This window comes from Thalassophryne amazonica, chromosome 3 (genome assembly GCF_902500255.1).
Source record: "Thalassophryne amazonica chromosome 3, fThaAma1.1, whole genome shotgun sequence".
Classification (NCBI taxonomy): Eukaryota; Metazoa; Chordata; class Actinopteri; order Batrachoidiformes; family Batrachoididae; genus Thalassophryne; species Thalassophryne amazonica.
The window spans coordinates 50,666,587-50,810,765 of record NC_047105.1 but is presented as its reverse complement, the minus strand read 5'-3'; the positions used below and the strand labels follow the sequence as shown (position 1 = coordinate 50,810,765).

The window sequence follows — 144,179 nt, the reverse complement described above, 5'->3', positions numbered from 1 at the left end:
TACATCACACGGAAAATGGGCACTGATGGTCTTGAACCGGGAACCTTCCTTTTTTGGGAACAAGTTCACTGACCTCTTGATAATGTTCTTGCTGTTTAAAGTGGCATTCATCTTGTTGAATGTAAACTGTTGGTCCACAATTTGACATGGTGGAGGCACCTGAATTGGGGACCCTAGTCTTCAGCTCAGGGAAGACATGCATTAATCCACCCACGACTTCAGCGGAGATCATTAAATTGAATCCAGTCTTCTTTCAAATGGTTGGCACTAATTTAATAAAAAGTTTCTGGGTGATGTTGGGTCTGATGACATGTAGAACTGAAAATGGAAGAGCCAGTAAAAAACATTTTTCTTCCTCCTTTCCATGTGTAGCTGGTCAACCAAAAAGGAAGAATACCTGTATTATAGTGCTTGAAATCTTCTTATGAACACAACTTTGGCTGGTAAACACAACAGCCAAATTTAAAGTCATATTTTGCTGTTTCTCAGGCACAAACCTGAAAAATGTGTCATGTTGTGTTTTACGTCTTGGCCTAATGAATGATGAAGCATTCCGGCAACAGGCAGTAATTACTCAGAGCCCAACAGTGGGTGTGTAATTATAGAGGGAGGTGTATATGACTTCAAGACTGGCACCGTTAAATGATAATGGGGTGAAACTCCACACCGCTGTGGTCAACTAATCATACTGGACCGGCCTGGATAGCTCTCCAAACGAACGAGCCGTGACTGGACTACTGAATACCAGCTCGCCTGCAATGTTCGGCCGTGTTCGCGCAACAGGGTATTGTGCATGTTGTGATAGCTATGATCTGTCACCGTCATGGATGGACAGGTTTGATATAAACCAACAATAGCTGTTCAGCCGCCACAGCTGTCCCCATTTTTACAAGCACAGATTGTCCTCGTCAACATGTTGACTTTATTAAAATCCATTAGTCACCATTCAGCTGTGTTACAAGCCATTTGGCCTATCAGAGAGTGCAAAAGGGGATACCAGAACCAAACTGTGGTGTTGATGCAGGTGGGCAGAGAGACAAAGTGTCATATTGAGATTAATTGACTGCTCTTGCTCATTAAAATGCATAAATTAGTTTCACACTGATGTGTGACAAAGAGTTAACTGAAGTTGGAGGTCATTCAGGTAGTCATTGATGCACAACCTAATGGTGGGAATAGTTGGAACAACACATCATTTACAGCAAACCTTCAACTAAACAGCAATCAGTGGTTTATTTTAGGAAATAGTTCCTATTTTTATTCCATTGTGCCCCAGTTTTAACAGCTTTTGTTAAACAAAGATGGAAGTTAGCACAGTTCTACCTAAAATAGTCACTGGTGGGAAACAGCAAGTCAGAAAAAGTTGGAATGACATTTAGTAATGTTTTATTTATTTATTTATTTATTGCATTTTGGACTCTGTTGATGTATATTATTTTATTTTGGTATATTATTTTGTCATGGCTCCAATCATATGTATTGTAGGCCAGCTTGCTCTGTCTCAGCCTTTGATTAATGCTATTTATCTCGATCATATGCAGAGCAGTCGGCTCTGTGGGTAAGGAGATGGGCTACCAAAATATAGACAAGAGTTACATTCTGTGTGGATACTCCAGGCTACCTATCTGTGTCCTTGGACAAGACATTTTACAATCATTGTCTCAGTCCTCCCGTCTGTAATTGGGTACCAGCCTTGACTGGGAATGTAACATGTGATGGACTCTCATCTGCTTCATGCCACAGTATCTGGGCCAATACAGGGCATCACCGCAGCCACCACACCACAAAACCGCCCAAGGTCCTGGGTATCAACCATCCAGACAGACACCCAGTCCATCCCTGCTTCTTGAAAGTAGCTATCTATCTACTGCAACCTGGTGAAATGCAGGCATGTTTGCTGGGGTCCTCATCTTGTTGGTGAGTCACCAACAAGATGGATCATCCCCAGAAGGGTGTGTGACATGACGAAAATGTCACAGCTGATATTTCTTCACTATATAATTCACACTGCTCACCCGAGTGTCCCAAAGTTACACAAATGACACAAAATCATTCCAGCAATACACAAGCAATAGCTTTCTGCTAACCACAAAAATGATACCCATGTTTCTCATGAGCAGAAACAATAATTGCCTCACATGCAATTCTATTACAATGCCTTTTTTAAAAACCTGAACAGATAGATAATGTTCTGGGAAATAAGTGATTCAGTGTGATCTGGAATATACGAGGTCTGTTAGAAAAGTATCCGACCTTATTATTTTTTTTAAAAACCATATGGATTTGAATCACGTGTGATTGCGTCAGACAAGCTTGAACCCTCGTGCGCATGCGTGAGTTTTTTCATGCCTGTCGGTTGCGTCATTCGCCTGTGAGCAGGCTTTGAGTGAGGTGTGGTCCACCCCTCTCGTCTATTTTTTATTGCGAATAAATGTCTGAACGATTTGGAGCTTTGCTGCATCAATTTTTTTCCAGAAACTGTGAGAGACCTCCAGGTGGACACCGTTCGAAAAATTAATATAGCTTTCAGGGACGATTTTATTTTTATTTTTTTATTTTATTTTTCACAGAAAGGCAGAAGATGTGGACATCAGCACTTTTTCCGGCACATTCCACCGTTACAGGAGTTTTTTTTCATGGAAAGAAACGCGGAGGGACGCGCCACGGCTCCGTTCATTACGCGGAACAAAACCACCTCGGTGTTGGTCTCTCAGGACAGCTTTCAGGTGGATTTCAGACGGATTCCGGTTGCTTTCCAGTCGTGTGAATATCCGATTGTGATTGTGCATGAGCTGGACATGCCAGAACATGTCCCGTGAGGCTTCATCACGGCGTTGCTTTGCGCCGAGTGGCTGCACCGCGACCTGTGGTGGAGCAGCTTCTCTTTCCATGACAAAAACTCCTGTAACAGTGAAATGTGCCATTCATTTTTAAACTGGACGCTGTCTTGATCTGGTATGTCATCTGACTAGCACAGGAATTGTGAAAAGATGTGGACATCAGCACTCCTCCGCTTTTCTTTCCATGAAAAAAACTCTTGTAACGGTGGAATGTGCCGGAAAAAGTGCTGATGTCCACATCTTCTGCCTTTTTGTGAAAGTCAGACGAGGTCCCGGATCAACAAAGCTTTCACGTTGGAAATGATCTGGTTGTTCCAGCGGGGTGTCAGCCTGTCGATGGGGGCTGGGAGCGCACCGTGCTCTCAGCAGTTGTGGGCCGTCCTTAAAGCGGCAGTAACACCCCGTAATCTGTTTAATCCCCATAAAATCGTCCCTGAAAGCCATATTAATTTTTCGAACGGTGTCCACCTGGAGGTCTCTCACAGTTTCTGGAAAAAAATTGATGCAGCAAAGCTGGACCACACCTCACTCAAAGCCTGCTCACAGGTGAATGACGCAACCGACAGGCATGAAAAAACTCACGCATGTGCACGAGGGTTCAAGCTTGTCTGAAGCAATCACACGTGATTCAAATCCATATGGTTTTTAAAAAAAATAATAAGGTCAGATACTTTTCTAACAGACCTCGTATATGTACTGGAACTGAGATCAGGAAGTATGTTTGGCACATAGAAACATTTGATGCAAAGTTGTGAGGGCATATTGATGAACTTTGGTGAGCAGATGGATAATGTCTTAAAAACAAGCAATTTGAATTTGAATTTGTTCTGAAACATATTTTCCAAACGTTTAGTTTTTTTTACATGGTAAAAGATAAATCAGATGGAGCTGGTGTTGTTCTCCCAGAGTGCATTATAAAAACCAACTATTTACTATTTAGAGACAACAGGCTCAATTATACCTTTGGGAATATGTGAATATTCTTCTTTAAAAGCCATAGTTCATTCGGGAAAGAATTAAAGGTTATGTGCAGCCAATAATGATGTAGTAAAACAATACAATTTTTGAAGCTAACACAATCAAAATTATAACATCATCTGTTTTCTTGTGCAGGACAAAAATGGATCCAATATCTGTTGATATCGCCTCAATAATAGATTGAGAGCTGTCTAACCAATAATTTAAGTCAAAATAATCCTTAAAACACTGACAATTATTGTGTACTGTGTGAATTATCCGTTGCCATGGCAAAAATATTCTGCAAACAGAAACTGCCACAGTACAATTTTTTTTCCACCAGAAAATGAAAGTGATGCACTTAATGATTAGTGGAGTTGAGTGGAGAGAAATGTTACATGGCAAAGCAGCCACATGACATGAGGGCTGACATTTAATGGTATTATCAATCAATCAATCAACTTTTTTCTTGTATAGCGCCAAATCACAACAAACAGTTGCCCCAAGGCGCTCCACATTGCAAGGCAAGGCCATACAATAATTATGAAACACAGTCTACGTCTAAAGCAACATAACCAAGGGATGGTCCAGGGTCACCCGATCCAGCCCTAACTATAAGCCTTAGCGAAAAGGAAAGTTTTAAGCCTAATCTTAAAAGTAGAGAGAGTATCTGTCTCCCTGATCTGAATTGGGAGCTGGTTCCACAGGAGAGGAGCCTGAAAGCTGAAGGCTCTGCCTCCCATTCTACTCTTACAAACCCTAGGAACTACAAGTAAGCCCGCAGTCTGAGAGCGAAGCGCTCTAATGGGGTAATATGGTACTACAAGGTCCCTAAGATAAGATGGGACCTGATTATTCAAAACCTTATAAGTAAGAAGAAGAATTTTAAATTCTATTCTAGCATTAACAGGAAGCCAATGAAGGGAGGCCAACACGGGTGAGATATGCTCTCTCCTGCTAGTCCCCGTCAGTACTCTAGCTGCAGCATTCTGAACCAACTGAAGGCTTTTTAGGGAACTTTTAGGACAACCTGATAATAATGAATTACAATAGTCCAGCCTAGAGGAAATAAATGCATGAATTAGTTTTTCAGCATCACTCTGAGACAAGACCTTTCTGATTTTAGAGATATTGCGTAAATGCAAAAAGGCAGTCCTACATATTTGTTTAATATGCGCTTTGAATGACATATCCTGATCAAAAATAACTCCAAGATTTCTCACAGTATTACTAGAGATCAGGGAAATGCCATCCAGAGTAACGATCTGGTTAGACACCATGCTTCTAAGATTTGTGGGGCCAAGTACAATAACTTCAGTTTTATCTGAGTTTAAAAGCAGGAAATTAGAGGTCATCCATGTCTTTATGTCTGTAAGACAATCCTGCAGTTTAGCTAATTGGTGCGTATCCTCTGGCTTCATGGACAGATAAAGCTGGGTATCATCTGCGTAACAATGAAAATTTAAGCAATACCGTCTAATAATACTGCCCAAGGGAAGTATGTATAAAGTGAATAAAATTGGTCCTAGCACAGAACCTTGTGGAACTCCATAATTAACTTTAGTCTGTGAAGAAGATTCCCCATTTACATGAACAAACTGTAATCTATTAGACAAATATGATTCAAACCACCGCAGCGCAATGCCTTTAATACCTATGACATGCTCTAATCTCTGTAATAAAATTTTATGGTCAACAGTATCAAAAGCAGCACTGAGGTCCAACAGAACAAGCACAGAGATAAGTCCACTGTCCGAAGCCATAAGAAGATCATTTGTAACCTTCACTAATGCTGTTTCTGTACTATGATGAATTCTAAAACCTGACTGAAACTCTTCAAATAGACCATTCCTCTGCAGGTGATCAGTTAGCTGTTTTACAACTACCCTCTCAAGAATCTTTGAGAGAAAAGGAAGGTTGGAGATTGGCCTATAATTAGCTAAGATAGCTGGGTCAAGTGATGGCTTTTTAAGTAATGGTTTAATTACTGCCACCTTAAAGGCCTGTGGTACATAACCAACTAACAAAGATAGATTGATCATATTTAAGATTGAAGCATTAAATAATGGTAGGATGGTATTAGCGATGCCAGTTCAAAAAGAAACTATAAAGATTATTTGATGGAGTGCATTTAGGCAGCACTTTTCCCGCTGATGTGAATGCTGAAAGCGCAATACTGATATGACATGACAGAGGTTTTAAGCAAATTTATTAAATTCTAATTGGCTATATGACTATGCAGATAACCTCACCCTCAGTAGGACTTTAGAGGATTGTCTGGCTTCAGGGAAAAACTGGTTTTTGGGCAATTTCTTACTCTTCAATTCTGTCAAGATCAAGATGATGGTCTTTGGTCCTGTGAAACACAAACATCAGTTTGATCAGCTAAAGTTAATCTTGGATCGTGTGTTATTCATCGCAGTGATGAAGTGGAAAATGTCGGTTCTTTGACCAACACATTAGAGAAATTACAAAGAATACTTTTTCACATCTGTAGTATTGCAAAGATTCAACCTATTCTGTCTCTGGCAGATGCAGAGACTTTGGTTCATGTCTTTGTATCTTCTAGATTAGATTACTGTAACATCATATTTTCTGTTTACCGCAGTCCAACATCAGAGGTCTCAAAATGGTTCACTATGATGCTGCTGAAGTTCTGACTTGAGAAGAAAGTTTGATCATATTACTCCAATTTTGCCCTCTATCTACTGACCTCTGTCCATGTGAATTCAGATTTTAAGGTTTTGTTATTAACATACAAAATCCTTCATGGACAGGGGCCTCCCTTTCTGGCTTATCTAATTAAACCCTATTTACCAGCCCATGCTCTGCATTCTCAAGATGCAGGATTACTGTGTGTTCCAAAGCTTACAAAGAAGTCAGCTTGTTGCAGAGTGTTTCCGTATCGTGCACCTGTTCTATGGAACAGTCTGGTGGATAAAACCATCTGATTCTCTTGAGTTATTCAAATCCATATTAAAGACCCATCTGTTCTCTCTTTCGTATGACAATGCAGTCGTCTTGTACTGAACTACCTTCCCTGTTCATTTTACATTTATGTTACTACAAATGAGCTGGACTCAATCTCAACATATATAATTATTGGATTGTTAGTGAAGCAAAGGCCTAGCTGCCAGTGATCACAGTAGTATCTTGCCTGTTACTTTTCTGCTGAGAAATATTGTTCTGTGGTTTGTTTGTTCCAGCTGATTGCCTTCTGTCTTTTTGTTCGAGGTGCTGTTGAAGAAAAAGGACTGACATCACTGATGGGACTGCGACAGAGAAGATGAGTACTACAATTTTTCTACCACCAGTCTCCTCTTTCTGAGTATGGTGTGGAACTTGGCAAAACTTATCAGGACTGTACTTATATTTATTGGACTATGACGGGGGGTCTGGAGTCAAATGGGGGCTACATTGTGGAGTCTGGTGGACCTTCAGAACTGTCAATTGTAGATGATGGCCACTCTTCATGGGTCCAGGACCTTTGCCACTGGTTGATTAGGTTGGTTACTGTGACAACTGAAATGACAAGTGCCTGGATGCTTGGTTCCATCATCTCTGTTTGAGACATTTTTGTCATTGGTAGTATGGCCAAAGATGATAGTCGCCCCTCCGAGTCTAGCCTGCTTGAGGATTCTTCCTACAATCCAAAAATATCAGAGGGAGTTTTTCCCTTACCACTGTTACCTATGTGCTTGCACTGAGGAGTTGTTCCCAGACACCTTCCTTGACCAAGGACTTCTACCTGAAAGCTAGTGCAGATCCTGGAATGAGCTTAGAACCATCGACATGGTATTTGCTGCAATGCAGCTGCAAGAGAAATGCCAGGAGCAGAATGCTGACCTGTTCTCCACCTATGTTGATTGGACCAAGGCCTTTGACACACTGAGTAGAGAAGGCCTCTGGAAGATCATGGCAAAGTACGGATGCCTGCAGAAGTTAAGTTCCCTGGTTTGCCAGTTCCATAATGACATGCAGGCAAGGGTGTAGGATAATGTTGAGACATTGGCACCATTTTCAATGGCATCAAGCAGGGCTGCATCCTGGCACTGACACTGTTCAGCCTCTTGTTCTCCACAGTGCTGACTGATGCATTCAGAGATGGTGAAGTTGGAATCACTTTCCGGTACCATACAGATGGCAAGCTGTTTAACCTCAGGAGGCTTTAAGTGAAAACTGAGGTCAGGGCCCACATCATCAGAGACTGTTTGTTCGCTGATGATTGTGTTCTCACCGCTGGATCTGAAGCTGATATGCAGCTCAGGCTCAACAGGTTTGTCACGACTTGCAGTGACTTCAGCCTCACCATCAGCACACAAACAAATTAAAGTTCTGCGTCAGCTACCCCCAAAGAAACCCTACAATGAGCCCAACATCACAGTCAATGGTCAAAGACTCAACACAGTTCACCACCTGGGCACGACACTAGCATGCGGTGTAACCATCGATGACAAAGTGAGTATCAGGCCTGCAAGGGCCAGCATGACATTTGGCAGACTATACACCAGTGTCTGGAACATAAGAAGTATTAGTCGAGAGACCAAGCTGAAGGTTTACAGGGCAGTAGTGCTCCCTTGATGGCTCTGCAGCTCTAAGTTTGTGAAACTTGGACAGTGTACCAATGCCACACCAAGATGTTGAACCACTTCCACACAACATGCCTTAGAAAGCTGCTGACCATCAAATGGCAGGACAGGATCCTGGACACTGAGGTACTTGCACGAGCAGCTCTTCCAGTATTACACCATGCAGTCCCAGTTATGCTGGGGTGACCATATTGCTTGTGGTACTTGCACGAGCAGCTCTTCCAGTATTACACCATGCAGTCCCAGTTACGCTGGGGTGACCATATTGCTTGCATGCCAGACTATTGGTTGCCAAAAAGGATCTTCTCCAGTGAGCTACAATAAGAGAAGAGGTCAGAAGAAATGCTTTAAAGACACTTTGAAAGCATCCCTGAAAGCAGGACAAATAGTGCTGTGCTGTACACAAGGGCGCCAAGTTATACGAGGCCAACAGGACTGATGCAGCAGAACAGAAGAGACAGGCCAGCAAGTCATGTGCGAACAGTCGGCCTGATGATGTTTCCCTCATCACCTGCCCCCCGTGCCAGCGCTTCTTCCGTGCACAGATAGGACTGTACAGCTATCTGTGTACTCAACAATAGACTTCCATCATCATCAAGACTCCTTCCCTTCACCCTTTGTCCCCTAGATGACAATGATGGGGATGTGCTTGCTCTGGGGTGTTGGTAAGTTTAGACCTTACCCATGTGAAGCACTTTGGGGAGCCTTATGTTGTGATTTGACGTTACTGTATAGTTATCAAGTTGGAAAAATGTTTTTTTTTTTTAAATAAATTTTTCTCTTTTTTTCCTTTCTGTAAGTTCTTTTTTAAAAATTTTAAATATTAAATATTAGGGGTGCCTGAAAAAATTGATTCACGTCCAAATCGCGATTCTTATTTATTACGATTCTGAATCCAAAATGTCCAAGAATCGATTTTTAAAAAGCATTTTTTTAAACATTTTCTTGCTTACTCGCTGCGTGTACTGTTTGTCAGGCAACGGCTTCCATACTACAGCGTCCCCGCGAGGTGAGGGTCCACCGTGCTTCAAACATTCATGAGCTGCAGCTTAGCATGGTGGGCGAAGAGCTAATTCAGCTAGCACCATCTTTGCTGAAGGCAAATGTTTGGGTGCATTTTGGATTTTATTATTTGCTGCATAAGAAGGAGCTTGACATGACTTATGCAGTGTGCCAAATCTGCAAAATGAAAGTCAAGTACTTCGGAAACACTTCAAATCTGCAAGCCCACATGCTACGCCATCACCCGGACCTAAAAGAAGTGGAGCAGCGGTCTCTGCCGACTACTGACCAGCGCTTCGCTAAACTGCCAGCTAACTCTGAACATGCAAAGCAGCTATATAAAATGAATGAATGAATATCAAAGGATGCTTTTTCCAGTTAAAGAGGCACAGGGTGGAGCTGGAGCCTATCCCAGTGGCCACTGGGCCAGAGATGGGGTACGCCCTGGACAAGCTGCCAGTCTATAATTTCCTTGTGTCTTTTGCACATGTTGCTGTTGTTGTCCATTTGGCTGCTTCCATTTTTTTGTTTGTTTGGGGTCGCCACAGCGGATATCACCTCCACAATTTAAAATGATTCTTTTCCATGTCAGGTTCAATATTTTCATTAAATTCAGATAATTAAAGTCTGATCATTTATTTGTAAGTAAATCTGCTAACAATAACCTTTGTGTTGGAGGTAAAAGACCAGTTGAGTCTTTTGCTGATTTTCATGAAGTTGTACTGACCAGTTGTCCAGGAGCTCTAAATTTTATGGTTATGCAAACCACAGTCACATAGTTCTCTGCTGGCAGTAATCTGTGCTTTATAATAAAAGCTGATTTGTCAAGAATTTCAAATTATATGTTGCACAAAAACAGTCACTGGCACTGTGACAAAACAGGAAAATAATCCAAAACCAAAGTATACTCAGAGCCTTTATTATGTTGAAAATTCTGTTCATTTCAACAGTGGCTTTGTCATCCCACTCAGCATTTTCTTTGGACATTGTATTTCCAAATAAATACAATTTTGGTCGAGCACAGCCAGAATTTAAGGCCAGGAAAGGAATTTTACAGAGAGAGGCCAATCTGACAGAGGTGGGTGAGCCAGCCAGCAGGATTGTTGAGAAAAGTGGTTTTGCTGATAAAAAAGTGGAAAGGGTTAATTGTCCCCACTGCTCTATAGTGATAGTGGCAGATGCCATTAAGATAAGGAGGTTTAGGCCTCACACAGTGTTGCCGCGTAGCTTCTACGATCTGAAGGACAGGTAATGGATCAAAGCATCCTGGGAGCCTGGAGGTTTGTTGTCTCTTTAGTGAGCATGAATGTATGAGAAGAACACACAGATTCAGATAAGATTCATGGGAACATTTGTTAATGTAACCGATTTTCAGGTCAATATACCTTTCCTTGGTTTTAAAACTAGCATGCTCTGTCTATGCAGTAAGGTGTTTTGTCATGCCTCTCTCCTTCTGTCACACCTGTTTCCTGTCATCCAGTTTGACCTATGACTGTCAGATTGCCTTGATGTCTGCAGGCTTGCATTCCAATCAGTATGCCCAGTGCAGCTGATGTCACTGGAGCATGTGACTATTATCTGCCATCTTAGTTTAGTTTGGACCAGATTTTATTAAACTTGGGTTACTTTTGAACTGCGTCTCTACTTTTAACAAGAGGGCCCCTGCTGGCAAATGGTGCTTTGGTAAAAGTGCTTGCTACATTCTGATAACATTTCAAGGATTTGTACCAAGTTTCCCGAAATTCCTCCTAAAAAATGTGAGAGGAGTTGATTTCATAATGTAGGCACTAACTCATGAAACTGGCAGTGTCTAGGTTTGTTAATCAAGGGCACTAACTCTGTCAAAATGTGTCAATCTTGCACAGTATTACAAAAATGCATATTACTAACCTATAATAAAGATTTGTACCAAGTTGCATGAAATTCCTCTTAAAAATGTGAGGGGAGTTGATTTCAGAAGACTTATACCCTTTTTGGGACAGACGGATGGACGGACGGACAGAAATCGCCACAACATAATTCCCCTTCAGGGGGAATAAAAATTAATCTATGATCTATGAATCTAAGGTGTGGTTAGGAGCTCTATATATCAACTTTATCAGGCTGGTCAGGAATGGCAGGACACAAATGTACAGCTCAAGCAGACAGCTCTGGTTTTCAGAAGACTTTATGATGGTGGTTAGCAGAGGTCGGTACACGAGTAAGCAGTCCAGGAAAAACAACAGTACAAAAATCATCAGGCAAGCAAGCGTGGTCAAAGCAACAGGCAGGAGGTCAGGTACACACAAGGAAGTAGGCAAGACTATGGAACGCAGATACAGAGCTGGAATGAAGGCACAGGGCACGACAAACTGGCGAGAGACAACCAACCTCAGTGAGCTTATATCACCCCAGGTGGCAATCAGCAAATCAGAAACAGGTGTGCCAGGAAAGCACCAGAACCAGGGCGTGGCCAAAGAGAGAGACAGAGCCAGACAACCCCAAGCAGAAAAATCCAACAAGAGAATAAACATAGCAGGCCCAATGAAATACACAAAATAAAACAGACAACCGAAAACTCAACTCCTGACAGTACCCCCCCACCCAATTCCGGACGGCCCAGGCACAGCAAGACGAGAGTCACAAAACTCACAGATCAAGGCATGATCAAGAATAAAGCGGGAGGGAACCCATGACCGCTCCTTGGGGCCATAACCCTCCCAGTCGACCAGATACTGCACCCCACGACCACGACGGCGAGAGTCAAAGAGCCACCGCACCGAGAACACAGGGCCACCATCCACACACCGGGCGGTAGGCGGGGGAATTGCCGGAGGACATAAAGGACTGGATCTAACTGGCTTAATCTGACTGGTATGAAAGGTGGGGTGAATACGCAGGGATCTAGGGAGCCGGAGACGAACAGAAACTGGATTAACAAGCTTGGAGACTGGGAATGGGCCGACAAACTGGTGAGCCAACTTCCTGGGCAGGCCCTTTAACTGGAGGTGATGAGTTGAGAGCCATACCTTCTGACTGGGTTCATAAGAGGGTGCGGAGGTCCTCCTACGGTCCGCGGCGGACTTATAGGTTTGGGACGTGCGGATCAATGTCCTTTTGGCCCGATCCCAGGTTCGTCGGCAGCGAAGAACAAGACGGAGTGCAGAGGGCGGAGTTTGTGGATGGTAGCCCGATGTTAAACTGACGGAAACCCAGAGGAGACGGCAGAACTCCCTCCAAAAATTGGACAAGAACTGAGGGCCTCTGTCAGAAACAATGTCTTGAGGGAAACCATGTAATTTAAAAACATGATTCAGCAAAACCTCAGCTGTTTCCTTGGCTGACGGGAGTTTGGACAGTGGAATGAAATGTGCTATCTTCGACAGTCTATCTACCACAGTAAGAACTACTGTGTTGCCCTTGGAGGGTGGAAGACCAGTTACAAAGTCCATCGTAATGTGGGACCAGGGATGTGCAGGCACAGGCAGCGGCATTAATAATCCGGCGGGTGGACGGTTAGATGACTTATACATGGCACATGTATGACAGGCGTTGACATATTCCGACACATCCTTTGATAACCCAGGCCACCAAAACCTCTGTTGAACTACAAAAAGGGTTTTCCTTATACCTGGATGACAAGAAAAAGCGACTGTCATGTCCCCATCTGATTACGTCCCCCCTGAGCGTGTCTGGAACAACAAGTTTGCCAGTGGGACAACCGGGGGGTACCAGAACCCCATCATTGGCAGATCGGACCCTAGACTCAATTTCCCACGTGAGAGCGGATACAAAGCAGGAGGCCGGCAGTATTGTACCTGGATCAGCCGGGGCGTCAACTGGTTCTCCCTGACGGGATAGTGCATCTGGTTTCCCATTTTTGAACCTTTTGTGTGATCAGTGTAAACTAGGAATGGCGTTTGTGCCCCCTCCAACCAGTGGCGCCACTCCTCCAAGGCCACTTTTAACGCCAACAGTTCGCGGTCTCTGATGCTGTAATTTTGCTCAGCTGCAGTCAACTTCTTTGAAAGATGGGCACATGGGTGCATTCTATTGTCAGTAGGATTTCGTTGTGAAAGAACTGCACCCACTCCCACGTTTGAAGCATCCACCTCTACCACAAACTGTCGAGCGGGGTCAAGGAGGAGTAGCACAGGGGCCGCTATAAAGTATTTCTTTAGAACCTTGAAAGCCTCGTCGCACTCAAGTGACCAAACAAACAGCCGGAGGGACGATGTGACATCGTGTAATGGAGCTGCGATAGTGCTGAAATTGCGAATGAATTTTCGACAGAAATTGGCAAAACCCAGGAATCTCTGTACCTCCTTTCGTGAGGAGGGAACAGCCCAATCACATACTGCAGCAGCTTTATCAGGGTCCATCTTAATCTCCCCCTCAGCAATTACAAACCCCAAAAACGAAACCGTAGATTTATGGAACTCACATTTCTCTGCCTTCACGAACAGGTTATGGCGTAACAGGGTCTGACGTATGGTGCGCACATGTTCCTTGTGGGTTTTCAGGTCAGGGGAGAAAATCAGAATATCATCAAGATAAACAAAAATGAATTTGTTGAGAAATTCATGCAGCACATCATTAAGTTGTCATCACCAAGTTCTGGAACACTGCAGGAGCATTTGTGAGGCCAAATGGCATGACTAAGTATTCATAATGACCAGTTGGTGTGTTAAAAGCTGTTTTCAATTCATCTCCTTCTCTTATCCTTACTAAATGGTATGCATTGCGGAGATCCAGCTTAGTAAAAATCTTTGCTCCTTCCAACAACTCAAAAGCAGTGGAAATGAGAGGTAACGGGTAACTATTTTTAACGTTGACGTCATTAAGCCCACGATAATCAATACAAGGGCGGAGCGATTTGTCTTTTTTCTCGACAAAGAAAAACCCCGCCCCTGCGGGCGACGATGAATGACGAATCAAACCAGCAGCGAGGGATTCCTGTATATATTCATTCATGGTGCTGCATTCAGGGACCGTCAGTGAAAAGAGCTTTCCCCGTGGTGGGCTTGCTCCAGGGAGAAGATCGATTGCGCAATCATATTCTCTGTGAGGCGGTAATGCTTTAGCCTTACTTTTGCTAAATACCGGCGCTAAATCATGGTAACATGACGGAACCCCTGCGAGATCCAGGTTAGACCCCTGCTGGGAACACACTGGTTCTGACAGCCAAGATTTTTTGCAGGCTGAGCCCCACGAAACAATCTTTCCCATTGACCAGTCAAAATTAGGGCTGTGTTGTATTAACCAGGGGTGCCCCAGGATCAGCGGATGAGTCATATTGTCAAATACATGAAAGCTGATAGATTCGGGGTGATTTTCTGCCACGGTTAAGGAAACGGACTGAGTACGGTGAGAAATACAACCCAATTCATGGCCATCCACTGCGCGCACCACCAGAGGGTGCGAGAGTTCTACCAATTTCAGGTGCAGAGACATGGCCAGAGAACACAAAATTAAATTAGCATCAGAACCAGAATCGACGAAAGCTGACACGGAAACTGACGAGTTCTCAGAGGACAATTTAGCTGGAATTACATTTTGTGCTGTGGATGGGGTTATGGAATTAAGACTCACCCGTATGTCGTATTTTGGCCGCATGGTGGCACCCCTGGCTTGACAATTGGACATCATGTGATCAGAATGTCCACAGTAAAAACAAAGTCCGCCATCTCAGCATCGCTGCCTCTCGGCGGAGGAAAGATGAGCGCAACGTGGTCGCATGGACTCCTCTGAACCGCTGTGTGGAGGACCCCCTCTCACATGGCTGGAGGAGGACGTGCAGGTGGGAGGAGTTGCGGAGCGTTGGACAGACAGCCGGGCAGCACAGCGAGGGCGATCCCGCAGACGCCGGTCGGCCCATATGGCGAGAGCGATCAGGTGGTCCAAATCGTCGGGCAGATCTACTGCTATCAGCAGTTCCTGGATATCTTCTGAGAGCCCCTGAAAAAACACATCGTGGAGCGCCGCAGAATTCCAATCACTCCTGGCTGCCAGAATGCGGAAGTCCACCGCGTAGTTGGCGACACGACGTCCTCCTTGCCTAAGCTTCATCAGGGATCGAGCTGCTTCTCGTCCTGGCTAGGTGTGTTGGAAGACCAATTGCAGAGCTGATGTAAATGCCGGAAGAGAGGCACAGATGGCAGATTGGCGACCCCACTCAGCTGTTGCCCACGCCAATGCACGACCAGTCAGGTGAGTGATGATGTAAGCTATCTTTGCCCTGTCGGACGGGAACTTACATGACATGAGTTCAAAATTCAACTCACACTGAGTCAGAAAAGGTCTGATGTCTCCGAACTCGCCTGAGAAGTGTTCAGGCAGTGACAGCAGATGGCAGTAGTCTGATTCGGGTATGGAAGCCGGAGCGGTAGCTGGCAGCCCCAGTGGAGGCACACTGGTGCTACTGGTGGCCGGAACAGTGGAAGCCTGATGATTAAGGTTAGACAGTAATTGTCCCATCTGGGTGCTCACCGACTCCATGAATAAGTTCTGGTGCTTAGCGAGGTCACTAAACCAGGAGGAGGGTGCGGTGAGGTGATCCTGTTGTTGTGCGAGCTGCTTACTGTGGTGTTGTACCGCCAGCTGAAATGGGTTAGAGCCGGCTGTGTCCATCGTTGGCCACTTTGTACTATCAGGCTGGATGGTCAGGAATGGCAGGACACAAATGCACAACTCAAGCAGACAGCTCTGGTTTTCAGAAGACTTTATGATGGTGGTTAGCAGAGGTTGGTACACGAGTAAGCAGTCCAGGAAAAACAACAGTACAAAAATCATCAGGCAAGCGAGCGTGGTCAAAGCAACAGGCAGGAGGTCAGGTACACACAAGGAAGCAGGCAAGACTATGGAACGCAGATACAGAGCTGGAATGAAGGCACAGGGCACGGCAAACTGGCGAGAGACAAACAACCTCAGTGAGTTTATATAACCCCAGGTGGAAATCAGCAAATCGGAAACAGGTGTGCCAGGAAAGCACCAGAACCAGGGCATGGCCAAAGAGAGAGACAGAGACAGACAACCCCAAGCAGAAAAACCCAGCAAGAGAATAAACAAACCAGGCCCGACGAAATACACAAAATAAAACAACCAAAAACTCAACTCCTGACAAATTTCATTAGTTCCATATTTGTTTTATGTCATCTTCAGTTTTGCTGACAAATAGTGACAACTTCAAGCTCATTTTCCTCATCAAATTGTAGTTGGGAAAGAAAAAGGCAGTAAGATAAAATGTCTAGACAGACTGGGTGTTGCAGCCAACTAGCAAATGCCATATATCATTCCTTAGGGCCCCTTCACACATAGTGTGAATTTGGTCAGTTTGCGCAAAAAGTGCGCAAACTGACCAAAGGAATCGTGTGCAAAACGTGCAAAATCGTAGCTGCCTTGTACACCTGTTGCTACATCTATTTGTACACACCAGCGACTGAAAGACAGAGTGTGTGCTGTGCAAACCCATTGATCCCTCTCACAGCAGGTGTCGGCCAAATTCCAGGTGACACACATGAACATCTAACACCGCTCGTTTGGCACTTAGAAAATGTGTGGCCATTCGCACTTTTAACACTACAACAGTCAGCAGACAATCGTTGTGTTGGCAAGTGCCCCACGAGTGTGGCTTTGGTGTGCGCACTGAATTAATAGGAGGCGTGGCCTCCAACAGAAGCAGCTGTGGAGATCTGTGGATCTGGACGTCCCAGCTGGACAACATGTACTGTGTTTGGACGGACATGGGCTGCCCACTGTGGCGATGGGCTGTAGTGAGTGAGCACGCGCATCTGGAGTTGGCTACCCGGTCTCCAGCCGACTCCGGCCGAGAGTGGGCTGAATGGTCACTTGCATAGCATTTGCCGACTTTCGGACGCTAGTGTAAAGGCTGCCTTGATCACCATTCGGCCACAGTTCGACATGGCCGATGATTTCGTGCAGCTGTTTGGCCGTGGCACAATATGTCCATCCTGCGTACGACATGCCGTCTGAATGCTGTGAACATGATCAGATGGCAGTGTGACGTCATCTTTCCCGCTGTTCAAATAGGTTTCCAGTGCAAGCGGCATGCGAATATAGAGTGCATGCGCCGTGCCCGAATGGATGTGGTGACTGCTGTACAAGGCGTTCAAGTGCGGCTCCGATTTCCCACAAATTCGATTAAAACTCAGACATTGTTGCTGTGAGGCAAGAATGTGAACTGCTGAGCCACCATATACCTACAGCACATCTACATTGTATACAGAATGTGATGGAAGTTGCATAGTTTCCATGTTTTTTTAATGTTCTCTTAATTGACTTTATTTCCTCTGGATTTGTATTACAGCAGTTATGCTCAGCAATGCTTTGGTATGTCCAAAGTTACACCATTGTCACTATTTCAATATAATCCACCTGTACATGGTGAGGACTGATTTGTGAGGCGAGGACTGAGCCAGTGAGGTTTGTTTTAAGTTTGGTTCCTCACAGAGAGACCTCATATTGTCTTTTTTTTTTTTTTTTTTACTGCCGTGCTTAATGGCCCGGGTGCCTTTCCGGCCTACACACTAAATCAGCCACGCTGGAACAATCCAGTTAATCACAGACTTTGTTTGGGGACAATCAGAGGGTCTTTTAAATGCCACCAGGCTGATGGGAACTATGCAAGGACAGCTTACACTGTCATGTCAGACAGACAGACTGCCTCGCCATCATCAGTGTCCAACAAGAATCGATGTTGTTTCATCCAGACTCTCAGCAAATTCATAAATATTCATGTTCTTTATGAAATGGGCCAACATATGAATAAACAGAATACTTTGGTGTAAAACATCCAGATGTTTAAAAATTAAGCTTCTTTTGGGTGCAAAATAAATTTATAGGTATAAGATATTCCTAAACATAGGAAAAACTGATGTATGTCCATATGTATGTAAAATTGAGTGAGTGAAAAGAGATAAATGAATGAGACCATCAACTCAAGTTTAATTGCTATCACAGTAATTCAAAAACAAGAAAACCTGTATGTTGCCATCTTAACAGGGCATATAATGAGGGCAAATACATTAAAATGTGGTGAACTTTGATGCACCAGATGATTCCTAAAAACAACTTTGTTTAGTCCACGCAATATCCCATAGATGTGTCTGCTACCTGCTAGATGTGGCTCTCACCTTCATGTGAACAAACTACTTAAGATAACACAGTGGGGCAAAATATGACACCCATTTTATGATGAAAAATATTGCAGTTTGTTGACTTGTTGCTTGAGGCTGGCTCCAAAACAGCACATTTCCATAGGAGTCCATGTTAAAACTTCCATCTTTAAAGCAGAAATAAACATTTTTACAGCCTGGTACAAAAACGGTTTTGGTCTCTATCCACCTTATTCCTGGGGGTGCTGCTGTAGAAGCGACCGTGTGACTTCCTGTTAGACACCGGAAGTAGCAGTGATCCATTGTTTTCTAGCAATTAAAGCACCTTTGGGCAGCTGTTTGTTGTGATTTGGCGCTATATAAATAAAGTTGATTTGATTTGATTTTAGCAGTTTTCATTTAGCGGACCGGTGTCGCAGACCGAACGGTCTGCCCCTAAAAATCGCTGTGCCTTTTGCATCTATGCATGCATCATTTCGGACCACAGCAGCACATCTGAGACGTAGTCTCCTCACCCAAAGCAATCAAATGGAGTAATAGGATTATTAACCATCAGATGATAAAGGTAAAACCTCTTAAATCATTCTAAAGTCAATTTTAATCAGAAATGAGGCCGTAAACCGCGTCATCATGGGGGACCGATTTTTAGGGGAACTGTTCAGTCTGAGACACTTGTTTATTTGAAAGTTTATTGTTTTCTTTTCTAAACGATGATCAACTCCCGTAGCATTTAAAAAAAGTCCTAGTGCTGTTGCGCTGTTCGTGGTTGTACAACAACAACCAGATGAAATTAAATCTACGGCTACAACACCGATGTTTTTAACGTGCAGCTGGACTGAAAGAGTTTCCACCGCCAACCAAGAGATGAGGAACCCAGAAGGATGTGGCTGAAAAAAATCAAGTTGAAAAGACCACCTGAAATGTTATACGTATGCTCTTTTAAATGGTAAATGGACTGTATTTATACAGCGCAGCCCATCTGCATCAGACGCTCAATGCGCTTTACAAATAATGCCTCACATTCACCCCGATATGAGGGTGCTGCCATACAAGGTACTCACTACACACCATTAGGCAATAGGGGATTAAAGACCTTGCCCAAGGGCCCTTTTCACTTTTTTCACTTTATTGACAAAAAACCCACAGAGGAATGTCTTAGTTTGTGGCTGGGACATGACAGACCATAAGAGAAGCTAATGAGGATTGAAAGCAGTGTCACCAGAAAAACAGGTATGATTTCATGTGTCTGGAGGACAAATCACTGCAATATTAATCATTAGCAACAACATGTATTACCCTTTTCTGAAGAGTTAAAATTTAAAATGCATTTGGACTGCTGGTCAGTATAAACCTAAAAATTCCACGTAAAATGTTCAATGATACAGTATTTTAATTTTAAACTGAATTTAATATTGTAGCTGTTATTATGTACCAGGTTTTCTCTTGGTTTCTGGAGCACAGAGGCAGGGGCGTAGCACCAAATTCTGGCCATTATTTCTTTAAGTGAGCCTAAAAGGCTCAAAAGGCCTTTATCAGGCCTTTATCTAAAAGGCCTTTATCACGCAACATCAATGTTTGACCTTGTAACAAAGTTATGATGTTATATTCTCGTCAAAAACATACCTGGAGTAGTGTTTTGTTTTATTTTGCACATACATACATCACCGACACACCACAAAGAGATTTCTATCAGGTTTAGATGCCTACAGCAACTATCTCAACCACTGACAACATATTACAGCAAGAGTCCATGAAAGTATTTTAAAGGCATGACTAAAGGGTAATATGTTATATTTAATAAGATATCTTCATGAAAAAAGACACAAATGTGCAGTTTACTGCATTTTATTTTTTTATTGTGTAAAAACACAGCTTAGATGTGGTTTGACTGAAACAAATCATCATTAAACTTAATAAAACAGGGATGAAGTGGAGGTTTAAGAGTCACTAGGTGTTCACAGGAAACAGTTATTTCTATATTTATTTATGTTCATTGTTAGTTGGTTTAATCTTTTCTGTTTTGTTTTATCAGATTCTTTTTGTCCGTTTCTCTAAAACTGTATTGTGGCATTATTAGTTATTATTACTATCACTGTTGTTGTTTCTGTTATTATTATTATAGATATATAAATACAAATAAATGAATAAAATATTACAATTTGTAATACATTTGACTCTTTTACAACAAACGCTGAGCCATGAATTATTATACAGAAAACAAGTGTGCTGACAGCTGCAACAGCTTAATGCTATTCTTCAACATTGAAAACGCCATAGACATGCTAACACGTTAGTATCAGTCCCGTTTTTAAGTTATAAAATACATCTATCAACTGTTTCAGAAGACCATAACAGGTCAGATTAACATAAAAAGGTAAATGTTACTCACAGACATATGCTCTTTGGGGTTTTAGTGGGGAAAAATTAACATTTTTTAACAATTAACTGCCATTAGCAGAAACATACCTCCAAACAAAACGTCAAATCCGGTTCAGAAACTTAAAAGCAATTGACATCATTCTCTTCAACCAGGACATACAGAAAATTTCACAAGTCACACAGTTCACATCAGTTAATGAATCCGTTCAGCACTACAACTCTAGTCTTCACAACATCCTCGCGTTACATGCACCAATCAAAACAAGAACAGTAACTTTTTCCAGGTCAGCTCCTTGGTACACAACAGAGCTCCAAAAAATGAAAACTGCTGGTCGCGCCCTGGAGCGCAGATACGTCTCCAGTGGCTTACACGTACACAAACAGGCTTACCGTGAACACCAGAAACAATACTCTAGAGCACTCGCCACAGCCAGGTCCCAATACTTCTCTCATAAAATTTCAAACTGTACGGGTACAGAACAGTTATTTTCATCAATCAACTCTCTCCTCAAACCTCCCACACACTCCGACACTGATACCAGCACAGATCAGTGTAACAGGTTTTTGGACTTTTTCATAACAAAGGTAGCCACAATTCGGTCTCATCTCCCTGCTACAACACCATCTCACTTCAAACTCAGTATCTCCAACCCACTCCACACTTTTTCAGATTTCATGGACACCAATCTGACAGAGGTAGAGAGGATCATAAAATGCATGAAAACATCTACTTGTTCATTGGATCCTCTCCCTACACCACTACTAAAGTCAAACATTACAGCTATTAGTCCTCTAATCAAAGAAATTATTAACCAGTCACTCAAATCCGGTTAGGTTCCTCCAGCTCTCAAATCAGCCATTATTCGCCCTCATCTCAAAAAACCCTCACTCGACCCAAAAATCCTGGCTCATTACCGCCCTGTCTCAAACCTGCCTTTCCTTTCCAAAGTCTTGGAAAAAGTCGTATCAGTCCAACTCCATGATCACCTCCACACCCATAACCTATATGAAATATTTCAGTCTGGTTTCTGCTCAGCACATAGCACAGAAACAGCCCTGGTCCGCATCATGAATGACCTTCTCATGACTGCGGACCAGGGCTCACCATCTCTCCTCCTCCTACTGGATCTATCAGCCGCTTTTGACACCATTGACCACACCATCCTGCTCCACCGCCTCAACACTGAAATAGGACTCACTGGCACAACTCTCAACTGGTTTCGCTAATATCTCACGAACAGGACAGAATGTGTTACACTCGGACAATCCAAATCCAAAACCCATACTGTCAGCTGTGGAGTGCCACAAGGATCCATCCTTGGTCCAACCCTTTTTACCATCTACATGCTCCCCCTTGGTCAAATCATCCGTAAACACAAGATTTCATTTCATTGCTACGCAGACGACACACAGTTATACATCAAAATGGACTCCACACTCCCCTCAGCTCTGCCGTCTGCCTTTCAGGCTTGCCTGGAGGAGATGGAAGCATGGATGACTGATAACTTTCTTAAATTAAACACTGACAAAACTCAAGCCATCCTCATCGGTACCCCACATCAAACCCAGTCCTCCTCCCTCACCAGTATTCCCATTCTCTGCCACAACATTCCCCTGTCCACCTCCATCACCAACCTTGGAGTCAGATTTGACCCACATCTCACCTTTGACACCCACATCCGCCACCTATGCAAAGTGTCCTTCCATTACCTCAAAAACATAGCCAAGCTTCGCCCCTCCCTTTCCCAACCAGATGCTGAGAGGTTGGTCCATGCTTTTGTCTCCTCCAGGTTGGACTATTGCAATGCCCTCCTCGTCGGGACCCCTGGTAAAAACCTGCAAAAGCTGCAGCACATCCAGAACTGTGCTGCCCGGGTCCTGACGAGGAGGCGCAAGTTTGACCACATCACCCCTGTCCTCAGATCCCTCCACTGGCTGCCCATCAGATACAGAATAGAGTACAAACTCTGCCTCCTGACTTATCAGTGCATGCACGGAACCGCCCCTGCCTACCTCAGTGAACTCCTCACCCCACACACCACCTCAAGATCTCTCCGCTCCACCACCTCCTCACACTGCCTTCACCAACCCAGGACCGGACTCTCCACCATGGGAGACAGGGCCTTCTAGGCAGTGGCCCCTCGGCTCTGGAACTCCCTCCCAGAGACCCTGAGGGCCCCACAAAGTGTGGAGGCCTTTTAAAAAGGCCTAAAGACATTATTATTTCAAAAGGCCTTTTAGATATCTTATCGTTTGAAATGGTTTTTGAAATCTGTTTTAATTCTGTTTTAAATCCTTGCTGTAGCACTTTGAGATTTCTTTGAAATGTAAGGTGCAATACAAATAAAATGTATTATTATTATTATTACATTAAGTGAAATAAAACACTGAATCAACAAAGCACCACATTGAAGCACTGCTTCAATCTGCGAATCACTGCTTCGATTGGTTCAAGGTTCAAAGCAAAGCCGTGGTGCAGAAACGGTTGATTTATATGGAAGAAACTAAACATTTGTGGTAAAACAAAGTTATTTAACAACTAATTGATGACTAAATTAGTTGACAACTATTTTAATAATCGATTAAATCGATTAGTTGTTTCAGCACTACTAAACACCTCCTCTCTTTCTCTCCCATTTGGGGGGTGTGTGTGTGTGTGTGTTTGTTCTTCTATCTTAGTGAGGACCGGAATAAGTTTTAGACCAACAAAGTGAGGACATTTTTGGGAAGTGAGGACATTTTGGCCGGTCCTCACTTTGACATGAGCTTAATCACCTCCAACGGCCTTCTAGAAGCTCCTCTATGATTTTCACAGAAGGTCCTCAGTTTGAATTCATGTCAAGAATTTTCCACCAGAATTTCACACACATTTTGCTCTGGTAGAAGCCTGGTACTGCAGGTAAATTACTCAAGTGCGCCACAGTGGACAATAAAAGTACTGCAGCACACCACCTTCTGCTGAGTAGCAGTACTACAAGTAGTTGTGAAAACGTTTAAAGCCTTTAGAGTGAGGACCACAGACTATGAGACAATGATTTATTAAAAAAAAATAAGCATATTTTGGAATTTTTTGTCAACAGACTTATTGTAACATGCCCTATAAATTTGTCATCGACATTTGATTTGAAGCCTGACACACATTTGATAAGTTTATTTCCTGTATAAATGTGAGCAATTTAAGCTGTGATATTAAGAGCACAGTGGCCCCTCTACACATGCTGCTCTGTGATTGGCTGACACTCCTTCAATTAAAACAATGTTGCAAAATTGCTCAGACTCAGCATATTATACTGATAATGTAAAAAATGTACTACTGCTGCATGTGCTACTATTACTGCTACATGCAGCATGTATTACTACTGCTGCCACATGCAGCGGTACCTGCTGCATGTGGCAGGCTAGGAAGGCTAGGTGGACTGATGGTGGTAAATTAAGACAGAAATAAGTCCGGCCACGGAGCCAAGGTGTGAAAATACAAAAGTAGATTTTTTTTTGTTAATGTATTACATTATGATTTTTTTATGAATATGAGTTATAGAATAACAGATATATGAAAACCAGATAAATATATATTATAATATTTGATATATTATTTATGATATAATAAATATATTCAATTCAATTTTATTTATATAGCGCCAAATCACAACAAACAGTTGCCCCAAGGCGCTTTATATTGTAAGGCAAGGCCATACAATAATTACGTAAAAACCCCAATGGTCAAAACGACCCCCTGTGAGCAAGCACTTGGCGACAGTGGGAAGGAAAAACTCCCTTTTAACAGGAAGAAACCTCCAGCAGAACCAGGCTCAGGGAGGGGCAGTCTTCTGCTGGGACTGGTTGGGGCTGAGGGAGAGAACCAGGAAAAAGACATGCTGTGGAGGGGAGCAGAGATCAATCACTAATGATTAAATGCAGAGTGGTGCATACAGAGCAAAAAGAGAAAGAAACACTCAGTGCATTATGGGAACCCCCCAGCAGTCTAAGTCTATAGCAGCATAACTAAGGGATGGTTCAGGGTCACCTGATCCAGCCCTAACTATAAGCTTTAGCAAAAAGGACAGTTTTAAGCCTAATCTTAAAAGTAGAGAGGGTGTCTGTCTCCCTGATCTGAATTGGGAGCTGGTTCCACAGGAGAGGAGCCTGAAAGCTGAAGGCTCTGCCTCCCATTCTACTCTTACAAACCCTAGGAACTACAAGTAAGCCTGCAGTCTGAGAGCGAAGCGCTCTATTGGGGTGATATGGTACTATGAGGTCCCTAAGATAAGAAGGGACCTGATTATTCAAAACCTTATAAGTAAGAAGAAGAATTTTAAATTCTATTCTAGAATTAACAGGAAGCCAATGAAGAGAGGCCAATATGGGTGAGATATGCTCTCTCCTTCTAGTCCCCGTCAGTACTCTAGCTGCAGCATTTTGAATGAACTGAAGGCTTTTCAGGGAACTTTTAGGACAACCTGATAATAATGAATTACAATAGTCCAGCCTAGAGGAAATAAATGCATGAATTGGTTTTTCAGCATCACTCTGAGACAAGACCTTTCTAATTTTAGAGATATTGCGTAAATGCAAAAAAGCAGTCTTACATATTTGTTTAATATGTGCTTTGAATGACATATCCTGATCAAAAATGACTCCAAGATTTCTCACAGTATTACTAGAGGTCAGGGTAATGCCATCCAGAGTAAGGATCTGGTTAGACACCATGTTTCTAAGATTTGTGGGGCCAAGTACAATAACTTCAGTTTTATCTGAGTTTAAAGGCAGGAAATTAGAGGTCATCCATGTCCTTATGTCTGTAAGACAATCCTGCAGTTTAGCTAATTGGTGTGTGTCCTCTGGCTTCATGGATAGATAAAGCTGGGTATCATCTGCGTAAATTTAAGCAATGCCGTCTAATAATACTGCCTAAGGGAAGCATGTATAAAGTGAATAAAATTGGTCCTAGCACAGAACCTTGTGGAACTCCATAATTAACCTTAGTCTGTGAAGAAGATTCCCCATTTACATGAACAAATTGTAATCTATTAGATAAATATGATTCAAACCACCGCAGCGCAGTGCCTTTAATACCTATGGCATGCTCTAATCTCTGTAATAAAATTTTATGGTCAACAGTATCAAAAGCAGCACTGAGGTCTAATAGAACAAGCACAGAGATGAGTCCACTGTCTGAGGCCATAAGAAGATCATTTGTAACCTTCACTAATGCTGTTTCTGTACTATGATGAATTCTAAAACCTGACTGAAACTCTTCAAATAGACCATTCCTCTGCAGATGATCAGTTAGCTGTTTTACAACTACCCTTTCAAGAATTTTTGAGAGAAAAGGAAGGTTGGAGATTGGCCTATAATTACCTAAGATAGCTGGGTCAAGTGATGGCTTTTTAAGTAATGGTTTAATTACTGCCACCTTAAAAGCCTGTGGTACATAGCCAACTAATAAAGATAGATTGATCATATTTAAGATCGAAGCATTAAATAATGGTAGGGCTTCCTTGAGCAGCCTGGTAGGAATGGGGTCCAATAGACATGTTGATGGTTTGGATGAAGTAACTAATGAAAATAACTCAGACAGAACAATCTGAGAGAAAGAGTCTAACCAAATACCGGCATCACTGAAAGCAGCCAAAGATATGAAGCCCACCTCATTTTTTGGACACCACTCAGACAGCCAGCAATTCAAGGAGAACATGCGGCTAAATATGTCACTCCCGGTTCGATTGGGGAGGGGCCCAGAGAAAACTATAGAGTCCGACACTGTTTTTGCAAAGTTACACACCGATTCAATGTTAATTTTAGTGACCTCCGATTGGCGTAACCGGGTGTCATTACTGCCGACGTGAATTACAATCTTATCAAATTTACGCTTAGCCTTAGCCAGCAGTTTCAAATTTCCTTCAATGTCGCCTGCTCTGGCCCCCAGAAGACAATTGACTATGGTTGCTGGTGTCGCTAACTTCACATTTCTCAAAACAGAGTCGCCAATAACCAGAGTTTGATCCTCGGTGGGTGTGTCGCCGAGTGGTGAAAAACGGTTAGAAATGTGAACGGGTTGGCGGTGTACACGGGGCTTCTGTTTAGCGCTACGCTTCCTCCTCACAGTCACCCAGTCGGCCTGCTTTCCCGGCTGCTCGGGATCTGCCAGAGGGAAACTAACGGTGGCTAAGCTACCTTGGTCCGCACCGACTACAGGGGCCTGGCTAGCTGTAGAATTTTCCACGGTGCGGAGCCGAGTCTCCAATTCGCCCAGCCTGGCCTCCAAAGCTACGAATAAGTACACTTATTACAAGTACCATTACTACTAAAGGAGGCCGAGGAATAACTAAACATTTCACACCCAGAGCAGAAAAGTGCGGGAGAGACAGGAGAAGCCGCCATGCTAAACCGGCTAAGAGCTAGTAGCTGCGCTAAGCTAGCGGATTCCTAAAAACACGCAAAGTGAATAACGTGTAAATAATTTAGAGGTGATTCAGCAGAGGGAGTGCTTTAGTTAAGGCACGTGAAGATTACACTGTGAAACAAATCGTTATCTAGGTAACTAGATCAATCTAACTGCGCAGATTAAACAGCTAACAGATACAGCAAAACACCGCTGTGCTCCGGAACAGGAAGTGATACAATACCGCAGTGAGAGCCAACCACCAGTAGAGGCAAGCAAGAGCTTCCTACGCACATATATATGTATATAGATATTGATATATTATATAATATATTCATATTGTTTATATTATATATGATAATAATAATATAACAATATATAACAATAAATATAATTATATCAATATCAAGAAATGCGTCAAACAAAATACAAATATTTCACAATTAAAAAAAATAATTCCCAGTTCAGAGTTCAAAAGGGTTTAGGGTGTCTTCTGTTTCCCCTTATATTTTAGTTCAGTTCTTATAAGGTTTTCTCATTAGGTCAAAAATAAATGCCATAATCCAAAGAAGCATCCAGAAAAATGAAAGAACAGAAGATCCTACAGCGTTGCAGCAATGGTAGGTTCAGGGGTAGCTCGCCATCCAATGAAAGAAATCCAACTAAAAAAACCTGACCTAAACAAGGTCAGAAAAACTCAAGTCCAGTAATAAATATATGTTTTTAACCTTAGCAACAAAACTATAAATAAAAATAAACAATATAAATACAATAAATCTTACAACAGTAATATAAATTAATATAATAATTGTTTATCTAAATGATAAACTAATTCAATTTAGAAGCTTCTTTTTTCCCCAAGAATAATCAAAGTCAAAAAAGTAAAGTGCACTTATTTATCAAAATTCAAGTTTTGTACAAAAGTACCATTTCATTATTGAATCAAAAATCATTAAAATAAAGAGATTGCATCCCATTCAAAAGAGGTTATAGAGAGGCTTGAGGCCATTCAAAAAGTCATAGCCGCTAAATGCTATATTTCAAAAAGTTACAAAAATGTACAAAAATTGAGAAGGGGGAGAAAAATAAAGCACAGCTTTATGTAAACAGTTCTTAAGCCATGATTTGGCAGTAATAATTCATAAAAAAGAACCACAGTGGGTTTTATATGGACAATTTTAGTCACGCTGACCGTGTTTCGTGCTATGCTAAGTGTTAGCTAACTTAGCTGAAATGTTAATGGCATCCGCGGTGGCACAAAAACACAATTTTAATTAAAAATACAAAATGGATTGACTCACCGGTGAGTAGAGGTTTGTAAAAGCCTGTTAGGGTGATGTCCACAAAGTTATGGGTGATGATGCAGTATTATTGAATTAATTAGTTTGATGTCATTGTTAACAGTTTAAATGGATACGTATTAAATACGAGTGGACAAACTCACCGATGAGAGGAGAAATAACTAATGCTAAAGGTTTTGTCAGGTTTTGTACCATATATTAGTGCAACACAGACAAACAAGATCAGAATTATATGAATGGCCATTCGTCAATAAATATGTACAGTGCAATGTAAGACAACAATCCTATGACAGGAGCAGTGAACTGGTTCATATTTGAAGATACAGGTGCACTCTGCCTCTGAGCCCAGTGCAGGAGCTGAGGGCAGGGGATGGGCAGAGCAGAGGATTTGTACTATCTTTTTGGGCTTATTCAAAGTTGGCAGAGGGTAAAAGGCTGATGCAGTAGCAAATGTAGTATATTGATTATATTGATTGTTAGTATGGGTAGATGGTGTGTGCAAATATAGAAGGGTCCGAAGTCAAAGGTCACAGAGTAATTTTAAAAAAGGGCCAAATTAGGCTTTTTGTTGGGCCTTTGATTACCGTATGTCTTTGCTTTGAGGACCCCCTCAGTATTGCCTCAACTTATTTTCAAGGTTCCAGGGTCAAAGTTCACGTAATGAAAATTAAAAAGAAATTTTTAGACCTTTAATTGCTTTTTTTTTAACCTTTTGGATACTTATCAATGGAATTTTGTGCTGAAATTCGACTATGCCATTGTCCTGACTGTCTTATATAGGAATATTTTTGTTCCATCTCACTGTGCCCTTTAATAAAGGAAGTAGCTTCCCTTAAGGATTTGAGAGCCCAGCTTTTTATGACTAGTCAAACACGTCTAAACTTGCCACAGTGATTTTGGAGTGAACTGGTTCATATTTGACCAAGATACAGGCCTTAATTGGTTGCTTCTCTGCAGTGTCTCTGAGCCTCCTCACAGGCCCCGAGCAGGAGCTGAGGGTGGGGGATGGGCAGAGCATATGCAGTGTCTTTTTGGGCCTTATTCAAATTTATGAAAAGTCACAGGTCTAAATATTTACTATGTGCATCATCTTTATGTCCTGATACTGTGTAGTGATTGTTGCAGTAAAATTCCAAGGTAAAACAGTCAAACGAGGCCTTAATTTGCTGATGCTGACACATGCGACCCCAGCAACCACCTGTTTGACCTACTACCCTCTGGCCAACGGTATAGGTCAATCAAAACTAGGACAAATAGACTCAGGGACAGATTTCTCCCCAGAGCGATCACTGCACTGAACAATAACAAATCACTCTAATCCGCACCTTTCAAGTTTCTTGTGCAATATTTGTAAACCATGTGCAATTTTCCCGTGCAATATGATTCCACAGTTGTGTAGAATTCTCGTTTTACATTCCTTAGTCCACATTTCATTTTATTTTATTTTACCTTATGTTTATATTAGTTGTACATATACTCTGAATAATTTATCGTTAAATTTGAATATCTTTTATTTGGCTACAAATTACTCGCACCACGGAATCACCTTTTAGGAGTTGCACTCAGATCTTGTTGTAATGCAAATTACAATGACAATAAAGGCGATTCTGATTGTAATTGGTAAAAGCGCAGTCTACACAGTACAACATGAGCTGATGTGGGGGATAGGCAGAGCATATGCACTGTCTTTTTGGGCCTTATTCAAATTTATGAAAAGCCACAGGTCTAAATATTTACTATGTGCATCATCTTGCTGCCCAGTGCAGCAGGAGCTGAGGGTGGGGGATGGGCAGAGCTATTGCCATGAATCAAGATTTAAACATGTTCAGAAGGATTATAAATAAATAAACTAATACAATAAAAATAAATTACTTACTAATACTAATTTAGTAACTAATTTTATTAATTACTTAATAAAAAGAGTTTATATTTACATGAATTTATTTTAAATGAAAGTTAAATGCTTTGATCTGAATGAATGAATGAATTAATTAATGGATTTATTCGGCACACACACAAAGAACAGAATCATACCAATAATATGAATGTTATATAAACAAGCCTGTGAGTCCGAAAGGGTGTGGGCAGAAGCAAAGCTTATCAACGCCCACCCCTGCTAGTATGAGTCCAACAATTATAACAGTCATAACAACATATACACAAATTCACAACACACTACATATCAACACAGACATACACTTAAATATTCAATTACACTTCAATTCATGTATAAGTATGTTATGTATAAAGTGCCAAATCACAACAAGCTTGGCCCAAGTCACTCCATATTAACCCTGCCGACCCCCAGAGCAAGCACTAGGCAACTGTGGTGAGGAAAAACTCCCTCTTAGGAAGAAACCTCAAGCAGACCAGGCTCTAGGTGGTGACCCTCTGCTTGGGCCGTGCCATATATACCTGTATACGTACATACATATACACACATTATATACACTTCTACACACACATATACACACTCACATATATACCTATATACATACCCACTAACACATAAATAAATATACAATACATATATATACACATACATACATTTATACCTACACATTCCCATTTACAGTTTGAGAATCTGTGTGAAATTCTGATGCTGCTTTAGGCAAAATTGAAAAAAGACCGGATCGTGAAGGGTTAATGAAGTTTTAAGATTGACTTTTCAGAGTCAAAGCAGCTCCTGCACGCCCCCCCTCCCCCCCATGCTTGTTAACTGATTACCCAATCAGAAGCGAGAGAGTGAGGTGAAGAGTTCACCTGCTCCTGCACCTGCGGCATCACACTGTCTCCTCCGAGTGCAACGGCCTGTTTTTCACCATGGACCGGTTTAAAAAAAGACTTACGGTTTTACGGAATCACCATCAAAAGAGTGAAAAGAGATATGAAAATGCTCAGGTAAGTATTTCTTTGCTTTACATATGAATTGTTTTGTGTGATTTGTCCGTGGGAGGACAGCAGACTGATTTCACTTTTGACCAAGCTGTCCGCGTATGCTAATGTTAGCAAAACAGTGGTAACCAGACGTATCCTTCTTAATTTACACATTGTTTAGACAGATAATTACCACAGAAAATTTAAATCAGATGTAAGTAGTCTACTGTGGCAGTTTTAATATAAAAGCTTAACGTTCTACTCCTATTTCTGCTCACAGTGGTTTTAGCTTTTACCCCTTTACATCCGCCTCTTTTTGGCACATATCAAATGTCCATTGCTCATTAAAACATCGTAAATCCCAGACTTCTATTATACATCATTTGAAAGTTCTGGTCTTGTAGTTTCTGAGAATATGTATATAAATTCTGTGAGTGCTACATTATTTGCACACGATCGTTTTAAACATATTTTTAAATGTATATTTTTTTCTCAGAAAAAGAAATGCATTTTTAAAAGCCTTTATCTTGGCCATACTTCATCAGAGGCTGTTGCTACTCACATACACTTGTAATGCATGTTGTGGACAACAACTGTGTGTAATTTCAGACTCTGCTCATCAGCATTTTGATACTGTATTATTTTTGTAAAAAGAAGTCGTTTGCCTAAAATTGTGCCAAATATATAAACTCTATTATTCATTTTATGCTTACTTTAACCACAAAAATACATTTTCCTATTTAGATAGATATTCTAGCACTCATTTACTTTTAAAATTTTAAATTATTTATTTGTTAGAATTGTATTTATGGTGTGTGTTGATCTCCAGCTCTGCTCCATGTGAGATCAGCATGAGCTGATCATGCTGATAGATGTTGTATTGAGGGCCATTAAACATCACTGGGTTTAATCTTGTTTTTATGTGAAGGTGATCTCTCATAATAAAAAAAGAGCTTGGAGACATGCAGGTAAAAGTAAGCCAACAATAATAATAAAAACTATTCAGTCATTCGGCACTGCAAGATGTTGCATGAATTCTTGTATGATGTATACAAGAAACGTCTCAAATGTTGAATGTGTAATTTTTTGATTTATACCTGTGTATTGGTAATGTAGTAGGTCGGCACATACAACTTAAAACAGTAGGGCATGTTCTTTTAAAAAATGTCTGCACACAAATTTATTTCTACAGAGCATTAAAAGCCTAAATGAAAAAGATAAAGCAAGATAAAATGTATTAAAATTGGACTAAAATCAAATTAATGTGTTGGAGTTTTGCAAGAAGAAAGATGCATCATGTTGTTTAGACAGTGGTAAAGAGATGTAGAGATGTAGGCTTTTCTTCAGCAACGTAAAGGTTTCATTCTGAATCATGCACTAATATATGCACATGCACTGTATTTGCATCACTTACATTTCCCTCTTGTGCCCTGCTCTGAAGGCTGAAAAGGAGCACTGCCCCAAAACAGCGGAACATGCGCCTCTCAAAGACAATTATACTGAGGAACCTGATGAAGCCTGCTACTCCCCAACGCCATCGCAATCCAGTGAGGAGCCTCTGACATCAGATCCACTGGATGAAGATTACACACCGTCGCCATCATCCAATGACGATGAGCCCCTTATACAGGAGTCCCAGTCATCCTGCCACAGTACACCAGTGAAGCACCACAGTCAAGCAAAAACAAGGATGGTGTCAGAGTATTACTGCGTATACTGTGAAAAGGCTCAACTGAAGATTGCGAGACATCTAGAAAGAAAACATAGTGATGAACGTGAGGTTGCCTATGCTTTTAGTTTACAGGTTGGGTCCAAACAAAGGAAGATACAATTAGAAGGCCTTCGAAATAAGGGTGACTGGCTGCACAATCGCAAAGTCTTAGAGGAAGGAAATGGTAAGATTGTAACATGGAGGCAGCCCCCTGAGAAGGTGCACGTAAAGAGCTACCTCCCATGTCAATACTGCTACGCAATTTTCATGAGGACTGAACTGTGGAGACATGAGAAATCATGTAGAGAACAGAAAGAGGAAAGACGCAAAGGCAAAAGCGTACAACAATCTTCCTCCTATCTACTTCCAGTCAAATCATCATGCAACAATGTAGAAAAGATCATTCACTCTATGCTCCAGGATCATGTGACCTCTCAGATCAGGACTGATGAGATGATCTGTGCATATGGAGATGCTTTATTTGCGAAAAAGGGCCGTGAAAAGTCTCAGCACAGATACATTGCACAAAAGCTAAGAGAACTAGGAAGGTTTACGAGGTCTCTTAGATAATAAACCGACCCTTTTATTATTTTTTTTAACTATATGGATTTGAATGACGTGCGATTACACCAATCATGCTTGAACCCTCGTGCGCATGTGTGAGTTTTTTCATGCGTGTCGGTGACGTCATTTCCCTGTGGGCAGGCCTTGAGTGAGATGTGGTCCCGCCCTCTCGGCTGAATTCCTTTGTTTCACACGCTGCTCGAGACGGCGCGCGTTGCTTTATCAAAATTTTTTCTGGACCTGTGAGGAATATCCGAGTGGACACTATTCGAGAAATTAAGCTGGTTTTCTGTGAAAAGTTTAACGGCTGATGAGAGATTATGGGGTGTTTCTGTCGGTGTAAGGACTTCCCACGGAGCGGGACGTCCTGCAGCACTTCCAGGCGCTGTCGTCGGCCTGTTTCGAGCTGAAAACATCCTAATTTAAGGCTTAATTCACCCAGGACATCGTGAGAGAACAGAGAAGATTCAGAAGAGGCCGGCATGAGGAATTTATGCAGACATTCCACTGTTTAAGGACATTTTTTTAAATGAAAGACGTACGCGCAAATTCGCCGAGTCGTTTCCGTGATGACTCGGCAAATCTGTGTGCGCCGCGACAGGAAAAACACCTCCGTGTTGAAAACCATTTGTAGAATTCAGGCGGCTTTTAATGGCTTTCAACAAGTGAGTAACTGAGAAATAGTTTAACAGCTTGGGCATGTTCCAACTTGCCCGTTAAGATTTCCAACGGAGGTGTTTTTCCTGCCGCGACCCCCCGCGGTCGGGTCCAGCCCGACATGCGACTCTGCCCGCACGTTCTTTCATTACAAAATGACCGTTAACAATGGAATGTCCGAATAAACTCCTCATGCCGACTTCTTCTGAAAGTTCTCTGTTCTCTGACGACTTACTGCGTCAACAGAGCCTGAAATGTGGAAGTTTTCAACTTGAAACGGCGAGACGCTGCCGCCTCGAAGCACAGATCGCCATCAGGCACCGTGGACCGTCCTTAAAGCGACACTACCAGACCAAAATCTCTCATCAGCCGTTAAAATTTTTACCGAAAACCAGCTGAATTTATTGAATGGTGTCCACTCAGTTGTGCCTTACAGTTTTGAAAAAAATTTTATCAAACAAAGCAACAGTCTCTGAGCCATTCCTAAACAATGAAAAAAATCGACGAGCGGGTGGACGACTCCTCACTCAAAGACTGCCCACAGGCGAATGACGTAACCGACAGGCGTGAAAAAACTCTCGCATGCCCACGAGGGTTCAAGCATGTCTGATGTAATCACACGTGATTCAAATCCATATGGTTTTTGAAAAAAATAATAAGGTCGGATACTTTTCTAATAGACCTCGTATTTTGGCTGCTAAAGAAATTGATAAGCGTGTCAAAAGTCTTAAAGACATTTGTGATCCATCAAAATTTTAACTAGCAATTAAAGCAGCCAGGCATGTGTCAAACTACAATGAAAACAAGAATGAATATGGAAAGCCATCTACAGCAGTTAAAATTGGATTTTCACTGAAAGGGGCCACTGAGGCGTGGATCGGCCACTGCTTGATGAAGTGTGATGTCTCAACTGAGAAGAAGGCAAAAAAGTTCAAGCAGTTGCTGGAGCACTCATGGTCCACTTATGTTTCGACCAACGCTCATGGCACAATGGAGCAACGGAGGTGGGGGAAAGAAGACAACATACCTCTAACTGAGGATGTACTCATTCTTCAGAACTACCTGAGGCAAGTTGAGGATGAGTCAAAGGCAAAGTTAAGAGAGCATGTGACTCCTACAGAATACAGACTGTTAAGTGAGAGCCTTCTTGCACAAATAATTGTGTTCAATAAGAAACGAGAAGGAGAGGCATCACGTTTAACCCTTGAGACATATCTCAAAGCAGACAAAGGCCCTTTAAATAAGGACATTTATGAGACTCTATCAACTGTGGAGAAACAAATGAGCAAAAGACTCACACGTTTGGTGACACGTGGAAAGAGAGGGAGAAAAGTACCCGTCCTACTTCTTTAGCGCATAAAAGAGTCGCTTGACTTCCTGGTTGAAAAAAGGAGCGAAGTTGGCATTCTTGAGGAGAACCCATTTCTGTTTGCAAGGCATGGCACAACAACTAATCTTCGTGGGTGCGACTGCCTAAGAAAATTTGCAGAAGAGAGCAAGGCCAACAACCCAGACCTGCTGAGGTCAACAAAGTTGAGGAAGCATGTTGCTACCTTATGCCAGCTGCTCGACCTCAGCAACCAGGAACTTGAGCAAGTTGCTCGTTTTATGGGGCATGACATCAGAGTCCACTACGAGTATTATCGGCAGACGGATAAAACATTTCAAGTGGCCAAGATTGGCAAACTTCTGTTTGCCATGGAACACGGAGCAAATTCACTGAAAGATAAAAGCCTGCAAACACTGGACTCTGTTATCAGCGGTACGTACATTTATTAAGATTAAATTTAAAAGTCTTACCTCTTGCAATTACATTGACTTTCTGTCCATTCTGTGTTTACGAGGTCTGTCAATAAAGTATAGGTCCTTTTTATTTTTTTCAAAAACTATATGGATTTCATTCATAATGTTTTTACGTCAGACATGCTTGAACCCTCGTGCGCATGCGTGAGTTTTTCCACGCCTGTCGGTGACGTCATTCGCCTGTGAGCACGCCTTGTGGGAGGTGTGGTCCAGCCGCCTCGTCGGAATTCCTTTGTCTGAGAAGTTGCTGAGAGACAGGCGCTTTGTTTGATCAAAATTTTTTCAAAACCTGAGAGGCACATTGAAGTGGACACGGTGAAAAATTCAGCTGGTTTTTGGTGAAAACTTTAACGCTTGATGAGAGATTTTGAAGTGATACTGTCGCTTTAAGGACTTCCCACAGAGTGGGACATCGCGCAGCGGTCCCAGGCGCCGTCGTCAGTCTGTTTCAAGCTGAAAACCTCCACATTTCAGGCTCTATTGATGCAGGACGTCGTGAGAGAACAGAGAAGTTTCAGAAGAAGTCGGTTTCAGCATTTTATCCGGATATTCCACTGTTAAAGGAGATTTTTTTTAATGAAAGACGTGCGAACGGATTACAGCGTCAGCTCGCAGCTGCCGCGACACTCCGCCACTGGAAAAACACCTCCGTGTTGAAAACCATTTGTAAAATCCAGGCGGCTTTTGATGGCTTTCAGTGGAGTGAGTATCTGAGAAATTGTTTAACAGCTAGGCATGTTCCAACTTGTCCTTAAGGCTTCCAACGGAGGTGTCTTTCCAGTGGCGGCGCACGTCCATTCGCACGTCTTTCATTAAAAAAAAAAAAACTCCTTTAACACTGAATAAAATTGGTCCTAGCACAGAACCTTGTGGAACTCCATAATTAACCTTAGTCTGTGAAGAAGATTCCCCATTTACATGAACAAATTGTAATCTATTAGATAAATATGATTCAAACCACCGCAGTGCAGTGCCTTTAATACCTACGGCATGCTCTAATCTCTGTAATAAAATTTTATGGTCAACAGTATCAAAAGCAGCACTGAGGTCTAACAGAACAAGCACAGAGATAAGTCCACTGTCTGAGGCCATAAGAAGATCATTTGTAACCTTCACTAATGCTGTTTCTGTACTATGATGAATTCTAAAACCTGACTGAAACTCTTCAAATAGACCATTCCTCTGCAGATGATCAGTTAGCTGTTTTACAACTACCCTTTCAAGAATTTTTGAGAGAAAAGGAAGGTTGGAGATTGGCCTATAATTAGCTAAGATAGCTGGGTCAAGTGATGGCTTTTTAAGTAATGGTTTAATTACTGCCACCTTAAAAGCCTGTGGTACATAGCCAACTAATAAAGATAGACTGATCATATTTAAGATCGAAGCATTAAATAATGGTAGGGTTTCCTTGAGCAGCCTGGTAGGAATGGGGTCTAATAGACATGTTGATGGTTTGGATGAAGTAACTAATGAAAATAACTCAGACAGAACAATCTGAGAGAAAGAGTCTAACCAAATACCGGCATCACTGAAAGCAGCCAAAGATAACGATACGTCTTTGGGATGGTTATGAGTAATTTTTTCTCTAATAGTTAAAATTTTATTAGCAAAGAAAGTCATGAAGTCATTACTAGTTAAAGTTAAAGGAATACTCGGCTCAATAGAGCTCTGACTCTTTGTCAGCCTGGCTACAGTGCTGAAAAGAAACCTGGGGTTGTTCTTATTTTCTTCAATTAGTGATGAGTAGTAAGATGTCCTAGCTTTACGGAGGGCTTTTTTAATATAGCAACAGACTCTTTTCCCAGGCTAAGTGAAGATCTTCTAAATTAGTGAGACGCCATTTCCTCTCCAACTTACGGGTTATCTGCTTTAAGCTGCGAGTTTGTGAGTTATACCACGGAGTCAGGCACTTCTGATTTAAAGCTCTCTTTTTCAGAGGAGCTACAGCATCCAAAGTTGTCTTCAATGAGGATGTAAAACTACTGACGAGATACTCTATCTCACTTACAGAGTTTAGGTAGCTACTCTGCACTGTGTTGGTATATGGCATTAGAGAACATAAAGAAGGAATCATATCCTTAAACCTAGTTACAGCACTTTCTGAAAGACTTCTAGTGTAATGAAACTTATTCCCCACTGCTGGGTAGTCCATCAGAGTAAATGTAAATGTTATTAAGAAATGATCAGACAGAAGGGAGTTTTCAGGGAATACTGTTAAGTCTTCAATTTCCATACCATAAGTCAGAACAAGATCTAAGATATGATTAAAGTGGTGGGTGGACTCATTTACATTTTGAGCAAAGCCAATTGAGTCTAATAATAGATTAAATGCAGTGTTGAGGCTGTCATTCTCAGCATCTGTGTGGATGTTAAAATCGCCCACTATAATTATCTTATCTGAGCTAAGCACTAAGTCAGACAAAAGGTCTGAAAATTCACAGAGAAACTCACAGTAACGACCAGGAGGACGATAGATAACAACAAATAAAACTGTTTTTTGGGACTTCCAGTTTGGATGGACAAGACAGAGTCAAGCTTTCAAATGAATTAAAGCTCTGTCTGGGTTTTTGATTAATTAATAAGCTGGAATGGAAGATTGCTGCTAATCCTCCGCCTCGGCCCGTGCTACGAGCGTTCTGGCAGTTAGTGTGACTCGGGGGTGTTGACTCATTTAAACTAACATATTCATCCTGCTGTAACCAGGTTTCTGTAAGGCAGAATAAATTAATATGTTGATCAATTATTATATCATTTACTAACAGGGACTTAGAAGAGAGAGACCTAATGTTTAATAGACCACATTTAACTGTTTTAGTCTGTGGTGCAGTTGAAGGTGCTATATTATTTTTTCTTTTTGAATTTTTATGCTTAAATAGATTTTTGCTGGTTATTGGTGGTCTGGGAGCAGGCACCGTCTCTACGGGGATGGGGTAATGAGGGGATGGCAGGGGGAGAGAAGCTGCAGAGAGGTGTGTAAGACTACAACTCTGCTTCCTGGTCCCAACCCTGGATAGTCACGGTTTGGAGGATTTAAGAAAATTGGCCAGATTTCTAGAAATGAGAGCTTCTCCATCCAAAGTGGGATGGATGCCGTCTCTCCTAACAAGACCAGGTTTTCCCCAGAAGCTTTGCCAATTATCTATGAAGCCCACCTCATTTTTTGGACACCACTCAGACAGCCAGCAATTCAAGGAGAACATGCGGCTAAACATGTCACTCCTGGTCCGATTGGGGAGGGGCCCAGAGAAAACTACAGAGTCTGACATTGTTTTTGCAAAGTTACACACCGATTCAATGTTAATTTCAGTGACCTCCGATTGGCGTAACCGGGTGTCATTACTGCCGATGTGAATTACAGTCTTACCAAATTTACGCTTAGCCTTAGCCAGCAGTTTCAAATTTCCTTCAATGTCGCCTGCTCTGGCCCCCGGAAGACAATTGTCTATGGTTGCTGGTGTCGCTAACTTCACATTTCTCAAAACAGAGTCGCCAATAACCAGAGTTTGATCCTCGGCGGGTGTGTCGCCGAGTGGGGAAAAACAGTTAGAAATGTGAACGGGTTGGCGGTGTACACAGGGCTTCTGTTTAGGGCTACGCTTCCTCCTCACAGTCACCCAGTCGGCCTGCTTTCCCGGCTGCTCGGGATCTGCCAGAGGGAAACTAACGGCAGCTAAGCTACCTTGGTCCGCACCGACTATAGGGGCCTGGCTAGCTGTAGAATTTTCCACGGTGCGGAGCCGAGTCTCCAATTTGCCCAGCCTGGCCTCCAAAGCTACGAATAAGCTACACTTATTACAAGTACCATTACTGCTAAAGGAGGCCGAGGAATAACTAAACATTTCACACCCAGAGCAGAAAAGTGCGGGAGAGACAGGAGAAGCCGCCATGCTAAACCGGCTAAGAGCTAGTAGATGCGCTAAGCTAGCGGATTCCTAAAAACACACAAAGTGAGTAATTTGTAAATAATTTAGAGGTGATTCAGCAGAGGGAGTGCTTTAGTTAAGGCACGTGAAGATTACACTGTGAAGCAAATCGTTATCTAGGTAACTTGATCAATCTAACTGCGCAGATTAAACAGCTAACAGATACAGCAAAACACCGCTGTGCTCCGGAACAGGAAGTGATACAATACCGCAGTGAGAGCCAACCACCAAAAATGCCAACGTTGTGACCATCTTTCAAAAGGGAGATCGTGGAGTATGTGGAAACTACAGGGGGATATCTCTTCTCACAACAGCAGGAAAGGTCTTTTCCAGGATTCTGCTTCAATGTCTCACTGTGCTAGCTGAGAACATCCTCCCTGAGTCTCAAAGCAGATTCCTCGCTAATCGAGGTACAAATGACATGATCTTCATGACCCGTCAGCTCATGGAAAAGAGCAGAGCGCAACAATGCCCACTTTTCTTTATCTTCTTCGACCTTGAGAAAGCCTTCGATACAGTCTCCAGGGATATTCTTTGGACAGTTCTGTCCAGGATTGGCTGTCCTGATCATTTCGTTCAACTGGTTCGATCTTTTCATGAAAACATGGAAGGCTGTGTCTGTTTCAACGGAAGTCTCTCTGACCCATTTCCCCATCAACTGTGGTGTCAAACAGGGCTGTGTCCTTGCACTGACACTTTTCTCAATCTATCTCGCTGCTCTCCTCCAAAGAATTGACTCATCAACCCATGAGAAAGTCTCGATCCGATACAGATTTGATGGCAGCTTGTTCAAACTCCAGCACTTCAAGTCCAAGAACAAAACCTCTGTCTCATCGATCGTTGAACTTCAGTATGCTGATGACAACAACGCTGTGGCACCATCTTGTGAGTCGCTCCAAATTGCCTGTGATCATTTCATCCAGGCATATGAAGATTTAGGTTTTTCCGTGAACTGCAAGAAAACAAAGGTTCTGTCGCTTTGCTCACCATAGGAGAATCAAGCACATCTCCAAATTACCATCCACAACGAGGTGGTGGAACAATTATCAACCTTCCCGTACCTTGGCAGTGTCATGGATCAAACCTGCAGTCTTGACCCTGAACTCGATAATCGGCTTGGGTTGCTCATGCTGCCTACGAAAGCCAATCGCATATTCCTGGATTGTGATATCAAAACCTCAACCAAAGTCCTGGTTTATTGCGCTGTTGTTCTCCTGTCTCTTCTTTATGGCTGTGAAAGCTGGACACTGTACAAATATCAAATTCAAAAGCTTGAGTGATTCCATCAGCAGAAGCTCAGGAGGATCCTGAACATCTCATGGAAAGAGAGGATTCCAAACACGGCTGTGCTCGAAAGAGCTGACCACCCCTCCATTGAAACAACAATCAATCGACATCAACTTCGTTGGCTTGGACACATCCAGTGTATGGACCAAACCAGACTTCCAAAGAGAGTTCTCTATTCAGAGGTGACTGCGGGACATCGAAAAGGAGGTGGTCCAAAGAAACGATTCAAAGATAAGATCAAACGCACCCTTCAAGACTTTAAGATCAATCTGGATGCGTGGGAGGATCTCGCTCTGAATAAGAGCACCTGGAGATCTGCCTGCATGATTGGTGCCAAGACCATTGAAGGGGAGCGACACCAACAGGCTGATGAAAAACGACGCTTGAAAAAGCTCCAAATTGCTCAACAAGAAGCCGGCACTGCACCCCCTCCAACTATCCCTTGCCCTTCCTGTCCTCGTCTCTTCTACTCACATCTCGGTCTATTCTCTCACACCAAATGGAAACACCCGATTCCTGGAACTATCTTCGATTATCGAGTGATGCCAACAACGACGCTGTGGTGACCCCGAGTGAAAACAAGGTAGCCGCTGAAGGGGCTTACTGTGACATGTACATAGCACAGATAATGTTTTTTTTTTTGTAACATATATTGAAACTGTATTGAAAGCATTGTTTGTAACAATAAAAAAATTAATAAATAAACAACTAAAAGTGTCTTATTACCATCCTACTTTATTTTCCTTCATGCAGTGTTCTTTTGTTGCCTGTAAGACACAATACACATGAAGAGATTGCTATATTTTTAAGAGATTCAGATATTTGGGGCAGAGCAGAACCTTCTTTGCAACAAATTCATCCACTAATGTTGGAACCATATGTGAAAAGTCCAAATTCTGGATGTATTTCATATGTATGTCTGTAAATAATTTGTCAAAATGAAACATCCAACTGCATGCTGCAGTTGCTGTCCAGATAACCAGCTGCAGGCACATCAGTGTCAACTGCACATGGAGGGATGTAAAAATACAGCTTAGGGTTTATTTTAATGAAGGCTCACATGTATTAAAGTAGCTAAAAATGCTACTGTATGTTATCTTAGGCCATTTCTTCATGTCGTCCGCCCACCTCTCTATATTTGTAGACAGCAGAATTGTAATGTTGTGTAGTTTGCACTGTGACAGCTGCTGTTTACGTCTATAAAGGCCCACTGACACTTGCACGACCTTGATGCACGCATTTGCACACCCTGTGTCGTGCAAGAGAGTAAACCCGTCTTTAACAGGTGCAGACTGAACGCGAGAGGGTCGTCGGCACGTTAAATTGCGCAAAGAGAATTTTGAAATCTTCAAAACATCTTTTACGCATAAATGTTGTGCAACAATCTGCTCGCCAACACTACGTGCAGCTCGTCAAGTGGAGTAAAGAAGAAGTGAACAGAGTGAGTGGTTGCATCAGCGCACCGCATCAGAGTGCAGCTGGTCTGATCGATTATAATGAGATATTAAATCTATCATAAACATACTTTTACAGCTGCACACAAGAAGGAAAGAACATGCAACTGTTTTTACCAAGCAATGAGAATGTAAACATGACAATTACCTTTTTAGATGGCTCCACGGCTGCTGCTGGAGTAGTCCTCTGTGATTCAGGAAGTGATTAGAGCAATTTTCAGCAACCAACTTGCACAGAAAATGATTAATCTGCTATGAAATAATTATTTTATATACACAGCATCCAGCGCTCAACGCATAGCAGTCAGTGGAACAAAGCACGGCATCCAGCTGGGAACACAGCAGGTGGGATCATCACAACGACATGCGTGCAAATGCGTGCATCAAAGTCGTGCAAGTGTCATGCAAGTGTCAGGGGGCTTTAACCCTCGGAGAAAGTGGATTAGCGCGAACTCTTAACATGTAAACAAATGCCAGTTCCGGTTTTTACCGGAAGTCTCACCCATAATTCACACAAAGCCTCATGGGGGCTCAGAATAAGGTGGATAGATAGATTCCTTCTCTGTGACAACTGCAAGTGTGAGAAGGTGAATTTATTTCTAAATTCTTAGTTTAAGATGTTTTAAGCCATAAGGTTCTGTAAATTCCGCTGGTCTAGTTGCTTTGAGTGACAGTGGCTGAGTCCAGCGACTCAGCCTCTCATATGCCATCTGACCGTAACTTAGATTCCACTGGCTACTGCGGAGGCCCTGTCTGTCATTTTTTTTTTTTTTTTACAAAGACCTGGAATGATATATCGTGTGTGGTGAAACATCTTAATCGACCATCTAAGTTGTCTCTGCTGCAATATCCTCGCTGAATGAAACTCTCGTATTATTTAATGTTGTATGCTAATGCTGCTAGCAATTTTTAGCAGCTGTCAGTAGTTTGATCCATTAAGCCCCATTAATGCATGACTACTGATAAAACCAGTGGCTCATAACGTTTAATGTCTACACCAAAGCAAATCGTTATGAATACCACCGCGCAGTCCACACAAATATTATTTAAATAAACACCTAAACCAAGACTAGCCTGTTAGCTTACCTAGTCTGACTCAAAGAGAGGGCATGGTCAGGCTTCTTTCATCACACACTGAGCCACCTATGCTCCACCCCTTCATGCATTAATGATTTAATACTGCTGCTACTGTCATCATGGTGACATCCAGACATGGGCTTCACATCAGCTGTTTTGGGTATCTATAGAAATCGTTCCAGTTCTTAAGAAGAACCGGTCCAGTAACCTGAATGACTTCCGACCTGTGGCCCTCACTTCACACCTGATGAAGACATTGGAGCAGCTCTTCCTCATGCGACTTCCTCAAACCCCAGATGCAACACACTCAGGACTGTCTGCAGTTTGCATATCGGGCAGGTGTTGGTGTGGAGGATACCATCCTCTACCTGCTACACTGAGTCCACTCGCACCTGGATAAGGGAAACGGCACAGTCAGGATTCTCTTCCTGGACTTCTCGAGTGCCTTCAACACCATCCAGCCCCTTGGGCTCCAGGACAAACTGAACAGGATGCAAGTGGACCCCTGCCTGGTCACTTGGATCTCCAGCTACCTCACCAACAGGCAGTGTATGTCAGGGTGAGGGACACCACGTCTGACACTCTGATCAGCAGCACTGGAACATACCAGGGTACAGTGCTGGCCTCTATTCTCTTCACCCTGTATAACCCTGACTTCTGCTACAACTCTGAGCTGTGTCACATCCAGAAGTTCGCAGATGACACAGCCATTGTTGGATGATAGAGAGGAGGAGTACAGGAGCCTAGTGAAGGACTCTGCTGCCTGGTGTCACACAAACCATCTACAGCTCAACACAGTTGGAAGACAAAGGAGCTGGTCATTGACTTTGGCAAGTCCAGGCCAAGTCCATGACCAGTTCTGATCGAGGGAGCTGAAGTGGAGGTTGTGGATTCCTACAATTAACTTGGGCTGTGGCTAGACAGTAAACTGGACCAGACAACCCACACCAATCAACTGTCCAGGAATGGGACAGAGCACGCTGTACTTTCTGAGAAGGTTGCAGTCGTTTAACATCTGCAGAAAACTGTGGATGTTCTACCAGTCCATAGTAGCCAGCATCCTCTTATACACCATGGTGTGCTGGGGGGCAGCACATCCAAGGAGGACACGTCCAGGCTGGACAAACTGATCAGGCAGGCTGGCTCCATGGCTGGCATGAAGCTGGACTCTCTGGTGACTGTGGCAGGGAATAGAACACTGGACAAACAGCTGGACATTTTGGACAATGCCAGTCACCCTCTGCACACCGTCATCAGCAACCAGAGGAGGTTGGTCCTGGAGCAGTCTGTGGCTGACTCGCACATCAGGCGGAAATAAGAAGCAAAAGAGGTTCCGCCACGCTATGAGAAAGAAAACTTGAATTAGAGGTCTCACAGAGGCAGAGTCATGCTGTCAGGAAGAAGCCTCAGGATGTAGACATACAACATATTTTACTTCCGCCTTTAACTTTCTGGTAGTACATCTCAAAAAATAGAATATTGTAAAAAAGTTCAATATTCTTGTCAGTTATTTAATTCACTCATTCATTCATTTTCTATACCTCCTTATTCCCATGTCATGGGGGAACTGACGGCTATCCCAGTGATAATTAGTTGGTTGAAGTCCAGTGTGGTGTTTCCACAGTCATTGATGATTTGAGGTACCATGTCCTCTGCTGATGTTGTTCCACTGTCTTATCAAGTAAGTCGGTGCAGCCGTCTACCACTCTGCACATCATCAGCCACCACAGGAGTCTCTTCAGCCACAGACTGCTCCTCCCCAAGTGCAGGACCAACAGACTGAAAATATCCTTTGTCCCTCAGGCCATCAGAATGTACAACTCCTCACTCAGGAGGAGGAGGAGTAACAGGAAGACAGAGGACGGGAATGAGAGGAACAGCAGTAGCCAGTAAACAAGTATTGATCAGTATGTCTGGTATTTATATTTGTGTATTTATATTTGCAAACTGTTTTTTTTTTTTTTTTTTTTTACTTTCACTTTTGATACTCTGTGTGCTTCTCACCCTGTGCTGGTAGACAATGCTGCTGGAACCTTAATTTCCCTGAGGGAGTCTTCCCAAGTGATCAATAAAGTTCTATCTAATCTAATCAAATGTAATCTAAAACCTATGGGTGATGTCATGCAGGTTTTGTCCAGTATAGTACAGTCTATGATAAAGGCACAAAAGCCACAACATTTAACACAGGAACTAATTTACAGGGAGGAAAAAATATCAAGCAAGCAGCAAGCTTTTAAAATCTCACCAAAAGATAAAATCCTCACTGATGTAGCCTCACAAAGGAACACGGTATTCTTTAGTTCAGGTTTTACATAACCAGTGGAATAAACATTAATCTTTGATTCAAATTACACAGACATCGTATTTTAAAGTATGAGGCCTTTTGGCCCGAGTATGTAACTATACTGCTGCACAAATAACAACCTTCTGCCCTCTTTTTATTCTGAGTTTTCAGCCGCATTACCTGCTACAGGCTTTTTAAAAAGTTCGACAGCCTTTTTGTATGACGTGTGTTCAGTAGTATTCATCAGCAAAGGCCTAATTAAAAAGCTTTCAACCTTGTCTTTCAGAACCGCTAGTCACTGAGATGGTGCGTTTCTGTGTGAGGACAAATAGGCCAACTTACAGGAAAGGCTGCCTGATTTTGAGGTTCAAAACAACATATTTACCTGTCAGGAGAAGGATGGAGATTATGTGTTCACCGCTCTGTTTGTGGATGGTAAAACTCCAAAAAGTGGGCTGAAATTGTCAAGCGTAATGTGCTTCCAATCCAAGGATGCAGGCTTGTTCTGTGTCTCCAGTGTTAAAAAGAAGTCACCAGGATTCAGAGACTTTGCTGTTGTACTTTGACTTTATGGATCAATTTGTCTGTGGATATTAGAAAGCTCACTTCCAATCAGTCTGTTCAGGCTGATCTTATATTTATTTTCTGCTGTTTGTGATTAGTTTTATTTTATTTTAATTATATCTGCTGTATTTAAGACTTAAATGCACCTGACATTTAATTTGAATCCTTCTTATGGATGCAAAAAGTTTGTTTTATTGTTGAGTTTTGATGTTTTATTATGTTGGACGTTTTGTAAATTTATGTCTTAAAGTGCTAGATCACACAGAAAGCATGTCCATGGCATTTAGAGGCGTGTGTAAAACGCCTCTACATAAACACATCACATAATGCCACATGGTTGCTGGCACTCACCAGGGTATGGCCAGTATTCTGGTCATATTCAAAACACTCACCTCCACTCATCATGCAGTCTCCTCTGACATGCTGCAAACTCACCGCTCACACCATCTGTGAGAAAGGGGTTTTAGGATTATGTTTATGTCGACATGATTATGTCGCAGGGTCTGTAATCTGATGGTAAGATATGTCAGTGTTGCTGGACAGTCTGTTATTTTCCAGTACAAGAACTTATCATTTTCCGAATCAGTCCTTTTCTAAACTCTCTTGTGGGCCAAATCTGACCTTGACATTAAATAAATGGACTGCATTTATATCACGCTTTTCCATCTCCATCCGAAGCTCAAAGCGCTTTACAATGATGCCTCACATTCACCCATTCACACTGATGTCAGGGTGCTGCCATGCAAGAAGCTCACTACACACCAAGAGCAACTTGGGGATTAAGGACCTTGCCCAAGGGTCTGTGGCGATTGTCCGGGCAGACTGGGGTTTGAACCAAGGATCCTCTGGTCTGAAGCCCAACGCTTGACCACTAGACCATGACCTCCTCACAAACATTAAACAGACATTAAATTTTAAAACCTGTCACTGGGCTACCGAAATTTTGCGGCGGTTCGCAAACTCGCCACGTGAGTCACAGGGTGGTGCTCTTGTGTCGCTTCAATTGTGAACATGACAAAAAAATCTGTATTTTCTCTCTAAAGAGTCAGAGTCGTCACAGCTGTCTCAAACCCTTCTCAGTTAAATTTCTGTAAGTCAGACAGTGCGCAATGTGTGAGACAACTTGTGAGGGGTTGGTGACACTTTTCCTTTTATGTGATTGAAGAGGAACTGTGCTTCTGGAAGCGGTGCAATTATTGCCAAGCATGTCCAGCAGCTTCCAGCCAAGCAGCTCTGCTGCTGGCCCGGCTCCAGCCTGGCATACAGGCAGGGGCAGCAGGCTGGACGAGCCCTGTGCCGAGGAAGATGGGGAGGCGTGGGACCCAGATTTATTCTTCATCTTTTTTTTTTTTCTTTTTTTTTTTGAGTACCACAATGTAAATAGGTTTGATGCATACTGGTCATTACCGGAAGGAGAGTTATTGAGTTATAGCATTACTGTCTAGCGGGTACAATAATGACGAGATGCAGCCGACTGTCACTCCGCTGGACATCATTCTATATATTGGTGAGTGCACTGCCACCAAATGAAACATCCAGACTTTTCTACCCTTGTTTCCTTCTCCTCCATGGAGCCATGCTAGACTTTTTAATAAATCAATTTAAATCAAATAATTAAATGAAATTATTTATTTTTTTAGTTTATTTTATTATTTCCTACAGTTTAAGGTATTTCCACAGCCTCTTTTCACATAATGGAAGCATAACAGCAGCCCTTCTGAGCACTTGGTTTGCAAACATATCATTTCAGTGTGATTCCAAGTGAACACTATCACTAATTTGCATGTTTTGTCGCAAATTTGTCGCAATCCAACTACTCGCCAACAGTCACAGCCCAGTGAGCTATTACCCTGAGTTTGCTCACATACAGATACATGGATGAAAACACAATTTCCATTTGCTGTTGGTCTTAATAACAAAAATAAAAGTCGTGAAATTGTTAAGGGTACTCAATCATTACAAATGCTTTTCAGTCATTGTCATACATGATGTAGCTTGACCACATGAGCAGGATAAGTGTAAAAAAAAAAAAGTTTTTCAGTGTTTTGTTAAAATTGGAAATTTATTACTATAAAGGAAAGCTGATGTGTTTAGTATGCTTGAAAACAGTGTCAACCATGAAGGATTTCAGTTTAACTTTCCACTGTGCTAAAATTTGATGCCATTAAAAAACAGTGGTATGACATCAAAATTTGGTTAATATTACATGTGAGTTGTAACTACAGCTGTCTGTAATTTTCAATCATTTATCCAACATCCACTAAACATCCAGCAGATAGTAGACAAATCTATGGAATAATGCACATGCAAAACAACATTGCTGTTTCGATGGATCTGGTGCATTAAAGTTCACCAGATGCAAAAGGGTTTGTCCTCATTGTATGTTCTTTTGATTTGATGAGTTACAAGATGATATTTTACAAGTTTTTCTTTTATAAATATAATGCGCTTTACACACTGAAACAAATGTTTGAAGAACTGAGCTGTGCTTATATATAAAATATACACAACAAAGAACTAATTTGCTCTGTCAAATAAATCCATGAATAAATTATTAACTCAGTTGCAACCCTTGACTTCCCACCGTGCTGTACTTCATCAGTCAGCTGGTAGCCTCCTCACATAGCAACACTTGGGTGAGATTCCTCTCAGTGTTGTATGTCGGCAAGACACAGTAAGTTGTCTCAAATACAAGTTTAATTTTAGGTGTGCTCAAGGTTGCATTTCAATCAACGTGTTTTTTTAGCGTAGTCTCTCCACATGAGCTTCAGCAGCAGCAGCAGCATATAGGCCAATGGTGTGCAGCAGCCAACCCGTGTGGCTCCCACTCTGTTTATTTTCAGCTAATTAGTGTGGTTAATCAGGCTGATAATGAGGCTCAGCACCACGCCGTTTCACTGTGACACTGAGCCAGAGATCATGTCCCCACCCAGGACACTGTGACCATCCACGTCCTCGAGGTTGCCTTTCTGTGCACAGAAGAACAGGCATGGTGAGTCCAACAACCTTGGTTCTAACATAGGCAGCTCTGGAATAGAATAACTGTTTATTGAGATGTGCATCTGGGCATACAATGAAATTTGAGATATCATTTTCCCCTCCAGGACAAGAAAAAGACACTTCTAGTATAGAATAAATAAAATAAACTAAAATAAGAAATATGTTGTTTTGAAACACAAGGTTCGGTCAGATCGGCACACAGAAATGATCACACAGACTGCATTTTGCTAGAATAAAAAGGCGTATATTTATTCCCCACAAAAGCAGTTACATCAAACACAAGTGGTTGCAGCGCATGAAATATCTCTTCTTCTCTTACCGTGATGCCTTTAAGGTGGAGAGCCAACACCTTCAGTAAAGTGCGCTTGTCAACCGGCTGGGCGTTCGTACGTTAACCCGCAGCAGACTCTATCGGAGCATGGCTCTGCCTCCTCTTTTCTAGTGTGTGCGCAAAGGGAGGGTGAGTGGCCATTTCAAACTCCCTGGCGCACATAATGGCAGAGCCATGCTCCGATAGAGTCTGCTGCGGGTTAACGTACGAACGCCCAGCCGGTTGACAAGCGCACTTTACCGAAGGTGTTGGCTCTCCACCTTAAAGGCGTCACGGTAAGAGAAGAAGAGATATTTCATGCGCTGCAACCACTTGTGTTTGATGTAACTGCTTTTGTGGGGAATAAATATACGCCTTTTTATTCTAGCAAAATGCAGTCTGTGTGATCATTTCTGTGTGCCGATCTGACCGAACCTTGTGTTTCAAAACATATGTAAATACATAAACCATGTCAGTGGAATAAGTATAAAATGGTATAAATCTGTGGGAGTGTGTTCCAAATTTGCAATAAGAATAAGAAAGAACTTAATACCGAAGGAAATTATTTCAATGTGTCTTGTCCAAAAAAACCCCAAAAAACAAAAAAATCTTTCCTTTAAAATGTATACTTGCAGATTTATTTCCTGGAAATTCTGTTGCACCACAAAATCTCACCAATAAAACACCTCTGGAGCCACCAAACATTTCCAGTTGCCCCCCTCCCAAACATATAACTGGTCTCGAATAGTAGCCACCTTAATCAGACAGCTGATCCGTCCCCATCTCTTGAAAGTATCTGCTGCAGCCAGGTGAAGTGTGGGCATCCCCTGGGACAATAAACACGAGCAAAGCTGCCACCATGGTGACGCCAAGATATGGGCTTCATATTGACTCCTACAGGTCTCTGTGGGTGATGTCACGCAGGGTTTGTCCAGTATATGACTAGACTTAGTACCAAAGACAACCAGTCGTCCACCTGAAGTCACTGATTAGTGTCCAAATCTCAACTGTACAGTAAGACAGGAAGCACTAGGACCCTAAAGAGTTGGACCTTTGTCCTGCTCCAGAGGTAATGGTATTGCCAAACATGTCTGTTTAGTGATGTCATATCACCATAAGCTCTTCCCAGGCATCTCTCCACCTTAAAAGGCTGAGGACCCAGAGTCATGAATGTCACTGCTGAGATGAGTGAATGTTTTGTTTTTTCTTTTCTGAAGCGGATTCTCTTGCCAATGCTTTCCAGTGAGAAAAAAAATGAAGTTCCCTGTTGACCCTCAGAGCTCACCACCCACAAGACGTGTGCACATCCACGATGTTTTTCTAATCCAAAACATTCCAATGCTTCCACATCCCATCTGCCCCCGTCTCTCTCCTTCCCTTCACTCACACACACACACACACACACTCATTCTCTCGCTCTCTCCTTCTTTGCCTCACACTCTCTCACCTCCCTGAGCTGCACTGAACTGGATAAACGTCTCCTTTCAACTGGCGGCACAGACTCATTTCTTCACACACCAGCTCTGAGTGGAAGCTCAGCAGGGGTGTTCGAGATATTAGCCTTGTTGTTAGGGGGGGACACACGGCTGAGGGACGTCTACCATCCACAGAGAAAAGGTAAGCTTCTGCCTCCTTAGATTAGATTCCGGCATGCTGGCAAGGACTCTATCACAGTGAAGGTGATAAAGTAGGCTGAAAAGTTAGTCGCCGGGAATTGTGGCCTTTCGGTATCATTGGTGTCAGCATGTCATGAGACGCACTTCGAGCAACATTTTTAACATTACCAGTAATTAAGAAAAAAATTAAAATGCAGAAATGTGGATTTTTTTCCATGTGGCCTGATGTTTGAAAATTCTTGTCTTCATTCAGCCAACAGTACACATCTAAGGGATCTTAACTCCTGTCCAGATTACTCTTGATTTCAGTGGGATCTCTGGCACAGTGAACCTCCGACCTAAAGGAATATCACATTTCAATACATTATCTATTAGAAGATTGACCAAAAAAAAATTACTTTGATCAAATACTTCCAACAATAAGTGCATGTCTACTAAATATGGGGAACTAACTGTTTAGTCATTAGGCATGCTGGTAAAGGATGGCAATGGGTAAAATAATTCATTTTACTCAGCAGGTTGTCTTGGCTCTTGTTATGTTAAAACAAACAGCACATTTTCCAAAATTGACCAAACAATAAAAATGTTCCTATCAGAGGATTGCATAAAATCACAACCATATAGTAGCTGGTTGGACAAAATCACAGATGATATAATTCACTTGACGTCCACTGGACTTTAAAAGTCCTGGATGATGTTTCGTTGACGCTGATGTCACTGAATGTGGACGACACTGTATGTAACCAACATGATGAAATGTCCAGCAAATGTTTATGTTTGTGGTGAGTTTGTTGCAGGCATCTTATTAGAGAGATGAAGCTAGATGTTAATGATAACTGTGATTTTTTTTGTCAAAGGACACATGCAGCTGGTGCCGTGGGCCAACTGAGGCATTTAGCAGGTATTGGAGCAAGAACAGTATTATTTCTGTCCATATGATTAAAGGCTGAATATCACATCTAACATATAATAATCATGATTAAAGCTTTGCTTTGGGTGACAAGAGTTGCATTTTCTTGAGCTTGTGCATGATACTTCTTTTTTAAATTGCAGAATGATAGTATGACACTGTTAATGCTGCATACAGACTAAAATTATTTCTGATATTCACTGCAAAACCAAACGTCAAACACAGTATAGCAAAATTTATACAATATTTGCATTACTGTAATCTTGTGTTAATGAATAAATGTGATTTTGGGTGTTTTTTATGTCAGTGAAAGACCATATTAGACAATTTTGTCGATTAGATGATTATTATTGTTGTTGTCATTATTACTAAACGTTTTTTCGATAGTTTTCAGATTGGCTGCATGGTGGCTTAGTGGTTAGCACCGTTGACTCACAGCAAGAAGGTCACGGGATCGATTCCCACCTATGTCCTTTCTGTGTGGAGTTTGCATGTTCTCCACGTTTGCGTGGGTTCCCTCCGGATGTTCCAGCTTCCTACCACATCCAAAGGCATGCAGGCTAGATGGACTGGTCCATAGGTGTGCGTGCAGATGTGAATGTATTTCTTTTCTGTACGTTGCCCTGTGACAGACTGGTGTCCTGTCCAGTGCGTACCCCACCTCACACGCAGTGACTGCTCGGATAGGCTTCAGCCCCCCTGTGACCCTTAGTTGGAGTATGCGTTTGAAGATGAGCGAGTGAGAATTTTCAGATGAATAAAAACAGACTGATTTGTAGATTTATAGTCCTGTGCTTGACAATAATAATAATAATAATAATAATGAAGGGATCATAATGATCTTGTAAAACAATGTAACTGTAGAATATGTTCATTACTTTAGCAGCATTATTGTTTTGTGATATTGTGCAATTGTTTGTTAAAATGTGATTGTTGTGCAAGATGTGAGCAACAATTTAAAAAATGTCACTACACAGCATTTAAATACATTTGTTTGTCAGTGTGTAATGACATTTCTACATTAAACACAGCCACGCACAGGTATCTCTAGATTGACCTTGAGTGTAGATTGACAGTGACAGGGGCAGGACTGTGAATTTGGAAACCCTTGGCTCTGACCCCGGCACAGAAGCGAAAGATGTGTGATTTATAGTCATCAATCCCGTGGAAGAAGGAGGGTTCTTTGGTAGCTGCATCTGTGACTGAGCAGCCCTATTTATGAGGTCTGTCAATAAAGTATCACCTCAAAATCTCTCATCAGCCGTTAAAATTTTCACCGAAAACCAGCTGAATTTTTCGAACCGTGTCCACTTCGATGTGCCTCACAGGTTTTGAAAAAAATTTTGATCAAACAAAGCGCCAGTCTCTCAACTTCTCAGACAAAGGAATTCTGACGAGGGGCTGGACGACTCCTCCCACAAGGCATGCTCACAGGCGAATGACGTCACCGACAGGCGTGGAAAAACTCACGCATGCGCATGAGGGTTCAAGCATGTCTGACGTAAAAACATATGAATGAAATCCATATAGTTTTTGAAAAAAATAAAAATACCTATACTTTATTGACAGACCTCGTATGATCCACTCTGTTCACCCTGAACAGGGTGGTACCCAGAAAAGGTGCCCTAAACACAGTCTGTTTCACCTTAACCCGTCTGGATTACTGTATCCAGAGGGTCACCAGATCTGCAGTAGAAAACAAAAACTTAAGTGATGAAATTTAGTACATGGTGCATATGAACCTTGATGAACAGCAAAAAAGTCAGGCCGACCGAAAAGGCGAACAGCTCTCATCTCACATGAACTCTTGAGTAAAAAAAGAAAACCAGGAGAAGACCAGCTATGGGAGGAGCAAGGGGGCTACACTTTCTTCTGGAACAGGCTTCCTGAAGGGAAATGTCTCCAAATCCACAGCCTCAAATTTGCCACAAAGTACTCTCTCCTTACAAAACTGACTGAACTCCCAGTGGCTGTCAATGAACAACTGATGACATGCTGTCTTCATCTTGCGAGTGAACACCATGCCACACTCATCAGTGCTTATGCCCAACACTCGATGCCAACCGTGAAGAGTTAGAAACCTTCTATGCCAAGCTTGACACCATTTTATCTGCTATCCCAGCATCTGACAAGATCATTCTCTCAAGCGACTTCAATTCCTGGGTTGGAAAGGGCCACCAGCTCTGGAACAGAAACATTGGGAGAAATGGAGTGGACAAGTGCAATGTCAATGCCACCCAGCTTCTCACGCAGTGCACCGAACACAATTTTGTCATCACCAACACCATCTTCAGGAAAAAAGAAAAGTTCAAAGTCTCCTGGCAACACCCTCACCCGCACCTGCTTTACTACATCATCATCCAGAGGGGCAGCCAAAGATGCCCTGTCCACCTAGGCAATGACTGGTGCAGATGACTGTTGAACGGATCATCATCTGATCTGCTCCAGGACCCAGCTGCACATCTACCCAAAAGGAGGCCTGGACACTGCAAATCTCTCAAAAGGTTCAACACTGCCATGCTTGAAGACCCAAAAACAAAAGCAGAGTTTCAACAAGAACTCCCCACAAAGTACTCCATCCCGGCTCCAAAATATTGGGAGGAGCTCACGACAGCCATAACATCTTGCCAAGAAATACTCGGACACCAGAAGAGGACACACCAGAACAGGTTTGTTGAGAATGATCAGGTCATCCAATGACTCACTAACTAAAAGCAAAAAGCTTTCCTTGATTTCCAGAAAGATCTGACCTTGCAAGAGAAAACCTCTCTACTCCAGCAAAGCAAAGTGACTCTGCAAAATGAAACTTGAAAACTGAAAAGTCCATGGTGGATCACAAACGCTGCTGAAATCCATGCCTTCACTGATAGAAATGACAGCAGAGGCTTTTTCAATGCCACCAAAGCAATCTATGGTCCCACCACCGAAGGACAAGCACCGCTTCGAAGCAAGGATGGCCTGAGCCTGCTGAAGACCAAAGATGACATCAGTGCTGAATGGAAAGAACACTCTGAAGACCTGTTGAATAATAACCAGTCACTGAGGAGAAGAAAGTGCTCAGCAATTTTACCAAGACAAGAACTCAGCTGAACCCCCACTCTCAAAGAAACTCCTGTTGCTCATGAAGACAACATTGCCACTGAGGCCTTTAAAGAAGGAGGTCCCTTTCGCCAAAGCCAACTGCATCAACTCATCATTAAAATCTAGACTCAAGACAAAATACCAGCAGACCTGACAGACTCAATGATTGTCACTATCGACGAGCAGAAAGGGGACAAGTATGACTGTGGAAACAAGTGTGGAATCTTCTTGCTGTCTACTGTAGGAAAGGTTCTTGCAGGGATTGTCAACAACCGTCTGAGACCACTTTTAGAACAGATCCTTCCTGAAATGCAGAGTGGCTTCTGACCATCAAGCATGACAAAAGACATCACTGCCCACCATTGCGAGAAAACTGTCAAGAGCAACACCATTTATTGTACATCACCGTCATTGACTTGACAAAGGCATTCAACAGCATGTCACACCCACTTCTGTGGACGATCCTGAGCAAAACAGGCTTCATCAAGATCCTGAGGCTCCTCCATGATGACATGTCTGAAGAAGTTCTGGTAAATGGCACAAAACTGAAGCCTTCAATGCTCAGTCACGAGCAAAGCAGGGCTGTGTCATTGCCCCTTCGCTCTTTGTCATCTTCATAGCAACAGTGCTCCACTTAATCAAGGTCAAGGTGCCATCATTAATTGACATCATGTGGAGAATGGATGGAACATTCAACCTGAGCTGACGGAGAGCCAAAAAGAAAATCAGCACCACCTCGCTCCTGGACTTCCAGTATGCTAACAACCGCAACATGTCATTCCTTAAGGAAGAAGGTCATCAGAAAATCCTTGAAACCTTTGATGAAACCTACAGCAAGCTTGGTCTTCACATCAACCTGAAGAAGATACAAGTCCTGTATCAGTCTCTACCCAAGATGGTCAATCCAAAGTTTCCTGCTGTGAAACTGCATGGACAGGCCCTGGAGAACCCACCTTCCCTACCTGGGCAGCCATGTGTCATTAGCGTTGTACTCGTTTTTTCAACAAAAGATGCCTTTGACATGAGACAAAAATTCTCATCTACAAAGCTGTTGTCATGCCAACCCTGCTGTACAGATGTGAGACCTGGACCATCTACCGCAGCCACCTGAACACTCTTGAGCAATTTCACCAACGTTGCCAGAGGAGTATCCCCTGCATCATGTGGGAAGGCTAACCACACCAACATCAGCATCCTGGCTGAAGCCAAGATCCAAAGCACAGAGTGTGTCATCATCAAGATCCTGCTTTGGTGGGTGGGTCGTTAGGATGGATGACAGCTGACTTCCCAAGCAGATCTTCTACTCAGCTGAATGAAGGAAAATGATACAGAGGAGATCAGAAACAACACAACAAGTACCTCCTGAAGCACAATGTTAAGAACTGCTACATCGGCTGGAAGACCTAGGAGAAACCCGTGAGGGGCCGAGACAGCTGGTGAGCAATGATCCACACAGGAGTGGAAGCCTTCAAAAAAAGGTGGATGAACAACAGTGAGGAGAAGAGGAGAAAGAAGAAGAAGAAGAGAGAGCAAGATCCATGACCGTCAGAAGCTTCTTGTAGCAGCCATGTGCAGCGTCTGTCAGAACCAGTGTACTGCTGTCACATGATCTTGACTGCCTCTTGATGGTTTCTCAGTGGTGTCTGTTAAGTTTGGCATATCATCACACTGAGTCATGGCCATTAATTTTTCCCAAGTACTGAAAAATAATCATAACTCAGCAAGATGCAGTGATGAACCCACTAACACATCAACAACATACACCAATGCATGCACGACAGGATACAACACAACATGAAGGATAACTTTTGAACTTTCAAAAAATGTTATCATGTATTGCGGCCCTCCCAGCTCATGATGAAGCATCACAGTGTTCCGTGACATGGTGCTCAAAGTCAGCAAGACACCAACAGGACTCTTCAAATCTTAGATCAGCTTACACAGCTGGACATATGTCTTGTTTAAAATTATTCACCATAACATTCACGTGGCAGATTTTCATTTTGTGCGTTATCAGTAAATTGTGCTGTGTTGTGGTTTAGTGTCCTGCTCAAGAACACTTCAGCATACTGACAGCAATACCCAGGATTTGACCCCACAACCCTTTGATTAATAGACAGCACACTCTACCAATGCAGCTGTTGAACTGAGCTGGAAATAAACCATGTGCATAATTTGCACAAGCACCATGGGACTTGGTGGATTTTGTTTAGAATTAAAACTGAAGCTTTATGCTGCCATAGTATATTTTTAGATAGAAAAAAAATGCAATATATATCTTCTCTGCACGAAGGCAGGCAGGAATCTGAAACCATATAAACATGCTGCAGCTGATGGACAGAGAATTCTGCACTGAAACACTGGTGCACATTATTGGATATGCTCCCACTGTTTGAAGCGTGCCAAGATTACGCCTCAGAGACGGTTTGTGATGGCAGTGAAATGGTAATAAGCTCCTAGCGGCTCTTTATCAGTGCAGCGCCAGATATGTCCCCATGAGTATTCATCAGGAAGAGCTAATGGGGCACAGCAGTGTGAAGCTGTGATTTACAGTGCTCCCCCTGTCAGGACTAATGACAGGTCAATGAGGCTGGTTATAGAGAAACAGGTGCTGTACAATGAATTCAGCAATAAGGCTGAATGTTCTGCGTGATTGTTTTGTTCCCTGTACAAATGCTCATTTGCAGTACTGTCTTCACATGTACGTTAATTATTGTGCATAGATATGCTGAGGCACATCTTATGGTTACAGCCAAGGCGTCTGCATGCATGATATCTTTAGAAAAGCGATAATCAGTGAAAGTTCATGGTTAAATTTGGGTTTTCTGCATTATTTCAGCATAAATTTCACACACGATGATTTTCAGTGTTGGAATATATACTCAACAAAAATATAAACGCAACACTTTTGGTTTTGCTCCCATTTTGTATGAGATGAACTCAAAGATCTAAAACTTTTTCCACATACACAATATCACCATTTCCCTCAAATATTGTTCACAAACCAGTCTAAATCTGTGATAGTGAGCACTTCTCCTTTGCTGAGATAATCCATCCCACCTCACAGGTGTGCCATACCAAGATGCTGATTAGACACCATGATTAGTGCACAGGTGTGTCTTAGACTGTCCACAATAAAAGGCCACTCTGAAAGGTGCAGTTTTGTTTTATTTGGGGGGGATACCAGTCAGTATCTGGTGTGACCACCATTTGCCTCATGCAGTGCAACACATCTCCTTCGCATAGAGTTGATCAGGTTGTCAATTTTGGCCTGTGGAATGTTGGTCCACTCCTCTTCAATGGCTGTGCGAAGTTGCTGGATATTGGCAGGAACTGGTACACGCTGTCGTATACGCCGGTCCAGAGCATCCCAAACATGCTCAATGGGTGACATGTCCGGTGAGTATGCCGGCCATGCAAGAACTGGGACATTTTCAGCTTCCAAGAATTGTGTACAGATCCTTGCAACATGGGGCCGTGCATTATCCTGCTGCAACATGAGGTGATGTTCTTGGATGTATGGCACAACAATGGGCCTCAGGATCTCGTCACGGTATCTCTGTGCATTCAAAATGCCATCAATAAAATGCACCTGTGTTCTTCGTCCATAACAGACGCCTGCCCATACCATAACCCCACCGCCACCATGGGCCACTCGATCCACAACATTGACATCAGAAAACCGCTCACCCACACGACGCCACACACGCTGTCTGCCATCTGCCCTGGACAGTGTGAACCGGGATTCATCCGTGAAGAGAACACCTCTCCAACGTGCCAAATGCCAGCGAATGTGAGCATTTGCCCACTCAATTCGGTTACGACGACGAACTGGAGTCAGGTCGAGACCCCGATGAGGACGACGAGCATGCAGATGAGCTTCCCTGAGACGGTTTCTGACAGTTTGTGCAGAAATTCTTTGGTTATGCAAACCGATTGTTTCAGCAGCTGTCCGAGTGGCTGGTCTCAGACGATCTTGGAGGTGAACATGCTGGATGTGGAGGTCCTGGGCTGGTGTGGTTACACGTGGTCTGCGGTTGTGAGGCTGGTTGGATGTACTGCCAAATTCTCTGAAACGCCTTTGGAGACAGCTTATGGTAGAGAAATGAACATTCAATACACGAGCAACAGCTGTGGTTGACATTCCTGCTGTCAGCATGCCAATTGCACGCTCCCTCAAATCTTGCGACATCTGTGGCATTGTGCTGTGTGATAAAACTGCACCTTTCAGAGTGGCCTTTTATTGTGGGCAGTCTAAGGCACACCTGTGCACTAATCATGGTGTCTAATCAGCATCTTGGTATGGCACACCTGTGAGGTGGGATGGATTATCTCAGCAAAGGAGAAGTGCTCACTATCACAGATTTAGACTGGTTTGTGAACAATATTTGAGGGAAATGGTGATATTGTGTATGTGAAAAAAGTTTTAGATCTTTGAGTTCATCTCATACAAAATGAGAGCAAAACCAAAAGTGTTGCGTTTATATTTTTGTTGAGTGTAGAAACCAAATATAACTTGTGTTATTTCTTAAATAAACTGAGACAGATTAGCGATTACATCATATGACAGGTTATTAAATATGGGGGCTGAGCTTTGACAATTATGTCTTGTTACCAAGATTACAAAAACATAATTCACTGACTTGTCAGTGTAACATCAGTCAGTAGACCTGCAGAAACAATACCTTTCACAGTCATTACTGACTATATATACGAGGGCTGTCAATAAAGTATAGGTCCTTTTTATTTTTTTCAAAAACTATATGGATTTCATTCATATGTTTTTACGTCAGACATGCTTGAACCCTCGTGCACATGCGTGAGTTTTTCCACGCCTGTCGGTGACGTCATTCGCCTGTGAGCACTCCTTGTGGGAGGAGTCGTCCAGCCCCTCGTCGGAATTCCTTTGTCTGAGAAGTTGCTGAGAGACTGGCGCTTTGTTTGATCAAAATTTTTTCTAAACCTGTGAGACACATCGAAGTGGACACGGTTCGAAAAATTCAGCTGGTTTTCAGTGAAAATTTTAACGGCTGATGAGAGATTTTGAGGTGATACTGTCGCTTTAAGGACTTCCCTCGGAGCGAGACGTCGTGCAGCACTCCCAGGCGCCGTCGTCAGCCTGTTTCAAGCTGAAAATCTCCACATTTCAGGCTCTGTTGATCCAGCACGTCGTGAGAGAACAGAGAAGTTTCAGAAGAAGTCGGTTTCAGCATTTTATCCGGATATTCCACTGTTAAAGGAGATTTTTTTAATGAAAGACGTGCGGACGGGTCCGCGCATCGGGACGAATCAAACAAAGCGCCAGTCTCTCAGCAACTTCACAGACAAAGGAATTCCGACGAGGGGCTGGACGACTCCTCCCACAAGGAGTGCTCACAGGCGAATGACGTCACTGACAGGCGTGGAAAAAGTCACGCATGCGCACGAGGGTTCAAGCATGTCTGACGTAAAAACATATGAATGAAATCCATATAGTTTTTGAAAAAAATAAAAAGGACCTATACTTTATGGACAGCCCTCATATGTGTATATGCAGCTACACGTGGAGTTACAGTATAGCACATAGCTCTCCAATGCCATAATTATAATTAATTAATTTTTTTGCAGTGTTACAACACGTGTGAAAGTACATGGCTCTTGATTCAGTTGGACCAAACCTTTACTTTTTTCTGCTCAGGGGCCTCAAATTCACAATAAATAAATCTAATTCCTTTCTGTTGGCATAGGTATTTATCACTGATTATTTTAAAATTCAACAATAACAAGTCAGCAGCCTTTACTGTAAAATCTACAATAAAAAAGTGAGACAAAAGTTTACAGTTGATGACCAGGACAAAGACCAAGCTTTATTTTTTTAGTGTCAATTTTAGATTTTAGAAATTTTATTTTGATATTGATCTGGAATGTATTTTGAATCCAGGATCCAGAAGAGGTGTCAAGCAATATGTAGCCTTAGTGGAGGTATGCAGTCCCTGAGGGCCTTCTAGTTCCTGAGTTTTCATTTGGACCTCCTTCTTCAATGATACCAAGTCTGTGTAGTCCCATGATTACTTTTGCATAGGCTATACAGTTGTTTGTGGTAACATTAATCTTTTTGAGATGATGTACTATGAAGAAACTGATTTGTGGAGATCCAAAATTGTGATATGAAAGGTTAAATTTCTTGCACACCTCCGGCTTTTAAAAGTAAAACCCACTGGTTCAGGCCCTTAAAGTTAGTCAGTTAGTCATTCAGATGCTTTTAAAAGTACATTTCTGTAATCTTCCATGGTATTTACAGGCATTCATCATGGTGTATATGAACCATTGACCTACTGAAAATCTGACATAGTGAATAAAAACTGAAATAAATAAATAAAAATTATATTTCAGTAACTTTATGTGGAAATAAAGTGGACATTCTCACTGACTTAACACACACTTTCATAAAATATGCATTTGGGTAAAAATGCGAATTTGAATGTTTTTTGTCAACATGTATACAAACTTATGTCAGCAGCTGTATGCAACTGTGCTATCTGAGTGTCCTCTACTTTAAATTTAGTAACGTGTCCTAGAAGTACATTTGAATTTACAGTTTTCAAGTATTAGTTTCCGGCATCCCCACTTTGAATGGATCTCATCTGAATTATCTGACGTAGAGAAGTTGTAGTTGTTGAACAGTTCATTATAGGTCAGATGGTGAAATTTACACATGGATCAATGCACAGCCCACACATGTGCACACACATGCACTGTGCTTGCACCATCCTACACTCCACGTGTCTTTCCACAGAGCCGACAGTCAGGAGAATGGGCAAATCTGAAAGCCAAATGGACATCATGGAGAAGTCGAGTAAACCAGGAACGCGTCGTTGGACCACTGCAGAAATGGGTCTGTTTGTGTTATTGCTGTTGGTTAGCTGTGCTTTGGCCGGGCTGATCGTCCTCTACACATCAGCTGTCAAAGGTACGCTGTTAATGAAAAGTGGATATTACAAGTGGCAGCTGTAGGTTGTGTATCTGATATGATTTTTTGTTGTTGTTTTTGTTTTAATCTTACTTTAAATACAAGCTAACATATTGAGCAGCATGCTGACTTCCAAATTTCCTCTAGAAATTTTAGGTTTTATATACCAGTGATTTACCATAATTAGGCCATTGTCAGAAGCCAAAAAGACAAAAAGAAGAAAGCCAAAAAGACAAAATTAGGATTGTGTCTCACCTCATGATATGACACATTTGCAGGCCTAAATTTTAAGATTAAATAACCAATTTGAAGGTATTTTCCAATATTTATGAATTCTTGCTAATGAAACATACTGTAACATTCTAACATACTGTAACATTCTAACGGCTAGAATATCTGGATTATTTTATGAGTTAAAATGTGAAAATGTTATAGGCTAATTTAAGCAAGACAGTACCTTGACTGTATTTAATGCTTTCTGTAATCTCTGTTCCGCCCAGCTAATTCACAACTATCAAACAGGCCTCCTCCTGGTGAAGGTGAGTCGGATTGTAAACAGAGCACACTGTGAGATAAATGGGATGGGTATTTGTCACCTCTGCTGCTCAATGTAATTCCCTTTAGTGCCTCATCAGCAGTGCCACACAAAACTGAAAAAAAAAACAGAGTCACTGCTGACAAAGGCATTGCCTGTCTGGAGTGGTTTCAAGCTGCTGGAGTGGATATGGCCCATGAGCCAGGAGCTGTAGCCCACAGCACGCCTTACAATGAATTATTAAATACAACTCACATGACAATTTTCCTTCTACACTTATGTTTTAATATATAGACTGTACAGAAAGCACTTGTCTTCTCTCTCAAATCTCAAGGCATTTTTTTTTAAATAGTACACCAAAGCAACAACCTATGAAGATAATGCCAAATTATTCCCAGTATACAAATCCTTTTCCTCTCTACATACATCACTATGATAGTTCAAGGACCTGCAGCCAATTTGGATGTAATTGAACACTTGCAATCCATTCTCAGTACACCACAGTCTCCACAAAAATGTATGATAACATTCACAGAGTGACAACAATAGTCATGTGGAGGTCAGTTAATGATTACGTGGCTCAAAAGTCTGTGGTCAGATTTCAGAAACTGGGAACTTCTGTAGACACTACAGTGCTGAAAGAGTCTCCAGAGTCTGGGAGCATGTGCTGGTGCTGCCAATCACTGTTACCACCACATTACCCTGGGCCCTGGATGGTGAGCACCCAGGCATACAACCGGTCCAACCCAACCTCTCAAAAGTTACCATCCATTTGGTGAGATGTGGGCATCAACTTTGGTGTCGCCTTAGCTACGCCACTGGCATGAGACTACCATGTCCATCAGTGCCACTCTGGATGCTGAGACCAGGATTCAGCAACTTGTAGCCTCTGACTTTTTTTACAAAGTCAAGGAGAACTGACCCAATTTCACCATGGTTACCAAATCCAGGAGGAATGATACAGTCCTCATGACCTGCCTCGTCCGTGATCATGGTCACACTGAAATAACTCGTTGGCGGGGGGAATCACACATCACCACTGGCTGTGTTACCGTGGGCCCATCATCTATCACCATGTGAAGTGTGAGTAAGGTTCCCTCACTGAGATATCCTTCAGTACATCAACTAACAAGAACAAAAGTAGGTGTGTCCACCAACTGAGGTCTGGTTGCTTCCAGGTCTGCAATGCAAAGCATTTCAGATTCCCTCTGGAGCAGAAGAAGGGAATGAAACTCCTCAGGTGTGGACCTGGAAGCCACCGTGCAGTAGATGACCCCTCCGTACAGCAACAGTTATCACTCTGCAGAGACAAGCTCTTTAGAGCTCTCTGGTGGGTTCTTCTTTTCTAGATTTGAGGATCCAATCGGCTTTAAACAGTTCCCTTCATAACTCGTACTGCTATCCGATGGAAGACAGCAGCACTCCCATGAAGTGCAAAAGCCAAAGATCTATTCTAATGCCCAGCTAAAATTTTAAGGTTTAAAGTGTCGATCCTCTAGACTCCAGGGGAGGTAATGGTTTCATATTTGAAGCAGTGGATTTGAGACCAGAAGATGCTTAGTTTGTGTGTGTTTCTGAGAGTCATCACTGTAAAGTGATTTGACCTTTGGATTCAGATGGAAAAGTGCTGTGTAAATACAGTCCGTTTAATCCTGACACCAACCCCCTGGTGAACCACCTGCAGTTTGACATTGTGCTCATGGGACATAAATGGAGATTTTTTTTTTTAGACCAAAAAAAAAAATTGACAGAGATTTATTTTTTCATCCTCCAGGCCAACGTTATGACTCAAACCTCAACAATGTTTGCACAACTGCAGAGTGCGTAACTACAGGTGAGAACAGTTTGTTGTTTCTCTGCAATTTTATGATGCAATCAAATTCTTCACCCACAGCCCATTTCTTTGTGATTTTCTACCGTCCTGTCCCTTTCACTGTCTTTGCTTTGATGCATTAAAGCTGCTCGGCTCTTGCAGAACATGGATGAGTCTGTGCAGCCCTGTGATAATTTCTATCAGTATGCCTGCGGGGGTTGGTTGGAGCATCACGTGATTCCGGAGACCAGCTCTCAGCACAGCATCTTTGACATTCTGAGGGACAAGCTGGAGATTGTCCTCAAAGGTCAGCGGGCATGTTGTCAAAGCTTCAGGATCAGGGGTTGAGTCTATCAGGCGTGGAGACACACTTTGTTAGGACACAAATGCCGGACTCTCTCAAAGATGGTCAGCGTTCAAAGCTCTTTACTGAGATGACAGGTGTGGTTTGATGCACAAAAAGGCAGTCAGAGAAAAGTATCAGTAACCAAATCATTGGGCGAGAGGCAGAGATCAAAAAAGGCAGGGAAGTTCAAAAGCACAGTAAGGCAGTCAGGACACACACACAAAACTCTGAAGAAAAGTTGGAAGCGAAGGCACACGGCACAATGACCTGGCAAAATAGCAGGGAGGAAGAGAGACTTAAATAAGTTGGGTGATCAGCTGGTGATGCAGAGCAGGTGTGACCAATCAGGGCGGGGAAAAAGCAGAAGTGACACACCCACCACCAAGTACTGTAGGTAACAGTCACAAGCACATAACCACAAGACCCAAACAACAAAACTAAAAGAAAAGACAGAGAAAAAGCAACAATATAAAACAAGATCACAGAACCACCAGTCTGACAGAGTCTTTATAGTCAATGTGCTGTATAATGTTTCGGTTGCTTTTGTTTTGTTGTTGCAGGTGCTCTTGAGACAGAAAATGAGCAGGAAAGGGATGCCATCAGGAAGGTCAAAATCCTTTACAGCTCCTGCATGAATGAGAGTAAGACGGGGCGCTTCTGGAGTTTCATATTGTATTTGTCGTGCATATATCTGCTGTATTGGTTGGCAAGCATTCTGTGATAACCAGTACAAATTGTGACAAACGATTTGTCTTTTGTTCCATTCTGTTGGAGCTGGCTGTTAAATTCACTCACACAGAAAGAATATTTCACGTCATTACTTTCTAAAGTACGATGTGATGCAAAACATTGATGTCAGTCATAAAGCACCCTCTTCCGATCCCTTAAAGTGACAGTGTGTAGGATTTAGTGCCATCTGGTGTCGAAGTGGCAGATTACATAATGCTGTTGGTGGTCCTGATTTTGTTTCCCTTCATATTTTCACTTCTTTGGTGGCGGGGATTCATGTTTCTTGCATTCTCTTGTGATAAGCAATATGCATCGTCCTCCATTTCACAAACTTGTTAGCCTGAACTAGCACCCCGCAGACAGTGTATAGGGGAGCAACCACTGATTCCTCTACTTTTTTCTTCAGTCTTCCAGCCACATTGTAAAGGTCTCTTCAAACCAAGCAGACTAGTGGAGACTAGTGGAGATGCCAACCAACCATGAGTTGGCTGCCCAAAAAATTAGAACAAAATGCAAGACCACAGCCATTTAGCATGTATGTTCTACACATGGATAAGGCCTCCTATGACATAGCGCTTGACAACGTCCTTCAGAGAGCAAAACCAGAAGCTGTGAAGAATCATAAACTCCAGCCCTCCAGCTTTGTAACAGATTCAGAATCATCTTGAGAAAGCTACAGTTAGTACTGGCCTTGTCAGCCCTGGGCCTTTGGGTCTCAGAGGAACAAAGAAAACGGAGGCAAAGAAAAAGGTGAAGCTGCACCAAATGGGTGGGATCTTGGTTAGCTCAGCAGCAGGCTGAAGGGTACTACTGGAGCTGGAATCGAACAAAACCTCCAATTTAAGAACCTTCAGTTCACTCAAGCAGAACAGCCAATCAGCTCATCAGCTCTCACTGATGCTGACCACCACCAATTCAACAGCCGACAGCGAGTGCAGACGAGCTGTCAGAATGGGACACAATGAAACAAACTGCATCATTCGCTCCTGAGGAGGCCAAATGCAAAAGGCAGAGTACATATGCCCCCTTTGGGCTACTATACCAACATGGCGGTGCGACATGCCAACTTCCATGAAAGAACCCGGACTTAAATTCATGAAAACACATTGATTGGTTGCTGCAGTTAGTTATCCCCTAAGGAACAGAAGGCTATGAATGTTATATTCTCTTTCTGCTAATGAACACCCGAAAAGGTGTTGAACATCCAACCTTCAGTGACATTAAAGCCAGATTTTTGCAGTATTTTTTAAATATTTTATGTTTCACCACCTGCAGGCCTGATAGAGCAGCGTGACTCCGAGCCTCTCCTTAAGCTCATTGACACGGTTGGAGACTGGCCTGTTGCATCAGACGCCTGGAACACTACCACAGGTACGTCACACTCTGCTTTTGTATGCACCATGCAAAATGTGCACATCTACTACACCAAAAGAAACAAGAGCAATCAGAGATTTCTGACGTCCACCAATCCGGATCCGGATCACCTCCAAAATTCAGTGGAGTCTTCCATGTCCTAATATCTATCTGTGGTGCAAATTTGGTGAGAATCTGTGAATTAGTTTTGAAGAAATCCTTCAAAGCCTATATAAATTGAAACTTGATCCAGATTCCAGATCTGGATCACCTCCAAAATTTAATGGGTTCTTTCATGACCTAATATGTATCTGTTGTGAAAATTTGGAGAGAATCTGTGAAGTAGTTTTGAAGAAATCCTTCATAGCCTATATAAAGGGAAATCTTGATCCAGAATCCAGATCCAGATCACCTCCAAAATTTTGTGGAGTCTTCCATGCCCTAATATCTATCTGTAGTGCAAATTTGGTGAGAATCTGTGAATTAGTTTTGAAGAAATCCTTCATAGCCTATATAAAGGAATCTGGATCACCTCCAAAATTTAATGGGTTCTTTCATGACCTAATATGTATCTGTGGTGAAAATTTCATCAAAATCCATGCAGTAGTTTTGACGTAATCCTGTTAATAGACAGACAGACAAATAAATAAACACCGATGATTTTATTACGTACTTGGCAGATGTACTATAACATAAATAAGATATGATGCACAAACACGTTTATTCAGAACTCACACGGGTATGACACTTGTACTCTGATCTGCTGGTTGTGGCTGGTAAGTTTGTGAGTAGAGGAGCGGCTCCTCAATCAGGATGCTTTAAATAGTCGACCCTGCTCTTCCCCTGGCTCTTGACTCTTTCCACTTTAATTAAATGTAATCATGGTCCACTGTGCAAACACAATTAAGCACACACACGTGAGTCCGCACACACTGTGCAGACCGCCACTGTCCCGTTAAATAAACTGCAGCACTGTGTTTCCCTCAGGAGCAGCTTGAATTTTTGCTGTTTGTAACTTTTACTCGTTCCATCGTGTCGGTTTGACTTGTGCATTAAGTGCTGATTGTGTTCCTGTTAACCCAGAGGAAGCGTGGAGCCTCGAGGACACACTGGCAATGCTGACGGCTCGTTTCCACAAGAAAGTTCTGCTAGACATGTACGTGTGGACAGACGACCGGGACTCTCTGCGCCACATCATTTATGTAAGAGCGCAGACGGTCTGACCATAAATCACAGATGGCAGCGAGTATTTAAAATACATTTCTGCCCTGATAACAAGAAGGGCACCCTAACAAGACCTCATCCTTTATTAACAAATGGAGTTCTATTAAAAGCATATTAGTAGACAAAGTCTCTCAGTGCTACGCTCACCTCTGACAAGTACATCACATGAGCGAAATCACATATTCAAGAAATGAAATAAAAAATCTGACAAGTGTCAACAGGACTCAACAGTAAAACTCTAAATGAGCTCAAAACTATGTTTTTCACAACCTTAAAATTGCGTAGATGTAAGTTCTATGCAGACATACAGATCCTGAGGTCCACTGGTGCTGGTAATTATCCCCAGAACCCCAAAAGAGCAGGTACCTCAGTAGGACAAGAGCTGGGCTCCCACAACCTGAACTCACACCAAGTTCGTGATGTGTTCCGAAAAGTGATTTCAGCTATTAGCTTGTGATGCCGTTACGAAATGTGTTACATTTTTGTGATGGCATCAGGAAATTATTTCACAATGGTGTCTTGAAATGTGGGGTGATGCAGGGTGGGACAGGGGTGGGGTTAGGGATAAACATAGTGAACTAAACTCGCCCACGTCATGAAAATGTGATGCATTTTTTTTTAAGGTATCATGACAACACCCCCCAAAACAAACAAATATGAAACTGGCTACCAATATGTTGGCCTGGGTTTGATTCCAGGTCATGCTACTGTCTGTATCCTTGGAAAAGTTACTTCAGCTGCATTGTCTCAGTCTGCGCAGCTGTAAATAGGTACTGGTCTTGGCTGGGGCAGTAGACTTCATCAGAAGAACATCATTTCCAAGGGAGTCGTACATTCTTATTTGCTTCATGCTATGGAATCTTCATGGATCTGTCTTTTTTCTAATGCCAAACTCACAATTTGCAGGTATGTGTTCCAGGTCAGACTCACCAAGGCTTAGGCTTTGTCAAAATTAGTTCATCAGTTGAACATAATCCTACTACCAACCCAGCTAGCCAACGTCAGACAAAAGTGAGGGCATAACCTTTTGTCTGAGGTAGTAAAACACAAAATGCAAGTACTCTAAAGGTGAGTTCACATGATTGCACTGTAGTATATTTTGCTTTTCCTCCATTATTGTCTATGTATGACGTGATGTGGTTCAACAGTCTTAGAATTTATGTCTCTGTGCGAGACATACACACCGTGATGGTGCTCCGCATCCAAGGTTCAAATTTGTCTAATCTGGACCATGTGCCACACTGACCTTTGTGCACACAGCCCATGACTGTAGAGGGCAGTGACTGTGTTCACATCAGAGGTGAAGCCAACAGCATAACATGTTGGTGTTTCCAGAATGGTACCACAAATTAGTTTCACATTAAGAAAAAAAAAATTACACTACCTGCTTGGTGAAATATTAGATTTCAGATGAAACTGAGTTTTGCTGCAAAAGTTTTCAAATCCAAAATAAATGAAGCCACTGTAATCAAGCCAATCACATATCTAATGTTGAGATGCACAACATCAGAAAAACGTCTGGGATGGCTAAGATTTGCCCTGTGTAATGATTAGAGCACAAGACTAAATAAATACATAATTTTAATTATTTTATTCTGCTCAGGTTGACCAGCCAGCACTTGGAATGCCATCCAGAGACTATTACTTCAACAATGGAAACTACAAAAAGGTAATACTTATTAAGATCAGTTCACCAAAAGCACAAAAATATAGATTTTTTTTATAGATTTAGGCTTACCTCTAACCATTTAGGTTTGCAGAGTGTTGCACATGAAGCTTTGACCTTGTTTGCTGATTGCTTTGATTCCTTGACAAAAGATGTGTTTTACAGCAGTTTGTGAAGGTTTGCCCATTGATCCTTATTTGTTCGGTCCTAATAGCTGAACTCAACAATCCTGATTACAGAATCAAAGGACTCAATCACAGATCAAAACAAAGGATCAAGATCAAAGGAATTAAGATTTAACATCAAAACAGAGATTAAAGCCCCCATCACACATAGCAAGAATGTGCAGGAACCAGCCCGACACAGCAAATATCGCCATAATCCGACGCAGTCGGGAGGAAAAGAGGCGTGGTCAGCCGTGTCAGAATGCATCTGGAGTACCTCGTCCATACCTACACGATGGCATCCAAAGCGTATGTAGATAACAGGTAGGTGACAGAGACTGCTGTCAGACGGCCATTAAAGGCGCTGAAGACTGCCTGATGTCGAAACGTCTGGATGGCAAACATGGGACCGGACTAGGAGTGAGCACTGTGTTCCTCATGCGCATGTGCACGCGAGTGCGCAGGATGCATGCGTGCATGGTGCATACTCAGCCGTGTGTGTGTGTGTGTGTGTGTGTATATGCGTATGCATAACGCTGCATGAGCCACTACGCGCGTGCGGGGTGCACCTGCGCATGTGTGCCACTGGACAGCTTTATTGAAAATTTACTGGCGTTGGGCCATACTGTCCACTGCATCAGATGCAGCGCCTTTCCAGGGAACTTTCTTTTTCTTTTTTTGCTCACTTCAGGAGCATAATGCAACTCTGGACACTGCGATGGTTGGATTATCACATAGAGTAAATTTTTAAAAAAATTTTATTTTGGGTGAGAGGATTTTAACCACAGGCGGTGGTCTGGCTTCACGTCCACGTCCGCGTGGAACACTTCTGGATCGCTGTTGGAGGTGAGATTCATGTTTATTAATTCTGTCACAGCCTGCCACAACAGTTCCATGTCATATGTACTACAGAGTTAGAAGGTGATCATTTATTACAGCGTGAGATCCGTTCAGCTCTGAGCCTGACGTGTGTTATGATGAAGGCAATAGTTCACATTATTTAAGTCACCTATGGGAAGGAATGGATAAATATCTGTACTGTATGGTCTATTGTGGATATAACAGCCTGTTCAGATTTGCGGCAGCGTGCACACAATAGCGCAGAGTGCTTTGGGTTTGATAGCTGCTGTTCACACTCACTGTACATGATAATAATTTATAATTATTATCATGATGAAGCGCGCGGCATACATTTCAACAGTTCCTTTGCACTCCGGGGGTGTACATTATTATACGTGGCACGTGCAGGTCATACCAGCAGGCTTTGCTGTGCCAGATCCATCTTGAGGTTCCCTCGTATGTGCTCAAATCGTTTCAGATCCTGCATTGCCGTCATCAGAATATGTAAAATGCAATCAGATGGTCCTCAGATTGCACATGGGCCGCTGTTGGATAGGTGTCCCATCTCGATGGTGCCCGGAAGGTTTTGAACATGTGCATCACACTCGGGGCCGCTGGCTGATTTTGACCAACTGTGTGGACTTCCACAGATGGCTGTCAGAATGTTTTGGAACTGAAATCCGCCAGTTTTCGGATGTGCACCGATTCATCATTCTGACACCATTCTGTGTGATTCTGGCTATGTGTGACGGGGGTATAAAGTGCAAGATCCACCTCTTGATCTGGATTCAAAATTGAATTCAATCTTGTTTGATCCCAGGTTTACCTCTTCACTAAATTTTTATTGATATCTGACAATTTGTTTAACTCACAGACAGATAAATGGTAACAATAATGGCAGAAGCATAACCTCCCTGATGAAGCTAAGTGTAATGGCCCAGAACAAACGTAGAATGTTTCTGTAGATGTCAGTACAATCAAGATATCGTCATGATGGAAAAACAGGAAACTCATCAGAAAGATGGCACTTTGTAAGATTTTTTGCTACCAATCAATTCCAAGAGAGGTGAAATATACTGAAAACACCAACTAAATGGCTTATTGCCAGGAGAGGTGAAAAAAATGTCTGTTTGTGATTTATAATGTGAGATATAAAAATATTGCCCGTGCGACACTGGCGTCCTGTCCAGGGTGTACCCCGCCTCACACCCTCTGACTGCTGGGACAGGCTTCAGCCCCCCTGTGACCCTTGATTGGAGTAAGTGGGTATAGAAAATGAATGAATGAATGAATATAAAAATATCTTTTCATCACATTTTTATCAACATTGTTGTTTGTAAATGTCATATTGTTAATCCAACAACATTTGTGACTTTTATGTATGTATTTCTTGATAGGTTCAAGAGGCCTACCTCCATTTTATGGTTTCTATTGCGAAGATCATCAGGGAGGACAGGAACTTGTCTCAAGATGACAACCGTGTGTGGGAGGAAATGGTGCAGGTCCTGGACCTGGAGACAGACATCGCCAATGTGAGTGGCAGCTGGAACAGGAAACTGTAGACTGAAGCCAGAGGAAAATGAATAATGAGATAAATGGAATCAATACTCAGAGTAAACAGGACAAGCCAGGCTACAGTTCATTTGAATCTATTGTTTTATGTCTGAAGAGAACGTAGCCAATAAGACTTTAATGGCTGAAGTTCAAAATGTGAATATGTTTGCGTGTCTTTTGTTGCTGAACAGGCCACATCACCAGCAGAGGAACGCCAAGATATCACTGTTCTCTACCAGAAGATGACGCTCAGTGAGCTTCAGAGCACATTCAGCTTTAATGTAAGTGTGTTTTTGCTACTTAGATTGTATTACGATATATGCAGCTTAAACTCTTCACAAAAGTTTAATCGGTGAAAGAAAATAGCTTCAACTTTCTACTGGTGCTTCAGGCCGATATTGTAAACTACTGATATGCTTTTTGCAAGCTTGTACTTCTGCTGTTATAAAATGAGATAACATGGTTAGCTAACATGACAGAAAATGAAATTTGTAACCACAAAGGTAAGTATACAGTCACAATCAAGGGGGCCCTTAAATAATATTAGCTAGCTAATGATAGGCAACATAAATGTTAGCTTTAGCTAGCTAACCCTTACCAAAAAATAGTACTGATAAGTATATAAAAAGTAAACTGAAGTATACTTGAAACATACTTGCATGTACTTTTTGGTAAGGGAATGTTAGTCAAACTGTAACTGAATGCAAAAGATAGAACTTGGCACCATCTAATTCAGAACCTTTAAAAGTAAAAAAATAAACAGTTTTAAACAAGCTAGGTAGCAATTTACGTTAGCCTACTATAATATCCTTTGTTTTGCCTTGATGTGAGTGAGACAGGCACACAAGACGTTCTACTAACATTAAGAAATGGTATGTTCTAATTTAGGGGTGCTAGAAAGCAGTCTTTGAAGGATGCAGCCCCAGAATTGAGACACAGCCATGGCCACTTGAATATGCTCTTCCAATACCTTCCTCAAGCTATGGATAAATACCAGCGGTCACAAAACACAGGCCATCAGCATTTTTCTAACTGCTGATGGCAAACAGTAGGCCACAAGCAGTCATTGTGTGACACATTCCCATAGTAACAGTACACAGAGTTAGCATGCTAAACAATACATTGTTTTCCTCATCCTCTGCATTATGGAGCATTTATCTTGGTGATAACTTCTTTTCAAGCATCTTCATGTTCTCAAAAAACATTTCTTTCTTCTGTTAAAAAATACAAGGTATTCTACTTCCATTTCTACATGACATAGTCTGCATTTAATTATCACAAGAAGAAGAAGGCAACTTGCTGTTGACCAGGTGGAGCATGACCAAGACAGACATGATGTGGGCGGGACAAATGAAGTCTGAACACACCTATGTACTTTGAAGTTACCAAGCTAGCTAGGTTGCCTGGGTTTGGGTGATTTATTAAAGCATATTTTTGTGGATGGGGCAGTGATTCTAATAATGGGTCTTGTTGGATGGAATGTTCTGTGATGCTTGTCCTCAGATCACTTAATGACACAGACTGGATTTGACCTGAATGTTTTGAGTACATACCCAAAAAACTTTCATCATATGCATACAGTCTAAACTGATAAAAGTAAGGTCTTTGCATCCCTGTCTGGGACAAAAGACACAATTAAATATTCTGTTCTTTGCTTATCATGCTGACACAGACACATGCAGCACAAATTTTTGAAATAACACATACCACTCAGATATAACAATGCGAGCATGTCACCTGCATACAATATCAAATGCAACACTCTTCATCCAGTCACATAGCTCTACTATTCCATGCACAGGGCAAGGCCTGCCCACCTGGGGGTGGGCCAAAACCATGATTAAAAAAGGCAGGCTAACCTAATGTTGGGGCTCTTGTTTGAAATGTATCCAGTTGTCAAGCACTGACGCAACGCATCACGTGATAAATCTGTTTCCGGTCCCGAATGACATGAACAGGAAGCTATCGCAGCTCGCAGCAACTCCCATTGAAAATAACAGAGAAACAACCTGAGCGTCTGACATTTTTACATAAAACAAACGCAGTAACAACGTCTAAAAACCCAGTTAATATATCCAGGAGAGTTTTAGGCACAATATACAAAGAGTTTTATGTTGCGATGTTAATGCTGTTGTCCGTGTGCAGCGGTGTAAGTGCAGCCTGATCAGATTGTCTCAGTGCAGTTCTCAATGTTAATGACAGCGCACCTTTTTTGTTCGGAGCCGGAAGTTGAAAATCACATGATGCGTTACGTCACACTTAACAAGCGGATAGGACGCTTGGTTCAAGACCCAAGTGCTGTTGTAGTGACTTTCTCTTCAGTGAAGGCATCTTTTCAATACAACATTTGGTTTTTGAAGTCCATGTCCTGTCAGTCTCTGAGTCTTTGAGTTTGCTCACCACATAAAATTACCGGGAGGAGATCCAAAGGCAAGAAAATACCCTACAGTCTCTTGAGCATTATGGGTATTAAATACCATGACCAGCACACTATCAAAAACCACAGCACTGTTATTGTAGCTACTATTATCCTGCTATTGATAATTAGTTAATTAGTGTGAATGATGCTAGCATACAAATTAAATAATTCTAAAATTTCACTCATTGCACATACTTATAATAAAGTGCTCCAAAAGCAGCAAAACACAGCATTTAAGATATTAAGATCACAAAAAAATACTCCTTCTTGACCAGCAGATTTCTTGAACACAGTACCTCCCGCCTTTGAATATGAAAAAGTATAAAATATGTACATCTATAAGTGTAAATAATAAAATGTTGTCTTCTGTTTTACAGGGTTTTAACTGGACACAATTTCTACAGGGTGTCTTGTCCAGTGTGTCCATCAATGTGAGGGCAGAGGAAGAGGTGGTGGTGTATGGTGCACCCTACCTTGAGAAGATGAACGACGTTCTCTCAAGACACAGTGTCAGGTCAGTCTAAAGGAGCAGTCTACAGAAATTAAATGATTATACAATAGCTCCAGCCCTGTTTACTTCACTTTTCAATTCTTGCAGAACTATGCAGAACTACCTCACCTGGCAGCTCATTGCTGACAGAGTTAATAGTTTAAGTCGCCACTTCAAAGATGCCAGAGCCCGTTACAGAAAGGTGTGACAAATGCAGACGAATGCAGAATAGGATATGCATACTCATATAAAGTGGTTCAAAAGCAAAAAATACACTGTTTCTGTGTATGCGATCAGGCTCTTGACGGTACAACTGTGGAGGATGCTTGCTGGAGAGAATGTGTCCGCTATGTCCAGAGCAGCATGGAGAATGCAGTCGGGGCACTTTACGTACGAGAGACCTTTGCTGGCGAAAGTAAACGAATGGTGAGTCGTGCAGATATCACTCCAGATGAAAAGAAGCAAGTTACTGTGTGTGAGTTCTCCCACAATGGATGTAAAGCCATAATTGTGGCATGCTGCACACGGCACTGTGCTAACTGCAGTGCTCTGCAACATGATTCAGTGTTCTCACCCATATTTGGAACATGCCATTACAAGATGGTGACTTTTGGGGATTTCCTTTCCTGATAGTGTGCACAAGCATTTATGTGGTTCCCCACTAGGCAGTATGGGTTCCTGTGACATTGTAATCAGTGATAATCAATAAGCTATCAGTATCTCTTGACTGCATAAGACTAGATTTACCCAATTCTAATCACTTCATTTTTATATTAAAATTCAGTCATGCTAAATTGGAACCTACTATTTACATTACCTTGTGAGTTATTCTGTTTACAGTCAGGAGATGGTTGCAAGTGAAAATCCCATTGGATCAAGTTTCTGTCTAGTGCCAACAAACATTCCATGCAGTTGAACAAGTGTACCAATAAGTGTGTTATTTTGTAACATAATGTGGACAAAGACTGCTGTTGGAGGAACTGGTGTTCTTATAATGCATAAATAATGTTGTAATAATACATAAATAATTTTGTTATAATGTATAAAGAATTTTGCTATACTACAATATGTACAAATAATACATAATGCAGTAACAATCATCAAAGAGGCAGAGGCTGTGTTTATAATAAATAATGCAGTTGTGCAAAACACAGTAACTGTCTCAAACCAAATCAGCTTGACATATTTACACCAACATTAATATAAATCTTCAGTGAATGTTGTGTTGTAAGTTTCATAGAGCTTGACTCAAAGGAAATGGAAACAGCCTGGTGTTGCAAGATAATTTAAAATGTTGGAATTTTCAAAATATTACCAAAGCAAAAGCATTTTTGCCTTTGAGGGTGTCTGCAGATTTCATGCAGTTGATGCTTTTTCTTCATAGCATAGGTGCACTGGTGAATATTCGCCGCACAAATAGCACCAAACCACAGTTGTGACCTGTAATAATGGTGGTACTTTTCTGCACAGGATTATAATTTGTTATGTGATTTGCTTCCACAGGTTAGTGACCTCATCAATAAGATCCAAGAAGCATACGTGGAAACACTTGAGGAGTTAAGCTGGATGGACGCTCCATCAAAGGAGAAGGCCAGAGAGAAGGTGCAGTATGTAGATGAGTAAATTTGGTAGACTAGGTAAGAGTACACACATGAAGACAGTAAGGGCTGGTACAGTCTGACATTTGAAATGTGGCTGATGATGCCAGGGCAGTTCTGAAATCCACTTAAGTGTGTGCCACATTTGGTCCAAATCGAGTTGAAAAACAAATTTCTTGACCTTGACCTTTGCCGAAGTGAATTCTCTAAGGGAAATTTCAGGGTCAACGTTCATTGTCATACCAAGATTGGTAGAAATCAGCCAAAGGCCCTGGGAGGAGTCGGTCAACAAACAGACAGGCAGACATGACCTCAGACTCAATGACTGGGCTTGGGGAAATTTGACCTTATTGTGCAATTCCAGAACCCATCTCTATATGTGTACCATGAATGGTGCAAACTGGAATTACAAACTTAAATGCTGACCTTTGACTCTAATCATCTTGTCTACAATGATTGATCTTTGGCAGATTTGACTTGGCCTGGGCAGTTCCAGAACCCACCTTCATATGTTTGCCAAGTTTCATGTACATTGGAGTGGAAAAAGTTACATTTTGACTTTTGACCACAATGAGCTTGATCTGAATAACTGACCTTGGTAAATGTAATCTCCCAAGTGAAATTCCAGAAGCCACCTACATACAGTGCATCCGGAAAGTTTTCACAGGGACACAACTTTTTCCACATTTTGTTATGCTACAGCCTTATTCTAAAATGGAGTAAATTTATTTTTCCCCCTCAAAATTCTACTCACATCAGCCATTAATGACAACATGATTTTTACATGATTTTTTTTTTTTGTCATTTTTGCAAATTTATTAAAAATTAAAAAACTAAGAAATCACATGTACATAGGTATTCACATCCTTTGCTCAACACTTTGTTGATTCATCTTTGGCAGCAATTACAGCCTCAAGTCTTCTTTAATATGATGCCACAAGCTTGGTGCATGTATCTTTGGGCAGTTTTGCTCATTCCTCTTTGCAGCACCTCTCAAGTTCCATCAGACTGGATGGGGAGCGTCGGTGCACAGCCATTTTCAGATCTAACCAGAGATGTTCCATCGGATTCAGGTCTGGGCTCTGGCTGGGCATGCAAGAAAATTCACAGAGCTGTCCTGAAGCCACTCCTTTAATATCTTGGCTGGGTGTTCAGGGTCATTGTCCTGCTGAAAGATGAACCGTCGCCCAGTCTGAGGTCAAGAGCACTCTGGAGCAGTTTTTCTTCCAGGATGTCTTTGTACATTGCTGCATTCATCTTTCCCTCAATCCTGACTAGTCTCCCAGTTCCTGCCACTGAAAAACATCCACACAGCATGATGCTGCCACCACCATGCTTCACTGTAGGGATGGTGCCTGACTTCCTCCAAACATGACACCTGGCATTCACGCTAAAAAGTTCAAACTTTGTCTCATCAGACCAGAGATTTTGTTTCTTCTTCGGGTGCCTTTTAACAAACTGCAGGTGGGCTGCCATGTGCCTTTTACTAAGGAGTGGCTTCCTTCTGGCCACTCTACCATACAGGCCTGATTGGTGGATTGCTGCAGAGATGGTTGTCCTTCTGGAAGGAGGAATGCTGGAGCTCTGACAGAGTGACCATTGGGTTCTTGTTCACCTCCCTGTCTAAGGTCCTTCTCACCCAATCGCTCAGTTTAGACGGGCGGCCAGCTCTAGTAAGAGTCCTGGTGGATCCAAACCTCTTCCATTTATGGATGATGGAGATCACTGTGCTCATTGGGACCTTCAAAGCAGCAGAAATGTTTCTGTACCCTTCCCCAGATTTGTGCCTCGAGACAATCCTCTCTCAGAGGCCTACGGACAATTCCTTTGACTTCATGCTTGGTTTGTGCTCTGACATGCACTGTCAACTGTGGGACCTTATATGTAGACAGGTGTGTGTCTTTCCAAATCATGTCCAATCAACTGAAATTACCCCAAGTGGACTCCAGTTAAGTTGTGGAAACATCTTCATAGCAAAGGCTGTGAATACTTACGTACGTATGATTTCTTAGTTTTTTTTATTTTTAATAAATTTGCAAGTATATATATATATATATATATATATATATATATATATATATATATATATATATATATATATATATATACACATACTCAACAAAAATATAAACGCAACAGTTTTGGTTTTGCTCCCATTTTGTATGAGATGAAGTCAAAGATCTAAAACTTTTTCCACATACACAATATCACCATTTCCCTCAAATATTGTTCACAAACCAGTCTAAATCTGTGATAGTGAGCACTTCTCCTTTGCTGAGATAATCCATCCCACCTCACAGGTGTGCCATATCAAGATGCTGATTAAACACCATGATTAGTGCACAGGTGTGCCTTAGACTGCCCACAATAAAAGGCCACTCTGAAAGGTGCAGTTTTATCACACAGCACAATGCCACAGATGTCGCAAGATTTGAGGGAGCGTGCAATTGGCATGCTGACAGCAGGAATGTCAACCAGAGCTGTTGCTCGTGTATTGAATGTTCATTTCTCTACCATAAGCCGTCTCCAAAGGCGTTTCAGAGAATTTGGCAGTACATCCAACCAGCCTCACAACCGCAGACCACGTGTAACCACACCAGCCCAGGACCTCCACATCCAGCATGTTCACCTCCAAGATCGTCTGAGACCAGCCACTCGGACAGCTGCTGAAACAATCGGTTTGCATAACCAAAGAATTTCTGCACAAACTGTCAGAAACCGTCTCAGGGAAGCTCATCTGCATGCTCGTCGTCCTCATCAGGGTCTCGACCTGACTCCAGTTCGTCATCGGAACTTCGCACAGCCATTGAAGAGGAGTGGACCAACATTCCACAGGCCACAATTGACAACCTGATCAACTCTATGCGAAGGAGATGTGTTGCACTGCATGAGGCAAATGGTGGTCACACCAGATACTGACTGGTATCCCCCCCAATAAAACAAAACTGCACCTTTCAGAGTGGCCTTTTATTGTGGGCAGTCTAAGGCACACCTGTGCACTAATCATGGTGTCTAATCAGCATCTTGATATGGCACACCTGTGAGGTGGGATGGATTATCTCAGCAAAGGAGAAGTGCTCACTATCACAGATTTAGACTGGTTTGTGAACAATATTTGAGGGAAATGGTGATATTGTGTATGTGGAAAAAGTTTTAGATCTTTGAGTTCATCTCATACAAAATGGGAGCAAAACCAAAACTGTTGCGTTTATATTTTTGTTGAGTGTATATATATAAACTTTTTTCACATTGTCATTATGGGGTATTGTGTGTGGAAGTTTGAGGGGAAAAAATGAATTTCATACATTTTGGAATAAGGCTGGAACATAAAATGTGGAAAAATTGAAGCGCTGTGAATACTTTCTTGATGCACCGTAGGTGTGCCACATTTGGCGAACATCAGAGTTTAAATAAATAAATAAATTGACGTTTAATAACCATGAGGGCAATTCTGGGCTCAGCCTTCAGCCACATAACAGGTTTGGTGGAATTCAGGCCAAGCACTTGGGAGGAGTAGGGGACCAAACAGTCAAACATTGCTCAAATGATAGTACGATGTTTGTTGCTATGACACTGATTGTTATGTATTATATAGGCCATGGCAATAAAGGAACAAATTGGCTATCCAGACCATATTCTGGAGGAGAGTAACCAGAAGCTTGACCAGGAGTATGCCCATGTAAGTAAGAGCAAAATATTCCCTCTAAATTCATTTTTACAAAAACTCAGATGTGAAAGCTGTTTTTTGATTGTCCCTGCTGCTGTGCAGTTATCCAAAGCAGCTGCTGTTTTCGTGACTCAGATCTCTAATTATTGCTGCTTTCCATGGCTACAGTCTCAACCCTCTTCTTAAAGTGTAAATTGCATGTTCCCCTTTCCAGTTAAATTTCAGTGAAGAACATTACTTTGAGAACATCCTCGAGAACCTGAAGTCTGAAACTCACAAGAGTCTGAAGAAACTCAGAGAGCCAGTTGACTCTGAATTGTAAGAAGTCGCAGCACCACCACAACATGAACAAACATCGTCATGCATGAGCTGCATGGTCTCACTTACAGTGCAGAACCACAGATTTACTAGACGGGATCAAGCTGTACAACAGGCCTGCCCCTAGCGGATCATGGCCCCGCCATCGTGAAAGGTTGAAGTGCTGCAGCGGTCTCACACTGTCAGTGGAAAATGCATGCTCTGCGCTTGTAATCACTGTCGACTCTCTGGCCGATTTCTCCGCCGTTATTTGCATTTAAGACGTGAAAACTTGTGCTTAGGTCAATTCAGATACGTAGATTCCAATTTATCTAAAAGAGAAATCAGCCAAAGAGTTGACTGATGACATGAGTTTTCTATTGACAGTGAAAGATACAGAGGCCCATGTTATGCTCCATTTGCAGCCTTATAGGGAGAAAGGATCAACAGTTATGATAAATCTGACTGAATTACACCATGAATTAAACATTCTGTCAGTGGTTCTAATCTGCTGCTGCAGCAACAGATGACTTGTTTCTCATTAAATATGAAGGCTTAAGTATTTAGTTCAGTGGTATAAAATGTACTCCACACACGGCTTACACAGTTGGCTTCATAACTGTTGGTTATAAAAAGGTACATTTTTAAAAAGTGTGTTCTCATCCAGTTCCTAATTATTTTTAAGGTGGATCACTGGTGTTGCTGTGGTGAATGCGTTCTACTCACATAACAGAAACCAGATAGGTAACAGCTTTCTACTTGCATAAAATAATTTGTGGTCAGGATATTTTAGAAATGTTCATTACTTTTAATGTTAAAAGTCACCCTTCCCTTGTAAATCTTATGTTTTCTGTGCTGGCATTCATGCACGTCTCCTTATAATTTCTTTCTAGTATTTCCTGCAGGAATCCTGCAGCCACCATTCTTCAGTAAGCACCAGCTCCAGGCCCTCAACTTTGGTGGAATTGGAATGATCATCGGACACGAGATCACACATGGTTTTGATGACAATGGTGAGGCACTATAATTGTAGTTTATTGGTAACATTCAGTGTTGCCACAGTTACTTTGAAATGTTATTTTATTAGTTACTTTATACAGTTACTTCATTAGAAGCTTTATAAAGTTACTTTATTAGCAACTGTCGACAACTTATAACTAATACGTATTGTAACTAACAGTGTTGCCACAGTTACTTTGAAAAGTTACTTTATTCGTTACTTTATACAGTTACTTCATTAGCAGCTTTATGCAATTACTTTATTAGCAGCTGCTGAAAACGTGTAACTAATAAGTAATCTAACTAACAGTGTTGCCACAGTTACTTTGAAAAGTTATTTTATTAGTTACTTTTTAGTTACTTTATAAAGTTACTTCATTAGCAGCTTTATGCAGTTACTTTATTAGCAGCTGCTGAAAATGTGTAACTAATAAGTAATGTAACTAACTGTTGCCACATTTACTTTGCAAAGTTACTTTATTAGTTACTTTATACAGTCACTGTTAATGCGGTGACTGTATAAAGTGTATAATGTAACTGTATAAACTAACTAATCAAGTAACTTTTCAAAGTTACTGTGGCAACACTAGTAACTAATAAGGTAACTAGTAATCTAACTTGGTTACTCTTAAGATTGAGTACTCAGTAAAGTAACTAATAGTTAAATAGCATAGATTAACATCTTATGCTATCATGTGTTCTTTCTCTACAGTATTTGCTAAAGTTGATGAGTCAGTTAGGCCCCATAACCATATACCATGCATCCAGCCTCAGGCTGTTTCAAATAGGATTTTATTAAACTTGAATAACTTTTTGACCGGTGTCGCAGACCGACTGTTCCCCCTAAAAATAGGTTCCCCCTGATGACGCAGTTCATGGATTAACACGTTGTTTCTGCTTCAAACTGCTCTCCAGTCATCATTTATCTCAGCGACAGATATCCGAAGCTTTTGTACAACAATCATTTCCACATAAATTCAGCATTATTTTATCATAAAAGGCAGTGGAAGCGATCACAGTGCCGTGGCTAAACGAGCTGCTAGTTGCTGCGTTCACTGCGTGTCAGTCATTTCAAAGCATCACGGAATTTCACAGAGTTTCTGCTTAAAATGGCCTAGTTTCTGCTTAAAACTGACTTTAGAATGATTTAAGAGGTTTTACCTTTATCATCTTATGGTTAATAATCCCATTAATCCATTTGATTCCTTTGGGTGAAGACACCCCATCCCAGATGTGCTGCTGTGTTCCGAAATGAAGCATGCGCAGATGCAGAAGGTGCACCAATTTTTAGGGGCGTACCGTTCGGTCTGCAACACTGGATCTGTTTTGGGTTTTTTCCCCAGAAATTAATATAAACATTTCAGGTCCTGACAGGAGCTCTGTGTGTCATCTTTCTCAGTTCCAAACTTTGATTTGTGTTATCTGATCGTCAGTTTTCACAACATATGTGGTGAAAAGTTGAACTGTTTTTACTTGATCATTGTGTAGCCTTTGGAAGAAAAAAGGCAATTATACATGCAGGCCATATGGATCCAGAACACAAATTACTGAAGATTTTGCCACATATCATTCCTTGGTCTAAATATCTAAGTTTTTAGCATTTTTAGAAAAGGGCACATGTGTGGCTGTACTTTGTATTCAGTTTATTTGGGAATCCGCCTTCCCTTTTGCTCACCCACTTTTATAATTTTTCTTACAGCTATGACTGAGTACATATTTTTGGAAAGACTTAAAGGAAAAGGGCCACCTAAATTTCACTGAACTGGCAAAATTTAGTTTCTACTGAAATCAGCGCATCATAATATTGGTTTATTTTAGAAACATCTTGTAAAATTACAGCTGATTTGAATAAAGAGAACATATTTATCGGGGGGGGGGTCCATAATGAATACTTTCTTTTCTTTCTAACACTGGCTGCAGGAAGGTGTGCATGCACGCATGCATGAGCTTTTAAAAAAAGAAAAGTTGACCGGAGGCGACGCGCACACATAGCGTGCGCACTGACAACTGTGAGATGTCTTGTAAATCACTTCAGAGGTGTTATCTGGTTAGAAAAAACAGCGTTTGTAGTTTCAGAAGTGTTTATTTCTCACTAGCTTTTACGTAATATATGAGAAACACAGCGGTTTTGGAGCGTTTTCTGCCATTAAGCAGCCAAAGAGAGACCAGCCAGTGATGTCACGGTGCCTCTCTAGTCTGATTGGCTGTCACCTCACCGTGTCCTCCCCGTAATGCCTTGTGCAATCTGGGGAAGCCCCCATGTGATCTATGACATCACTCAATAACTGCATGGGTCTCAGCTATCGCTGCTGTCAGTAGTTCAGGGTCATCTGTTCTTTTTCTATTTTACCATTCAGGGCAACTTTTTATTCAATTTTTTTCTAGACACATGAATTTTGATGTTGGCAATGTCATATTATGAATCCCCTATTTAAAGGCTAATATAGATTATAGTGGTGCCCAAGAAAAGATTTTATGCCTTAAATCGTAAAAAGCTTAGTGGCCGTACAACTTTAATCATTCTCTTTCACTTTATAATCATTTGTTTTGAATTTGATGTTGACTGCAGACATGGGGCCAAATACAAAAGTATTTGTATTTGAAAATACTTAAATACATTTTTCAGAATATTTGTATTTGTATTTTCTGATTTTGAATTCAAAGTATTTGTATTTCAAATACATTGCCGATCCCAAGTATTTCCAAATACTTTTCAAACTTGGGAATCTCTGTGACACCATGTTGAATATAGACTGTGATAGTTTGATTATTGCCTGTGATATTATAATAGTGAATTTGTGATAAAACATTCAATCCTTTACTTATCAATAGTATTTGGTCATGCTATTTTCACAAACTGTCACCGGTTTATCAGTTTTTCTGTTGATTTGTTGATAGTTCATAGGAAGTATTTGTATTTAAAATACTCAAAATCTAAAGTATTTGTATTTGAAAAAATACAAAGTATTTGTATTTGGAATTTGAAAATCTAAAGTATTTGTATTTGTATTTAAATACAATGCAAAGTATTTGACCCCATGTCTGGTTGACTGTGGCTCATAATAACTTACTGCCTTTTTTTGACACGCTACATTGCATATAAGAATATTAAACTTCATGCATTGTGCTTCCTTGCAGGGCGTAATTTTGACAAGGATGGTAATATGCTCAACTGGTGGAGTAATTATTCGGCTGAACATTTCAAAGAGCAGTCACAGTGTATGGTGCAACAATACAGCAACTTCAACTGGAAGCTTGCAGGTGGACAAAATGTAAGCACACAGTGATGGCGTGAGATGTTTTGTCTCAACTGCTGTGTAAAACATTTATTATGTTACTGTTGGAATGAGTGTTTTCGTGATTGCATGTGTTTGTGGTTTGTAGGTGAGTGGAATCAGCACTCTGGGCGAAAACATTGCAGACAACGGAGGGGTTCGACAGGCTTATAAGGTTGAATGTTAACTACATGTTTCTATTTTGGCCCTAATTACAAGGTCCAAAATGCACTGAATACAATTACTCTGCGCCTTGAAATCTGTATTTAAGTTCATGCTTTTTTTTTTTTTTTTTCTTTTTTTTTTGCACAGGCTTATCTGAAGTGGGTGGAAAGACATGGCGAAGAGCTTCGTCTGCCGGGTCTAGACATGGATCATAAGCAACTTTTCTTTCTGAACTTTGCCCAAGTAAGTCAGATTCATGAAGGAAAATGTTATCACATCCACCAAGGCGGTTAAATGAAATGCATTTACATAGTGCTGTCATGCACAGCAGCTCATCTGCACCCCGGGAGAAACTTTGGGATTAAGGACCTTGCCCAAGGGCCCTTAGTGATGTTCCAGTCTGATGAAAATTTGAACCTATACTTGACCATCACCGGTGTGTGTCGGTTTGTCAGGGTAAATAACAGATTTAAATTAGACATATGTCATAACTCTGCCAAGGCCTCATATTGCTTAAATCTTCTTATGAATGCTGGCTCCAAAATATGGCCTGGATCAAATTCAAACAAAAATCCCTCATTTTGGAGAACATTATCCGTCTGTTCACCAAATTTCATCAACATCCTCTTACAACTTTGTGAGTTAAATCTTGCTATGTCCCAAACATTCTTCTGGATCTCAGTTCCATAATATAGTCTGGATCACATTTAAAACTGAATCACGTAGTTCCCACAACATTATCCATCTGCTCACCAAATTTAAGTGAACTCCTGTTCGTTACTTTTTAAAAAATCCTGTTGACAATCAAACAGATAGACAGATGCCAGTGGAAGCATTACCTCCTTGGGAGAGGAAATTATTTTAATTTTGTGAAAAGGTAGGACTCGTGACTAGAAATAAATGATAATAGTTGGAATTTTTAAAGGATTGTTTGCTACTGAGTCTTGTGATAGATTGGTGTCTTGTCCAGAGTGTACCCCGCCTCACGCCCTATGACTGCCATGATGGGTTCCAACCCCACCGTGACCCTTGATTTGTGTAAGCGGCTATAGAAAATGAATGATTGAATGTTTGGTACTGAGAAGTTATATTTGGCCTTATGTCACTAAAATACTGAATATTTTAAAACTGGACATAAAAACAGATTAAAACAACTTGATGATAATGAAGAAATGACAAGGACTATTAAAATATTGTAGATCAGTTTTCCATTTGTGTATATTTTTATATGAAAATTCAATCAGAAGTGGCTTATTGTTTCGTCTTGAGTGACTTTTGCACTCTGAGTGCATCCTTCTGTCTAAACACAGCCTTTTAAGAGAAATGGGTCAATCATTTCTCCTAGGGGAGTCAAGAGGCAGGCCCCAGGAGGAGCATTCAGAGGCTGTTTGGTGCCAGACACAAACACTGTGACAAAAGGAGGGGGTCAGAGGGTGAGACTGAAGCAATCTCAGAAAATAAAATGGTATTCAGTTGCACCCAGGGAGGTGTGAGGAGCTGCCAAAGAACATCTCTGTGACAGAGAATTAAAAATAAATAAATAAAGAAATGCTTCTTGGTTGTGATCAACTCTGAAATGTAATAATCATCACAATTTATTTATATGACACTTTCAGGCCAGAAAATGTCAAAGTGTTCTAGAGAGTAAAAGATGACTGGCTCATAATGTGAGCATTATGCTACTTTTCTCAAATACATCACCAGTATTTTCAAACAAGAAATTATGTACAATCTCGTGAAGTCTCGTCTGCCTATTTGTGTGGATGTTCATCTTCTTTGAAGAAAATACTTCTGGCAAAAGAGAAAAGCTGCACTGTGCATGGTTTCTCCAGTTACAGCCACAGAAGCCTGTATATTTCTTAATGATTCATGTAAATAAAGTCCAAGACATATTCATGGACTTGGAAATGTTTATCATCTCCTGACTTGTCTAAAGAAAACTGGCTGCAAAAGTGATAATTTGTATTAACAATTATACAGATATTTATTTTCTGCAATTACTTATGGGGTTTGAAAGCGGAAGGACAGTGTATAGAAATGGAAAATAATACAGTGCTTTACAATAGTCAGTTCTGGAGGACACAAAATTATGAATCAGGTGTTTCGGCATTCACCCAAGATAGGGCAAACGTAATTATTAAAATGGTATGTAAATGAAAAGGTGCCTTCTTTGGAGAAAATGACAGGACTTGCAGTTTTTCACTGGAACCAGACAAGCCTCAATTTATGTAATATGAGAGATGTTCCCTGGAGCACCACAGTGAAAATCAATCACATGCCTATGTGTAATCTGACCAAGAGGTAATAAAAACAGGAAATAGCAGTTGACTGAGCACAGAATGTTGAGGTACCCCACACCACGGTGGAAAATTCATATAGTGTTGTTACAAAGAAACCACTGCAATTGGCCTGACAAGCAACATGAAAGCCATGAAAGTATCTGTCCAGAAGTACCAAAATAAATTTCTGTTCTCGCCACCAAAATACAGTAATATTAAAGTCTGTACTTAGATTCAATAACTCATTCATTTACCACAGTGAGTGCAGTCTTTGTGGAATGATGTCCCCTGAACGTGACTGCAAAAGCACAATGAGATTATTCTATGACAAATAGGTAAGAAATTTGTTAGGAACCACATTTTCCAGCACTTAAAAAAAAAAAAGAGATAAAATGAAATGGGTCTGTAATTTGCAAGCAACCCAGAGTCCAAACTGGGGTTATTAAGAAGAGGTTTTATCACAGCAGCTTTAAAACTAGAAGGAACATTTCCTGTGATGTTCACTAAATTTACAATAATTTGATGAAAGAGCTCTGGTCTTGACTAGGGATTTGTAACAAGCCTGGCAGCCAACAGGTCAAATAAACATGTGGTACATTCAGTGGCCATCAAAGTTTGACACATTCTGTAAAGAAATAAGAGATGTGGTCTTGAATGAGGGACCCCTTTTGATAATACAAAATAATTTCCTAAGTAAGCTATGAAATGCTAGGGTACTTTGTTTCTAACAGCCTATATTTTACTACATAAAAACCCACAAAATCATCAGGTGAAAAATTTGAACAGCAGACTGATGACTGAGCCCATTTTGCCACAGTATGAAACAAGAATGTCGAATTGTACTTAGAATAGTAAATTGTCTTAGCAGCTGATAGACTATCCCCCAATCTCAATTCTCTTTTGTACCCCTTCCCCTTGGCCCTACACCTACCCCTTTAAAACAAGAAGTAAGGCGAACGGGTATGCCTCTAGCCCTATGAATTGAGACACCCCTCCGCCTTAGGAGAAAAAAAAACTGCCCGTGTCAAACTGCTGTCTTCACTGTTTGTTAACATGGCAACCGAAATGCAACTTGTTGCAGTACCCTGTTTGCTCTTTTTATTTTCTCGCCTTTCTGTGTAAATGCAAAGAAATAGAAGAAGTCGCAGATTTCTTCGACGCATCGCAATCATGTCATGTTAATTAATGTACACTCAACAAAAATATAAACGCAACACTTTTGGTTTTGCTCCCATTTTGTATGAGATGAACTCAAAGATCTAAAACTTTTTCCACATACACAATATCACCATCTCCCTCAAATATGGTTCACAAACCAGTCTAAATCTGTGATAGTGAACACTTCTCCTTTGCTGAGATAATCCATCCCACCTCACAGATGTACCATATCAAGATGCTGATTAGACACCATGATTAGTGCACAGGTCTCTGAAAGGTGCAGTTTTGTTTTATGGGGGGGGATACCAGTCAGTATCTGGTGTGACCACCATTTGCCTCATGCAGTGCAACACATCTCCTTCACATAGAGTTGATCAGGTTGTCAATTGTGGCCTGTGGAATGTTGGTCCACTCCTCTTCAATGGCTGTGCGAAGTTGCTGGATATTGGCAGGAACTGGTACACGCTGTCGTATACGCCGGTCCAGAGCATCCCAAACATGCTCAATGGGTGACATGTCCGGTGAGTATGCTGGCCATGCAAGAACTGGGACATTTTCAGCTTCCAAGAATTGTGTACAGATCCTTGCAACATGGGGCCGTGCATTATCCTGCTGCAACATGAGGTGATGTTCTTGGATGTATGGCACAGCAATGGGCCTCAGGATCTCGTCACGGTATCTCTATGCATTCAAAATGCCATCAATAAAATGCACCTGTGTTCTTCATCCATAACAGATGCCTGCCCATACCATAACCCCACCGCCACCATGGGCCACTCAATCCACAACATTGACATCAGAAAACCGCTCACCCACACGACGCGACACATGCTGTCTGCCATCTGCCCTGAACAGTGTGAACCGGGATTCATCCGTGAAGAGAACATCTCTCCAACGTGCCAAATGCCAGTGAATGTGAGCATTTGCCCACTCAAGTCGGTTACGACGACGAACTGGAGTCAGGTCGAGACCCCGATGAGGACGACGAGCATGCACATGAGCTTCCCTGAGACGGTTTCTGACAGTTTGTGCAGAAATTCATTGGTTATGCAAACCGATTGTTTCAGCAGCTGTCCGAGTGGTTGGTCTCAGACAATCTTGAAGGTGAACATGCTGGATGTGGAGGTCCTGGGCTGGTGTGGTTACATGTGGTCTGCGGTTGTGAGGCTGGTTGGATGTACTGCCAAATTCTCTGAAACGCCTTTGGAGACGGCTTATGGTAGAGAAATGAACATTCAATACAAGAGCAACAGCTGTGGTTGACATTCCTGCTGTCAGCATGCCAACTGCACGCTCCCTCAAATCTTGCGACATCTGTGGCATTGTGCTGTGTGATAAAACTGCACCTTTCAGAGTGGCCTTTTATTGTGGACAGTCTAAGGCACACCTGTGCACTAATCATGGTGTCTAATCAGCATCTTGATATGGCACACTTGTGAGGTGGGATGGATTATCTCAGCAAAGGAGAAGTGCTCACTATCACTGGTTTGTGAACAATATTTGAGGGGAAATGGTGATATTGTGTATGTGGAAAAAGTTTTAGATCTTTGAGTTCATCTCATACAAAATGGGAGCAAAAACAAGAGTGTTGCGTTTATATTTTTGTTGAGTGTAATTAATTTGTAATTTACAATAATAAAAAAATTTATAGTATTAATAATTAATTCATTAGTAATTAATTATTGTTAAAAATACTGATAACAACTGATCAATAATAGTAATAATTAATATTGTTTGATTAATCATTGACTGATTAGTAATTAATTAATTACGAATTAAAATAAATAAACACTTGAAATATATCAGTCTGTGCAATGAATGTATACAAGTTTCACTTTTTGAATGGAATTACTGAAATAAATAAACTTTTTCATGATATTCTAATTATATGACCAGCACCTATGTATGTTATGGGCTACATCTAGTTCTGTTGACCTTATATTTGTTTTTCAAATTCTCCCATTTTTTGCATCCAGCCCTATTTCCTTTAGAAATTTCCTTGACAAATAATTGCAGTTTATTAGGACGTCAGGTTATGTGTTACACATATACGTGTGTGTATATATTTTCCAACTTATTCCCATTGATGAAACTTCTCATTTTCTGCCTGAAAGCTTATTAGGAGTCGAGTGTGTTCAGGGCTCCCTGTTTGTTTACAAAATACACACGCGTTACAGATCTTGAAACCCAACAGCAGGGATTGATATTATCCAAAGATTTATGAACATACAAATTAACGTGCTTATCCTTTATCATGATTTTCTCCATTATGAGATATAAAAGTATCTTATCGTAGCATTCGTGTGTATGCACATTATAACGCCTCAGCACACGAGCGAAGTTACAATATTCTTCAGAACGACAATATACGCAACATGCATCCAGCAGCATACACGTTGCTGTCATAGACAACTGCCTGTAAAGTTTTTTGGCAAGTTATAACTTTCTTAACAGCATAATTTGTCATGAAAGCCGCTTCATTTGTGTGGCTCTTTTGGCGCCATGTTTATTACTGTGGAGACACGGGTAAGCTCCTCCTACTAGAGGTGGATGGATCAATCCTAATATCGATAATATCGATACCAATGCTGGTATTGATACTGAATGATCCTCGTGTAAAAAGATCGATAGTCAAGCTTTTTTTCTCTCCCGCATGCACTGACTGTTGCACACGCAGATTCATCAAAGTCTACTCTCTGTAAGAGCAGCGCTGCGCTGTCACACATCACAGAGCAGTGCACCCTTATATTGTGGTTTGTCAGCCCTCTACCTCAGGATATTTTGTTTTAAGTTGTGTTGAGTGATATTTTTTCAACAAAAATGTTGATTGTGATAATAAAGTATTTTGTTGTCACATACAATGTTGGCGAAATTCTATCCTAGGTCTTTTGGATCCTTTGGATCTATGAAGCTTAAATATGAAAAAATATCGGTATAGATATCGGCAATACTGGGCCTGTATTTACTTGGTATCGGATCAATACCAAAATTCCCAGTATCACCCACCTCGACCTCCTACCCCTCCACACGGAGTGTGCATCCAGATTCACTCCAAACGGAGGGGTTTGAAGCCCTTCGCCTACCCCTCCGCCTCGCTCCATGAAGAGAATTGAGACACCCCTCTGTCTCTCATGCCCGCGCAAAAAGGAGGGTAAGGGGTAAGGGGTACCATCCTTGATAATTATCCTCCAACACTGAATGGTGTAGAGCAGGTGGATGAGTGGATAAGGAGCTGGCCTCCCAATCTGTAGATCTGGGTTTGAATCCTCCTCATGGTACCTGTGTCCTTGGACAAGACACTGAATCTACATTGTCTCAATCCACCCAGCTGTAAATGGGTACTAGTCTCAGCTAGGGAAGTGACCTACATTGGACTGGTGTCCTTTCCAGGGGAAGCCCTAGACTGTCATGTACTTGACACTACAGAAATCAGATATGAACACCAAAGGGCCTCAAGGACTGAATGGTGCCACATATTTCCTCCTACTTTTAAGGCTCAAAGACCCGTTATAGGTAAGATTAATCATGAGTCTATGTTGGGAAGTGAACTTCAGTTGTGATTTCACTGCCAATTTGTACCCATTGTACATTCTCAACATTAGCATTTCACTAGTAATTATCTCCTGTATGAGTAGATAAAATACATTTATTTAGGTTCAATATAAAGGGTGAGTCCCATACCCTTTCCCTGGGTGTCAGGAATGTGCAAGGCTTTGGCATTATGCAGTAGGGTGGCCAGTTCCTTTCCTCACTGTCTTATACTTTCCCCAACTCTTAGTCAGATACTCCTTTCACCGCTGGGTGGGCAGTGGTTGGCATCTGATGCCGTCCCAGCTGGTGTTTGAACTAGCGGCCTTCTCCCCAGAAGGTCATTGTTCTAACCACTGAGCCATCACACCCTGAGGTTAAATAGACACTTTTAAAAATTCATATTTTTCTCATTACTGTGGGTGTTTTTTGTTCTAGGTGTGGTGTGGTGCCTATCGCCCCGAGTATGCTAGCCAGTCCATCAAGACTGACTCTCACAGTCCCTTAGAATACAGGTGAACAACTTAAACTATTACAATTGTATATAATCATGGAAGTACTGAGTAAAGTTTTTTGTAGACTATATGTCACATTGGCATATTAGTCTCATCTGTTAAAAAAAGCACCATGAACAGTAAAAACATATGTTGCATTTGTTTTTGAAACATGGTGCTACTGCTTTATGTAACAAAAAGCAAAATGACTTTAATTGGTGCATATTTAAAACATGTCCATGTTTTCTTCAGTAAATGTAAGCAATATTTTAATTGATTATACATTTTGTTTAATAAAATCTTGGAAAGTGAGATGCCTGAGGAGAAAAGCGTAGTGTTCAAATTTTAAAGAACAAGGGTAATGTGCAGAACTGCAGTAACCCCTGAGTTGACTGGCCACTGTATGAAGTTCTGGGAAAGACTAGTGGATACTAGGCTTAGAAAAGAGGTGATAATCTGCAAACAACAATGTGGATTCATGCCCAGAAAGATGTTTGCCCGGCTAATGTTAATGGAGAACCATAGAGGCCAGAAGGAGTTGCACTGTGGATTTCTGAATTTGGAGAAAGCTTATAACAGGGTGCCAAGAGAAGAATTGTGGTATTGTGGGAAGAAGCCTGGAGTTGCAGAGCAGTATGTGAGAGCGGTGCAGGATGTGAACAAGGACAGCATGACAGTGGTGAGATACACAGCAGGAATGACAGATGCATTCAAATTGGGGGTGGGATTAGATCACAGATCAGCTCTGAGCCCTTTCCTGTTTGCAATGGTGATGGACACATTGACTGATGAAATCAGACAGAGTCTCCATGGACTATGATATTTGCAGATGACAGTATGAACAGCAGTGAAAGCAGAGAGAGGGTTGAGACTTATATACAGAGGTGGACATACACTCTGGAGAGAAGGGGAATGAAAGTCAGTTGGAACAAGCTGAGGCCAGTGGAACTGTGAGGCTGTAAGGCGTAGAGGTGAAGAAGGAAGATGACTTTCCAAAGTAATAGTGTGGTGGAAAGGTGAAGAAGAGTAATACGGGCAGGGTGGAGATAGGTGGCAGGAGTGATTTACGACAGAAGGGTATATGTAAGAGTGAAAGAGAAAGTTTACAAGACTGTACAGAGAACAGCTACAGATGACAAAAAAATGTATTAGCCCCTTTTGAAATTTAATGTTTTCTTCAAAATTCCCGAGTGCTAGCAGAGCAAGGAATTTAACACAGCATTTCTAAACATCCTAGGATTTTATTTATTTATTTATTTATTTTGGATGCTTGCATTGTTTTACTTCGCACACAGAAATGAAATTGTTTCACAAAAACCCAAAAATACCAGAGTCAAAACTATTAGCCCCTCTGATGTTAAAGAGTAAATTGTGTATCCTTTTTTCTGGATAACAGCCTGCAGCCATTTGTGGTAGTTTTCAAACCATGTTTCCTGAGGAGTCCCAGCCCATTTTGGAGGAATCTCTCAAGCTCCTCTAGATTTGATGGTCTTCTGGCATGGAACTTGATCTTCAGTTCACCCCACATATTTTCAGTGGGATTCAAGTCAGAGCTTTGCACTGGCCAGTCAGTAACATTCACTTTTGTTGTCTGGAGGTAGTTGCTCACCGACCTATGTTTTGGGCCGATGTTGTGTTAGAAAACAGAGCGACGACCCAAACCCAGTTTTGCTGTTGACTGCTTGAAGTTTTCTTTTGAAATTTAAACATATCGTGTTCTTTGAGGTATACACCTCTCCCTTCTTTCTCCAAATATAAGCAACATCTCTCTGGCCAAAGACCTCTAGTTTCTTCTCATTTGACCAAACCACATACTTCCAGTATGTATAATCTTTCTCCAGGTTGTCCTTGGCATACTTCAAGTGTGGCTTGAAGGTGTCTCTTCTACAGAAGTGGAGTTTTTCTTGGTCTGCAACCTCATGGTCCATTGCTCTTCAGGGCTCTAGTGATTATATTTTTAAGACTACAGTCACCAACCTAGCTAAGCCATTAACGAGTGCGTTGGCAGTTGGTCTGGGGTCTTTAGACACGTCTCACTAGTTTTTTTTTCCCCAGAGTTTTTGAAGTCCTTCACTTCCGACCTTTGCCAGGCTTGTTCTGTACTGTGTCTCTTTCTTAATGAAACTTCTCACACTAGTTCATAACACTTGGAAATGCAGTGATAACTCCTCCTGCTTTGAGAGCATCAAAAATTATATTTCTCAAGTATAAACTGATTTCTTTTGATGCTTTCTCAAATGACAGCTCAAACCCTTACTGAATTTTTATACTGTGTGTACATTGGAAGATAACCCTAGTTTTAACTTTATTTCCCAAGCTTTGAGCATTACAAAGGTAAAAAAAAACATCATTGCAGTGATTTGTGCTATGGCTCAACAAAATGTCAGTTCTTAACGAGGCAAATAATTCTGACTGGTAGTTTTTGGTTTTTGTGAAATAATTTTGTTTCTGTTTGCAAAGGAAAATATTGACAATTCCTTGCTCCGTTAAAAAACACATGGAATATTTTGACAAAAACATTGGGGGGGGGGGGGGGGGGGGGTGTTAATAATTTTGTCCTCATCTGTATGTTGTAGAATGGCACTAACAAAAAGACAGGAGGCAGAGCTGGAGGTGGCAGAGGTGGCAAAGATTTTGCGATTTTCTTTGGGAATGACAAGCTTGGACAGGATTAGGAAGAAACACATCAGAGGGACAGTACAGGTCGGGATGGTTTGGAGACAAAGTCAGAGAGGTGAGATTGAGATGGTGTGGACATGTGCAGAGGAGGGACCCAGGGTATATAGGGAGAAGGATGCTGAGGATGGAGCCACCAGGCACCAGCAGAAGAGGGAGGCCAAAGAGGAGGTTTATGGATGTGCTGAGGGAAGACATGCAGGTGGTTGGTGTGAGAGAGGAAGCTACAGAGGACAGGGTGAGATTGAGACAGGTGATCTGCTGTGGCATCCCCTAACAGGCACAACCAAAAGAAGAGGCGGATTAAGTGTATGTATAGTGCCACCTACTGTACAGGCATATGCAGCAGGACTTAGAGTTATTAGTCTTATCTATAAAATACAATAAAATCAAATACATTCTTCCTCTAATCAGGTAGATCAACAGTGCTATATTTTTATCCCTTTCCATTCTTTGTTCACCCATCTTCCATTCTAAGCTCTCAGCTTCCCATTGTTGACATGTCAGTCTGTATTTTCTGACAATCATTCAATAATGAAATGATTATTTTTTTAAAAAGTGTGATTATTACAATTTCTTTAAAATTCTGGGGATATTTTAAATTTTATTTGTGCTGTTATTTTGCATTTCTATTGTCTTTAGGGTGCTTGGATCACTCCAGAATTTTGAAGCATTCTCAGAGGCTTTCCAGTGTGAAAAAGGAAGTCCCATGAATCCTGAGCTGAAATGTCGTGTCTGGTAGAAAGCTTTACTTTTGATATTTAAATTTTTGTCTGAATTCAAAAGAAGACATTTTGTCCTGCCTATGATGCTAATTTAGGACAGCGTGGTGTTGAAGATTTTTCCATACGCTGTTTGGAAATGATAATCGTGGCTACACTAGAAATTCAAACTATAACGATACGAACATTCTGAAAAATTTAGCATTTTGGAAGTAGTCACATTTCTCTTCTGTGTAATAATAATAATAATAAAAAAATCACAATTTGGTACCTGAATGGAAATTAAGAAGCAGACATTTTGAAGGCTTTACCAGCCTTTGCTGAATTAATTCCTTGAATCTGCTGTGTCATTTTTGTGATTATACATTAATATTTGAGAGATATTTTGTGCCATTTCAGAAGGAACAGTAGTGAAAAAATGGAACTCTGACCCTTGAAAGAAATGACAGCTTGGGGTTTTTGCAGAATTAAAATATACAAAAGATCAGATTAGTCACACTTGGAAAATTTCATCATTCGCTGTTAAATGAAACAAATTACCTAAAGACTTTAAGACTGTTAAATCTTTGCAGCTTTAACCTCAGATTTACATACAGAGAGCTGCAGGTTTCAAACTTTTTACAGTTACACAGCAGATAAATGTTAAAGAGCTTTTTCCTACTTTTGTTGAAACTCACTTTGGTCATTTTTTAATGTTATTTTGTGTCCTATAGAAAATGGTTGGTCAATATTTACTGATGAAACAATAAAGTTGTAGTTAAATTGACATGTTGGAAAAAAACAATGTCTATGTTGTAAAAAGTTGTTTTCCAGCTCATGAGGTGAGCATGATATATGGGAAATCAAGAAAAAGTCTGTCTTTCACAATGAATTCCACAAACTTACGCAGGTTTGACTTTAAGAGGCAGTACGTATGCATAAAGTCTTTAAAGGGGTGATATTTTTCACCGTCAGTTGGGTTATTGGGTCGTTGTTCGCATGTGCTTGAGCCTGCTTTCCACTCCCATCTTGAGCCATGAATAGATGTAGACACGCCTTCAAATAATCAAACCTCTTTGACCCTCGCTCAAGCTGAATTCAAGCCGTGCACATGCGTGTGTATGGGGTGTTGGACCCTGTTCAGAGTGGGGTTGGCAATCTGGCTCGAGCCAGATTCAATCTGGATTGATTTCTAGCTGGATTGTTTGAATCACTTATCCTGACTATCTGATATCCACATTTTCAAAGCTTCTCTTGTGTTCTATTTGTTGACGGGGAGGGGGGAAAAAAAAAAGTTAGTGTTGAATGTTTGCTCGTTACTAGTCACATTCAGGATGCCTTGGTAAACTGAACATGACTGTTAGGCCTCATTACAGGCTGCTGAACTGAATGTGCTTTATCCTCATGTCTTCACATGCTGACAAATGCTGTTTTTCCGTGCACGAGTCAGGATGCACTGACACATATTTAGTGTGTCTGGTTGATGGAAACTATGATGCAGCGTGAAACTGCATTTTGTAGTTTAAAAGAATACTTTTTGAATAAAATATGTAACATGTAATTGTAGATATATGTTATTATATATATATATATATATTATATAGATAGATAGATAGATAGATAGATAGATAGATAGATAGATAGATAGATAGATAGATAGGTGTATGTCTCCACATTTCAGAAAAGAGGACTTATGTGACTGAATTTACCAGCAAGCCCATATACTATGTGTATTATCCAGTTGTCGCCTTATATGAAAATGTTTCACTCAAACCATGGAGAAGAATTTATTGTCTACATGTATATTTCTAAAATAAAAATTGTTGCAAAAAGATGTTAAAGATGTTTTATGAATGTTCCTGCTGCTATGTAATTATCTAGACTGTTATTTTTTGTGACTCAGATCTGTAATTATTGCCATTAAAGTGACTGTTCCAACTAAGTATGTGGTAAAATGTATTTGCTAATTTAATGGATTTATATAAAGCTGAAGAAAAGCATGCAGCATATTTTTTAAAGTGTAAGATTTTTTTTCTCCGACAGGATGCGAAAAAATGTCTCACAGGTTATCTTTGTTTTGACGTTCTATTTAATATTAAATATAGCAGAGTGCTTAATCAAAGTCTGTGTTTCAAAAAACCATGAAAAAGAGGAAGTGGGTCGGAGTGTCTGTATGCATAAACTAAAAACTTGATCCCACTGAAAATGTGACATATTGGGCATAATTTTTGGTGGCAATGTGATATAAAGGAGACAGTGTTTTATTCACACTTTAATGTTTGTCAAACAACAGTCATACTGAACGAGTCATGAATCTAATAATCAGAAATGTCTGTTTCCATAATTGTCATGATGAGGTGAAGACAGAAACCTGATCAACAAGGCCAAGGATTTGAAATCTATCACTACACTTATGAGGTTTTTAGCAAATTTTGTACATGTACAAATTTCAATTGTGGAAAGTGCAGTTCTTAAATCCTTGGGCTTTTACACATTTAATTTTTTTAATATTTTTTTCTTTTAAAGATTCAAGCTTCGTATTTAAGGGAGTGAATACGTGCATTTCACTTTGAGTCTAATATTTGTTTTGAATTTCCATCAAGTATTAGAAATTTATTTTCACATTAAAAATTAAACATTTCTGCAATGAGTATTTGAAATACACAGATTCTTTTTTAATTCCATAAAGGAAAAGCATGAAATCCCAAGGGGGCTACTACCTTTTCAAGGCACTGTATATTTTTTGGCAATATTTCATTAAATATGATTTGCAACCAACTGTTTTGTCTCTGGGGCAGCACGGTGGCTTAGTGGTTAGCACTGTTGCCTCACAGCAAGAAGGTCATGGGTTCAATTCTCGCCTGTGGCCTGTCTGTGTGGAGTTTGCATGTTCTCCTCGTGTTTGCGTGGGTTTCCTTTGGGTGCTCCGGTTTCCTCCCACATCCAAAAACATGCGGGTTAGGTGGATTGGAATCTTTAAATTGTCTGTAGGTGTGCGAGTGGGTGTGACTGTGTTTGTTTGTCTGTTTGTGGCCTTGCGACAGACTGGTGTTCTGTCCTGGGTGTACCCTGCTTCGCGTTCTATGACTGCTGGGATAGGCTCCAACTCCCCGCGACCCTTGACAGGACTAAGCGGTTGAAGATGAGTGAGTGAGTGTTTTGTCCCCCCCCCCAAAAAAATGGTAGAATGTGCAAAACTTTGCAGGATAAGCAATTTATTTGCCTCTTCTTTGACTAATTATAATAATATATATAATAATATGTCAGGAGGATAGCTGCAGTTATTCATTTCTTGTATTGCACTACGCACAAATATGGGTAAAAAATACAGCCCCCCGTGGACATGCGCTGGTGGGAAACAAACAAAAATAAATAAATAAAAATTGGAAAGCTTTAGATACATTTTACAAACAGAGACAAAATGAGTCTTATTCCATTTAAAGTCTCAGGTACACAAATTGGCGAAAACTGTAAAAAACAGGAACTGTCACAGTAAAAGGCAAAACAAGCCATTTTCATTTATTACTGAACAAATTAGTCTTAAATAAGAATGTGTATGTTTTGTGACAAAATGTTAAAAACCATTATCTATTTGGAAAATGTTATTATTCCAGATATGCAAAGAAACGTATTTTATAAGCTGTACAACATATAAATGCATATACAAGTTGATTAAAACAAGTACAGTAATTGACATGTAAATGATGAAAGTTAAATATGGCACTCACCACATAAGAAGGATGTCGCATTGTGACAAATCAGTTATAAGAAATCAAATATACTGGCAATGTATAAATAACTTGCCATTCTTCATGTTTATTTCAACTTTTCAAAGCACAGGTGGCATTCAGGAACTCCAGCACGGAGTCTTCAGAGAGAACAAATGGCATCATTGCACTGCAACAGAATTCATAAAGAGTAATCATAAAGTAATGTGTTTAATGCATGTGTGAACACGGTTCAAATTTTACATTTGCTTCTAAAGTAATCACCCAAATATGCAGTTTGGTGTAGAATTCTAACATAAGAGATCAATCATCCCAGATTTACAATCAAAAACGATTTCAAACATTTGAATAGTGTTAAACGTTCAGCTTTGTTAAACCAATGCAGAATGAATGGATGTACGTAGAGATGGAATATCAGCCACTGTGGTGATCTGTCATCAGAACAACTAAAAATCTACACTCTCCATTTTCAAAGTCGTTTTAGAATTGACTGATATTGATCATATTTAACAAGTATATCTGCAGCCATTTATACAGTGGTCAGGAGACGCCACAACACTCCCAAATTCAGACAGTGCTCACAAATTCATAAAACACAAATACATAAAAAGATCTGTACCAAGTCAATGGCAGGCAGTGATATCAAAAAATGTTGCAAATTGAGAAAATGCTCACAAACACACGAATATATCCTACAGCAAATGAAACAATTTAATGACAGAGTGTCGAGTGTAAATTCACAACACACGCAAAAACACAGACGTGTTTCAAATGTCCACAACACAATGTAAGTTACTAGCAACACAAAAAGAGGCTCATGCCTAGAGGACTTTTAATGACAGACCATTCAATGCATCGCAAATAAATAAGAAAATGAAAATATGGGTTGCAGCAGACTTTACAATGAGCGCCCTCTGATGGCCATTTTTAGCCGATGAAAACATTGCCGAGCTCAATACAAATACGTGTAATTTGGTCACTTTTCAAGGGGGTCAGACTTGTCAATAAAGTCAATTTATGTACAATGGTTCATTTCAGGTCATCTTGGTGTATAAATCTCATCGTTCCAGGCAGTGAGAGCTGTTAGCTGGCTGTTAGAAGCAAGCTAGAGACAAAACAAAACCAATCAATGCAGCCCGAGCCTGTTTTCATTGGGCAGCCAGTCGCGGAAGTATGAATTCTCGCCTTTGGATTGACCACTTTGCCAGAAGTGACGTGGCTCCGCGGCAACCCACAGCTAGCTTAAGAGTAAAATAATTAATAAATTTACTCTGGTTCTTGATGGTGATGATGAAGAAAATGCGTCAATGCTTTACACTGATTTTTTTTTTTAATATCAAGTTATTGGGGGGGGGGGGGGGGGGGGGGGGGGGGGTACATCTTACCACTGGCATCTGTCCTGCTTGTGCTTTGCTTGAGATGCCCAAAGCTTTGGAAATATCATTCAAAGGTATGTAGTCTCCTGGTGAATCCTGGATGAAATGCAGCAAAACCTTTTCACCACCTGTACAGTGGGGAAAAAAGAATAATAAATAATATTCTTGAAGGTTATGAAGTAAGCTCCTTGTCAAGTGTTAAGGCTGTTATGAATTTGCTTTAGTGAACTTATGACTCAGCAACTGCATAAATAAAAGACACAAAAAGATCACAGAATACAAGAGTTGACAAAGTTGTGCAAAAAGTGCAGAGCAGAAATCCTTTCTGGTTTAAATTAAAAGCAGTCTGCTTAATAACTTTTCAAGATTGCTGAGCTGCCTAAATCTCCTCAGAGTGGGTACATAAATGCTCAAAGACGGGGGACTGCTGGGTGACAAGTGCTTTCACAATACAGGCATTTGGAGGAGTACAGAGTTTTTGTTATTTTGAAAACAAATAAATATGAGCTTGAGTGCAGCATTAATTAGAGGATAATTAGATCTTGTGTACTGATATCAGAATCAGAATCGACATATACAAAGAATTTGATCTGGTGTTACTGGTGTGTAAAAAAACAATAAAAAAGAAAAGCAGAAAAAAAAATACTTTTGTAAGAGTAAAAAAAAAAAATCTCGCTCTCTCTCTACATACATACATACAAGTCCCCATTTGTAAGGAACCAAAAGTGGACACGTTTTTAGGTTATAGTTATAATTATGAATGACAGATCAACAGCTTCATGCCAATGAAACACATTCCACAGGGTTTGGGTTTGATTTGGAGACTCCTGCTGGGGATGCAGTACTGTTAATAATAACAGACGTTTTCATACCTAGACACAGTACTGTGTAGGTAACATACAGTGATTTGTAAATCCATCTGTATCATTAGGAACAGCAGTGGTGCACCTGTTTCACAAAGAGTGCTGCTGGTTCAAAGCCACAGGTGGTCAGCAGTCGTGGAAATGATAAAAACAGAATGCAAAAGAGTCACAAAATGTGTCTGGAGGTTCTTTTGGTTTTGTTTTCTTTTATACTGTTCTTTTTGCAGCTTATGTTGATTTTTGCAAACGCGTTGTATTCTGTTATCCACTCAGCTCTCTGGAGCATCATGAGAATTTGTGGGCTATCCAAAAATTTGCTGGACATCACATCCAGCCTAAATCGAGGAACTATGAGTGCACGGTAAAGTGGACTGACTCCTACACTGTTCAATGCTGGCATCATCTAGTGGTTGTAGGCTTGAAGACCTGTGGCTTTGTCAGCAAGGAAATCTTTACTCACCTTGACTTCACAGATGATGCTGTGACCACTGTGAAATCAGTGGATCCTCTGATCGCCGTATTTGAGAAGCTGAGTGAAGAAGTAGAGTGTCTAGGTTTGTGACGGTCCTGGATCCAGACTAAGATCCAGACTTTCAATTACTTCCTGGACTCAGCTATCAGATGTATGTGGGTAAAGTGTTGAACTTGCAGAGGGACTCAGTTTCCTCAGCAGTGACATCCATATCTCAGTCCGAGGCCTTTGGGAGGAAGAGACACCTCAGAAGAGCCGACAGAGTTATCAGGTCTCTGGACAGAAGTGTGTGATGATTCCTTTGGCTTTGGTTTAGAACAAAGGTCCAAGTTTTTAAGGTTGTGGTGCTACGCATCTTACAATGTGGTTGTGAGAACCCTAACCTAAGGCAACGACTGGATGTCTTTGGTGCTACGTCTCCATGGACGATCCTTGGTACAGCAGGAATAACTTTGCATCATAGGAGTAGCTGCTTAGGGAGACCAAGTTCACGTGTACCATGAGGGAATGCCGTCTACAACATTTTGGCCATCTGGTGTGTTTCTCTGGACACGTCACAGCATGTAGGTGCCTGAACGTTGAGGAGTACCACCTGGTTCTGGCAGAGATGGTTATTTTTAAGAAGTGGGTGATGGACTGGCTGTCTGCCTGGGTGGTTGCCATCCAGGATGCAAGGCAATTCTGTAGTTTGGTGCATGCAGCAACATGCAGCAGTGGCACATGCTTCCAGTCCAAACCTTTTTTTTTGGAGCATGTTATAATTGCAAATTAACACATGCCTGAAGTAGCTAGTTGTCCAATTACTTCTGGTCCCTTAGAAATGGGAGCCCACACAAAACAGTGATGTAACTTCTCTGTCAGTAACCTGATGCAGATCTGACAACCCAAGCAAATGATTTGGAAAACTTTCTTTGGACAAAAAAAAGCCATAATATGATGTGATACAATACTGCCCTCTACAGGACGACCTACAAACGTGCAATTTTAGACATTTTTATTTGATTTTATTTAACTATATTCAAACATCACTTTTATGAAGGTTATGCTGCACGCTCGACTGCAAGATAGCTTTCACAGTCGGATTTTTCAGTGTGGACATTTTATGGAGTCAGAATAAGAAAACTCCAGGTGTAAATGATGCATGCATGAAAAAACAGATCAGCAGGGCTGTCACAGTGGTCGCTTAAACAGAATACAACAATCAGTGTTACTGATGTTCTATTCAGCTCAGTTCTGTTCTCAGCAGAGTGCATGAATCAGCCAACACACAGCAGGACCTTCAAACATATTAACTCCAACCCATACGGCAACCTGTTGACCTCTGCACCTCAACTACCCACAGCCACTTAGTTCATCTCCACTCATCTCGCACCATTACCTACAACTGCATGTTTATAGACATTAAAACTCCATATGTGTATGATTTGATGCTGCATTCATTGAAACTGGGAACTTTGATTTCCTGCCTACACATGGAGCTTCATGAAGCTATGATAAAACATTAGATTCCCCACTGACTCACTTTGGCAAGCTACATTAAAGCATTGTTGATGTAACTAACATGATTTTTGATTACATTTTTTCTCATCTCTGTCCAAGAGCTATCCAGCATCCACTTTCATATGAAATGCTCCCAGACTTTATCCTGAAATCTTCCCAACAAGATTCTTCATTGCCTGTGCTGAGGAACCGTGTGCCTCACTTTCTGCTTTTACTTATGAATTTTTTTTGTTTTTAGTAATTTCAGTTGAATTCTCAGCATCATGATGCTGACGCTGGCCAACTTTGCCCTTTGAGGTTTGGAAAATCCCCGCCCCATCACTTATGACAACACCACAAAAGACTGTTCCACAGCCTTCTGTGTTTTAACCCCTCTGGCTCAAAATCCTAAATTGTTACCAGACACGGTGATGTTTGATCATATTGGCAAAATGAGACTGTAAATCCTTTCTTTAAATTCTAAGGAACAAAAATTACAGTGGTGCTAAAGAAAATTGTTTTCATGACTTAAAAAACAAAACAAAACAAAAAAAACCAAAACAAAACATAAAGGAATTACATATTTAATGTTTTCATCTTGTTATGCATTTCCCATGATTTAAATGTTTGGTGTTTTATTGTCTTTTAATGTTTTTTGTGTTGTGCTTTGCCAAAAAAAAAAAAAAAAAAAAACTCACTAATTCATATATCTATCTCATGTACAACTTCAATCTATTTGTCTGTTTCTACTTTGCACACATTTATTATTGCACATTTTATTCACACATTTTTACTATAAATTATTTAGTGTATATTTATACCAGTAGCTCATCTAACTATAGTTAGCTTACTTTCGTGATTTACATTTTTATTTTACATGGTGTAGATTTTTAATGGTTCTTCAGTTTATGGGTTCTTTAATAGATATCAACAGATAGTGTCTAAGTTTTGGGTTTCCATTAGAAAGCATGCAGAGTATGGATTTTGTCTTCCTATAGTAAGCTAGCAGAGTGAACTTTAGATAGATACCTAAAACCTATTACATCATAGCTTCTGTTTCTATAATAAAATAACCATATTTATAGCTTAGCCTACTAGCTATAATTTAATTTTACAACAAGTCTACAGACTAGGTATACGTATGCTACAATCTTCTCCTGTATGAATATTTAGGTTTTATAAGCTAACTCCTATAAAATTATGTAGTAACTACACTTCGTGTATATTTTGTTTATTACCCTGATTGTAATAAACTTATATACATGCTGTCCATTTTCTTGAGCTGCTTAGATGGGTAGGGAGAGTTCCCATGGGATAAAAAAGCTTTTCAACCTACCACTCAAGACTAGGCACCTAAGTGCCTGGTCTTGAGTGGTAGGTTGGCACTCTACTCTATTCTTTTTTTTACATATTTAGATATACTTTAGTATACACTAGTAGAGTTCTACCTTAGAATTGGAATGTATTATGGAAGACATACCTTGCTGAATTTTCATGCGCATGCAGAGAGAGTACAGTTCAAACCAGAGTCAAATTCCTTGTATTCTTGTAGATACTTGGTGAATAAAGGCTATTCTGATTCTGATGTGTGTTTGCCAGTGACATCTAAATAAATAATAATTTATGCATTATTTCTTGAGATGTTCTTGAAAATGAAAATATCAATATGCAATATGGATTATAAATAGCCAAACAAATCATTTTTTGGATCAGACACTGGATCTAGATCAAGACCAAAATTTTATAGGTTCTTTTTGGTCCCATGTCCCACTGTTTTTATATAAATCAGTCCACAGGTATTTGAATAATCCTGATAAAAAATAAATGCACAAGTGTAACTTGGCATACACAATTATCAATCAATCAATTTTATTTATATAGCGCAAAATCACAACAAACAGTTGCCCCAAGGCGCTTTATATTGTAAGGCAAGGCCATACAATAATTACGTAAAAACCCCAACGGTCAAAACGACCCCCTGTGAGCAAGCACTTGGCGACAGTGGGAAGGAAAAACTCCCTTTTAACAGGAAGAAACCTCCGGCAGAACCAGGCTCAGGGAGGAGCAGTCTTCTGCTGGGACTGGTTGGGGCTGAGGGAGAGAACCAGGAAAAAGACATGCTGTGGAGGGGAGCAGAGATCAATCACTAATGATTAAATGCAGAGTGGTGCATACAGAGCAAAAAGAGAAAGAAACACTCAGTGCATCATGGGAACCCCCCAGCAGTCTAAGTCTATAGCAGCATAACTAAGGGATGGTTCAGGGTCACCTGATCCAGCCCTAACTATAAGCTTTAGCAAAAAGAAAAGTTTTAAGCCTAATCTTAAAAGTAGAGAGGGTGTCTGTCTCCCTGATCTGAACTGGGAGCTGGTTCCACAGGAGAGGAGCCTGAAAGCTGAAGGCTCTGCCTCCCATTCTACTCTTACAAACCCTAGGAACTACAAGTAAGCCTGCAGTCTGAGAGCGAGCGCTCTATTGGGGTGATATGGTACTATGAGGTCCCTAAGATAAGATGGGACCTGATTATTCAAAACCTTATAAGTAAGAAGAAGAAGTTTAAATTCTTCTTATGAAAGAGGATTTGTTTATTTGATTATTGTTTCTTGAACATTTAATATTGAGGGTTTTTCCCCTCTTTCTGGTACACTGGCCATTAAATCTGCATTTATTGTACCTTTGGCGACAATGAGCATGCCTCCACTCTGAAGCAAATCTCCTGAAAAATTCCCCTGGATTCCGACAGCTTTGGCCTGGAAACAGAAGCAGTAAGAAATCAATCCTTTAATTTATCTTTGTTGCGCCAACTTGACAGGAAGTGCAGTGTACACACTAAAAAGTTCAAAACATGAAGACACCTACCTTTGCAATTGCATCTCGCACTTTGCTCCCCAGCACAGCAGGAACCACACTTAAAGCAGTGTACCTGAGAAAACATCACAAAGGCAGTAATCTTTTACAAAGAGGACTCAAACCTAAGCTAAATTAAAGAACATAATTAAAGCTTAAAAATAATCAAGTTTGACAAAAAAAAAAAAAAACACAAACAATTCATAATCAAAGCAAATAAGCATTCACACAAAATAAACATTTACATTCAAACAGTATGACTACACTCACCTTTTGAAGTCCAAATCATTGTAGGTTTTCTTTTTTTCATCAATAAAAAGTGCTAAAGGGGGAAAATCAAATACAAAAACAAACAAACATTAACACTGGGAACAGTGGTCACTTTTATGATTCAATACAGATGTATCTGGTCAGAGTGACATAGCCACTCTTTTCTCAGAAGCCTATAACTTCTTCTGGGTTGTCTGGTGTCTTTCCTCACTCGTCTCCTTGCACGGTCACTTAGTTTTTGAGAACTGTATGCTCCACACAGATTTACCATAGAATGCCATACTGTTTGTATTTCTACATAACTGATGTAAATAAAGTCCAAGACATAATCAGTGTCTTTGGAATATTCATGTATCCATCCCCTGACGTGTCTGAAGAAGACTGGATGTAAAAGTGATGGTTTATATGTGTTATAATAAATGGTGCACCTATTTATTCACACCATCATTTTGGGTTTTAGATTTTAATTCATGATAGAATAGAATAAACTTTATTGTCTGTCCCACAAAGGTCACAGAAATTCTTCTTTAACTACTGGCTCATAAAACACATAAAATACTCACAAAACTTCACTGAAAAAAAGTGATTAACAACATAACTGGCAGCACAAGCGTCTATCTGGTCTTATTAAGGGCTACTACAGCGGACGGGATGAAAGATTTCTTATAAATATTTTTGCAGGCCAGAGGAACCCTGTACCCCCTGCCTGATGGCAGTAACTGGAAGGAGTAGTGGAGGAGGTGTGAGGGGTCCTCAGTGATCAGGGTGGCTTTCCTGATCACTGAGTGACTGTATAATTCAGACAGAGGGATTTGGGGTGAGCCAGTTATTTTGCTTGCATAACTGAGTGCGGAGAAGCTTATTTATTTGTTTGATAGTGAGGAAATTGTACCAGGATGAGATATTGAAAGCAAGGAGTGATTCAATGCGGGATTTATAAACCAGAGTTAAACTGTCTTTGCTGATGTGGAAAGTCCTCAGTTTCCTCAGAAGGTGGACACTCTGTTGTGCTTTTTTATAGACAGTGTCACTGTGTGTTAAGAAGGACAGGCCGGTGTCGATCTCTGTTCCGAGGTGCTTGAATGACTGAACCTGCTCCACCATCTGACCCTGGATGCTGAGTGGCTGGAACAGTGAAGATGGTTGAATACAATGATTTACAAATCCTCTTCAACCTATATTCAATTGAATACACCACAAAGGCACGATATTTAATGTTCAAACTGATAAACTTTATTTTTTTGTGCAAATATTTGCTCATTTTGAAATGGATGCCTGCAACACGTTTCAAAAAAGCTGGGACAGTGGTATGTTTGCCACTGTGTTATATCACCTTTCCTTCTAACACTCAATAAGCGTTTGGAAACTGAGACACTAATTGTGAGTTTCATGAATGGGTATAAAAGGAGCATCCCTAAAAGGCTCACCCGCTCACAAGCAAAGACGGGGCGAGAATCAGCACTTGTGAACAACTGCGCGAAATAATAGTCCAACAGTTTAAGAACAATGTTTCACAACGTAAGGAATTTAGGGATTCCATCATCTACAGTCCATAATATAATCAGAAGATTCAGAGAATCTGGAGAACTTTCTACACATAAGCGACAAGGCCGAAAACCAACATTGAATGCCCGTAACCTTCAATCCCTCAGGTGGCACTACATTAAAAACTGACATAAAGAATCTTACCGCATGGGCTCAGGAACACTTCAGAAAACCACTGTCAGTTAAAACAGTTCGTCACTACTTGCAAGTGCAAGTTAAAACTCTACCATGCAAAGCGAATGCCATACATTAACAACATCCAGAAACGCCGCCGCCTTCTCTGGGCCCGAGCTCATTTGAAATGGACAGACGCAAAGTGGAAAAGTGTGCTGTGGTCTGATGAGTCCACATTTCAAATTGTTTTTGGAAATCATGGACGTTGTGCCCTCTGGACAAAAGAGGAAAAAGACCATCCAGATTGATACCAGCGCAAAGTTCAAAAGCCAGCATCTGTGATGGTATAGGGGTGTGTTAGTGCCCATGGCATGGGCAACTTACACATCTGTTATGGCACCATCAATGCTGAAAGGTACATCCAGGTTTTGGAGCAACACATGCTGCCATCCAAGCAACTTCTTTTTCAGGGACGTCCCTGCTTATTTCAGCAAGACAATGCCAAGCCACATTCTGCACGTGTTACAACAGTGTGGCTTCGTAGTAAAAGAGTTTGGGTACTAGACTGGCCTGCCTGCAGTCCAGACCTGTCGCCCATTGAAAATGTGTGGCGCATTATGAAGCACAAAATACGACAACGGAGACCCCGGACTGTTGAACAACTGAAGTCGTACATCAAGCAAGAATGGGAAAGAATTCCACCTACAAAGCTTCAACAATTAGTGTCCTCTGTTCTCAAATGCTTATTGAGTGTTGTTAGAAGGAAAGGTGATGTAACACAGTGGTAAACATACCACTGTCCCAGCTTTTTTGAAACGTGTTGCAGGCATCCATTTCAAAATGAGCAAATATTTGCACAAAAACAATAAAGTTTATCAGTTTGAACATTAAATATCTTGTCTTTGTGGTGTATTCAATTGAATATAGGTTGAAGAGGATTTGCAAATCATTGTATTCTGTTTTTATTTACATTTTACACAACGTCCCAACTTCATTGGAATTGGTGTTGTATCTATCTATAAAAGAATTTTTGTTGTGGTTTTTGATGTCCTAAAAAATTTCAAACATCTCAAGTGATTCACAAACTTTCAAGCAGCACTGTATATGAAAATACAAAAGCCCCTTGACCATGGTAAATAAATTCATGCTTACATCCTTTAAAGAACCCTCCTTCTATGAACTCCTTCAGTCCCATCTCCTCGGGTCCAATGCCCACCAGAGCTACTCCAGCGGCTCTGAGGTCCGGCTCCAGTTTGCTGACCTCTGTTGCCATCCACCGACACACCTGACAGCCAAACCTGCGCAAGAAGAACAAGACTACAACCTGGTTGTTCCACAGAGACTGGAGCTCTACCATCTGCAACACAAAGAAGGAAAGTTATGAAGCAATAAATCATTTCTTGCAAGGAAATTTGGGTTACTCAATTAATCCACTATTTTTTCACATTTCCCCACTTTATATCATTACCCTTCCTGCAAAGCACAAAGAGGCTATTATAATGGCCGTGTCCACTTGTCTGTTGATCTGATCATGGTGATGTCTTCAAAATGCCAAGAGAAATTTCAATCAAACTTGGTGGATAAACTCAGTGAACTGTCCTCGTACAATATAGTGCAGTAGAAAACAGGATATTTACAGAGGAATCCTTCAAATGGTGATGCAAGCACCAAATTTCAGCACAAATACTCCTTCCATAGGTGTCAAACTGATTCCAGAAAGGGCCAAGAGGGTGCAGGTTTTCTTTGTAACCACCCACTGCACCAGGTGATTTCACTGATTAACATCACTTTGAGCAAATGGAATCAGTTAATCAATCATTACTCTTTTGAAAAAAAAAAATGTACTGGTCCCTTGAATTTTCAATAGGTGTTCAGGTAGGGGTTGTTTGTAGAATTACACATGGGTCAAAATTTTAAAATGCTTCACATTATTTGTCTGAACACAAAGATTCCAAAAAGGTATACTTTGGACTATCTATGACTGAATGTTATGGAGTTACGGAGTAAAAACAGCAAGAATGGTGACAAAGGTCAATTTCAGTTTGTACAGGGGGCAAAAGTCAAAGTTCTCCAATTTGGGTAAAAAGTGATACAAATTATTGGTTAACAGGGTTTTAAAAAGGAATAGTTTGCACCATGTGACATGCTTTGTTTTCATGTTCCGGGGTAACATTTCATAGAATCCACTGGACATCGACCTTGTTTGACCTTAACTTTGCAGACCAAGCATTCAACACAGTCAAAACTATTCCATTTATTCATCCTATTAGTTCAACCAATAATTTGCACCACTTTTTTTTTTTTTTTTAACCAAAATTGGTGCAACTTTAGCTTTTAGAAATCTATTATTTCCCTTCCGACATTGTGCAGATAAAGGGATTTATCCTATACCATGTTGTGTAATGATGGCTTAATTCATAACAATGTTTGAATATGACTGAGGTTGTTAAAAAAGTTGACTTGTTGCCTCTTCTTACGTATACCACATTTACTACAGTCCGTGAACGCAGCACGTGTCTTGAAGAGTGCTAACCTAATCCCTAAAGTTTACAATATGTAAATGCAGACGTCTAAACACAATTTTAAAACACGGTTTTATGTCAAAAACATGTTGGAGTGTCAGACTCAGACTTACATCTCCAGTATCAGCACTCTTCACCAAATTCTTTCCAACTTCAACAAGGTCAACGCTCGCCATTTATCAACACCACAAACACAGCGGTTGTTAAAAGAAATATAAAAGAATCATGTACAAAGTGCCGCAAGAACAGAGATTTACAAAAACACCTGCATAACTGTTACAAAACAAACTCATCCGGATACGCCCACTGTTCTCTGAAATCCAATCAAATTCTGCTCAATCAAATTGTCCAATCACAGCATCCGCTGGAGGTTTTGTCTATAGGCAGTCACAAGAGCAACTGTGATTCAGTTTTAAACTTTTTTGTCTCTCTCATTTTTTAAAGCTATATTTGGTGTGAAATTGGCCCACAAATTGTGAATTCACTCTGACAAATAGTGAGAGTGAATCACTTTATTAATTTAGGCTGTAAAGTTGCATAAGATGCTAGTTCAAAGGTGGCTCATTTTATTGTGGAGTGTTTGTTCTTTTCTGTCTTTGACATGTTTTTAATGCTGCTAGTTTTATTTTACCTCTGCAGACAGCTTTTTTTTTTTTTCCAAAAAAGCAGAGACTTGCGTAGATTCTTGAGGCCATTGTGCTTCTATTATAGGAGGGAATTGATTGGTTATGTTTAAGAATGGACAGAACATGTGACTGGGGATGATAATAAAACTTTTCTTCTGTATTGCAGATTTGTGACCACCAACTCAAAACAATGTTTCGCTATGTTTCAAAACCTTTGCAACACCAGTGTCACCGACCAAACGGTCGCCCCAAAAAAATCGGTCTGCCCTGCCTTCACTTTTCATGCGCCATTAGCCGCGGTTCACAGATGATCACCGTGTTTCTGCTTAAAGCTGCACTCCAGTCATCATCTTTCTCAGCGACAAATATCTGAAGGTTTTGTACAACAATCATTTCCACATAAATTCAGCATTATTTCATCATAAAAGACTGAGGAAGCGATCAGAGCGCTGTGGCTAAACGAGCTGCTAGCTGATGTGTTCACTGCGCATCGGTCATTTTAAAGCGTCAGAGAGCATCACCTTGTTTCTGCCTAAACGGGCCTCATTTCTGCTTAAAACTGACTTGAGAATGATTTAAGAGGTTTTACAATGTCATCTGATGGTTAATAATCCCATTAATCCATTTGATCACTTTGGGTGAAGAGACTCTGTCTCAGATGAGCTGCTGAGCTCTGAAATGACGCATGTGCAGTGGAAGCAGCGCAAACCAATTTTAGGGGCGGACCGTGACGCCGGCATTTCAGAACATTGTATCTGAAGGAATACAGACTGAATACTGGCACCTGCTGGATGCTTCACAAATGTGCATCCATGTTAAATTAGGAATTAGATGCTACAGTCAGCGCACTGTCTGTATGTGCACGAGCATGTATGTTGCTTGTAAGCTTCTGAACAGCTGACGTATGCTGGTGTAAAGGTGGTTGATATTTGAAGTATATGCTAGTTATACAACATAAGCACTACAGAATCAAAGAGATGCCTACAGAGAAGGCAGGAAACCATCAATCCCCATCAATCAATCAATCAATCAATTTTTTTATATAGCGCCAAATCACAACAAACAGTTGCCCCAAGGCGCTTTATATTGTAAGGCAAGGCCATACAATAATTATGTAAAACCCCAACGGTCAAAACGACCCCCTGTGAGCAAGCACTTGGCTACAGTGGGAAGGAAAAACTCCCTTTTAACAGGAAGAAACCTCCAGCAGAACCAGGCTCAGGGAGGGGCAGTCTTCTGCTGGGACTGGTTGGGGCTGAGGGAGAGAACCAAGAAAAAGACATGCTGTGGAGGGGAGCAGAGATCAATCACTAATGATTAAATGCAGAGTGGTGCATACAGAGCAAAAAGAGAAAGAAACAGTGCATCATGGGAACCCCCCAGCAGTCTACGTCTATAGCAGCATAACTAAGGGATGGTTCAGGGTCACCTGATCCAGCCCTAACTATAAGCTTTAGCAAAAAGGAAAGTTTTAAGCCTAATCTTAAAAGTAGAGAGGGTGTCTGTCTCCCTGATCTGAATTGGGAGCTGGTTCCACAGGAGAGGAGCCTGAAAGCTGAAGGCTCTGCCTCCCATTCTACTCTTACAAACCCTAGGAACTACAAGTAAGCCTGCAGTCTGAGAGCGAAGCGCTCTATTGGGGTGATATGGTACTACGAGGTCCCTAAGATAAGACGGGACCTGATTATTCAAAACCTTATAAGTAAGAAGAAGAATTTTAAATTCTATTCTAGAATTAACAGGAAGCCAATGAAGAGAGGCCAATATGGGTGAGATATGCTCTCTCCTTCTAGTCCCCGTCAGTACTCTAGCTGCAGCATTTTGAATTAACTGAAGGCTTTTTAGGGAACTTTTAGGACAACCTGATAATAATGAATTACAATAGTCCAGCCTAGAGGAAATAAATGCATGAATTAGTTTTTCAGCATCACTCTGAGACAAGACCTTTCTGATTTTAGAGATATTGCGTAAATGCAAAAAAGCAGTCCTACATATTTGTTTAATATGCGCTTTGAATGACATATCCTGATCAAAAATGACTCCAAGATTTCTCACAGTATTACTAGAGGTCAGGGTAATGCCATCCAGAGTAAGGATCTGGTTAGACACCATGTTTCTAAGATTTGTGGGGCCAAGTACAATAACTTCAGTTTTATCTGAGTTTAAAAGCAGGAAATTAGAGGTCATCCATGTCTTTATGTCTGTAAGACAATCCTGCAGTTTAGCTAATTGGTGTGTGTCCTCTGGCTTCATGGATAGATAAAGCTGGGTATCATCTGCGTAACAATGAAAATTTAAGCAATACCGTCTAATAATACTGCCTAAGGGAAGCATGTATAAAGTAAATAAAATTGGTCCTAGCACAGAACCTTGTGGAACTCCATAATTAACTTTAGTCTGTGAAGAAGATTCCCCATTTACATGAACAAATTGTAATCTATTAGACAAATATGATTCAAACCACCGCAGCGCAGTGCCTTTAATACCTATGGCATGCTCTAATCTCTGTAATAAAATTTTATGGTCAACAGTATCAAAAGCAGCACTGAGGTCTAACAGAACAAGCACAGAGATGAGTCCACTGTCCGAGGCCATAAGAAGATCATTTGTAACCTTCACTAATGCTGTTTCTGTACTATGATGAATTCTAAAACCTGACTGAAACTCTTCAAATAGACCATTCCTCTGCAGATGATCAGTTAGCTGTTTTACAACTACCCTTTCAAGAATTTTTGAGAGAAAAGGAAGGTTGGAGATTGGCCTATAATTAGCTAAGATAGCTGGGTCAAGTGATGGCTTTTTAAGTAATGGTTTAATTACTGCCACCTTAAAAGCCTGTGGTACATAGCCAACTAACAAAGATAGATTGATCATATTTAAGATCGAAGCATTAAATAATGGTAGGGCTTCCTTGAGCAGCCTGGTAGGAATGGGGTCTAATAAACATGTTGATGGTTTGGATGAAGTAACTAATGAGAATAACTCAGACAGAACAATCGGAGAGAAAGAGTCTAACCAAATACCGGCATCACTGAAAGCAGCCAAAGATAACGATACGTCTTTGGGATGGTTATGAGTAATTTTTTCTCTAATAGTTAAAATTTTGTTAGCAAAGAAAGTCATGAAGTCATTACTAGTTAAAGTTAATGGAATACTCAGCTCAATAGAGCTCTGACTCTTTGTCAGCCTGGCTACAGTGCTGAAAAGAAACCTGGGGTTGTTCTTATTTTCTTCAATTAGTGATGAGTAGAAAGATGTCCTAGCTTTACGGAGGGCTTTTTTATAGAGCAACAGACTCTTTTTCCAGGCTAAGTGAAGATCTTCTAAATTAGTGAGACGCCATTTCCTCTCCAACTTACGGGTTATCTGCTTTAAGCTACGAGTTTGTGAGTTATACCACGGAGTCAGACACTTCTGATTTAAAGCTCTCTTTTTCAGAGGAGCTACAGCATCCAAAGTTGTCTTCAATGAGGATGTAAAACTATTGACGAGATACTCTATCTCCCTTACAGAGTTTAGGTAGCTACTCTGCACTGTGTTGGTATATGGCATTAGAGAACATAAAGAAGGAATCATATCCTTAAACCTAGTTACAGCGCTTTCTGAAAGACTTCTAGTGTAATGAAACTTATTCCCCACTGCTGGGTAGTCCATCAGAGTAAATGTAAATGTTATTAAGAAATGATCAGACAGAAGGGAGTTTTCAGGGAATACTGTTAAGTCTTCTATTTCCATACCATAAGTCAGAACAAGATCTAAGATATGATTAAAGTGGTGGGTGGACTCATTTACTTTTTGAGCAAAGCCAATAGAGTCTAATAATAGATTAAATGCAGTGTTGAGGCTGTCATTCTCAGCATCTGTGTGGATGTTAAAATCGCCCACTATAATTATCTTATCTGAGCTAAGCACTAAGTCAGACAAAAGGTCTGAAAATTCACAGAGAAACTCACAGTAACGACCAGGTGGACGATAGATAATAACAAATAAAACTGGTTTTTGGGACTTCCAATTTGGATGGACAAGACTAAGAGACAAGCTTTCAAATGAATTAAAGCTCTGTCTGGGTTTTGGATTAATTAATAAGCTGGAATGGAAGATTGCTGCTAATCCTCCACCCCGGCCCGTGCTACGAGCATTCTGACAGTTAGTGTGACTCGGGGGTGTTGACTCATTTAAACTAACATATTCATCCTGCTGTAACCAGGTTTCTGTTAGGCAGAATAAATCAATATGTTGATCAATTATTATATCATTTACCAACAGGGACTTAGAAGAGAGAGACCTAATGTTTAATAGACCACATTTAACTGTTTTAGTCTGTGGTGCAGTTGAAGGTGCTATATTATTTTTTCTTTTTGAATTTTTATGCTTAAATAGATTTTTGCTGGTTATTGGTAGTCTGGGAGCAGGCACCGTCTCTACGGGGATGGGGTAATGAGGGGATGGCAGGGGGAGAGAAGCTGCAGAGAGGTGTGTAAGACTACAACTCTGCTTCCTGGTCCCAACCCTGGATAGTCACGGTTTGGAGGATCAACAAAGAAGGGAAAACATAAAGCGGAAACAAAATTGTGACTGGTGATGGCACAGTGCAGTCTGCAAACTCACCACTAGATGACACTAAATCCTACACACTATAGCTTTAAAATAAATCTTTGAGCATCATCAGCAGTTTTTCAGTACTTAGGAACATCATTAATTGTACCATAATTATTTAGTGGCGTAGTGACAGAATTTGTCCAAAATGCCCAAATACACATATAAGAGTGAACTAGCAGATTAACCCATGGTGGGTTTGATTCAGAGACTGAAATGAAAAAACTTAATCTTCACCAACAAAGCTATCACCTTCCAGCTATCCCGGATTCCACAGAAGTGACTAAAGCTGTCTCAAGAAGAGACAGCTGGCATTATTATTATTACTACTGCTATCTGCAGAAATGAAGAGGTAAAAGTTCAAAGGAAAAAGAAGAGAATAGAAAAGTAAGACATCGACCTTGCTGCTGCTGATGCAGCACAAACGTGCCTCTCCCCTTAACAATACGTAAGGACAACTACTACTACTGAAGTGCTCAACAGCCTGTGTCACTCCCCGTATATCAAAGTATATGTGTGCCTCATTTGCCTCAATTCCAAGGTGCCATTTGTACAGGACAGGGACATATATACACCCACACACATATAATTGTCTCTGAGTATATAGATTGGAGTGATTATTACACGTATTGTTAATACACACACATGCGTGCACGCATAAAACACATCACACAACACTACCATTTGCAATTGTTGTTTAAAAAACATAATATTTACTGTTATGATTAGGGAGGGGTGTTATTTCAAAAAAATTGGAAATCTATAAATGTTTGCATGGAATATGGAAATATACATGGAATAAACCATAGCAGGATAAATTTTGGGTCATTTGGTTCCAAAAACCCATATGGACAGAACCAGTGAAGATATCGGGTTCAAAAATCACCAAAAATATTGACGAAAATGTCATATCTTGAGAACCGCTGCACCTAGAGACTTGAAATTTGGCTCCAAATGTTACTTGACCCCAAGTTTATAGTCAACTTCTACGTATAGTAACAATAAGCCTATCTGGTGTTTTTTAAGAGTAATTGACAAAAAAAAATAATTTCAGTACATATGTTACGATCAATTGTAACAAACAAAATCTATGTAGTTTTTATTTCAGGAACATCAGTTGAGTATAATCATCACATGTAAAGAATGACATGGCCACAATGAACTAATTATGAGCAACAGAGTGGTTTTCTACGTCAACAGCACGCGTTACTTGAAATTTTTAAACGCTCCGTCCATATGGGTTTTTGGAACCAAATGACCCAAAATTTATCCTTCTGTGGTTTATTCCATGTATATTTCCATATTCCATGCAAACATTTATAGATTTCCAAATTTTTTGAAATAACACCCCTCCCTACTATGATGAGACACAAATGTAAATTTGGAAAAATGGGCAAATTTTAAAAGGCTAAACAACAACAAATGACATAGCAAGCTTGCCTCCATTAGGTCGCGCTATTCTCTTTTGTGTTTTGTGAATAATCAGCTGTCATCCTCCTGTGTCACAGTTTCACCAGGCTGTTTGACAAGAAAACTATCCATATTGTCATATTCACGAGTCATGAGTTGTGGTGCTTCAGCTAAGATTATAATTTATCAGGCTGGATGGTCGGGAATTGCAGGACACAAATGCACAGCTCGTACAAACAGCTCTGGTTTTTAAAAGGATTTACTGTTGAGGATAGCAGAAGTCGGTACACGAGTAAGCAGTCCAGAAAAAGCAGCAGTGCAAAAATCATCAGGCGTGGTCATAGCAACAGGCTGGAGGTCAGGTACACACAATGAGGCAGGCAGGACTATGGATTGGAACGCAGGTATAGAGCCAGAATGAAGGCACAAGGCAAGAGACAAACACACCCAGTGAGCTTATATAACCTCAGATGGTAGAGGTGGGCGGATCGATCCTAATATTGATAATATCAATACCAACGCTGGTATTGATACTGAACAATCCTTGTGTAAAAAGATCGATACGCAAGCTTTTTTTCTCTCCCGCACGCACTGACTGTCAAAGTCTACTCTCCGTCTGTAAGAGCAGCGCTGCGCTGTGTCACACAACACAAGCAGCGCACCCTTGTATTGTTGTTTGTCAGCCCTCTACCTCAGGAGATTTTGTTTTAAGTTGTGTTGAGTGATATTTTTTAAACAAAAATGTTGATTGTGATAATAAATTATTTTGTTGTCACATACAGTGTTTGGCGAAATTCTATCCTAGGTCTTTTGGATCCTTTGCATCTATGAAGCTTAAATATGAAAAAGTATCAGTATTGTATCGGCGATACTGAGCCTGTATTTACTTGGTATCAGATCAATACCAAAATTCCCGGTATCGCCCACCTCTACCAGATGGTAATCAGCAAATCAGGAACAGGTGTGCATTGAAAGCACCAGAACCAGGGCGTGGCCAGAGAGAGAGAGAAACACCCATCACCAAGAGAGAGCGACAGGGGACATGGAGACAGGCAGACCCACGCAGAAAAATTCCAGCAAGAGAATAAACAAACCAAAACCAATGAAATGCAAAAGCAACAAACAGAACAAAATAAAACAGAAAACCAAACCAAACTCAAACCCTGACATAATTATATTAACTCAAACTGTAATTTATATTATAATTTGATTGTAATTGTAACTTGTCCTTGTTTATTTTGAATTGTTTGTTGTGCAGCACTTTGATGTAAAGCGCTTTACAAATAAATTTATTAGTATTATATTTAATTACACTAGCATACCAAAACAAACAGAATAATGGGGAAAATGCATCATCGGGTGTCATGTGAGTGGTGTTGGATATGTGCAGTTGATGTCAGTGGCAGTGTACAAATAATACGTGTGCTATGAAACCAGGGAAGTTATAGGACAAGGATCAGTTATTGCAGGGGTGGGCAACCTGTTCCAGAAAGAGCCATGAGGGTGCAGGTTTTCTTTGCAGCCACTGACTCCACCAGGTGATTTTACTGATTAATATCACTTTGAGCAGATGGAATCAGTTAATCAGTGAAATCACCTGGTGGAGTCAGTGGCTGCAAAGAAAACCTGCACCCTCATGGCTCTTTCTGAAACAGGTTGCCTACCCCTGAGTTATAGGATGGTGGTTCACTGGGGGGATGTAACCACATCCACCCCCCGCTGTAGAGCCGCCTGTGGTGGGCGGCTGCAGGCGCTGTCCTCGGTGCTGATGTTGCAGGGAGGGGCGCAACGTCACCGGAGAGACCGGGAGAAAGAAGGGGGAGAGCAGGGGGAAGGAGAAGGGACGGAGGAGAGAGCGGGGGGGATGACTGCATCAAAAGGAAAACAAAACAAAAGCAATGACGAATCCTGTCATGAGTCCTCCGTTTTTACGAATCATAAAGGTTGACGTGCACAGTATTCCGCAATAAATGACGACCAGCCCAGATAAGGTAATTATGATCATCTTTCACTTTGCACGTCTCAATCTTCTTCTCAAGTCGATTGTTGGATCCGCACCTTTAGAACTAAATTTCAGGTTCGACACAGTTCAGCCGTCGAGGATCATGAACCAAATTTTTTTTAAAAAGCAGCGTGTCATTGTTGCGTAATTTGTCTCCTGCCGTGAAATCCAGCGGCTCCATTGTGTCCGATTTGATGTTCGTCCATAAAAAATTCAAACGGCAAACAGGATGGAGGAGAGCGCTGCGGCAGACCACACTGCTGTATTCAGCCGAGCACATGAGCTTTGCGCACATCAAACATGCGCATTGGTTTCAGTGCGTCGTGCCGTGCGCTGATCACTGCAGTGTCCTCATGACCATCAGTGCACCACTCACTGTTACTGACCGCTCCATGATCTTCAGTCAGCTGTAACAATCACTGAAAGCTAAAACACTGCTTGCAGAGATCATAATTTGTCATTATCGAACACCATGTGATGTGCTGCAGAGGAAGCTGGATTCAGAGTGATGTCATTTCCGGGAATGGGCACCCCCAGTGACCCCCTCTTGGCCAGTCCTGGAGGGAGGTTATCCACAACTCAGGATGGTTTCTGGAGGAGCTCGCTCCCCAAAACTGCCAGCTTCCCAACATCAACCACACGGCACCTCAGCCACCGTGCCAACAACTTCCAAAGACAGCCAAAGCGGCGGAAGCTGATAAGACCCTCTCCACCGCCGCCGCCCAATACGCCCTGTCCGCTGGACCAACTGGACCTGAGCGAGCTTCCTCCGAGGCGGACCTTCCCAGAGCTGCTCTTCAATGGCTGCATCCTGTTTGGGATTGAATTTAGTTACGCCATGGAAACAGCCTACGTAACTCCTGTGCTTCTGCAGATGGGGCTACCTGATCAGTTCTACAGTTTGGTGTGGTTTATTAGCCCCATACTGGGTAAGTGAAGATCGCCCCCTGGTGGGCAATGTCAGGTGCTACAGCTTGACTTTTGAATAAAGAAAATGTACAGCATATTGTACAAAAGAAAAGAAGTTGACAAAAAGGTTTGAGTTGACTGAACTTAAGGATATTAGTTAGATTTGAATTTTAATCTAATTTAAAAATCCAAATCTAATTTAAAAATAAAAATCTAATCTAATTTAAAAAGAAGGTCTCAAAGTGATTTGTTAAGTTTCCTTGAAGTTCTTTGTCACTGGGTCACCTTTTACATCATTAATCAAAAATGCAGTGCAACAAATGTTTCAATATCGCCCAAAGAATCCCAAGATTAATTGTGTGTTTATTTTTTCAAAAGGAAATGGTTGGTAAATTTTAAAAAGGCCAGAGTCTGGCTCCATATGTACAATTATGAATAAGTGATATTTAAGTATAAATAAGTATTGAGAAATGATTACTAAACTATGGGTCTCGTCCAATATGCTACCTTGTCCTGTGCAATTGTCAAGGTTGCAAGATGACAGGGGCTAGGGGGGTGGGATAAGCAGTGACACATTTGCAAACTGCTCCGTGGGCTAGGCCATCTCATTTCAGAACAGCTTGTTCATCCTCCTCTGTCTGGAAAGGCCAGACCTTTGTAGGGCGCAGGGTTAGAAGGATGCAGCCCCTGAAAACAGGCACCGCCTCAGTCAAAAGCACTTAGTGAGTAAAAGAGCTAGGATTAATGCTATAAGGTAGCACATTGGAAGCTAACTTTCCAGTCAAATACAACAAAGATTTAAGTGTTGCTTTCTAAAAATCAATAAAATTAGCAATGTAACATGAACATTAATTATATTAATTGGCTCACATTGCTTTGGCGTTTGAACATTATATGACTAATTTTAACATTCGCTAAACTCCACACTTGTTTCTGTTGTTGTTCTGCTATTGACAACTACTCATGAAGCGTATTTGTTTGTTTTTTGGGGGGGTGGGGGGGGGGTTGTGGACTTTCTTCAAGTACCTTTCTTTATGGTACCATAAAGAAAGTGCTACCTTACTTTTTATTTTAAAGTTCAGGCATGTTTTTAGGCTACTACTACATCTTTCTTTGTGCTAGCAGCTGAGATGGCTAACTCCAATCACCAGGGTTATTAGCATAGGCATATATAATATATATATGTATATATAAATTCATATATATACCTATGGTTATTAGGACCAAAAACAAAACAAAAAACTTTATTGGTTGATAATGTTGACCAGACTGCATCTCTTTGTATCGTCCTCTCTAACTTTTCAAAGTTAGCTTGTCTTCCTTCCTTCTTTCTTTCTGTTGGCTGTTTAGAGAAATCCTGAGCCAGACTAAATGGGGAAAAAAAGAGTTATTGGACTAACTGTAAAAGTGCTTTAATTTGTAAGATACGGTGCATCCAGAAAGTATTCACAGCGCTGCACTTTTTCCAACATTTTTTATGTTACAGCCTTATTCCAAAATGGATGAAATCCATTTTTACCCCACGATGACAATGTGGAAAAAAAAATGTTTTTTTTTTTTTTTTTCGATTTTTGCAAATTTATTAAAAATTTAAAATTAGGGAGTCATACGTACATAAGTACTCACAGCCTTTGCTTTGAAGCTCAACACTGAGGTCAGGCGCATCCTGTTTCCACTGATCATCCTTGAGATATTTCTACAGCTTAATTGGAGTCCACCTGGGGTAAATTCAGCTGATTGGACATGATTTGGAAAGACACACACCTGTCTACATATAAGGTCCCACAGTTGACAGTGCATGTAAGAGCACAAACCAAGCATGAAGTCAAAGGAATTGTTTGTAGACCTCTGAGACAGGACTGTCTCGAGGCACAAAAAGGCACCTGAAGGACTTTTTGAGTGTGAGTGGCAGACGTCATGTTTGGAGGAAACCAGGCACCATCCCTACAGTGAACATAGTGGTGACTAAAGGTGGGCGGATCAATCCTAATATTGATACCAACGCTGGTATTGATATTGAACGATCTATGTGTAAAAAGATCTATACTCAAACTTTTTTCTCTCCCGCACACACTGACTGCTGTGCATGCAGATTCATCAAGTCTACTCTTTGTCTGTAAGAGCAGTGCTGCACTGTGTCACACAACACAGAGCAGCGCACCCTCCCCTCCTGGTCTTTTGTTGTTGTGCCGTCACGTGGCTCAGCGGCGCCAGCCAATTTTGTTGTGGTGTGTTAATTTTGTTGTATTGTGGTTTGTCAGCCCTCTGCCTCAGGAGATTTTGTTTTAAGTTGTGTTGAGTGATATTTTTTAAACAAAAATGTTGATTGTGATAATAAATTATTTTGTTGTCACGTATGTTTGGCGAAATTCTATCCTAGGTCTTTTGGATCCTTTGGATCTATGAAGCTTAAATATGAAAAATATCGGTATCGATATCGGCAATACTGGGCCTGTATTTACTTGGTATCAGATCAATACCAAAATTCCCGGTATTGCCCACCTCTAGTGGTGACAGCATCATGCTATGGAGATGTTTTTCTGTGGCAGGAACTTGGAGACTGGTCAGGATTGAAGGAAAGATGAATGCAACAATGTACAGAGACATCCTGGATGAAAATCTGTTCCAGATCACTCTTGACCTTAGACTGGGGTGACAGTTCATATTTCAGCAGAATAATGACCCTAAGCACACAGCCAAGATATCAAAGGAGTGGCTTCAGGACAACTCTGTGAATGTCCTTGAGAGGCCTAGCCAGAGCCCAGACCTGAATCTGATTGAACATCTCTGGAGAGATTTGAAAATGTCTGTGCACCGATGCTCCGCATCCAATCTGATGGAGCTCTGAGAGGTGCTGCAAAGAGGAATGAACAAAACTGCCCAAAGATAGGTGCACCAAGCTTGTAGCATCATATTCAAGAAGACTTGAGGCTGTAATTGCTGCCAAAGGTGCATCAACAAAGTATTGAGCAAAGGGTGTGAATACTTATGTACACGTGATTTCTTAGCATTTATTTTTAATGAATTTTCAGAAATAAAAAAAAAAACGTTTTCATGTTGTCATTATTGGGTGTTGTGAGTACAATTTTGAGGGGAAAAATTAATTTGCTCCATTTTGAAATAAAGCTGTAACATAACAAAATGTGGAAAAAGTGAAGCGCAGTGAATACTTTCTGGATACCAGGTCTGGTTGACGGGTGTGGCAGGACACACATGCAGGACTCAGACACAAAGCTTTGTATGTACAAACAGTTTACTGTGATAGTAAACGGGGTCCAGTACACAGGAAGGCAGTCCAAAATGAGCAATTGTACAAGGAGCATCAGGCTAAGGTGTGGTCGAGGAAACAAGCAGGTGATCAAAACACACGTGAGGCTAACAGGTCGAGAACACAAGAACAGAGCTGGACAGAAGGCACTAGGCACATCAGTCTGGTGAAGGACTGAGCTATATATACATCCAAGTGATGAGGCGCAAATTGAGAGCAGGTGTGTGTGGAACACACCAGAATGAGGGAGTGGCCAAAGAGAAGGAGACGCCCACCACTAAGAGCCAGCAGAGAGAGACAAGAGAGATAGAGACAGACACACCCAAGCAGGAAGAACCCAACAAGAGAATACACACACAGGAAAACAAGAAAACCAAGAACATCTAACAAAAGAACACAACCAAACCAAAACATGAAAATAAAAACAAAACTCATCCTGACACTGGATGCAGTGTACAAATAAAGTAGGTTGAATTACATTAACTTCACAAGTGATATTATCACCATCTTAACTTCGACAAACATAATTCATCTGAGTGTCACCAGCTGAAGTCATTTCTTTTCATTTTTTACCTCCCCCAATGACATTGGGTGGCGGTTATGTTGTTGCCCCTGTTTGTTGTTTGTGAACAGCCTGGAGCTCACAGTTTTTCATATATTAAGAATTTTTTTTTTTTTTTTTTAACTGAAGATTCATATCCTGATAGGCAAGAACTGATTCAGTTTTCAAGGTCATAGGCCAAAGTCAAAGTCAGGAAAAATCTTGGAAAATTTGAAAAATCTCTTTTTTAACATTGAATAAATTTTCAAAAATTCATAACTGTCAAAAAAGATTAAATTTCTATCATATGAGTGTTATGTAGGATGGTATCGTTTATTGACTGACAAAGTTTGATCCAGATCTGATCCGGATTACAGATTTTGTGGCATTTAAATTTTACATTGAAAACCCCATTTAATGTATATTTTACATAATAAAAGGAACTTGACACCACCACAAAAAAAAAAAACGTCGATTCAAGTGCATGAACTAAATCCATACTCTTGACATTTGATCACATCTAATTTAGCTTATGAAAAGCCACTTCTAGCAGGACTTTGACCTTGAAAATTATTTTCAAAGTAAAATTTTGTGGAATTGGAAACTTGTGTTGGCGTAGGATTGCACTATACAAGCGTGGTGCTCTCATGTCTTTTCTTTTCTTTTCTTTTGTCTGCGTATGGCCACACCAGATGCATGTTTGGCCAAATCAAGTTATTTTTGATTTAGTGATCTAAATCAAAAATCATTACTTTAATTCCACTGCACATGACATTTTGAGTTGATACGCAAAGTTGAGTAAACTCAAAAGGCCTGTTGCAGCTGTTAACTTTACGTTATCTTAACCTTTTTGTTTTCATAGTGCAGTTGCTCAGTTTCCCCTCACTTTGTTTTGAAGGATTCCTCGTTCAGCCTCTCATAGGAGCGTGGAGTGACCGTTGTACATCCCGGTTTGGGCGACGCAGACCCTTCATCTTTGCCTTGGCTATTGGTAAGGATGCTTCGACCTGCTTGATTGGTGCATCTGACAGGCAGCGGCATCCTCTGTAGTCAAATTAAAAACTATTCCGTTTGTGTTTTCCTCCCGCAGGTGCTTTGATTGGTCTGACACTGGTGCTGAATGGGCGGGACATCGGTGGCGTGCTGGCTGACACAGCGTCAAATCACAAGTGGGGAATTGTCCTGACTGTATGCGGTGTTGTTCTGATGGACTTCAGCGCGGACTCCGCCGACAACCCGAGCCACGCGTACATGATGGATGTGTGCAGCCCAGAGGATCAGGATCGGGGGCTGAACATTCACGCACTGCTAGCAGGTTGGGTCACGACGACACACTTGTGTTTTCATTAGGCAGAAACCAGCTTAATTCTCATTGTTTCAAAATACTGAAGAAATCACCAAGTGCTGAGGAAATGTTTTTCTTGTTTTTGGTCTAATCTTGTAATTCAGGTTTAGGAGGTGGGTTTGGCTACATTGTGGGTGGCATAAACTGGGACCAAACACAGTTTGGAAGATCAATGGGAGGTCAACTGCGAGTCATATACTTGTTTACCAGTATCACTTTGGTGGGCGCCACAGTAATGACCTTAATGAGTATTCCAGAGCGGCCCCTAATGAAGAGCCAGTCAAGCAAAAATTCCAGCAAAAGTCACCTGAAAAGCCCCAGCCTCCCTCTCCCGCCGTCTCCACCCATGCCTCCGGGATCATTTTTGGGATTGGATGAAGAAGATGAAGAAGAAGGTCTTTACAGCTACAAATTCTCACATTCTCATCCCTGTAATCCTGACCCTCTGGCTCATTCTTGCAGCGCTAATGCACGCCTCTGTGCTGCCCTCACTAGTCCCATATCACCCCTCAGCCCCCTCACGCCAAAGTACGGCAGCTTTGTAAGTCGAGACAGCTCACTCACGGGCATCAACGAATTTGTGTCCTCCTTAGGAACGTCTTACATAGACAGTGTGCTCATAGACTGCTACACAGGCCAGCAGACACCACAGACACTCGAACCCAAGTCCACCGCCGCACCCCTACCTCCGGGGGATTCCCCTCTTCTTGTTGAGCCCACACAGGGATCAGGAGCCCATCCTGTGGGACAGGTCAATGTTGACTTGATCCCTCAGCCCGCTGAGGAAGCTCAAGATGGAGAAAGCACACAGGCTGGAGGAGACACTCAGTGTCATGGAGCATCTCAGCCTGCAGCAGCGTCGCATCGGGGCTCTTCTGCTGGCATCTTGAAGAGGCCCCAGAGTCTTGCACTAATGGGGGAGCCTCTGTCGACCCAGATTGTTGGTCTGGAGAACGGTCGCAGAAGAACGGTGACCTTCAGCCAGCAGGTGAGCACTGACACAAAGATAGCAAAAAAAAAAAATCCATTCATCTTTGTAAACTTGGTGCTCCTCTTTGTGCTTCTCTAAATAAGGTTGCCAACATTTTGTTGAATGGAGTGCGCTATGAGAGCGAGCTGAGTGAGAATGCGGAGACGGGAGAATCCCAAATGTCAATGAAGCTGCTGTGTGTGGCCATCTACAGGATGCCTCCGTCTCTGCGGAGTTTATGCACTAATCATTTTTTGGGTGAGAAAAAAAAAATCACTACAGCTGTATATGATTTTGGAAATATAGAATATGTGAAGCTGAAGTACACCTTCTAAAAGCTGTCATTTTTGTACGAGTCACAGTTTAAATGGGCCGTATTATACATCTTTTCAGTGAGCTAATATAGGTCATAAGGCTTCTTAAAAACCTGACATTGTTCCAGGCATTAATACCCTAAAGCAGGGTTTCCCAATCATTGGGAAGCAAAGTACTGCACATTTTCCGTTTCTAACGGCTCTAACTGCACATGATGAGGGAAATCAGTTGTGTTCATCATTTAGGCAGCTGTTGATTTGCTAAACACACATGACTGAGCTGTTCTGGTCTGAGAAAATCAAGGACAAATAGATACTATGCAGTAGAGAAGCTTGAATCTTCGACTGGACTGGGTTGCTTGACGCAAAGACGTTTCACTTCGAATCGCAGAAGATTCCTCAGCTAAAATTCTTGCTCTGGTTGTCTGACTTCTGTCTTGACCCTTGTAGAGAAGTACAAACAGTTGGAGTTTTAAACCTAACCAGACCCCATCGCACAACCATGGATCTGGCTGTAGTAATTCCCCCTAAACAGGAAATACGTGGTGTTAAGACAGATCTCCAAGAGTTGGTCTGGTGTGAGTTTAGCTGAGGAAGCTTCTGCGATTTGAAGCAAACGTCCTCACGTCAAGCAACCCAGTCCAGTCGAAGATTCAAGCTTCTCTACTATGGAAACCACCTGGACAACTGAGAGCCTTCACAGAAATACTATGCAGCACTTTGGCCCAGGACCCACTGAGGACACAAAGAACTGCACTAACTAGGTGTGGGGAAATGTGCTCAAGAGATACTGAAATGATCCATTTAAAGAACATGTTCAGTTCTTGTTTCTGTGCTTTTTCCTTCTCAGTTTTGTGTCATGTACATAGACTGTGTATATACAGAACTAACCATGCGTGACGCCACACACAAGTTTTCTACAGAGACCTTTCATGACTAACCTGTATAGGAGCTCATCATAGGCAACACCAGAGGTGGCACGAAGTCACTGTCAGCTTTCAAACAATTGGTGGTCATTATGACTTGAGACTTGACTTGGGACTTGCTGATTCATGACTTGAGAGTGACTTGATGGTGACTTCGTCCCACTTCTGGGCAACACCATGCATGACCTGGGTGGGATGAATGAAGCCAAAACATGCTCCCGTTTCAGAGTCAGAACCCAAACTAAGATAACAAGCTAATCTCAGTTTGGGTAGTTTGCTTTGTGTGGGCATTAAAAATGATGACTGACCTATTTCCTTAGTAGTCATGGAGTAATGGACCTAATATCTTCAAGCTACTGATAGCTGCTAAGATGCTGTTAGAATCCCAAGTTAAATTACATAATTTCACAATTTCACTCAGTCCGTTAAGAGAATTAACCATACAGCAAGCGGTGTTATTACAGATATTTGGAATAAAATGCTCAAAAAAGACTGACATGGTCCTCACCAACAGCTAACAGCAACGGCTATGCTGTAAGTCTTGTCTCAGTGACAAGAAATGACCTGTCACGCAAAGTGGAAGCGCCCCTAATTATACATAACTTTATGGCTTAAAACATGTTAAAGTATTAAATTATAATGCTCCCCCTGCCCCCATTACAACTGTATTGGGGGGAGCTAGTTTCCCCATCCAAGACATTGGTTGGGGAAACTAGCTAGGGACCAAAACCTTTTGTTCCAGGCTGGAAACATGTTTATTTCACCTCTGAAGATGGATATTTTAACATGGACTGCTATGGGAATCTGCTCCTTTCTGTAGCCAGCCTCAAACAGTCGATAAAGGAACTGCAACTTTTTCCTTCTTTCGGGTGGTTTCATTTTGGATGTCTGATATTTACCATTTGGGGGTATAGAGTATAGACCGGCTCAGTGGGTGTGTCATAGAGCAAATAAGAGTTCAAATATGGACTAATTCCCTGGTTTAGTACCCTCTAAATGCCATGAGTGAAAATCTATCAATTGAATTCAGTTTATATGTATAGCACCAAATCACAGCAAAGCTGCCTCAAGGTGTTTCACTTGAGTAAGGTCTAACCTTACCAACCCCCCTGAGCAAGCACACAGGCTACAGCAGTAAGGAAAAACTCCCTCTGGTGATAATGAGGAAGAAACATCAAGCAGACCAGACTCAGAGGGGTGACCCACTGCTTAGGCCATTCTAACAATTACAAGGTTTTTACAGATTGTACAAAAGTTTGTTTACAAACAGATGAGACGGTCTATCTATCTAGCTAGATGGATAGATTGGTCCAAGGGTTAATTGATATGCGTGGGGAAAGAAGGCCGGCCCATGTCCAATCCAACAGAATAGCTACTGTACCTCAAACTGCTGAAAATGTTAGTGGTAGTCCTGATAAAAAAGTTAAGTGGCATCCATTCCTCATGGGATCATGGCTGTTTTGGTGGCAAAAGAAGGGCCTTCACAATATGAAGCAGGGAGTCACAATGTTATGGCTGATCCGTGCATTTAACAGCACAAGGCAGACAAAAACGGGTTTTGCACATTATGACCCCTTAACGCGTATTGTTGTCTCTGTGCTGTAGGGTGGCTGTCCTTTGAAGGCATGCTTCTTTTCTACACTGATTTCATGGGGGAAGTGGTGTTTGAGGGTGACCCCAAAGCACCCCACAACTCTGAAGCTTACCAACGCTACAACGCAGGAGTCAGCATGGGCTGCTGGGGAATGTGCATCTATGCATTCAGTGCTGCTTTCTACTCAGGTGAGCCGTCCTCATCATCTCACTGTCTCGTGCAGCACTGCACGCACGGTTGCTTTCCAGTTGTCCAGTCTTAGTTTTTCTCACATACTCTTTTTGTTTCTACTTCCAGCCATATTAGAGAAACTGGAGGAGCGTTTCTCACTCCGCACTCTCTATTTCTTTGCCTACCTGGCATTCGGTTTGGGTACTGGCCTGGCCACACTGTCCACCAATCTCTACGTGGTCCTGTCACTGTGTGTCACCTACGGGGTGCTCTTCTCCTCTTTATGCACGCTGCCTTACTCTCTGCTGTGTGAATACTACCAGAGCCCGCAGGTCAGTGTCTGTTTATAGGCAAAGACTTCTTCACTTTGCACAGCTCGAACATGCAACTAAAGCATTTCTGTTTGTCCTTCAGTTTTGTGGCTCGTCAGAGGAGGGGACCAGACGAGGGATGGGGGTGGACATCTCTCTGCTGAGCTGTCAGTATTTCCTCGCTCAGATCCTGGTCTCTGTGGCCATGGGACCTTTGACCTCACTGGTCGGCGGGGCCCAGGGAGTGATGTACTTTGCGAGCCTGATGTCGTTCGTAGGCTGCCTGTACTCTTCTCTCTGTGTGGTGTACCAGCTGCCCCCCGCCGAGGGTGAGCCCACCGAAAGCGAGACCCAGCCACTGTTGGTGCACATTTAGAAAGCCTCTTAATTTGATGCCACCTCACACACTCAACGGCACACGCGCTGTCGTTTAGCGTCTGAGCGTGCTGACCTTCACTGCGCCGATAGGACAGACACGACATCCTGCCGCACACTGTACCGCGCTGCTGCGTACATGATTTCATGCTAATCAGCAGCGCCCTCCTCAGAGCCAGACAGACAGACAGACATTGGCCACCGCTGTAATTTGTGTACATGACCAGTGTCTTCTTCATACAGTGTGTGTGCGCCCATACACCCCGCCACCACCACCCCCCACCTGAATCTTTATTTTGCAAACGAATGTGTGGAGCAGATGAAACTGAATGGCTGCACGAATGGTTTGTTGTGGGGATTTTTTTTTCCTTATTCATCAGTCATCATCTTACCTTGTTCCATTAGTGCTTAGAATCGTTTATCGCTACACACAGGCTAACCTTGTCTGCATGAAATGCAATGTATTCTGTCAAAACCGTGTGTTGGTGTTTACTTTGTGGGAATGTCTACCTGCCAGTTTCTCTGAGTTGGCACATTACCTCCTGCTGCACATAAAGCAGGATTTTCTGACTAAATGAATGTGCTGCTGGCATCCACCCACACATGACCCCAATTCTTCATTATTTCAGGAACTCCAGCATAATTCAGTGAATACCTTCTTAAAGATGTAGTCCCTTTCGATTTTTTTTAAACCATTTGAGTTACAAAAATGATTTTTCTCTGCATCACTATGATTTAGTTCCTTAGTATTTAAATAAAGGATTCACGGTCTCACATCGTCAATACCATCAAGGTTTGACTTGTCTGGAGAGTCTATAAATTTGACCCATGGGGGATAAAATACAGCCTATTGAGATATCCCATAATCCCTTGCATGCCAGAGTCACTGCAGTCAAAATAACACTGAGAAACGACATGATGACAATTGCAAATGAACATTATACTACAAAAATATAATTTTTTTATGCTTTTCATCACGTTAATTAGAGACTGCTGCATGAGACCCTGAAAACCTTGCTAAAACCTTGGCATCCGGGAGCCTACCCCTGCAGTCACAGGGTGAGAGACAAGGTACACATACGCTCATGAGCACCAGTAGCTTAGTTTATGGCAAGATAAAAGTGAACACTCTAGTTTTGGCCAAATTACTGTACAGTTTTTGTATATTCTATGTTAGTACGCGCCCGCTGCTGACGTGCTTGATGAATTCCTGTGCAAAAAGTAGTTCCCAAACAATGCAGCATTTGCGATGACAGTGCATTTTCATGGGTAACAAAAACATCAGAAGTATATTTGGCACAAGAACTTGTGTATCTTGTGTGTTTTTACACCTAAATGATCGTAAGTCAACACTCACACTCACCCTGCAGCATCTTCTCATGTAAGCAAATTCAACGCTGGGTGAGGTGAAAGTAGTCCGGCGAGCTATCCCTGGACAGGCCACCAGTCTATCACAGGACACAAGGTGTAATCCAGACTAAAATATGTTCTACCAACATGAGCAGTGGGGATTCCCCTTTCACTAATTTAGTAGAACATCAGTCTCACAAGCTAAAGATGTAGGGTTCAGGAAGTGTTTCTCAGCTGCAGCTGGTGTGTTTGAGAGAATATGGTAGTTAGCTACGTAATACTAGCTGCAGGTGAACGTTCTTAATGCTTAAACACACCCGTGAACTCGGGACAAAGCCGAAATGTGGTGGGGACATATGTAGCAAAGTGTAGTCCAGACTGGAATATGTTCTGCAAGCTTGGCTAGTGGCAATTCCCCCTCAGCTGAGCCGATACAGTGTCTGTCTCATGAGCGAGATGCCATTTGAATCCCACCAAAAATATCACTTGGTTATTCATGGGTGATTCTTTAACTATGGGCACTATTGGCCTTGTAAATGTAATTTCCACCACACCATTGCCTTACAATATAAAGTGCCTTGGGGCAACTGTTTGTCGTGATTTGGCGCTGTATACATGTGCTCTGATGTCACTGTTGATCTCCATAGAAACTACCCAAACAATCTTTCATACAAACTGTTTAAAGGGACATTACAGTGTTGTGGTGGAAATTACGGCAATAGTGTGGGACAACTACATTTTGTTTAAAAAAAATCACAACAGTTGTATGAAATTGAACACCCCAATTATGTTTTGATTATTTTACTGATATTTTATTCAGAGATATTTTAAAACATTAGAAAAAACGTTTTTTTACCATTCATTTTTATCATTGAAGATCAAAAGTCTGGGTGTGGGACAAGCACAAAATGGCAATATTTGCATATAATGATGCTGAAAAAAGGTGAAAAAGTCATCATAGACTACTAGAACAAATTTCTTAACACACTTTCATTGTAAAGATAACTATAAAAGTGTGAAATTTCCCCTTTTGTCTGTTTTCCATACAATATGATCAAAGGACATAAGTGCCCGTAGTCTAAGAATCACCCTCATATGATAGTTTTAGCATATTCATCAAACCTAATAGACTTTCACTTATGACTGAAAGCGCACACACACACAATAATTTACATAGAATGTAAATGTACACAGCTATGCACAGTCCACCTAGGATTGAGAAATTCATATAAAATCTGGAAAACTTTCACAAGAAGGTTTTGCTGGATGCCTGCTGGACACTTCTGAAGACAACCCTTATCCAGGTCTGCTGTGTCAGTTATCAATGCTAACCTTAGGCAGGCTTTTACAGTAGTGTTCAGAATAATAGTAGTGCTATGTCACTAAAAAGACTAATCCAGGTTTTGAGTATATTTCTTATTGTTACATGGGAAACAAGGTACCATTATATTCAGTAGATTCTCACAAATCCAACAAGACCAAGCATTCATGATATGCACACTCTTAAGGCTATGAAATTGGGCTATTAGTAAAAAAAAAGTAGAAAAGGGGGTGTTCACAATAATAGTAGCATCTGCTGTTGACGCTACAAACTCAAAACTATTATGTTCAAACTGCTTTTTTAGCAATCCTGTGAATCACTAAACTAGTATTTAGTATCTACTAGTATGTATTTACTAGTATCTAGTGTATTTAGTATTTACTAGTATCATGATTTCTTCACATCTGCGAGGCATTAATTTTGTTGGTTTGGAACCAAGATTTTGCTCGTTTACTAGTGTGCTTGGGGTCATTGTCTTGTTGAAACACCCATTTCAAGGGCATGTCCTCTTCAGCATAAAGCAACATGACCTCAAGTATTTTGACATATCCAAACTGATCCATGATATCTGGTATGCGATATATAGGCCCAACACCATAGTAGGAGAAACATACCCATATCATGCTGCTTGCACCACCATGCTTCACTGTCTTCACTGTGAACTGTGGCTTGAATTCAGAGTTTGGGGGTCATCTCACAAACTGTCTGCGGCCCTTGGACCCAAAAAGAACAATTTTACTCTCATCAGTCCACAAAATATTCCTCCATTTCTCTTTAGGCCGGTTGATGTGTTCTTTGACAAATTGTAACCTCTTCTGCACGTCTTTTATTCAACAGAGGGACTTTACGGGGGATTCTTGCAAATAAATTAGCTTCACACAGGCGTCTTCTAACTGTCACAGCACTTACAGGTAACAACAGACTGTCTTTGATCATCCTGGAGCTGATCAATGGGTGAGCCTTTGCCATTCAGAATGGCAAAGGCTCACCCATTGATCAGCCATTGATCAGATAGAAGAATAACCAGAATGACCCATTCTGGTTATTCTTCTATCCATTTTGATGGTTGTTTTCTGTTTTCTTCCATGTGTCTCTGGTTTTTTGTCCATTTTAAAGCATTGGAGATCATTATAGATGAACAGCCTATACTTTTTTGCACCTGTGTATAAGTTTTCCCCTCTCCAATCAACTTTTTAATCAAACTACGCTGTTCTTATGAACAATGTCTTGAACGTCCCATTTTCCTCAGGCTTTTAAAGAGAAAAGCATGTTCAACAGGTGCTGGCTTCATCCTTAAATAGGGGACACCTGATTCACACCTGTTTGTTCCACAAAATTGACGAACTCACTGACTAAATGCCACACTACTGTTATTGTGAACACCCCCTTTTCTACTTTTTTTTTTTTTTTTTTTTAACTAATAGCCCAATTTCATAGCCTTAAAAGTGTGCATATCATGAATGCTTGGTCTTGTTGGATTTGTGAGAATCTACTGGTACCTTGTTTCCCATGTAACAATAAGAAATATACTCAAAACCTGGATTAATCTTTTTAGTCACATAGCACTACTATTATTCTGAACACTACTGTACATGGTTTGCTGAAATTAATAAGTGGAGAGACTGATGTTTTATCACATTATTAGATCTATTTTCCGAGCTGCCAAAAAGTTTGTTTTCCATTGAAATGCAAGATTAAGTTAAAACATTGCACATGTGCGTCCTCCTTCATTTTGCCAACTATTTTCCATGGAATCCTCCTAGAATACTTTTCCAGCAATAAAAATTACCTGGAATTTTATGATATCCACAGAAGGTATTTTCTAATAACTTGATTTCACCATAAAGTAAATGATTTGGAAAATCAAAAGGGACTACACTTTTAATATTCAAGTTAAGACATAATTCAAAGCTTCACTTTGTCCACCTTTTTTTTAAGCGACATTTAAACACGCTACATTTTCAAGAATTATGCATTCATGCCAATTAATTTTGGTAGCATCACAACAAAATCCTTCAAAACAGAGAAATGTGTACATGTGGCAAATTGTGTCTGGGCCCTCACTGAGCCGCGGGCAGCCCTGTGCGCTGTCGCCCTGCTCCAGTCTCTTTGTAATGACAGTGATTCTTGTCATTATCAGGAAGAGGAGAAGTTGAAACTGGGGTGTGAATCAGCAATGAGTCGGAAACTGAACAAAACAGAAGAGCATCAGAGAGAAGATACACGTGACGTTGGACCGCACTGAGAAACTGTGGGGGGTTCACATGCTCATGGTTAAGAGCATATGCTTAAAAGGTCACAGACACCTGCTCCCCCACGCCGAGACCATCTCTACTCACACTGCAATGTCACGCTTTCATTTTAGCTTGACCCAGGAAGGATCAAAAGGTCATTCCACCTTCAGTCATCTGCAAAAACGTCGATTTTTCCATCTGTTGAGCAAAACACATGCATTGTCTCGACTTCTCTCAGCACAGGTAGTGTGACATTTTAAGGCTTTCACAAAGGTGTTATCGTCAGGGTGACCTGTTTCCAGGCCCTTCAGGTTCAACCTCAGCAGAATGTTATTTGCCTCCTGGACTGACTGGATGCTCACACTTGTTTCTGAGGAAACAGTAACTATTATATGGATCATGCTGTTGCAGCTTCCTTGATAAAGGGGAGAGAAAAATGTGTGTGCTCTATTGTACCAGCTTTTGCTTAATATTAGTTGGACTGTAAAAGCTAAGTTTATTCAGGGTTCAGTTAAAAAACAAGTTAATTTTGCCACTTTGGACTTGTTTGTTACTGGAGTTACTTACCTGTATTGAGTTCCCAGGTAAGTCCAACCTGCAACCTGAAGGAGCACCACAAGAGGGAGCCAGTAAACACAAGAACAGCTCTCAGCAGTTAGTTTTCCATTAACCCAGCAGATCATTGCAGCTCCTTCCTAAGCCAGCCATTTTCCATGTTTAGAAGAATTGGGTCAAGTGACATCATCAACTTAAGAGGCTGCAGCTCCAAGAAGCACTGATACACCATATGAGTAAAAAGACAATTTATTTGTTAATCAGAATATACAAAGCAGTGGCTGAAGTTACCAAATGTGTCTGGTTCTGAAAAAAAAAGGCAGTCTCAGAGACCAAAATGGGCCATCCAGCCACATCAAAAACTCGTTCAAAAAAACATATAAATGGTACAAACTTGCGTGGAATGCATACAAGGGGGGGAATGACCAAAGTCGTAAGATTTAAGAGGGGTTAATTACCAATACAACATCCCGACTCCTACAAATGGTGAAGCTATCTTATTAAGGAAGCATGAGTCCCATTATGTCTGAACCATCTGTTATGCAAACGGGGCAATCAAACAAAAAATTAATGAGCAGCTCAACACAACTACGTGAATAGCAACTGTACATTAGCCCCTGCTTAAAACTTATCTTTGGTCCTTTGTGTGAATCTGAGAGGTCAACATGAGCCTTGAGAAGGTGAACAGCTGCCTGTACATGTACGAATCATCTGGTCATCACTGCTTTCATAGAGAGTGTGCTTCCAACATAATGATACAAAACCTCAAGAAATGAAAAGTGATCTAATGTGTGGCCCAAATTGTACATGTAAAAACAAAAAAAAACAACAAAAAAAAAAACCCAAATGCTAATTTTTTTTTTTTTTTAAATGGACCAATAAATAACATTTCATAAAAAAAGAGGCAGGGCCACTATGCTTCAGGACTCCAGTGCAACACGATAACATGGGAGCAAAAAAAGATATATATAAAAAGGTACAGAAAGCACAAGCTCTACAACAGGATGCTGACCAGGTTAGGACAGTGCCACAAACAGGTAGAAGAACAGAGAGCTAGGCTTCCACTTCTGCTTCTTTAGAGTCTCCATTTTCCTCTGTCTTCTGCTTTTTTGTCTCTGAGTTTTCCTGAGGGAACAAAGACAAGTGTACTTCAGACACAGATCCAAGAGACAAAACCGACGGAAAAACAAACAGCAATTCAATGACCACAGAACTAACAATTGTCCAATTGATCAACTAATAATAAAAAATATATATTGGTTTATTAACTGTGGCAACAACACATCTATTATTAACCAGCAACTGATTCAGTCCTGTGAGTCCTAAAAAAAAAAAAAAAAAAACTGATTTCAGCTTCTTAAATGTGAATTTTTTTTTTTTTAGTCCTCTCTGATAGTAATTCATTCATATACGTGCTTACTCCAATCAAGAGTAACAGGAAAGGGCAGCTGGAGCCTATCCCAGCATTCCTAGGGCAATAGACTCAATTTATTTGAGTTGTGGACAAAACAAGGTATAATCTTGAGTTGTTGCAAAGGCTGAGCATCATTTTCCACTATTTCTAGGACAAAATTAATTAAACAAGATAATGGTCTGTACAATAATAGCTGCAGCATTTATGCAACTATCTGCATTTATGAGGCAAAAAGCCAAACCAGCTTATTAACTGAAGGGTTTTCCCTCACTTTCATGTTTTAGACTCTTGTATTGTGAGAGGAGGCACATTAAAATAGGACAACTTGAGAAATTGCAATGATTTATTATTTTTTTTATATCTTACTAACTAAATTATTTATCCCAAGACTGCACACATCCTCACCTCCTCCTCCTCAGCTGCACGCTTCACAGGGGCTGTGTCAGTTTGCTCAGCAGGGGGCGCTGCCTCTGCATCATCTGTAAACATCATTACTTCATGATACAATAACTTTTTAATTTATCAGTTTAAAAGAAAGCAAATGTAACAAGATGTCTCAAACCTTGGCCATTCTTCTGGTCCTCCTCTTGAGCTTCTTCCACTTTGTCACTGTGATCAGCACCATTCTGACAGAAACAGAGGGGGAGACGCACAAATGACTACGGGACTATTTATAAACAATACTACACAGGAAGATTAGTGAATCAGTTTAAAACAATCCTCTCACACTGTGTGCGCTCCTCTGAGAGGCGTTGGGGTGTAACTCTTACTATCTCTCCAGGGGATGTGCAGAGCGAGCAAACCCTGGGAAACGTCACTAGAGACAAACCAGCAGGCTGCTCGCTGCCTCAACATGTGTCTTTTCCCCAACCCAAACGAAGCAAGCGCGGTGGAAAGCGAGTGCAGCGTCACCTGCAGGCAAGCGGCTGTAAGGACAACGGAAAGCTCAAAACTCACTGTGCCATTGGCAGGTGTCTCACTGGCCTCCTCCTCCTCCTCCTTCTTCTCCTCCACTTCTTTCTTTTCTTTCAGTTCCTACAAAATAAAAGCACGTTTAAAATATGACCCGAACCAACGTTTATTCTGACAGTTCGGTTTTTTTTTTTTATAAATTCAAATGTCGAGTGAAGGCTGTAGCTCGCGCACTCGCGCGCGCTGCGTGTCTTCCCGCCCACAGTAGCTTCACCGGCTGTGCTTTTTTTTTCCACTCCTCGCCGCTTTTGTCTCCTCAGATACGTTTTTATCCCCCCCCCAACCACATCACACACGTCAAGTTTTTTTGACCCCTCTCCGGCGGCAACATTTAAATTTTTGACGATGTATTTTTTTTAATAACTTAGTTACGCCGGCGGGCGAACGATGTCCACAAAGCGACCTTCAACAGCGTTCAAGTCACCAACACGTCTCGCCGGTTACCACTTTTAACACACATTAAATCTTTCCCACGTTAATTTCTCAACTTTGTCAAGTTATCACGACCTTAAACACGACGGTTCGAGCGGTGAAAACTGAACGGAACGCACCTTGGCTGTGACGTCTGCAGCTGCGGTCGTGTCAACATCTGTATCGGCCATGGCTAATTTAATGGATTAATTTAGATAGTTATGTTTCTTTCTTGAAAAAAAAAGTGTTTTATTTCTCGGCTGTTTGCCTTCGTGTGGACAGTCCGAGGAGGCTGAGAGAGAAATGATGTCTGCCCGTCTACGCTCTTCTCTCGACCTCGTTGAAAATCCACTCTCGTTGGATGCAGCGGGTCGATCTCGCACGTGATTGGACAACGCCGACCATTGCTCTATGCGATTGGACAAACACCTCGTCAATCTTGACTAAACAGTCCCGCCTGTTCATTTTTCCCCGTCGCTGATTGGCCAGTAGTTTTAAAGCGCCACACAGCGCTAATTCTTTTTCAGCTGTACAACAGTTCGGCTTTTTCGTCAAAATGTTAACCTGCTGATGTAAATGCTCTGTATTAAGTTAAAATAACGGACTCGAACACCAACACGAGTTTGTGGCTGTTTACACAGAAGGACTCGGCGGATTTAGGAGCACATGTCCGCACATGGCGTCCTTTTGTCTTAGCGCTCTTTCAGCGCAGACACGAGGTTTCAAATTACAAGCAAAGAGGAATAATGTGAGCAAAGCCCCACTCCTCGTTTCTGTATTCATTCCTGTAGCAAAAAAAGTACTTTCACATTTTTTACCTGCTTCACTGAGTCAGATAGTAACAATGCAAGAAATCACACTCTTTTCTCACAGAGGTCAAATGTTTCAAATTTCAATTTTGTTATTGTTCATCTTTTGAAACAGCTGATGTAGACCCCTGTCATGACCTTTGATGTTTACCACCGTTTGGTTGGCGATACCGGGAATTTTGGTATTGATCCGATACCAAGTAAATACAGGCCCAGTATCGCCGATATCGATACCGATACTTTTTCATATTTAAGCTTCATAAATCAGCTTCATAAATCCAAAGGATCCAAAAGACCTAGGATAGAATTACGCCAGACATTGTACGTGACAACAAAATACTTTATTATCACAATCAACATTTTTGTTTAAAAAATATCACTCAACACAACTTAAAATCTCCTGAGGTAGAGGGCTGACAAACCACAATACAAGGGTGCACTGCTCCATGTTGTGTGACACAGTGCAGCGCTGCTCTTACAGACAGGGAGGAGACTTTGATGAATCTGCATGCGCAGCACTCAGTGCATGCGGGAGAGTAAAAAAGCTTGAGTATTGATCTTTTTACACGAGGATCGTTCAATATCAATACCAGCGTTGGTATCGATATTATCAATATTAGGATCGATCTGCCCACATCTAGTGTATGCAATGTCATAATTTGTCTACTTCCAGAAGGGTACCTGGACGATTTTGGAAGTAACATATTGTAGAAAACCTCCAGTGGTGTGCAAAGCTGTTGCATGGTACTGAGTGTAGCTGTACAAAATTACAGAGGATGGACCAAACTGGAAGTGTTCACATTCCAAGAATTCAGACTAATTTGACCAATGACTTTTTGTGCATTTCAGACAAATAAAACCCCAACCAAGTTAAGAAAATGCAATTTGCAAGATGGCTAGGCTGTTAAACTATCATTTTAGAGCCTTGTTTTTCTTTTGGAAGTGTGCAGCACACACGAGGAAGTGGGGCCAATTCCAGAAGCACAACAACCATCTTACCATTGTGTGGAACAGATCCATTCAGCAGAAATGTCAGTAAAATTTATTTATACAGCACTTATTACAGATAAAAATCACAAAGTGCTTCACAAGAAACAGTAAAAACAAAATTATGACATATTAAACTATATAAAACAAGATAAAAATAGAAAACAACATAAAAGCTTTGTAGGCTTGAGTTGAAATGCACAAATATATGCATGTCATGTGACATACAAAGCACAGATCAAATGGCAAGGATCCACTCAGCTGTTCATATATATATATATATATATATATATATATATATATATATATATATATATATATATATATATATATATAAACCCCAATTCCAATGAAGTTGGGACGTTGTGTAAAATGTAAATAAAAACAGAATACAATGATTTGCAAATCCTCTTCAACCTATATTCAACTGAATACACCACAAAGACAAGATATTTAATGTCCAAACTGATAAACTTTATTGTTTTTGTGCAAATATTTGCTCATTTTGAAATGGATGCCTGCAACATGCTTCAAAAAAGCTGGGACAGTGGTATGTTTACCACTGTGTTACATCACCTTTCCTTTTGACAACACTCAATAAGCATTTGGGAACTGAGGACACTAATCGTGATGCTTTGTAGGTGGAATTCTTTCCCATTTTTGCTTGATGTACGACTTCAGTTGTTCAACAATCCAGGGTCTCCGTTGTTGTATTTTGTGCTTCATAATGTGCCATACATTTTCAAAGGGCGACAGGTCTGGACTGCAGGCAGACCAATCTATTACCCAAACTCTTTTACTATGAAGCCACACTGTTGTAACACGTGCAGAATGTGGCTTGGCATTGTCTTGCTGAAATAAGCAGGGACGTCCCTGAAAAAGAAGTTGCTTGGATGGCAGCATGTGTTGCTCCAAAACCTGGATGTACCTTTCAGCATTGATGGTGCCATAACAGATGTGTCAGTTGCCCATGCCATGGGCACTAACACACCCCCATACCATCACAGATGCTGGCTTTTGAACTTTGCGCTGGTATCAATCTGGATGGTCTTTTTCCTCTTTTGTCCAGAGGACATGATGTCCATGATTTCCAAAAACAATTTGAATTGTGGACTCATCAGCACATTTTTCCACTTTACATCTATCCATTTCAAATGAGCTCGGGCCCAGAGAAGGTGGCGGCGTTTCTGGATGTTGTTGACGTATGGCTTTCGCTTTGCATGGTAGAGTTTTAACTTGCACTTGTAGATGTAGCGATGAACTCTGTTAACTGACAATGGTACTCTGAAGTGTTCCTAAGCCCACGTGGTAACATCCTTTACACAATGTTGGTTTTTAATGCAGTGCCGCCTGAGGGATCGAAGGTCACGGGCATTCAGTGTTGGTTTTCGGCCTTGCTGCTTACGTGTAGAAAGTTCTCCAGATTCTCTGACTCTTCTGATTATATTATGGACTGTAGATGATGGAATCCCTAAATTTCTTGCAATTGAACGTTGAGAAACATTGTTCTTAAACTGTTGGACTGTTTTTTCCACACAGTTGTTCACAAAGTGGTGATCTTCACCCCATCTTTGCTTGTGAACGGCTGAACCTTTTGGGGATGCTCCTTTTATCATCAATCATGACACTCACTTGTTTCCAATTAGGTGTTCTTTGAGCATTCATCAACTTTCCCAGTGTTTTGTTGCCCTGTTCCAACTTCTTTGAAATGTGTTGCAGGCATCCATTTCAAAACGAGCAAATATTTGCACAAAAACAACAAATTCTATCAGTTTGAACATGAAATATCTTGTTTTTATGGTGTATTCAACTGAATATAGGGTGAAGAGGATTTGCAAATCATTGTATTCTGTTTCTATTTACATTTTACACAATGTCCCAACTTCACTGGAATTGGGGTTATATATATATATATATATATATATATATATATATATATATATATATATATATATAATCTGTCAGTAAATATGCACTTTTATATAGGTTGTCCCTAAATACATATCTGTGAGGTTAGCTAATGTCAAACTGGGTTATTCGCATGGAGGATGTCAACAATTTATAAACAATTCTGCAGACATCACTGATGTATTTTTGAAAATCTTGTAGGGATCATGAAAATAAGCAGTTTTAACATGAGGTGTGCAGACACAGCTGGGAAATAGAAACTGTGATGCCAAAGCATAATTTTGTGACATTTATGCACAGAGATGTTTCTGTGCAGTGGCCCTCCAATAATGCCCGGCTGTGACATAACCCAGTCGTATTAACAAGGGATTGCAGTATGACTACCAATGACCCAGTACCTCCATGTGGTGATTAGCCATATCATTAAAAATGGTGACACAAGTTTCACAAAAAGATCAGGAATTTTACATTGTTAGAAAATTTTCATGAAACCTCTCATAAAGTTGTACTGCAATACATTGTTAATCGTCAAATTACACTGTTGGATTTTGTGGTTGTTAGAGCACCACAGCATGGAACTGTCCTCTACCTGTAGTCACGTTTTTTTAATTTTTTGGTATCTGGCAACACAGTTTCTTCCACAGACTGTGCGATGTGTCACACAGAGCACACAAGATGCTATGAAAGTCGAAAACAAGCTGTTTCATCTGTAAATTTGGTTATAGCAGGGGATTTTTTACATGTACCAAATTAGAATTGTGGGACTTTCATCATGTTTAACACAAAAGTTTACCAAAATTAAGAGGAAATGGTAAAGTTATAAAAATGGCACAGTGTGATCTGTTTAATATGTATATGTTGCGGACATGAATGATCAAAGCTTTTTAGCATCTCATCATGTCATTTAGTAGGTCCTTCAGACTTTTTTCAGTAAATGCTTCTGGGGAGCATTAGCATGGCTAAAAACCTTCAGCTTCTGGGGAGCTTCACCCCCAAGACCCACCAACTGTGGCCCCCTTACCCCCCCCCCCCCCCGCCATTTTC

General features: G+C 41.2%; 4 protein-coding genes across 7 annotated transcripts; 2 read left to right on the top strand and 2 right to left on the bottom strand.

The window, feature by feature from the left end:
- Positions 1 to 51,554: 51,554 nt before the first annotated feature.
- Positions 51,555 to 116,114, top strand: mmel1 (membrane metallo-endopeptidase-like 1). 3 transcript variants are annotated; one of them, XM_034166233.1, is made up of 25 exons: positions 51,555 to 51,691; positions 62,457 to 62,630; positions 63,131 to 63,169; positions 64,940 to 64,999; positions 65,124 to 65,285; positions 65,885 to 65,965; positions 67,329 to 67,424; positions 68,490 to 68,608; positions 70,234 to 70,299; positions 72,698 to 72,832; positions 73,046 to 73,135; positions 75,651 to 75,787; positions 75,872 to 75,965; positions 76,061 to 76,189; positions 77,267 to 77,365; positions 80,957 to 81,040; positions 81,243 to 81,346; positions 82,011 to 82,069; positions 82,219 to 82,338; positions 85,463 to 85,596; positions 85,709 to 85,774; positions 85,912 to 86,007; positions 93,168 to 93,244; positions 96,542 to 96,670; positions 116,102 to 116,114. In XM_034166233.1, exons 2-24 carry the CDS (start codon positions 62,474 to 62,476, stop codon positions 96,639 to 96,641), a joined length of 2,304 nt encoding a protein of 767 aa, XP_034022124.1. In that variant the 5' UTR covers positions 51,555 to 51,691; positions 62,457 to 62,473; the 3' UTR covers positions 96,642 to 96,670; positions 116,102 to 116,114. The 3 variants fall into 3 exon arrangements, with proteins under 3 accessions (XP_034022124.1, XP_034022123.1, XP_034022125.1); XM_034166232.1 differs by lacking the exon at positions 116,102 to 116,114 and having other exon boundaries at positions 96,542 to 96,823; XM_034166234.1 differs by lacking the exons at positions 51,555 to 51,691; positions 116,102 to 116,114 and adding an exon at positions 52,544 to 52,591 and having other exon boundaries at positions 96,542 to 96,823.
- On the bottom strand, positions 100,023 to 112,122 carry prxl2b (peroxiredoxin like 2B). Its single transcript, XM_034166240.1, has 7 exons — positions 111,930 to 112,122; positions 110,447 to 110,651; positions 107,636 to 107,687; positions 107,378 to 107,441; positions 107,193 to 107,268; positions 101,714 to 101,832; positions 100,023 to 100,497 (listed from the first exon to the last, which is right to left on the bottom strand). Exons 1-7 carry the CDS (start codon positions 111,990 to 111,992, stop codon positions 100,471 to 100,473), a joined length of 606 nt encoding a protein of 201 aa, XP_034022131.1. The 5' UTR covers positions 111,993 to 112,122; the 3' UTR covers positions 100,023 to 100,470.
- A 4,168-nt stretch (positions 116,115 to 120,282) lies between the features above and the next one.
- slc45a1 (solute carrier family 45 member 1) lies at positions 120,283 to 136,262 on the top strand. Of its 2 annotated transcripts, XM_034166230.1 has the most exons (10): positions 120,283 to 120,439; positions 120,939 to 121,379; positions 126,067 to 126,159; positions 126,259 to 126,483; positions 126,618 to 127,501; positions 127,588 to 127,741; positions 130,329 to 130,505; positions 130,615 to 130,820; positions 130,903 to 131,128; positions 135,986 to 136,262. In XM_034166230.1, exons 2-10 carry the CDS (start codon positions 120,959 to 120,961, stop codon positions 136,012 to 136,014), a joined length of 2,415 nt encoding a protein of 804 aa, XP_034022121.1. In that variant the 5' UTR covers positions 120,283 to 120,439; positions 120,939 to 120,958; the 3' UTR covers positions 136,015 to 136,262. The 2 variants fall into 2 exon arrangements, with proteins under 2 accessions (XP_034022121.1, XP_034022120.1); XM_034166229.1 differs by lacking the exon at positions 135,986 to 136,262 and having other exon boundaries at positions 130,903 to 131,725.
- A 744-nt stretch (positions 136,263 to 137,006) lies between these two features.
- On the bottom strand, positions 137,007 to 139,787 carry si:ch211-222l21.1 (parathymosin). The gene is made up of 5 exons (XM_034166241.1): positions 139,572 to 139,787; positions 139,006 to 139,083; positions 138,611 to 138,677; positions 138,454 to 138,527; positions 137,007 to 137,759 (listed from the first exon to the last, which is right to left on the bottom strand). The coding sequence occupies exons 1-5, from the start codon at positions 139,620 to 139,622 to the stop codon at positions 137,688 to 137,690; spliced, it is 342 nt and encodes a 113-aa protein (XP_034022132.1). The 5' UTR covers positions 139,623 to 139,787; the 3' UTR covers positions 137,007 to 137,687.
- Between the last annotated feature and the right edge of the window lie 4,392 nt (positions 139,788 to 144,179).

Excerpts from the sequence above, each read along its gene's own strand:
- mmel1 (XM_034166233.1), top strand. The coding sequence starts at position 62,474 with ATGGGCAAATCTGAAAGCCAAATGGACATCATGGAGAAGTCGAGTAAA. Across the intron at positions 68,609-70,233 it reads CTCTGCGCCACATCATTTAT|GTTGACCAGCCAGCACTTGG; the intron begins GTAAGAGCGCAG and ends TATTCTGCTCAG. Across the intron at positions 75,966-76,060 it reads CCAGAGCCCGTTACAGAAAG|GCTCTTGACGGTACAACTGT; the intron begins GTGTGACAAATG and ends GTATGCGATCAG.
- si:ch211-222l21.1 (XM_034166241.1), bottom strand. The coding sequence starts at position 139,622 with ATGGCCGATACAGATGTTGACACGACCGCAGCTGCAGACGTCACAGCC. Across the intron at positions 139,084-139,571 it reads CTGCAGACGTCACAGCCAAG|GAACTGAAAGAAAAGAAAGA; the intron begins GTGCGTTCCGTT and ends TTTATTTTGTAG. Across the intron at positions 138,528-138,610 it reads GGACCAGAAGAATGGCCAAG|ATGATGCAGAGGCAGCGCCC; the intron begins GTTTGAGACATC and ends TGATGTTTACAG.
- slc45a1 (XM_034166229.1), top strand. The coding sequence starts at position 120,959 with ATGTCATTTCCGGGAATGGGCACCCCCAGTGACCCCCTCTTGGCCAGT. Across the intron at positions 127,502-127,587 it reads CGGTGACCTTCAGCCAGCAG|GTTGCCAACATTTTGTTGAA; the intron begins GTGAGCACTGAC and ends TCTCTAAATAAG. Across the intron at positions 130,506-130,614 it reads CAGTGCTGCTTTCTACTCAG|CCATATTAGAGAAACTGGAG; the intron begins GTGAGCCGTCCT and ends TTCTACTTCCAG.
- prxl2b (XM_034166240.1), bottom strand. The coding sequence starts at position 111,992 with ATGGCGAGCGTTGACCTTGTTGAAGTTGGAAAGAATTTGGTGAAGAGT. Across the intron at positions 107,688-110,446 it reads AGGAGGGTTCTTTAAAGGAT|CACTTTTTATTGATGAAAAA; the intron begins GTAAGCATGAAT and ends TTCCCCCTTTAG. Across the intron at positions 107,442-107,635 it reads AATGATTTGGACTTCAAAAG|GTACACTGCTTTAAGTGTGG; the intron begins GTGAGTGTAGTC and ends ATGTTTTCTCAG.